The sequence below is a fragment of the Medicago sativa genome, chromosome 4 (genome assembly GCF_051527215.1).
Source record: "Medicago sativa cultivar Bolivia chromosome 4, Bolivia_mono, whole genome shotgun sequence".
Taxonomy (NCBI): Eukaryota; Viridiplantae; Streptophyta; class Magnoliopsida; order Fabales; family Fabaceae; genus Medicago; species Medicago sativa.
In genome coordinates this window covers 98,146,712-98,288,481 of record NC_140752.1, presented here as the reverse complement: position 1 = coordinate 98,288,481, position 141,770 = coordinate 98,146,712, and the positions used below count along the sequence as shown (strand labels likewise).

The 141,770-nt window shown below is 33.9% G+C and overlaps 17 protein-coding genes and 2 pseudogenes across 28 annotated transcripts in view; 8 read left to right on the top strand and 11 right to left on the bottom strand.

Annotated features, from left to right (window-relative positions):
- The first annotated feature begins 31,232 nt into the window (after positions 1–31,232).
- LOC146934456 (uncharacterized) lies at positions 31,233–31,598 on the top strand. The gene has a single exon (XM_085707916.1). The coding sequence runs from the start codon at positions 31,233–31,235 to the stop codon at positions 31,596–31,598; it is 366 nt and encodes a 121-aa protein (XP_085564042.1).
- Positions 31,599–36,782: 5,184 nt separating this feature from the next.
- LOC146934455 (uncharacterized) lies at positions 36,783–38,283 on the top strand. The gene is made up of 3 exons (XM_085707915.1): positions 36,783–37,324; positions 37,619–38,035; positions 38,133–38,283. The coding sequence occupies exons 1-3, from the start codon at positions 36,783–36,785 to the stop codon at positions 38,281–38,283; spliced, it is 1,110 nt and encodes a 369-aa protein (XP_085564041.1).
- A 1,665-nt stretch (positions 38,284–39,948) lies between these two features.
- Positions 39,949–41,947, top strand: LOC146934454 (zinc finger CCCH domain-containing protein 49-like). Its single transcript, XM_085706303.1, has one exon. It carries the CDS (start codon positions 40,359–40,361, stop codon positions 41,496–41,498), a length of 1,140 nt encoding a protein of 379 aa, XP_085562429.1. The 5' UTR covers positions 39,949–40,358; the 3' UTR covers positions 41,499–41,947.
- Positions 41,948–49,975: 8,028 nt separating this feature from the next.
- SYNC1 (Class II aminoacyl-tRNA and biotin synthetases superfamily protein) lies at positions 49,976–53,334 on the bottom strand. The gene is made up of 6 exons (XM_085706302.1): positions 52,769–53,334; positions 51,757–52,347; positions 51,246–51,502; positions 50,915–51,044; positions 50,582–50,640; positions 49,976–50,441 (listed from the first exon to the last, which is right to left on the bottom strand). The coding sequence occupies exons 1-6, from the start codon at positions 53,231–53,233 to the stop codon at positions 50,258–50,260; spliced, it is 1,686 nt and encodes a 561-aa protein (XP_085562428.1). The 5' UTR covers positions 53,234–53,334; the 3' UTR covers positions 49,976–50,257.
- Positions 53,335–55,868: 2,534 nt separating this feature from the next.
- LOC146934451 (uncharacterized) lies at positions 55,869–66,461 on the bottom strand. 6 transcript variants are annotated; one of them, XM_085706343.1, is made up of 8 exons: positions 66,254–66,461; positions 63,140–63,298; positions 62,925–63,044; positions 59,213–59,418; positions 57,915–58,058; positions 57,403–57,620; positions 56,419–56,677; positions 55,869–56,315 (listed from the first exon to the last, which is right to left on the bottom strand). In XM_085706343.1, exons 2-8 carry the CDS (start codon positions 63,213–63,215, stop codon positions 56,187–56,189), a joined length of 1,152 nt encoding a protein of 383 aa, XP_085562469.1. In that variant the 5' UTR covers positions 63,216–63,298; positions 66,254–66,461; the 3' UTR covers positions 55,869–56,186. The 6 variants fall into 6 exon arrangements, with proteins under 6 accessions (XP_085562469.1, XP_085562471.1, XP_085562473.1 ...); XM_085706345.1 differs by having other exon boundaries at positions 63,140–63,292; XM_085706347.1 differs by having other exon boundaries at positions 62,925–63,135; positions 63,233–63,292.
- On the bottom strand, positions 64,923–66,461 carry LOC146934452 (protein WHAT'S THIS FACTOR 9, mitochondrial-like). Its single transcript, XM_085706349.1, has 2 exons — positions 66,254–66,461; positions 64,923–66,018 (listed from the first exon to the last, which is right to left on the bottom strand). The coding sequence occupies exon 2, from the start codon at positions 65,994–65,996 to the stop codon at positions 64,923–64,925; it is 1,074 nt and encodes a 357-aa protein (XP_085562475.1). The 5' UTR covers positions 65,997–66,018; positions 66,254–66,461.
- A 1,372-nt stretch (positions 66,462–67,833) lies between these two features.
- LOC146934450 (vacuolar protein sorting-associated protein 32 homolog 1-like) lies at positions 67,834–72,122 on the top strand. Of its 6 annotated transcripts, none has more exons than XM_085706299.1 (8): positions 67,834–67,886; positions 68,126–68,247; positions 68,574–68,673; positions 69,408–69,493; positions 70,688–70,779; positions 71,181–71,295; positions 71,429–71,618; positions 71,879–72,122. In XM_085706299.1, the coding sequence occupies exons 2-7, from the start codon at positions 68,158–68,160 to the stop codon at positions 71,612–71,614; spliced, it is 669 nt and encodes a 222-aa protein (XP_085562425.1). In that variant the 5' UTR covers positions 67,834–67,886; positions 68,126–68,157; the 3' UTR covers positions 71,615–71,618; positions 71,879–72,122. The 6 variants fall into 6 exon arrangements, with proteins under 6 accessions (XP_085562425.1, XP_085562423.1, XP_085562424.1 ...); XM_085706297.1 differs by having other exon boundaries at positions 71,874–72,122; XM_085706298.1 differs by having other exon boundaries at positions 67,834–67,929.
- A 2,897-nt stretch (positions 72,123–75,019) lies between these two features.
- LOC146934449 (vacuolar protein sorting-associated protein 32 homolog 1-like) lies at positions 75,020–79,953 on the bottom strand. Its single transcript, XM_085706294.1, has 7 exons — positions 79,685–79,953; positions 79,236–79,335; positions 79,016–79,101; positions 76,506–76,597; positions 76,209–76,320; positions 75,832–76,027; positions 75,020–75,219 (listed from the first exon to the last, which is right to left on the bottom strand). The coding sequence occupies exons 1-6, from the start codon at positions 79,766–79,768 to the stop codon at positions 75,836–75,838; spliced, it is 666 nt and encodes a 221-aa protein (XP_085562420.1). The 5' UTR covers positions 79,769–79,953; the 3' UTR covers positions 75,020–75,219; positions 75,832–75,835.
- A 3,314-nt stretch (positions 79,954–83,267) lies between these two features.
- LOC146934448 (uncharacterized) lies at positions 83,268–84,670 on the top strand. Its single transcript, XM_085708434.1, has one exon. The coding sequence runs from the start codon at positions 83,278–83,280 to the stop codon at positions 84,475–84,477; it is 1,200 nt and encodes a 399-aa protein (XP_085564560.1). The 5' UTR covers positions 83,268–83,277; the 3' UTR covers positions 84,478–84,670.
- A 1,758-nt stretch (positions 84,671–86,428) lies between these two features.
- On the top strand, positions 86,429–86,635 carry LOC146934447 (U2 spliceosomal RNA; annotated as a pseudogene).
- Positions 86,636–88,675: 2,040 nt separating this feature from the next.
- On the bottom strand, positions 88,676–93,426 carry LOC146934446 (histone-lysine N-methyltransferase). The gene is made up of 7 exons (XM_085706342.1): positions 93,222–93,426; positions 93,080–93,141; positions 92,646–92,729; positions 92,356–92,410; positions 91,917–92,052; positions 89,131–89,181; positions 88,676–89,038 (listed from the first exon to the last, which is right to left on the bottom strand). Exons 1-7 carry the CDS (start codon positions 93,316–93,318, stop codon positions 88,939–88,941), a joined length of 585 nt encoding a protein of 194 aa, XP_085562468.1. The 5' UTR covers positions 93,319–93,426; the 3' UTR covers positions 88,676–88,938.
- Positions 93,427–98,965: 5,539 nt separating this feature from the next.
- On the bottom strand, positions 98,966–100,360 carry LOC146934445 (large ribosomal subunit protein eL31). The gene is made up of 3 exons (XM_085706341.1): positions 100,303–100,360; positions 100,093–100,191; positions 98,966–99,412 (listed from the first exon to the last, which is right to left on the bottom strand). Exons 2-3 carry the CDS (start codon positions 100,176–100,178, stop codon positions 99,133–99,135), a joined length of 366 nt encoding a protein of 121 aa, XP_085562467.1. The 5' UTR covers positions 100,179–100,191; positions 100,303–100,360; the 3' UTR covers positions 98,966–99,132.
- A 2,362-nt stretch (positions 100,361–102,722) lies between these two features.
- LOC146934444 (Insulinase (Peptidase family M16) protein) lies at positions 102,723–114,226 on the bottom strand. The gene is made up of 21 exons (XM_085706340.1): positions 113,905–114,226; positions 113,505–113,751; positions 112,994–113,119; positions 112,730–112,867; positions 112,503–112,637; positions 112,137–112,394; positions 111,891–112,028; positions 111,736–111,805; positions 111,417–111,630; positions 110,610–110,715; positions 107,700–107,933; positions 106,007–106,171; positions 105,778–105,927; positions 105,612–105,703; positions 104,827–104,908; positions 104,621–104,704; positions 104,422–104,538; positions 104,228–104,338; positions 103,895–103,975; positions 103,053–103,247; positions 102,723–102,965 (listed from the first exon to the last, which is right to left on the bottom strand). Exons 1-21 carry the CDS (start codon positions 114,114–114,116, stop codon positions 102,858–102,860), a joined length of 3,063 nt encoding a protein of 1,020 aa, XP_085562466.1. The 5' UTR covers positions 114,117–114,226; the 3' UTR covers positions 102,723–102,857.
- Positions 114,227–116,271: 2,045 nt separating this feature from the next.
- Positions 116,272–117,461, top strand: LOC146934443 (F-box/kelch-repeat protein At3g06240-like; annotated as a pseudogene).
- Positions 117,462–121,273: 3,812 nt separating this feature from the next.
- LOC146934442 (F-box/RNI-like superfamily protein) lies at positions 121,274–124,016 on the bottom strand. The gene is made up of 2 exons (XM_085706339.1): positions 123,469–124,016; positions 121,274–122,592 (listed from the first exon to the last, which is right to left on the bottom strand). The coding sequence occupies exons 1-2, from the start codon at positions 123,920–123,922 to the stop codon at positions 121,676–121,678; spliced, it is 1,371 nt and encodes a 456-aa protein (XP_085562465.1). The 5' UTR covers positions 123,923–124,016; the 3' UTR covers positions 121,274–121,675.
- Positions 124,017–125,772: 1,756 nt separating this feature from the next.
- RPS15AE (ribosomal protein S15A E) lies at positions 125,773–127,429 on the top strand. The gene is made up of 3 exons (XM_085706337.1): positions 125,773–126,087; positions 126,667–126,827; positions 127,005–127,429. Exons 1-3 carry the CDS (start codon positions 125,958–125,960, stop codon positions 127,101–127,103), a joined length of 390 nt encoding a protein of 129 aa, XP_085562463.1. The 5' UTR covers positions 125,773–125,957; the 3' UTR covers positions 127,104–127,429.
- An 807-nt stretch (positions 127,430–128,236) lies between these two features.
- LOC146934440 (S-adenosyl-L-methionine-dependent methyltransferases superfamily protein) lies at positions 128,237–129,985 on the bottom strand. Of its 2 annotated transcripts, none has more exons than XM_085706336.1 (5): positions 129,816–129,974; positions 129,652–129,731; positions 129,298–129,442; positions 128,769–128,900; positions 128,237–128,680 (listed from the first exon to the last, which is right to left on the bottom strand). In XM_085706336.1, the coding sequence occupies exons 1-5, from the start codon at positions 129,888–129,890 to the stop codon at positions 128,390–128,392; spliced, it is 723 nt and encodes a 240-aa protein (XP_085562462.1). In that variant the 5' UTR covers positions 129,891–129,974; the 3' UTR covers positions 128,237–128,389. The 2 variants fall into 2 exon arrangements, with proteins under 2 accessions (XP_085562462.1, XP_085562461.1); XM_085706335.1 differs by having other exon boundaries at positions 128,250–128,686; positions 129,816–129,985.
- Positions 129,986–130,958: 973 nt separating this feature from the next.
- LOC146934439 (uncharacterized) lies at positions 130,959–134,257 on the bottom strand. The gene is made up of 3 exons (XM_085706338.1): positions 134,141–134,257; positions 133,685–133,871; positions 130,959–131,377 (listed from the first exon to the last, which is right to left on the bottom strand). The coding sequence occupies exons 2-3, from the start codon at positions 133,864–133,866 to the stop codon at positions 131,191–131,193; spliced, it is 369 nt and encodes a 122-aa protein (XP_085562464.1). The 5' UTR covers positions 133,867–133,871; positions 134,141–134,257; the 3' UTR covers positions 130,959–131,190.
- Positions 134,258–140,289: 6,032 nt separating this feature from the next.
- The window catches only part of LOC146934438 (uncharacterized), a 2,993-nt gene continuing 1,512 nt past the window's right edge, over positions 140,290–141,770 (bottom strand). The window contains exon 3 of the mRNA XM_085706333.1: positions 140,290–140,783. Within this exon, the coding sequence (XP_085562459.1) occupies positions 140,597–140,783 (187 nt within the window). The 3' untranslated portion in view covers positions 140,290–140,596. The remainder of the gene's footprint in view (positions 140,784–141,770) is intronic.

The window sequence follows — 141,770 nt, the reverse complement described above, 5'->3', positions numbered from 1 at the left end:
CAATTTGATGGTTTACTCGTTTTTTAATTCAAATTTGGATTCAAAATTTGTAATAAAAAAAGGGTTAAATATGTTTTTGGTCCCTATAAAATTGTGACTTTTTAAGTTTAGTCATTACTTAATTTTAATAGTGTTTTTAGTCCTTATAAAAAAAATCCGCACTCAGTTTTAGTCCTTACAAAAAAAAAACCACACTCAGTTTTAGTCCATACTAGATCTAAATTTGCTTAATTATGCTTAAACTTTTAAGATTTTAAACATTTTTTTTCAAAAGTGTTAAGAACACCAATAAAAGTTCATTTGCAAAAAATTATTTGAAAATTTTATTTCTACGTCCATATTTTTGTTACTTTTATCTTGAACTTTTGTCTTTTAAAAAATTCATGTTTAATTCATTTTATGTTAAAAAAATTCTAAATTTTAGCAAACGAACCTTTTCCAATGTTCTAAACTTGTCTCAAAAAAATCGTTCAAAAATTTATGAGTTTAAGGATAATTAGAGAAACTTTGTTTTAGCAGGGGCAAAAACTACATGTAAATTATTTTTACAGGGATCACTCAAAAAACTATTAAAATTAAGTAAGGACTAAACTTAGAAGTTCCAAATTTTATAGGGATCAAAAACATATTTAACCCTAAAAAAAAGTGTATCAAACTCTGCTTTTTTATTTAATATGAAATTTGACCGACATAAATCAACTTTTCAACTAAGGAAATCAATCGATTTTAAAAACATGACTCCTATAAAATAAGTAAACAATCAAGTGAAAATTGATATTATCTAATTTGAAAACACTTTTATTTGTTTTCAAGGGTCTCTCAATTGAAAGTAATTCAATTTGATGCATGTTAAACATTAAACGTGGATATATGTTAAAAATAATATAAAATATGGACATATTATTTAGGCAAAATTACACAATTAGTCCTTTAACTTTATTTTAGGTAACACTTTCGTCCTTTATCTTTTTTTTTTGTCATGATTTAGTCCTTTATGTTATAAAATGACAATATCTTGTCATTTTTTATGAGATTTTTTTCAAAGAAATTTGATTTTCTAGGCTTGTTTGATGAATATTTGCACTTGTCTATGAATTTGATGAATTATTTTTGGAGTTTTTGATTATTTTTTTCATAAAAAAGGATAACTATGTTGTTATTTTATAACATAAAGGACTAAATCGTGACAAAAAAAAGATAAAGGACGAAAGTGTTACCTAAAATAAAGTTAAGGGACTAATGATGTAATTTTGCCTATTATTTATCAATTGTTATATCTTAAAATATCAAAATAATATTGACTTTTAACACATATATAAATTTCTTTTTGCTGTTTCAAAACTTTGATTACACACTACCTATTTTCAACAACTAATATTAAATTATTTTTTATAGAAATATCAAAGAAAAAAGAATTTAATGTATGAGTAACCAATAAAATATTCAGCATCGAGACTGAACTTGCAATATATATATGACTAAACTTGGTGCAAACATGTTTATGAAATTTGACTTATGAAAATATATTAAAAAAAGCTAAAAAAAAAAATTGAGGCCTTACACAAGACTAAAAATTTTTAAGCTTAAAATCTTTTGTTTAGTGGCGGCCCCCTTAAATCGGTCTTGTTTGTTTTGAAAGGAACACTACTCCTCATCTGTTACAAATTATTGTAATATATACATAATATCAATCAATCAAGTAATTCACTCTTTTTTAAGTCGGCGCTAGTTTTTTAGTGAGAGAAACTCCAACTTCTTTCTAAACTTTCTTTCTCCTTCGTTCGTCGAGGATGGGTGGTTTTAGGTCATTTTTTTACCTAGAATCACCCCTCTACATCTTTTTTCTCTTTTCTTTCAATTTAAATAAGTGGTTTTCACATATATCAAGTTTTTTCTTTTGTGTTTTTTTTTGTGATTTCGTCGTCTAAGTGCGGCGTTGTGTTGTTCGTCGTCTTGTGCGGCGTTTGATTTCGCGTCTTGTCGCGGTGTTCGTTTAGTTCCTATTGAAAGATCGGCATCAGTCAATTACAAATTCAACCAATGATTTGGGCGTCAACGTTGCAGATCCGGAAGCATGTGAATTTCGGTGACTTAGGTTTTATCATATTATTTTATAGGCATTTTGCCGTTTTATGCTATTAACTCGGGTGCTGTGAGTTTGTTCGCAGGTTCACCCTTTACGTTTTTAGCGATGTTTGTATCTGATGTACTTTATCGATTTGAATGAATGAATATCGTTTTGTTTTTGTCCAAAAAAAAATCCTTTTTTATAAACAAATCCTTTCTTTTTAGTGAAAAAATATCCTAATTTGTTATACTTCTTCTGTCTCAAAATAAGCCACATAGTTGATTATTTTACATATGTCATTACACATCTTTGATCTTAAATATATTTAATTATGTATTAGTAAAAATTATAAAAAATTGATATTTAAAAATATTAATTGAGACAAATTCAATATCTTATATTCTACAAGTTATCTTTATCTAATAGTAGACAAATTTGATCAAATCATATTATGTGAATAATACATGCAATCAAATTAGATCATTTATCTATATATAATTTAATATATAGATTATTTTTAAACTTAACCGAAAAGATTTATGTTAGTGAAGTGAGCTAGAGTACAATTCATATTTTCTTTTGTTTGTCCAGAGCCAGCTTCCTCCTATGTAATGTGACTAGTGTAACGTCCCGTGCCAAGCACGGGATACATTTTATTTAAATTTTTTTAATGAATTTTACACATAAATAAGTTTTTTAGATATTATTTGATTTTTTTAGTTTGATTTCATTCCAGAATTTTGACATTATGCAGTACTTTATCCTCATATTTAAAATTGAAAGAATAAATCATCGTTTATTGAGAATTAAAAAGTTAAAATTTATAAAGATATAATTATTTTTGTGAGAATGATAAAATAGTGGGCAAAACTACAATTATGCTTAAAATATAAAAACACTATGAATAATTAATATATTATGGGAGTTCTCTTTTTTCACTCGTCTCTCTCAAACACAAAACCCTAGCCGTCGTCCACTACTTTCCATGTTGTGTCCTCTCCTTCAAGGTCATCATTTAGTTGTCGTGTGAGTGGTGTGGTCGCTTCACTGTTGCACCACTTCACAGATGAGGATAGAGTCGATTTGGTGCCCACGTTGCCGCCGGTCGATTTGGGCTCGTTCATAGTCACTGGTGCTGCACCCCGTGACTTGTTTCACAACACGGTCTCGTCGTTCTCACTTGGTGGTTCGAGGTCTTAGTGCGGGTCTTTTGACAAAAAGAAGGTATATTTTGGGTCAAGATTGCTTTGGTGGTCTTGAGTTACATATCTGGCCTAGAAGGTAGAAATAAAAAACGGTCTTTAATTTTTATATATATTTTAGAATTTATGTAAAGTTTAAGACACAAGTAAATTGTAAATTAATATGAAAACTGAAATATTTTTTTATTGAAGGGTCAATACGTGGAACAATGTTGATTTATTCAATTGAAAATAGTAATTCCATTGTCAATGACATGGACCTTATTTTGGTACGTTAAGAATAGACATGGAACATTGACATAATGGACAGACAACTTGAACGCGATAAAACAAAGTCACTTGAAGACATTATTTCTCAATCTTCACAATCTTTTTAACCGGTTGAACAATTGCGTCAGTTGTTCCACAATCTTCATTTGTTGGTAAGATTCTCTTCTTAGGAGGTGCAAATGATTCACAATCCAATTAAATAACACCTTTCGGGTCCATAGATGATGGAGTTATGGGACTTGTTTAAGAAAACTTGTCCATTAAGTCCTTTAATAAAAAATATGTCAATTTATAGTAAAATAAGTATATATTATAATCACAATTGTCATTTACTTTTCTTCCAAAAAATCAAATAAAATAAACTTCAAATAGTTATTAAATACCACGACAACATTGTCTTTCTCGAGACAAACTGTCTTCGAAGCATACCGGCTATGAATTGCAGGTTCAACCAAATCATCCTATTTGTTTAAACATGCACACAAACAATAAAAATTACAATTTTGTATTACATTAAGCAAACTAATGTCCACAAAAATTGTTTCAAACAGTTAGAATGTTATGATACCTCGAGTGTCTCAACTTTTTAAAACTTTAAAAGGATGTTTGGATCGTTGCTAAGCTTTATAACACGATAACGATAGCTAGTCTCATACCTAGAGTTGAATCTAACACTCACATCAACCTTAAATAATAACTCTGTACCAACCAGTTGTGCAATCTCATTGGGTAAATCATGAGATGGATCACCCTGCCAAAATATCATAAGAATATAAGTGTCATACATTTGTTATTATTATTTGTGTACAATTATACATTTCCAAAGTAAATATTAGAGCTTTGTATTATAAAATAGGTTGAAAAAATACATATGACAATGTTGTTGGACTCGATAATGTCAGAACATGATTTATTAAGCAATCCAGAAACATCTCGATCAAATAAAACAAAAAGTGCACTTCCGTTGTTATCAACCACTCGAATCTTGATTTTGAACGTGCATCAAACAGTTGGATGTGTTAATAACAAACTTAAGGATATCGCTTTACGCTGATTAAAAATCTCAACAAATTTAAGTTAGCATATACCTAGGTGTGACATGCACAACATGAGGATCACACTTTTCACAAAAGTACATGTTAGAATCAGCATACACTTTTTTGTTGCATGAGCAAGCAGTGTACCACCGTCCATCCCCATAAATAATCTCACTTATTGTTCCCAAGACAATAAAAGATGAGCCATGCATCACCATACAAAATAACATTATACTAAAAGGCGTACAAACTTTATCAAAATAGATCACTAATAAAACAAATAACCTTATTAACATTCTTCAACTTCTTGATAGTGGTCCTAGGAGTAAGTTTGAGAAACTCCTCATTTACATGCATGCGAGAAGAATCTGGTAACTGGATCAATCCCGATGCAGGAGAATTTGTATTTGCTCTAAGAAAGCTGTAATAAAAAATATTTGTCAATAATATTATAATTTAATAAAAATGTTATTTTAATATATATATATATATATATATATACACACACATTTTCCTTAGTTCCTTTGTTTCATCAATTTCAGGATCGAAGGTGATTCTAGTGGAAGAAAATGCATTTTGCAATGCTGGTTTTCCTATCATTAAGATACAAAAGCATATCATTCAAGTGTGTGTGTGTGTGTGTGTGTGTGTGTACACGTATAAACAAACAATCACAATTGCGAGTAATAAATTATCACCTTGAAACAATTTATTTTTTGCCAACATAATGGCTGCAACAACATTTTGAGATTCACAGGACGATGGAAAAGAGTTCAGTTCCTCGACATACTCTCCAAAAAGAGTACATTTAAAATGATGGAAAATGATAGTTTTTTATTCTTGTAGTCTTAAACAAACCAAGCACGAACAACTCTCACAACCAATGTCCACGATTGTTTTCTTGGCGAAACATCAGAGATGAAGTCGTGTTTCGTAGACATTTTTCTTTACATAGAAAAAATTACAGAAATAACTTAGAATATAGATATCAAAGAACCAGATAACAGAAAAAGAAGAACTATTTTTTGTGATTGTTGTGTACTCGTATCCAAAAGCGCTACTATTTATATAGAAAAATAGTACCATAACGGTTAATATCAATTAATTAATAATTTGACCGTTTTAAAATTAATATTATCAACGTCTTTAATATTATAAAATGTGCATTAAACTATTATATTATATTTCATGTAACCTACAAAAAATTAACTTCATAACATTTGAAATTTAATAATATCTTATTAATATTAAGTAATATAATTTTGTAACGAATAAAAATTAATTATATAACCTTAAAAACTAATTACTGCAATTAAATTTTTAATTAGTAGGTTAATGTCATAGTGTAACGGACCAAAATTCAAAATATAATTTATTGAAGTTATTTATTATAATTTTGTAACCTACCAAAATTTTAATGTACCGTATAAATGTTAATCTAATACTAATTATATTAATAATTATTTGATTGTAACGTACCAATTTTTTAATGTAACATATAAATTTTAATTGAAAAAATAATTATATTAATAATTATTTGATTGTAACATACCAATTTTTTAATGTAAGATATAAATTTTAATTGAAACAATAATTATATTAATAATTATTTGATTGCAACCAACTATGTATTTTATGTACAATTTAATGTTTCCTTCAAAAAAAATGTACAATTTAATGTTAAATAAAAAACGGTTTTTAATAATAATTATAATTATTAAGCTTGTATTAAAAAATTAGGAGAGATTTTTGGAACAAATGCCAAGTAGGAATATGATGATGTGGACATCTTTAGAGGAGAGGATTTTGGAATAGGCTATTTCTAAAAACTCTAAATTGTTAGTATAAAGATGTGAGCTATCTTTCATCTACGTCGACTGTAATATGCGTGGACTCCATTTTATGGGACAAATCAGTAGACATCATCATATAGTTGTCAAATTATGAAGGCAATTGCTCTTTAGCACCCTAAATAAAAAATCAAAGATAGTTGATTATTGTTTCGCGTCGAAAGGTAATTAATTATCGTTTGACACTTTTTAAATAACTTTAAATTTAAAAATATCCAGCGATAATTAACTACTCCCTCTGTCCCTTATTAAATGACCTAGTTGACTCTGATACACATATTAATGCATATTTTTTTTACCTTTAATATATTTAATTATCTATTTAAAAAAATTATGAAAATTTAATATTTTGAAAATATTCATCGAGACGAATCTAACAACATCTTATATGGAGAAATTCTTAGGTGGTCACTGGAGCAAGAAAATGGATTTGGTCACATCCAACCAATGAATGACACCTCACAACAATGAGAGAGAAAAAAGCAAAAAAAGAAGAAGAAAGAAAACGTGAAGAAAATATGAGAGAGAAGTTGAGCTGCCATGCCACCACGCGCGACAACGATTTCTCGTCGGAAACAGCAACCATGAATGTCATAGATCTGAACAAAAAAATCTCTAAAATCTGGATCTTAAAAAAAAGACTAAAAAAGCAAGAAAAACGAAAAAAGGGATTTCTGATGTAAAATGGAAGCCATCGGTGTCGGAAAGTTCAAAAATCTGAACGATCCTTGAAATCGGAAGCAAGTAGAGAAGCTGCTCCACCTTCTTTTCCGTTAGACCACCGACGAAATGCAGTTCCGTCACCAGAACTAATTCGACTCAGTCTTCATCGTTGCTTTTATAGACGAGGCAAACGTTGTCGTCGTCTTCATCATCTTTTCCGTCGTCACCTATGTCGTCGTCGTCTATGTTTCCGACGAGCCAATCGCTGCTAGCGTGGTGGCATGGCAACTCAGTTTCTCTCTTCTTTTCTTCACGTTATTTTCTTCTTTCACGTATTTCTTTCTTTTTTTTGTTGCTTTTCTCTCTCTCTCTCTCTCTCTCTCTCTCTCTCTCTCTCTCATTGTGAGGTGTCATTCATTTGTTGGATGTGACCAAATCAAATTTCTTGGTTCTAGGACCGGATTTCACTTGTGTACCATTAAGGTACCAATGATATATACCATTGGTCAATTAGAGTGTGCCACCTACCAATGTTACTTTATAAATGCTTTATTTGATATATTTTTTTTAAAGGGTATGCCACGTGACACATTCTAATTGGGCAATGATATATATCATTATGGTACACAAGTGCTATCCTTCTAGGACCACCTAAGAATATCTCTTTTATATGATACTCCCTCCGTTTCAAAATGAGTGTCGTTTTAGGTGTTTACACACATATTAAGAAATGCAATGATTAAAAGAAAGATAATGATTATTTTACCAAATTATCCTTATTAACTATTGGTTAGTTTTAAAAGTAATACTTTGGAAGTAGTGTGCAGAGTATTAATTGGATGGTACAATTGAAAAGAAAAAATTATTATTGCATTGGAAACTGAAAGTGACATTCATTTTGAAACAAATTTTTTTGTCTAAAGCGACATTCATTTTGAAACGGAGGGAGTATTATTTATCTTTGTATATTACTCTTTCCGTCCCTTATTAGATGACCTGATTGACTCATACACACATATCAATGCATAATTTTATCTTTAATATCTTTAATTATGTATTTGAAAAAATTATGAAAATTTAATATTTTGAAAATATTAATCGAGACGAATCCAACATCTTATATGATATTATTTGTCTTTGTATATTAGTAGAAAAGTATGGTTAAAATATGCCAGGTCAAAAATGCACACCGTCAAACAAGTCGTCTAATATGGGACATAGGGAGTAGTATAAAAATACGGTCAAAATACGTCAGGTCAAAAGTGTACATTGTCAAACAGGTCATCTAATAAGTGACGGAGGAAGTACCATTCAATGTGTTTTTGGTAAATGTGAACAATTATTATGTACTAAAGAGCAATTTCTAATTATTAACCCCACACTCACATGTTAAACGAGTTTTGGGTAAGTTTTTTTAAAAAAAAAAAAAAATCGGTCTGACCCACGACTCGGCCGAGTCACCGGTTTTTACCGGTTTTGACCGAGTTAACTGCATGGTCGATCCAAATGATGGTTCGAACCGGCCTACCCACCGGTTCACGGTCCAACCGGTCCGACCGGCCGGTCCGAGCCGAGTTTCAAAACTATGTTGGGGTCATTGAAGCTCTTAATTAGTAATTAGTTTTTGTAAGACGCAACAACCTTTTGGCCTTTTCCCATCCCAACTCCGCCACTCTCAAATCACTCCACAAATTTGTCAAACTATTCGGTCCAGTTCTCCAGTACTATGAACGTACTTATACTCCACACAAATATCACATGTATCCACAATATATATCAGACATTGTTGGTCCCCTTTCTAATCTGCAGCTCGAAAGTATAAAACTGGAATAAACCACAATCAACAGAGGCTCAATATGGGGCCAAATGCCATTAATACCGCATAGTTAGCATCTCATGCAACACACAAATAGTTAAGCTTGCTTGATTCAATAACAGATGAGATTACGAGATCTTGCAATAGATACGCTATCATATGGTACAGTATTAAACATGACAAGCTATCAAAGTGAAAACGAAAACTAGAGCTTCTCGAAAGCTAACAAAGAAAGAAGGTGTAATCACAAAACCTACCACAAGCTAGAGGTCGTACTTTACGTATTTATTTATGCATATGCTCATGCAACTTGCCTTTGGTTCAATTCGAGATATCTAACCCAATATTTTGAGTTGCATTCATTTTTGTGGATGAAAAACTCAGCTCAATCATGTCATTATTAATGATTGAACCAACTTGATATCTTAGCAAAATATTATTAAAAAATCAACAAGATGGAGTTACTTCACATCTCCATTAGAGAAAAGGATCGTATAAAATCAAGAGTAATGATATTTTGACATCCATTTGATGACAACTTTGTTGACAACCTTGTTTTTCTCACTTCTTATTGGTCAAAAACAATGGAGAGAGAAAAAGGAAGAGAGAGGATAACAACATCATGTGAGTATGAGAGAGAAAGTTGTCAAAAAGTTGTCAAAAAGTGGTTGTCAAAATATCATTTCTCTAAAATCAAATGGGTCTTTACTAGTAAGAGAAATGATATTTTGACAACCACACAACTTTTGGACAACTTTCTCTCATACTCACATGATGTTGTTATCCTCTCTCTTCCTTTTTCTCTCTCCATTGTTTTTGACCAATAAGAAGTGAGAAAAACAAGGTTGTCAACAAAGTTGTCATCAAATGGATGTCAAAATATCATTACTCTACTAGTAATCGCCGATGGAGTTGAGTTTAACTAACAATTTACTTGCTAAAAAAAAAAAACTTAAAACAATTTATGCTTCCGCAATAAGATGAAACAAAATTCGAATCTCCATTAAAAGAAGTTAGAAGTATTATTATTTACATTTAGTGTATGACACATGTCAAATGAGATTATTGTTTAAATTTTATATTAACGGCTTGTATGATGAGTGTGTGGTTTTTATAAACGCATTTCAGATATTACATTTATTAATCTACGTGGAATTTGAGTTTTTTTCCTCAATACGAAATTTAACCTAACAATTAACCCATATTCATAATTCTTAACCTCCTCCCTCATGCTTATTGTTTTTGTGTGTGTCGAGATTTATTGAATAGGGAATATCTATGAAGACGTTTGAGAACCAGAGTTGATACATTTATCATCAACAATTTTGGTTGATGAAGCTTATAAATTGAATTTCTTCAGGATTCTAGATTTTTTACCTTAATGATAGAATTTTAAGTGGGGGAGCCGGAAGCAGTGACAGAGTGTCTTTCCAAGCACAATAATAATAGATATTTTTAATCAAGAAACTCGCAGCCATGATAACCATTTATGAACATGTGTTGTAAAATGTGACTATCAGCTTTTGCTAGGATTTAGAATTGGCAATGAATCAGACTAATTCGAACATAATTTAGAATTCAACTTGATAATTAAATCGTTGAACTTGATTTATTTATGAATCATATCAGTTGAACAATAATTTGGTTCATGGGTTGGATTGTGTATGTGTGTGTGTGAGTTTGAAAATGGAAGAGTATTCTGAGAGTTTTCGATTATAGTTGTGGATTTTCATTGGTTTTTGTCTCAGTTAGTTGTATATTTTTGGTGATGTTTTATATTTTATTTTGGAGTATTTTGCAATCGACTACACCTTTCGGTCACTATTATAAGCAAAAGTATATTTTTTAGATTCATTTAATAAATGATGTATGTTTTACTTATAATAGTGACCATAGGGTGTATGTGTTTAGTTTTTTTTTTAAATTATCTGAAAATTTATATAGTAATGAACTTTTTATTTATGTCTATCTTCTAGACACTTTATATTTGAGATAACTTTTATTTTAATTCAATCTTTACATTTTTTGAAATAAAATAAAAGGTCAAAGTTCTAAAAAAATGATAAATAAAAGACTTTTGAATCATGTGATTTATGTAAATGAGGCGAACCAAACAAGTCAAAATGAGTTGTTCATGACTTTTAAACGGATCGAAATTTAGTTAAAAAAAATTGTATCACATTTAAGTTAATTTTAAGTTAAGCTAATTCTTATCAAATGGAACTTAAACAAATTCGACTAGACTCTTTTTCTCATGTTCAAAAGATTCTCATAAAATTATCCAATTATCAACGTGTAGGATGATTCAATCAGAACATGTCATCACCAACAAAAGCATGAAATTTAGTATATATCATTGCAATGTGAATAAAAAGATTGCCTTTTTAGTTTCACACCACCACGATATGATATTAAACCATGCATAAGATGTGTAAGAGGAGTAACCACATGTATGTCGATGGGCTTGTATCTGTGTTATGGGCCTATATATAAACCAGGATTTTTAAGAATTGGAAATTACTCTTATCGCTTCTCAAATTGCTACTTTTAATAATTGTTGTTGGTTCAGCTGCAGTTAACAGCAAGTAAGGGTATGTTTGAGAGCGATTTAAAAAGTAAGAAGAGCAATTTACTTAAGAATTAAACTCACTTCACTAGTATTGCTACAAAGGTTGTCTTTTTATAATTTTTTTCATAAAATAAAATAAAAAAACAATGGGCGTAAGAAGTTTTTTTCTTCTTCTGGTCAACACATATATGAAGTTAAACATTACAAAGGAATTATTATTTATTTATTTTTAGCAACAAAGGAATTATTTGTAGAGCTTACTCGTTGGAGGAGATTAACAAACTAAATAACTATTAACTATTCTATCTAGCTAAATAATTGTTTGCTTTTAATATTCCATCTTAATTAATTTCTTTCATCTTCTCATTTTTTGGTTTAAATTTGAGTTCAACCATTATTCTAAAGAAGATAAGCATGTCACATATAATAGGAGAAAATAATTAAATAATATCTAAGTAATATTCTTTCTTCCCTTATACTATAACACCCTGGGACACAAGTCCTTTCAAAGAACTATGGAGATATTTGATGTATTGGGATGAAAGTTCGTAAAAAAATTGCTACACTAGTAAATTCAATGCGGTGTTGGGGTATATTTTTTTTTCTTCCAATACACTCTCATGTCTAATGTTGTTGGACTTGATGCTTAGATATAAATAATGAACGATCTGATCGATGGATTCTGATATCATAATAGAGAAATACAAAATTGAAATATGAATTCATTCATTGAGAAATTGTACAAGAACACTCTTTGCATATGAAAGACTTTGGTGTTGGGTTTAAAGTTAAGAAACCATGCACACTCACATACATACACAATATGAATCAGAAAGTATAGTAGAAAGCTAATTTGAGATGAAAATTTTCTCTCAATGAAATTTGTTGTTCATTATCAATGTAAATTGTATTTATACAAGGGATCACATGATAACTCCTTATTAATATAGAATTAACTGCCCAGATGCAACTAACTAACCAACTCTATATCAGTTGATTGACATCATAAGATGCTCGCTTAATTCATTGATTTACAGCCACTACATTTAAAAGACTTCTCATCTCTCTAAATCTTAGTCTGCGAGCTTCTTTATTAGTATGATGCTGGATTCTTTTTAAGGTTTATTGATGATTTGTTGTCAACATTCAATTGTATTGTGCTGCAAAATTCTATTCACGATTCTTCAAGTAATAACTCAAGCCATAAACTTGACATCTTGCATGAAATGCAGCCAAATGTTCAGCTTCACGAGAAGAAAGGTCCACCACTGTTTGTTTCTTAAGAGACCGGTGCTCCTTTCAAGTTTCAACCTTGTCTCCACTTCAATATGCATCAAAAGAGGCTTCGAACTTTGCCTATCATTGGTATTTTCCTCTTGGAAATAGTAATCTTAGATTTTGTGTTCCCTTGGAGTTGCTATGGATTCAGTTACAACCATATGTAGGTGGTTAGTTGCATAATACCAACTGTGTATCTACATTATTAGTTCAAATCCAACCATATCCATGATTTTTGAATAGTGGGAGCACTATATATAAAAATTTGTGGTATTAATAATTGTCCTATACAATTATTCATATTATGGAAGCTTTAAATAATATGTCTCCATAAAAATAACAAAACAATCATTTAACCAGTCATTCCCTACTTGATTTCGCATCTAATTCTTAATAATAGTTTGAGATATATGATTATAAGTGTGGGCCAAGAAAGAAATGATTTATGATAAGTGTGATTCATGTGGTCAAAATGTCAACTATTGATATATTATACTACCAAAAAAATTGTTTCTAAAAATTTTGTGTGGGCACAAACCCACAAATCTTACAACATGCATCCGTCCCTGGGTACACACCTTCTATGCACTTATGTTATCTAGTTACAATTGTAAGCTCTGTTTGAAATCGTTTCAAAATTGTTTGTGGGGCAATTGCCCTATGCATACGTATATCTCTACTACACAACTTTTCAACACTTTCCAATATAATTTTAACATTTTTTGATATAATATTTTCATATTAGTTTTTTAACTAATACTTCAAGAGAACTTTTTAGCATTTCCCTTCACGTTATATATCCTCCACGGTAGGCAAGCAAACAGTGTCCAAATTAGTAGTAGAGGTTCATGCCTTAGCTTTTGTCTTCACTGAAAATTTATACATGTGATCCGAGTTACACCTAATACCACGAGATTGGTGAAATGTAAGCTGTTTTTAGGAACCGTGGATAAATTATTCAACATTCAATAAAAATTATTCACATGAGTAAGTTAGTGCAGCCTAACTACTCCATTTTGTTGGAAATTGAATAAAATTATTAGAGTATAACTATATAAAAACTAAAATCAAATTACATATCAGAGTTTATTAAGAAATGAAGCCCGTAGATTAACTTCAGAAAAATGAATAATGTTAATAATAAATACATAACAACATGCTCATTCCTGTTAGTTGAAATTGATATAAATTCCATCACATTATTTTGGTCTTGTATAAATTGATAAATTTTAGTTACACCCTATGAAGTTTTAATTACACCCCGATTTGACAAAGATAATCTTTAGCCCTTTTTAAATTTTGGTCAATTACCATGTCTTCCTCCTTTTTCCCACAAATCCAAAACTCCATCACCGCTACTAATTTATCATTATTTTATGAAAAATAAAAACTGAGACTGAACATGAGAATTGGAATTAAAACCATAAATTCGGGTTTCGGAAGAAAGAAACTCCAAATCATTAAAACTAGAAGCTTCAAACCATAAATTCGGGTTTCAGGAGTAGTGTGGAGCAATTTCTTTTAATATCAAAATCTCCAATTGACAGTTGCATTTTCGATTCATGGGTTTGATGGAGGCTTGTTCCATTGCCTCTCTCGATTAATGGTACAAGTGAATTGAGATATAACTATTTCAACGACTACAGTTAACAAAGTGTCTTAAAAAATATAATAATTTTAGAATTGAAATCAATACAATTAGACTTTAAAGACTTAGTTCGATCTTTTGAACTTTAATGTGTAAGTCTGACATATGACCTATCATAGACTTATATTTTTAGATTTTGAGTCTAATTTTCAAAAATCAATTTTGATATGCCAGCTTGTTTAAAAGTCTAATTTATATAAATTTATTTAAACAGGTATTCTAAAATGTGTTTAGATAAGCTACTCAACTAATAGATCGATGAATCATAATCAATTTTGAAATATAACATGATTTTTTAGAGAATTTGACTGTATATGTTATCATATTTAAACTTTAATTTATAATAATACATTTAAATATGCAAAAATTAATTTAGACAAATAAGCTTAAATTATTGTAAGGTTAACAAATTTAATCCAAAATACAAATACAGTCAAATTAATTTTAAGGACACAAGTTAAGAAACTATAAACAAAGAATAAGAAATAAATTTTGTATTGAAAATATAAATTGTTAAACTTTTATAATATTAAAAATACAAATTTCAAGAAAAGACTTCTATATTTAGTTTTGGGTCATGCTAATTTGTGCTCTTATGACACATGTTAAGCAACTAAAAAAAATAATGTGTACTTTTAAGAAAGTGAATGCACAGTTTTTGATACGTATATTTCTATAATGAGTTCCTTAATATGTGCCCTTGAATCACAACTTAACATTTGCCTTTAGTTTTTTAACTTGTGATATAAGGACACGACTTAACATTTTCATTAAAATAACACAAGAAGAGTACTCCAAAAACATAAACACGGAGTTTTTTTAAAGAGCAATGATATTTGAACAACCATTTGCTAACAACTTTTATGATAACCTCTTTTTTCTCTCTTTTCATTGGTAAAAAACAATGGAAAGAGAAAAATGAAGAGAGAGTGAGAATATAATGTGAGTATGAGAGAGAAAGTTGTCTAAAAGTTGTAAAAAAAAAGTTGTACAAATATCATTTCTCTTTTTCAAATGAAAATAATTGTCATTAAAAAAAGCCAAAAAGAGAATAGGAAAAAAAATGAAAGATTGTTTAGAAGAGTTTGGCTGGTTTACCAAATGAGGAGACATTCACATGGTGATGGTGGATCACAAGAATCTGAAGAAAAGAAGAAGAAGATGCCGCGTGGGAAAAGAAAAAGGATAGGGCACATGATTATGGTCAAAACTGGACGCGTGGATGAATGGATAATTGATTCGTCCGTACATCTGTCACAATCCAATTTTTAGTTCCACAGGTACGGATACTCTCTCTGTTTTTGTCGGTTAGTGGAGTGGAGGCCCTCAATGTCCTTGAAGAAGCGAAAGGCTATCCTATCCATTCCTCCTCTGTGCCACTCATCACTCCTACCTATTCCCACGTTCATTTTTTTAGCAAACACACTATATTTGGAAACTTTGTCAAATTTAACGTTTTTTTCCTATAAATATTTTCGATGTTTTTTTCTTTGAAGAGGTTAAAATGAAATATATTACCACAACAGGGTTCCTCCTGGCACAAGGTGTACCAAGGGAGAAACACCAAAGTCAATACAAGGATAGTAAATACTCTCTCCGGTCCTATTTATAAGAAACATTTGACTTTTTTGATTCATTGCATAAATAATGTATTTGGTCTATATTCTATACTAAATACATTAATTACTCAATGAATCTAAAAAATCAACTTTTTCTTATAAATAGGACCGGAGGGAGTAATTACAAACCAAAGGCTTACACCACAAAATTAACCAAAGCACTAACAAATTAGCCTATACCGAGAAGAGTGAACAGACTAAGCCACCAACCATGATAGTTAAAGGGAAGAGTTGCAAACTTCACCTTCAACCACTGAAAAGTTAACAGCTTAATTCTATCCACCACCACCAGCTTAATTTTCGATGTTTTTTATGACCAATGATATTTTTTATATTGTCTCCCTTCAAATGTGATTAACCAAAGATACACTTAAATATTATTTTTTTAATATATTTACGAGTATTGATTTTAGAGTTGAAATTCTCCCCCTCCCTGCTAAAATTTGAACCTGACTGTATGTAGTTTGATTTTAGGAAATAAATATATGTAGTATTTGAGACAAATTTTTCGAAGTTTCTAATCCATAAATCTTGCCTTTTGTGATATAGATTTAAACTAGGGCTGACAATGAACCGAACCAACTCGAATAAAGTTTGATATTTGACTCGGTAATTGATTCGTTGAACTTGGTTCATGAACCAAATGAGCTGAACTTGAGCTGAAAATTAAGTTCGTTAACTAAATGAGTTGAACTTGAACTATGTATAGTTTGACTCGTTTGCTTCATGAACTAGCTCGATAATATATATATATAATATGAGTATACAACTAAGATAGCTAACTAAATATATAAAATTTACTATTTCACAATACTAAGTCAATTCAGAAACTTGGAAGTGGAACAATTAAAGGAAAAAAAAAAAGAAGAAAGTGAGATGATTTGATGGTTGTTTAGTTATAGTTAAAGTGAATAAAAAGTGAAAGGAAAGAACAAGCTATATTTTTCAAATGACATTTATACCCTTTCATAAAAATGATATACACACATGTATTATACAATTTTAATTTAATATAACAAATTACTTTAATATAACATATGTACCAATAATGTATATATATAAATATAAATTATCTGCCACTTAATATTTTTCGGTACCGACGAATATATAACTATTATTAATTAAAAAACAATTTATATATCAAAACTTAATTAATTAATATATGTTATAAAAATATGTGGGTGGGTGTTAGCCTATATTTTTAAGGCTATCATTTAATGTGGTGTTAAATGCAGTCAAAGGAGAATTGACCTTATCATCGAAGAAACGAAGGATTGTTTTGAGGGTTTTATCGAAGTTGGGCTTGCTGGGAGCACGTGCTTCAGTTCGACGGATGAAAAACCATCGGAGGACAGTTATTTCAGATAAGGACAAGCAACAGACATCTCCAAACGGCGTGTTCGAAATTCAAATCAGGCGGTTAAGACTTGTTAGTTTTTATATGGTTATAGGTTTGAATTCGAATGTAGGTAGTTATTTCTATTTGTATAAATAGTAGTTTTTCATAGGAAAAAAGGGTCGCAATTCAATCATACAAAACTTACACTCAAACTATCCGTATGGATGCGAGAAATGAGTCACAAGTTGCAATGTATGAATCTGTGTACCAATTTACTTTCGATCAATGCAATTTAAGTTCTTTTTCTTAAATGTCTTTGCATTTTACTTGTTCGTTTTGAACAATTTCTTTGTTTTTATTTAACAAGTTTCGATTGAAGTCAACTGGGTTGATTTCGATTGCTTTTATTTTCTTTGTTTTATTTAACATTCAAGAAAATTACGATTTCCCAGAAATAACAAAAGCACAAATATGCTCCTAAGATTTACTGGTTGATCTTGCAAGTAACTCTGTTTAAACCAGCGATTGTTTACCAAAAATCAGCGTAAACAGTGGGTTTTATGTCTTTTCAATAAAAAGACACGTTCTGCAACCTTTCTCTCCAATTTGGAGAGGATTGGTTTTTGTCGTGGGACCATAAGAAAGTTTCTTTCCATCCTTGTTTATAATCAAACTAAACTATGGAAATTCCATAAACTTTCTTTCCTGTTAAGCCCCCTTTCTTCCACAATCCATGGTTCCAAACGTACCCTTAGTTTCTTCATTAAACATTGGCTCAAATGCCAAAGTATTTTGATAAAAAAAAACTGTTGTTGAAGAAAACAAAAGGTTATGAAATATATAATTTGAGTAGACGAATTCAACCTAATGAACTTAACCGAGTTGTTCATGAACTTTAAACGAGCCGAACTCGAGTTCAAAAAAGGTTCGTTTCGAACTCAAGTCAAGTTTCGAGCCGAACCAATTCTTATCAAGCCGAGTCGAGCTCAGACAGGTTCGACTCGACTCGACTCATTTCCAGCCCTAATTCCAGCCCCCTTTCATCATAAAGGACTTGTTAACACAATTTGCATTACATAGAAGGAGAGGGGTTGACTTGTTTATTTTGCAATGGTAATACGATCTATTAGAATATGTCTATATTCATTGTTTCACTTGTAAATATTGATTAGTCTTTCATTAGTATTGATTAGCCATTCATTAGCCATGAATTACAATTCATGAGCCTTTCATTAGTATTGATTAGCCATTCATTAGCCATGAATCACAATTCATGAGAATTGTTTTAATTTCCTAAATAGGTTTGTAAACATTTGTATATATTTTCACAAATGATATCAATACAATCAGGGAATTATATTCTTATATGGTATCAGCTTTCTTTTTGATCCAATAACCCTAAAATCATCAAAATCGCCGCCCCCCTTTCCTCACTTCTACAATGGTTGAACCTAATTCCCCCAAAAATAATGTTGATGACACTTCATCAACAACCAGCCAATCTACTACGGCGGTGAAAACCACCATCCATTCCGCTTTCACCATTAACAATGTCAAAACCATCATTCCGGTGACATTGGACAATGATTCCAACCTTTATCTCTCTTGGTCTGCACTTTTTTTGGTGCAAGCTGTTGGAACAAAATGTGTTTAACAATGAACCTTAAAGGGTTTTGATGATAACAAGGTATTAAAAATTGTAAATTGGACTAGCTAATATTTGTTCAAGTGTACAGGACCATAATTATAAAGTTACATCATCATTGGTTCTGAATGAGCAAATAAAGAGCTATGGAAACAACAAAAATTTGAAGCTTGGACGCTCCTGAAGGCAACTTGCTACTGAAGAGAAAAAGCGCTCCTGAAGTCAAGCTGCTCCTGAAGAAATAGCGCTCCTGAAGTAAGCTGCTCCTGAAGAATAGTGCTTCTGAAGACAAGAGGTCCAGAAGCCACATCATCAGAAGCTGCGTCATCAGAAGCTGCAGAAGTCATATCATCAGAAGCTGCATCATCAGAAGCTGCCTCATCAGAAGCCATTTCACCAGAAGCTGAATATCAACTGGATTTGCAAAGAATCAAGAATTGAAGAATTATCAATGCAAAAGCTGTCTATTGGATTCGAAAACACAAACAAAGGATTAGTGGAGTTTGCAACGGTCATTTCAAAGGTGTTTGAAGGCGTGTGTTTGCAATTTGGACGAAAGCGTTGACATTGTACTTTGTACGAATTGTACAACCACGTTCTCCACTACTCTGTTTTGTGTCCGCGCTACAGGACAAGAAAACAGCTCCAGAATACGGTTTCGCCTGCATAGATGTTCCTTTGGATAAGGAATGGATTTCAAATTTGTTCTTCATAGGACAACAGCCAAATCAGGCAAAAGATTATTGGTGAAAGATCAAGCTTCAACAACGACTCTTTGGTGTGCTGGCAATTTCACAACGTCTCTCTCACACCTCTATATAAAGGAGTGAAGACCTAGAGAATTGGTAATGCAAGAACGCTGAACGAAAGACTCACAAGATTTTCACAAGTACCAAACCTCTGCTGAAATTGTTCTGCATTCACTTAGAATTTCTGTGTCTCAAAGTCATATCTTAGAAATTCTTAAGTCCATTGAGTCTGTATCTGATTTGTATTGTGAGCACCTCTGATTGTATATCAAGTGTTCAACCTTAAACAATTTTCTGTGTAATTTTGTTTAGTTAGGAAGTCTCTTGCAGTTGTGCTTGAGCAGGAAGTCTCTTGATTGTGTTCTTGAGCAAAGGAAGTCTCTTGCTTGTGTGCTTGAGCATTGGAAGTCTCTTGCTTGTGTGCTTGAGCATTTGTAATCAGATATTACTCATAGTGAAATCTCCTTGGAAGTGCAAGGGGGACTGGACTACTTCCGGATTGTGGAAGGAACCAGTATAATTGCTTTGTGTCGTTCTTCTTCTCTTTCTCTCTGTTTTATTCCGCTGCATTTAGATTCTGATTATCACTTCAGAAGCTGTCTCGCTTAGCTTCTGATCAGTGTGTTCAGTTTTTAGGAGAAACGAAGAATTTTTCTAAAACACAATTCAACCCCCCTTCTTGTGTTTTTCTCACCTTCAATTGGTATCTAGAGCCTCGGTCTGTTGTGTAACACTTAACCGTGCAACAATCAAAGATCTGAGAAAAACATGTCTACTCCTACTCCTACTGGTCCTGGTGATACTAGCTATAAACATGTCTCACATGATTATAGTGATAGTAAGAAAACCAGTATTGGAAAAGTTCCAAAGTTCAATGGAGATGCTGAAGAGTTCTCTTGGTGGAAGACCAACTTTTACAGTTACATCATGAGCCTAGATGAAGAATTATGGGATATTCTGGAAGATGGTGTTGGTGATTTAGTCCTTGATGAAGAAGGAGCTGCTGTGGATAGAAAGAAACATACTCCAGAACTGAGGAAACTTTACAAGAAGCATCATATTATCAGAGGAGCTCTTGTCACTGCCATACCCAAAGCAGAATACATGAAGATGAGTGACAAATCCACTGCTAAAGCTATGTTTGCTTCTCTCTGTTCAAATTATGAAGGGAGAAAGAAGGTCAAAGAAGCAAAGGCTCTCCTGCTTGTACATCAGTATGAGTTATTCAAAATGAAGGATGATGAAACTATTGAGGAGATGTACTCAAGGTTTCAAACCTTAGTTTCTGGTCTACAGATTCTAAAGAAGAGCTATGTTGCTTCTGATCATGTAAGCAAGATACTCAGAAGCTTACCTGCCAGATGGAGACCAAAAGTGACTGCCATTGAGGAAGCTAAAGATTTAAACACTTTAAGTGTCGAAGATCTTGTTAGTTCTCTCAAAGTTCATGAGTTAAGTCTTAATGAACATGAGTCTACTAAGAAGAGTAAATCAATAGCTCTTCCATCCAAAGGCAAGTCATCAAAAGCTTTCAAAGTGGTTGAATCTGAAGAGGAAGAACAGTCAAGTTCAGACTCTGAACCAGATGCTGCAGAAATGGCCATGCTCTCAAACAGACTTCAATATCTGGCCAAGAAGAACAGAAAGTTTCTCTCCAGAAGGGGTAACTCCAGAAGCTCAAGGAAAGAAGATCAGAAGGGATGCTTCAACTGTAAGAAGCCAGGTCACTTCATTGCTGAATGCCCTGATCTTCAAAGAGAAAAGTCAAAGGACAAGTCAAAGAGGTCTACATTCAAACCAAGCAAATTCAAGAAGCAGATTAAGCAGAGTTTAATGGCAACCTGGGATGATTTGGGTAGTGAATCTGGATCTGATAAAGAGGAAGCTGATGAAGATGCAAAGGTAGCTGTTGGGTTGGTAGCAACAGCAACTTCAGAAGCTGGGTCAGATTCAGACTCAGAAGATGAAAACGAGGTATATTCCAAAATTCCCAGAGATGAACTTGTTGAGTCACTTAAAGAACTTCTTACACATTTTGAAGTAAGAACCAATGAGTTGAAGGATTTAAAAGAAAAATATGCTGATTTGGTACAACAGCAAAAATCAACTTTATTGGATCTGAAAGCTTCTGAACAAGGACTTAGGGGCTTTGACTTCATGTGTAAAACATATGAAGATCAGCTCAGGTTCTTATGTCAGAAGCTACAAGAAAAGTGTAATGAAAAACCTTTAAGTAACCATGAAATTGCTCTTGAAGATTTTATTATATCTGACATTGACAGAAGCAGAGTGGCTTCTATGATTTATAGCATTTACAAGAACAATGGCAGAGGAATTGGTTTTCCAGAAGTGAAACTGGAGAAAACCAATCTAAAGTCTTGTTGTGAATGCATCAAGGAAGGTCTGAAAACATTCTTTGTACCAGAAGGGGCTGAGTTGGAAACTGTTGTTCAATCAGAACCTGAAGCTTCTAGTTCTAAGGCTAAGATTACTTCAAAGCCAAAGAACTCTAAGTCAAAGGCTATGATCAAATCTGATTCCAAAACTTCAAAGGTTAGGATCCTGAAAAGATCAGAACCTATTCCTCAGAGTCTGGTGAAACCAAAATCTGGGGTTCTGAAGTCTAAGTTTCAGAAGAAGACAGTTACTGCTTCTGAAGTACCAAAACCTAAGGTGATGGTTAATCAGAAGCAACCCAACTCACAGCACAAGGTACAAGAAGTGAAGAGTAAAGCCTTAAGTACTAACCTTCCAGGACCCATAGAACAATGGGTACCTAAATCTAAAAATGTCAATGATGCAGGTATGTCTAAGAGCAGTGCCAAAGCAAAGATCATGGTACCTAGACAGTGGTTGCTCAAGACACATGACAGGAGACAAGTCCATGTTCCTCAGCCTAACAATGAAAGAGGGAGGAAATGTGAAATTTGGAGGCAACCAGTCAGGCAAGATCATAGGTACAGGAACTATTGGTAACTCCTCTACCTCAATTAATAATGTATGGTTGGTAGATGGTCTTGAACATAACCTTTTGAGCATTAGTCAATTTTGTGATAATGGTTATGATGTGCTTTTTGAAAAACCCAACTGTACAGTAATCAACAAGGAAGACAAATCCATTGTGTTCAAAGGAAAGAGAGTTGACAATGTCTATAAAATCAATTTTTCTGAACTGGCTGATCAGAAGGTGATGTGCCTACTATCAGTGAATGATAAGAAATGGATGTGGCACAGAAGGTTGGGACATGCTAACTGGAGGTTAATCTCTAAGCTTAGTAAGTTACAACTTGTGAAAGGGCTACCAGACATTGACTATTATTCAGATGCACTCTGTGGTGCATGTCAGAGAGGGAAAATTGTGAAATCATCTTTTAAAACAAAAGATATTGTTTCAACCTCAAGACCTTTAGAATTACTCCATATTGATTTATTTGGGCCAGTAAGTACTGCATCCTTATATGGAAGTAGATATGGATTAGTCATTGTTGATGATTACAGCAGATGGACTTGGGTGAAATTCATAAAGAGTAAAGATGTTGCGTGTGATGTATTCAGTAGCTTCTGCACTCAAATTCAATCTGAAAAAGAATCAAAAATTTTGAAAGTCAGAAGTGATCATGGTGGAGAATTTGAAAATGAGCCATTTGAAGCTTTTTGTGAAAAACATGGAATTTTCCATGAATTCTCTTCTCCTAGAACACCACAACAAAATGGGGTTGTAGAGAGAAAGAATAGAACTTTACAAGAAATGGCCAGAACCATGATTCATGAAAACAATTTACCAAAACATTTTTGGGCAGAAGCAGTGAATACAGCATGCTATGTTCAAAACAGGATCTATATTAGACCTATTTTGGAGAAAACAGCATATGAACTCTTTAAAGGAAGAAAACCCAATATCTCTTACTTTCATCAATTTGGATGTACATGTTACATTCTGAACAACAAGCTCTACCTAAAGAAATTTGATGCCAAGGCCCAAAGAGGAATCTTTTTAGGTTACTCTGAAAGGTCAAAGGCATACAGGGTGTATAATTCAGAAACACTCTGTGTTGAAGAATCTATGCACGTTAAATTTGATGACAAAGAGCTTGAAGATAAAACTTCAAAGCAAGGTGAAAGTTTTGCAGAGATACAGGTTCCTGAAGCTACTCCAGAACCTGATCAGATAGCTGAGTCTGAAGATAGTCCAGAAGCTGAACCCACATCAGAAGCACAATATGAAGCTGCTTCTGATGAAGCACAAGATGACTCACATCAAGAAGATCCTCCCAGAAACACATTCAAACACAAGTCTTCACATCCTGAAGAGCTAATCATTGGAAACAAAGATAGTCCAAGAAGAACAAGATCACATTTCAGACAAGAAGAGTCAATGATTGGACTAATCTCAATGATTGAACCTACAACAGTTGATGAAGCACTTTCAGATGATGGATGGATCCTAGCTATGCAAGAAGAGTTGAATCAATTTCAAAGAAATGATGTGTGGGATCTGGTACCCAAACCTCAGCACAAGAACATTATTGGAACAAAATGGGTATTCAGAAACAAGCTGAATGAGCAAGGTGAAGTAACAAGAAACAAAGCCAGACTTGTTGCACAAGGGTATAGTCAACAAGAAGGCATTGATTACACTGAAACGTTTGCTCCAGTTGCAAGATTGGAAGCAATCAGGTTACTTCTTTCCTATGCAGTTAATCATGGCATAATATTATATCAGATGGATGTCAAGAGTGCATTTCTCAATGGTGTCATAGAAGAAGAAGTGTATGTTAAGCAACCTCCTGGATTTGAGGATATTAAATATCCTGACCATGTTTTTAAATTGAAGAAATCACTATATGGCTTGAAACAAGCTCCCAGAGCTTGGTATGATAGACTAAGTAATTTCTTAATCAAAAATGATTTTAAGAGAGGACAGGTTGACACTACACTCTTCAGAAGGACCCTTGGGAAAGATACTCTTGTTGTGCAAATATATGTTGATGATATAATATTTGGTTCTACTAATGCATCTCTTTGCAAGGAATTTTCTGAGTTAATGCAGGATGAATTTGAAATGAGCATGATGGGAGAGCTGAAGTTCTTCCTTGGCATTCAAATCAATCAATGCAAAGATGGAGTCTATGTTCATCAATCAAAGTACACAAAGGAGCTTCTGAAGAAGTTCAAACTTGAAGATTGTAAAGTGATGAACACTCCAATGCATCCTACGTGCAACCTGAGCAAAGAAGATGAAGGAACTAAAGTAGATCAGAAGCTGTATAGAGGTATGATTGGTTCTTTGTTATACCTCACTGCATCTAGGCCAGATATTTTATTCAGTGTATGCTTGTGTGCAAGATTCCAATCAGATCCTAGAGAATCTCATATGACTGCTGTCAAGAGAATCTTCAGGTATTTGAAAGGAACAACCAATCTTGGACTCCTTTATAGGAAATCCTTAGATTATAAGCTAATTGGATTCTGTGATGCTGATTATGCTGGTGATAGGATTGAAAGAAAGTCAACCAGTGGCAATTGTCAATTTCTGGGTGATAATCTTATATCCTGGGCTAGCAAAAGACAAACAACTATTGCTATGTCTACAGCAGAAGCAGAATACATTTCAGCTGCAAGTTGTTGTACACAACTACTTTGGATGAAACATCAGTTGGAAGATTATCAGATAACTGCTAACAGTATTCCCATTTATTGTGATAATACTGCTGCTATTTGTTTGTCTAAAAATCCAATTTTGCATTCAAGAGCGAAGCACATTGAAATCAAACACCATTTTATCAGAGATTATGTTCAAAAAGGAATTTTAGATATACAATTCATTGATACTGAAAATCAATGGGCTGATATATTTACTAAGCCTTTAACTGTTGAAAGATTTGATTTTATAAAGAAAAATTTGAACATGCACTTTGTATCTGATTAAATGCTTGCTTGCTCCTGAATAGGATTTTAGGTTCTGAAGTTAGTTCAGAAGCAGTAGTCCATCAGAAGCTCTTTATTGAGGTTCTGAGGAAAACTCGCTTCTGATGATGACGTCAGCATCTGAAGTCCAGAAGCTGGATTTATTGCCTCTGAATAGTTGAATTAGTGGAAACGTTGGAAGTTACCTTTTAAAAAGTAACTTTTGGCCCACTAACTTGGTAGTTACTCTGTGAACTTCTTACGTGGCCTGTATGTGTTGGTGTATAACTAAAAGGGCAATGATGATTTAAAAGCTTTGAAAGTACTTTTCACGCGCCCCCAATTTTGTCATTAATGTTATGTTTGTTTGTCTCTTTTGAATTGCAATCGTTTTACTTTTAACACTTTGTCAATTCACACACTACTCACTCACAACAAACACATTTGCTCTCAAACCTCTTGCGAAGTAAGCGCATTCTCTCAACCTTAGAACCCTAAAATCTTCATCTTCTTCAAATCTTCGTAAATCATCAAATGGCATCATCAAGCTCAAAAGTTTCAGAATCTACATCAAACAAGCAAAGCGTATCAGAATCTGGGTCCATCTACAAAAAGAAGACTATGGATATTCCATGGGAATCCTTAATAGTTCAAGTAGAGTCACCGGTGGATTTTGCTTCACTCAAGAAGTATGAAGTAAACATGGAAGGTTTGATAGAAACTCAGATGATGTCTGAGTATTTCAAGATGCTAAATGGGCCAACATATGTGAACTTGGTCAAGGACTTTTGGTTAAAAGCTGAAGTGTACAATGAAAAGCCTGCAAAAGTCGTAAGCAAACAAGCGGGGTCAAAGAAAGGGAAAATGGTCATGGATATGAATCCTACATCATTTGATAGCTTAGAAATAAGGTCTGAAGTGATGGGCATTCCTATAACCATCACTGAGGACGTTATAGCTAAAGCTTGTAGGATGCATGCAGAGGGAAGATTCCAAGAAATAGTCAGGAAGGAAGATGTCCTGCTAAAAGGTTACTACAACTCTCTTCTGGGTGGGAAGAAAGATGCCAAGCCTTCAGAGATGGAGATTCACAACAGAATGTTGGTGAAATTCAGTAATGATTGCTTCTTTCAAAGAGCAGGAGGGTCTGACCAACCCAACAACCAACAGAAGCTAGCAATTTATTTCATGACCAATCTTGAAAAGATAAACTTCCCCAGATATGTAATGGATCATCTCTGCTGGGCCATAAACGAAAGCACTACAAGAGGAAGAAAACAAGTACCCTATGGAAGATTGCTTTCTGAAATCTTTCATCAAGGAAGGGTGCTGGAGTTCTTAAAAAGGACAAGGAGTGCTTCTGATAAATGTTTCGAAGTTTCTACTGCTGAAAGGACTATCAGTAGCAGGAGCTTATGCTCTATGAAGTTCATCAAAGAAGCCCCTAAAGATGAAAAGTGGTTAGAGATGACAACTGCTGAAACTGAGATAATCAGGGACTTTCCTCCCATCTTTAAGGAAAGTGACTCTGATTTCCTAGTTCAATCAGTAGCTGAGTACGTCTTGGAGGAAGATGCAAGGTCTCAGGAGGAAGCTGCTCTTGCTAAAGGGAAAGGCAAGAAGGCCAAGGCAGTTGCTGTGTCAGAAGCTGCTGTTTCTGAGGCACCTGAAGGGAAAAGGGCCAGAACTAGTTCTGAATCAGAAGCTGCTCCTACTAAAGGAAAGAAGGCCAGAACTAGTACTGAGTCAGAAGCTGCTAAACCTGTTTTTATCAAGGAAAAAGGAAAGATGCAGAAGGTTGGTGCTGCTTCTATTCCACAGAAGAGGAGAAAAGGTAAGGCAGACTTGGTAATCACTCAAGAGCAGCTGGATGAAGCTCTTGAAGAAATAGAGAAAGAGGAGGCTGATCCCAAGCTGAAGAAGAAGAAGGCTCCCCTTCAACTTGTGAGTCCTATGGTTGAGATGACTCGAATAAGGAAAAGGATGGCAGATGAACGTGCTGCTGATCTTATATCAGAAAGAAAGGATCAAAAAGCTCAATACATTCATCAAAGAGATGAAAAGCTCAAGGCTTTGGGATTGGAGGACTGTGATAGGTTCTACAAAGATAAACTGGCTGAAGTAAGAGCCATTGCTGGTAAACCTACTGAAGACAATGAGGAAGACGATATGATGCTCGTCTTTGAAAATGCTCCAGAAGAGGGAACTTCAGAAGCAGTTTCTCAATCTGCTGATCCACAGAAGATCACTTCTGAAGCTGACCCTGCAGATCAGGTAATCCAGATTCCAGTCACCTCTATCCCCTCTTCACCCTCTTCACCATCAGCACCTGAACAAATAGAAGACACTTCTGTCTTAGACAATCTTGCTCTCCACTACTCAGGTGAATTACCCATAGATAAAACTTCAGAAAAGGCCTCTGAAGCAACTCCAGAAGCAGCTGCTTCTGAAAATGTTGTTTCAGAAAACCCCCATCAACAAACACCTGAACCACAAAAACCCACAACACCCCCACAATCACCAATAGCCATCATTGACCCCCAACTCAACAATCAAACAACAACTTCACTACAACAACCACCAACTGAAACTGAATTTCAACCTTTACCTGAACACTCTCCAGAACCAACTCCCATGGATGTTGACATCTCTCAAGTCAATGTTCAAGACTCAACCTCCACCACACACATTGATTCTGACCAGCCTTCGTCTTCAAACACACAAACACACTTTACCTTTCCAATTCCTAACCCCATTCAAGATTTAGAAATCAGTGATTCTGATCTTGAAACCCTTGATCATCCACCCACAAACATCCTGGAATCTGAATATATTACTTCTGAGCTTCTGACAATCCTTAGTCAATTGCTTAATCTTGTGGATCAACGAAGGACAATTGATCTCACAAGTGCATATGAAGACTCCTGGGCATCACTTCAGAACCGGGCAACTGAGCTAATTGAAAGCTTAAGGGCTAAGTGCATCAGAAGCAAGGAAGCTTCTGTCAGGAAGTTAATGGAGCATCTGAATCAGAGTCTCAGAGTAAGAAGTTCTACACTGCTCCTGGCAAACCAGCCTTTCTTCTCAGAAACGGACTATTTGACCAGAGAAGCCAGGTTGTGTAAGCTTCTGAAGAAACAGATGGCACAGCAGCAGCAAGAAGCCAGAGAAAGGGAACAAGCTCTTCTCCAGAGGCAACAACAGCTTGAAGAAATGTTGCAGAAGAAAATTGAAGAAATGGAGGAGATGAAGAAACAACAACAAACCAACCCTTAGTTGCACACCTTAGTGTTATTTTTTGTTTGTTGTTTGTTTTAAATTCCTAGTCCTTGCTTCTGAAACCATCGTGTTTTATTTCTCTATGCTTCTGAATGCTTACTGATTCTGACTGTTTAGCTGCTTCTGACAATTGATATACATGTTCATATATTTTGCTCTGACTTATTTAGTTCACTTTCTTTTATACTCTCTCCTGTTTGAGTTTTTCTCATATCTTTTTGTCTTTTATGCTTAAATTTATTTTAATTTTTTTTGATAATGACAAAAGGGGGAGTATATGTGACAAGTATTTAAAGGCTCTGAGCCCCATTAATGGCATTTGAAATTTTTGAAAACCTTCTATCATTTTTTTTACCTTATTGGTATAAGCTATGAACGAACGAAGGAGTATCAAAATTCAAGTAAAATTAATTGAACCATTCTTCTTATCTATAAGTTAATTCTTTCAATGATTCAATTTTGTTTTTAAGCTCTGATAATATTATTGCGCGAAAAATGAATTTAATTAACCTGGATAGAACTTAGGGGGAGCTTACAAACCTCACCTTAAAGACTATCAGACTCAGGGGGAGTTTGAGCTTACAAACCTCAGATTCTGAGCTTACAAACCTCAGAACCCCAAAGTCAACTTGTTAATTAGATTAACAACAATTGATCAATTTTAAATACTTTTGTTTGTCATCATCAAAAAGGGGGAGATTGTTGGAACAAAATGTGTTTAACAATGAACCTTAAAGGGTTTTGATGATAACAAGGTATTAAAAATTGTAAATTGGACTAGCTAATATTTGTTCAAGTGTACAGGACCATAATTATAAAGTTACATCATCATTGGTTCTGAATGAGCAAATAAAGAGCTATGGAAACAACAAAAATTTGAAGCTTGGACGCTCCTGAAGGCAACTTGCTACTGAAGAGAAAAAGCGCTCCTGAAGTCAAGCTGCTCCTGAAGAAATAGCGCTCCTGAAGTAAGCTGCTCCTGAAGAATAGTGCTTCTGAAGACAAGAGGTCCAGAAGCCACATCATCAGAAGCTGCGTCATCAGAAGCTGCAGAAGTCATATCATCAGAAGCTGCATCATCAGAAGCTGCCTCATCAGAAGCCATTTCACCAGAAGCTGAATATCAACTGGATTTGCAAAGAATCAAGAATTGAAGAATTATCAATGCAAAAGCTGTCTATTGGATTCGAAAACACAAACAAAGGATTAGTGGAGTTTGCAACGGTCATTTCAAAGGTGTTTGAAGGCGTGTGTTTGCAATTTGGACGAAAGCGTTGACATTGTACTTTGTACGAATTGTACAACCACGTTCTCCACTACTCTGTTTTGTGTCCGCGCTACAGGACAAGAAAACAGCTCCAGAATACGGTTTCGCCTGCATAGATGTTCCTTTGGATAAGGAATGGATTTCAAATTTGTTCTTCATAGGACAACAGCCAAATCAGGTAAAAGATTATTGGTGAAAGATCAAGCTTCAACAACGACTCTTTGGTGTGCTGGCAATTTCACAACGTCTCTCTCACACCTCTATATAAAGGAGTGAAGACCTAGAGAATTGGTAATGCAAGAACGCTGAACGAAAGACTCACAAGATTTTCACAAGTACCAAACCTCTGCTGAAATTGTTCTGCATTCACTTAGAATTTCTGTGTCTCAAAGTCATATCTTAGAAATTCTTAAGTCCATTGAGTCTGTATCTGATTTGTATTGTGAGCACCTCTGATTGTATATCAAGTGTTCAACCTTAAACAATTTTCTGTGTAATTTTGTTTAGTTAGGAAGTCTCTTGCAGTTGTGCTTGAGCAGGAAGTCTCTTGATTGTGTTCTTGAGCAAAGGAAGTCTCTTGCTTGTGTGCTTGAGCATTGGAAGTCTCTTGCTTGTGTGCTTGAGCATTTGTAATCAGATATTACTCATAGTGAAATCTCCTTGGAAGTGCAAGGGGGACTGGACTACTTCCGGATTGTGGAAGGAACCAGTATAATTGCTTTGTGTCGTTCTTCTTCTCTCTCTCTCTGTTTTATTCCGCTGCATTTAGATTCTGATTATCACTTCAGAAGCTGTCTCGCTTAGCTTCTGATCAGTGTGTTCAGTTTTTAGGAGAAACGAAGAATTTTTCTAAAACACAATTCAACCCCCCTTCTTGTGTTTTTCTCACCTTCACAAGCACGTGTCCACAACCTGCTCGATCATATCATCCCCCCATCTGATGAAAAAGCCATCCGCGCGGCAGCCGATCTCAAAGCCAACGAGTCTGACCTTTGGAATCGTCTTGACGCTGTTGTGTTGCAATGGATGTATGCAACCGTCACACAGGACATCCTCAACTCTATCCTTGTGATTAACGACACTCCCGAAGCATATTGGAATCGCATTGCTGCTATGTTCAATGACAACAAACACTCAAGGGCTGTGCAACTTGAAAACCAGTTTAGCAACACCAATCTTGAGGATTTCTCTTCCACCAAGGCTTACTGTAACCGCCTCAAACTTCTCTCTGATCAACTTGCAAATGTCGATTCTCCGGTTTCCAATACCCGCTTGGTATTGAAAATGATTTCTGGACTCACCGACACTTATGCCGGATTTGTGACCTACATCCAGCAACATGACCCTTTACCAACCTTTGCTGCTGCCAAATCCAGATTAGAGCTCGAATAATCAACTATTCTTCAACGTGCTGCTCGTGATTCTTCCTCTTCAACACCAGCGGCACTTGTGGCTAACACCACCACACCACTGACTGATGTCTCTCCTCCGTCCTACTCCATGAGCAACGAGCAGAACCGTAACAATTCTCGCGGTCGTGGAAAGAAAAACAACCGCAACAACAACGGTGGTCGAAATAATGGAAGAGGGGGTCGTTCTGGTGGTCGAGGACAGCAAGCACCATGGCAGCAACAATGGACACCATGGCAACAATGGGTAGCTCAATGGAACATGCCACCATGTCCTTACCCTACTTACAATTGGAACCGGTCTAACAATACTGTCCCACAAGGAGGAATTCTTGGGCCAAAACCACAAGCTGCCCTTAATGTGAATGCACCCACTCCAACTGATATTGAGAATGCTATTCACACCCTTAATCTTGCTCAGCCAGATCAGTCGTGGTATATGGACACCGGTGCTACCTCTCACATGACATCCTCGCAAGGTAATCTCTCGTCTTATACTAAATTGAGCAAATCTAATAAAATCATCGTAGGAAATGGTCATTCAGTTCCAATATATGGTATAGGTAGTGCATACATTCCCTCACCCCACCCCCTCTTATCCTAAAAAATGTACTACATGCCCCTAATTTGATTAAAAATTTAGTATCTGTTCGTAAATTTACTACAGATAATAAAGTTTCAATTGAATTTGACCCGTTTGGTTTTTCTGTGAAGGACTTTCAGACGGGGACGACTCTAATGAGATGTGAGAGTCGTGGCGACCTATACCCTATCACCACCAGCACCATTTCCACAAATAAAGTCGAGCCTACATCATCCTTTGTAGCTTTGTCGTCATCTCTTTGGCATGATCGCTTAGGTCATCCAGGAAAACAAGTTTTAAATTCTCTTAGACAAAATAAATTGATTGAATGTAATGATTCTGGGAAAATACATTCTCCTTTTTGTCAATCTTGTCCTCTTGGTAAACATGTTAAATTGCCATTTATGAATTCCCATAATCATAGCTTGTTGCCTTTTGATATTTTACATAGCGATGTATGGACATCTCCTGTCTTAAGTTCGTTAGGTCACAAATATTATGTTCTGTTTTTGGATGATTACTCAAATTTTTTGTGGACATTTCCCATTTCACAAAAATCTCAAGTATACTCTTGCTTTCAAAAACTTCGTGCTTACATAAACACACAATTTCAAAAGGAAATTAAAACCATTCAGTGTGACAATGGTCGTGAGTATGTAAATAACAATTTTCGAAAAATATGTGAAACCAATGGAATTCATTTTCGTTTGTCTTGCCCATATACATCTTCTCAAAATGGAAAATCTGAACGAAAAATACGTTCCATTAACAATATTATTCGAACTTTGTTACTTCATGCATTGTTACCCTCATCATTTTGGCATTATGCTCTAGAAATGGCAACCTATCTTTTGAACATTTTACCTGGTAAAACTATCAATTTTGAGTCACCTCTTAAAATGTTATATCAAAAAGACCCATCTTATTCTCACTTACGTGTGTTTGGATGTTTATGTTATCCTCTCATTCCTTCCACTACAATACATAAACTTCAACCTCGCTCTACACCATGTGTCTTTCTTGGGTACCCGTCAAATCATAGAGGTTACAAGTGTCTTGAGTTATCTTCAAACAAAATTATCATTTGTCGTCATGTCATATTTGACGAAACAACTTTTCCTTATGCAAAGATACACACTCCTAAACCCACAACATACACATTCCTAGATGATGATTTATCACCTTACATCATCAACCACCTCTTGACTCAAACTCAATCCGACCCAAATCAAAGCCCACTGGCTCATCAAATATACCAGCCTTCCTCACCAACTTCAAACCACCAAAACACTCCACCTAATCTTAATTCTTCATATCAACCACCCACCTCCCCTTCTCCTACAACACGGCTCAGCCCTCGAAGTTGTACCACACCTCTTTCCCACACCTCAGTTACACAATTGCACTCTCAAATAACAAACCAACCATCACCTCCTCTTATTTTCCAACCAGTTTTACAAACAGACACCAAACCGGTAACTAGGAGTCAACATGGAATTTTTAAGTCAAATCCAAAATATTGTGGCCTACACAACCATGTTACCAAATCTCCTCTACCTAAAAACCCAGTGTCTGCACTTAAAGACCCAAATTGGAAAATGGCCATGGATGATGAATATAATGCTCTAATTAAGAATAAGACGTGGGACTTAGTACCACGGCCACCTAATGTCAATGTAATAAGATCTATGTGGATTTTTAGACATAAAGAGAAATCTGATGGTACTTTTGAGAGGCATAAAGCCCGACTTGTAGGTGATGGTGCAGGTCAACAGGTTGGCATTGATTGTGGAGAAACATTTAGCCCAGTTGTTAAACCAGCAACAATTCGGACTGTCCTTAGTATTGCTATGTCAAAATCTTGGCAAATTCATCAATTAGATGTAAAAAATGCTTTTCTACATGGCGAGCTAAAAGAAACAGTGTACATGCATCAACCGTTAGGCTTCAGGGACCCGAAAAATCCACATCATGTGTGCCTTCTCCGCAAATCTTTATATGGTCTAAAACAGGCTCCTAGAACTTGGTACAAACGATTTGCAGATTATGTTTCTTCAATTGGCTTCTCTCAAAGCAATTGTGATCACTCTCTCTTTATCTACAAGAAAGTCACTCATATAGCTTACCTCCTCTTATATGTGGATGATATTATTCTCACTACTTCTTCCGATAATTTGAGAAAATCTACCATTTCACTACTAAGTTCAGAATTTGCTATGAAAGATTTGGGACCCCTACACTTCTTCTTGGGTATTGCAGTCACTCGCCACTCCCAAGGTCTATTTCTATCACAAAAGAAGTACGCAGAAGAAATTCTTGTCCGTGCTGGCATGTCATCTTGCAAACCCTGCCTCACACCGGTTGATACAAAACCGAAACTGAGTGCAACTGATAGCTCTCCATTTGAAGATCCAACTCTCTATCGAAGCCTTGCAGGTGCACTTCAGTATCTCACTTTCACTCGACCAGACATTTCTTATGTAGTACAACAAATATGTCTCTTCATGCACAATCCCATGGAAGCTCACATGCACGCTCTCAGACGTATTTTACGCTACATTCGAGGCACCATCCATCATGGTTTACATCTTTATCCATCATCTACTTCCTCCTTAATTTCTTATACAGATGCTGATTGGGGAGGGTGCCCCGACACTAGACGTTCCACCTCTGGTTATTGTGTGTTTCTTGGGGATAACCTACTCTCATGGTCGTCCAAAAGGCAACCCACATTATCTCGCTCTAGTGCTGAAGCCGAATACCGTGGAGTTGCAAATGTTGTTGCTGAATCATGTTGGTTACGCAATCTACTTCTTGAGTTACATTGTCCTATTCACAAAGCCACCATGGTTTACTATGACAATGTAAGTGCAATATATCTTTCAGGTAACCCAGTTCAGCACCAACGAACGAAACATATTGAGATGGACATCCATTTTGTGCGTGAAAAGGTAGCTCGAGGTCATGTTCGCGTTCTTCACGTTCCCTCAAGATATCAAATTGCAGATATCTTTACCAAGGGTCTTCCCTTAATTCTTTTTCAAGATTTTAGAGACAGCCTTAGCGTTCATCAACCTCCCGCTTCAACTGCGGGGGAGTATTAGAATATGTCTATATTCATTGTTTCACTTGTAAATATTGATTAGTCTTTCATTAGTATTGATTAGCCATTCATTAGCCATGAATTACAATTCATGAGCCTTTCATTAGTATTGATTAGCCATTCATTAGCCATGAATCACAATTCATGAGAATTGTTTTAATTTCCTAAATAGGTTTGTAAACATTTGTATATATTTTCACAAATGATATCAATACAATCAGGGAATTATATTCTTATACGATCAACTAGAGATATAGGTTGTTCAGTTTCCGGTTGCTCCGGCGTTGATTGACTTTGTAAAGAATAAATTGATAAGTTTCTTCTGTTGTACAGGAAAAGCACGCCAAGATCTACTTTGATTCCAATAATTTCGTGTCTTAGTATTTTTTGTTAAAGAGTGTCCGAAATACTCATTAAGTAATATTTTCCAAGTCTTCAACCGAGGAAATGAAATTCAATACTATGCCTACCTACATTAAACATGTATGACTTTGTGGGGAAATACTTGTGTGACATTAAATCTGGGCCACACATTGGGTGACATTAGATTTGTTGTGTGACCCAGATGCAATGGCAATGACAATGTGTGGCCCAGATGAAATGGCACGGTGACATTAATGTCACCAAAGTGCCACCCGACTTTGTGGGACAACAAATAAAAGCAAATTCACACTTTTATTTTCTTTGGCCGCCGGTTTCCAGTCATCAGGTTGAACTAATTGTCTAATTCTGTTTGCGTCCCTATTCCCTCTGCACCACTGTGTTTTTATTTGGTAATGGATGGATCATGGATATTGAATTTGTTGGGTAACTCCACTTAACATAATGCGAGGCCTGAAAATGAATATTAAACACCAAATTAAGAAATGCGACATTTTTTATCAAAAAAAATATGCAAAAAGAGTAATTTTAAAATTATATTTTACATCCTTCAAATTTTTTTTTTATATTTTACAAAAAAACTAAACTAAGAATTGAAATAAAAGTGTATCGATTATTTAAATGTATTATAAAAAAATGAAATTATTACTTTTAGAAAAATAACAATAAATTATTGAAGTTTGTTTGAATCTCAAAATCTTCATGTTCATGGGCAATTGGATATATAAAAGTGTTTGAACATCTTCATCCTTTAATTTGAGCTAGCTTTGGATGAGATTTAAGCTCATTAAATATGGTGTTACGGTTGGATTAAAAGATTGTAATGGTAATATGAGAATTGAACTCATAATTCACGCACGATGGATATTGAAGTTTGTTTGAAATCTTGCATTGCTCGAGTTCTCGAATTGTTAGATGTATTAATGTATCTGATTCTCACATCGTTTGAGCTAAATTTTGAAATGAGATTGAAACTTACTTAAAATAATAATAGAAAACACTACTACAAGATGACTTAGAAAAATGACAGACATATTTTATTTTTGTCAAATATTAGTTTTATTCATTTTAATTTAATTATTTTATTGTAGTTTAATAATATGGAAGCCTTCAACTTATCTATGCTCGGTAAGCAAAGTTGGAAACTCTTATCTGATTCGTCTTCTCTACTTACTCATGTCCTCAAAGCCAAATATTTCCCACGAAGGGATTTCTTGGATGCCCCTCTCGGTCATAACCCAAGCTACACATGGAGAAGTCTTTGGAGTACTCAACATTTACTTACTTTGGGGCATAGGTGGAAGATTGGTGATGGCTCAAAAATTAATGTGTGGAATATGCCTTGGTTGCGCAACTTACCATCTCTCAAACCGTCCTCTCCTCCTCCCCCAGATCATGAGGACTTAAAAGTAAGCGACTTGATGATACCGGGGTCAAACTATTGGAACCACAACCTCGTGCATTCTCTTTTTAATCATGTTGATGCTGCTGCCATTCTCTTAATTCCTCTATACAATAACCAACGAGAAGACTCTCGCATCTGGAAGGCAACAAATGATGGTTCCTATTCTGTTAAATCGGCTTACCGTATATGCACTGACAATCTTCACGAATCTTTGCCGATGCAAAATTCCACTCATTGGCAACTCTTTTGGCACCTCCATGTCCCCCCCCCCCCCCCCCCCCGTGTACGTGCCTTTCTTTGGCGTGCAGCTCATCAATGTTTACCTACGAGGGACAACCTCTCCAAACGGAACGTTCCTTGCTCTGAAACATGTGTTTCTTGCGACCTTTTAGCTGAATCTCATATGCACTTATTCTTTATCTGCCATAAATCTGGTGCATGTTGGAATCTCATTGGTGTTGACAACATCATCCGCGAACTGCTACCTAGCGCAGACAACTTTCAAAAATTGCTTTTTGATTTTTTTAGCAGGCTAACTGACCAACAAAGACATTTAGCAGCTATGACACTTTGGAGTTTGTGGAAGAGTCGCAACCTGTTGCTTTGGGAAAATTCGAACACCACTCCCACTCTCATTGTCACCCGTGCTCAAGAGGTCCTCCATGAGTGGAGTTGTATGCAAAAAATCAAGAACCCACCACACCATGAGGAACAATTACATGTTTGGACTAAACCACAGCAAGGTTGGATCAAATGTAATGTTGACGCCGCCATCTTCAATGCTAATACAATCATGGGTTACGGAATTTGTTTCAAAAACTCCACGGGCAATTTTCTACTTGGTAAGTCAGATCTCAACTACTCCTCTGTAACTATTTTGGAAGCTGAAGCTATTGGTCTTTTGGAGTCCATCAAAATGGCAATCTCAAAAGCTTTTCACCATGTCATGTTCGAAACAGACAGCAAGATTCTGGTTGACTTACTAAAATCCTCCAATTAATGAAATTGGTGATTTAGTTTCTGAATGTAAAACTTTATTGCTCAGTAATCCCGACTATGTAGTGTCGTCTATTAGGAGGCAAGCAAATAATGTAGCTCACAACATCGCTAGAGCTGCTTTATCTCACCCTAGCCCCCATGTTTTTCGTGAAGTACCTACTACTTTGTACTCACTTATTTTGAATGAAATGCAGTAAATTTGCCTTTGCTAAAAAAATAAAATAAAAATCAAACAACTGCCTAAACTTCTCGCATAGCGAATCTCCCCAATCCACCTATTCATCCGAAAAAAATTATTTGTCATGTTACCAACCTTTCGAGTCACATTATCCTCAAACATAAAATTAACTTCATATTGGATATGTACCTTCTCCTTCCACTAACACGACCCTCCCTGACCCCCTCCTTCACACGTCCACCCTCCACTTTGTAGCCGCCTAACACATGAAACCGCAAACCACCTTTATTCACCAACATGCTCCAACACCATTTAACTAACATAGCAACATTAAACTCCCTCAATTGCCTAACCCCCATACCTCCATCCTCATTTCTCATACAAATGGACTCCAAGCCAACCCAAAAAAAAAATTCTATGATCCTCACACCCATAAAGGAAAAAAATACTTAATCATAAATGAGATAATGCCAGAAGAGGATTTGAAGAAGGAAAGAGCATAGACCAGAAAGAGGACATGACAAACTTATGGAGAATCAGCAGACCACCCAATGATAAATTTATGTTCATCTATTCGGACAATCTAGAATTGATTCGATTGAGCACCGGTTCCCAAAACGACACATGCCTCTTATTACCACCTATCGACATGCCCAAATACACAATAGGTAGCTTCGAAAATTTGCAATTCAACACCGATGTCGCCTCATTTAACCTAAAATCATTGACATTAACTCCCATGAAAAAACTCTTAAGAAAGTTTACTTTTAAACCCGACACTGCTTAAAACAAATACAAAGCAACACACAAGGCATCAGATAACGTGTCATCAACAAGTTGTAAATGAGAAATAACCAGATAACTTTGTAATTTCTTAACTTCAAGTCAAATGTAATTTTCTTATAAAAAAAAGTGAAATGTAGTTTGTCTTATACACACAACTCGGTTGATAGTTGCAAGGTCAATATTATGCAATGACCGGAGTTCGAACACCAAATTCTTCACTTATCCTCATTAAAAATGTGTAATCCCAACCACTAAGTTGTTTCACCAATACAAAAAATGAAATGTAATTTTACAATGAGGTCTACGTTACCCCTTGGTGATCTGAAGGTAATTTACCACTAATGACGAGTAGTATTCGATTATTGAACAAAAGAGATAAACATCACATGTCGAGTGAAGAAGTTGAATTACCAAAACAAAAAGTGAAATGTTATTTTATGGTGAGGTCTACATTATCCTTGATGAATTGAGGATAATTTACCACTAATGACAAGTAATATTTATTAAACGAAAGAGATAGATGTTACATATTGAATAAAGAAGTTGAATAAGTTTTTAAGATGAAAATGATAACCGATTGTTACAAAAAATTATATCGATGAGACCTACATTATCCCCTTGATAAATTAGGGGTAATTTACAACTAATGAAAAAAAAAATCTATTACAAAATAAACATGATGAAGATCACTTGTTAAATAAAAGAGATAAAAAAGTTTATTGCTTTTGAGATTAAAGTATTAGAAAAAACCAATTTTACTGTGCTTAAGAATCCGAAACTAACTCATCGGAAAAAAAATCAAAACTACTGTCTTTAGTGAAGTAATTTATTAGTACTATCTTTATCAGACTAATAATTATAATTATATTATTACAATTATTATTATCTTTTAGTGGGAGATATTATGTTTATGCCAGTATTACCAGTGGCGTCTAATATGCTGCTCCACTCCACCGCTTTGGGAAGACCAGGGGCGTTAAAAAATAAAAAAGCTGGGTCATTTTGTGTTGGTGACAAACCAATCACCCTTTTACAGTTTCACCACCTCAACATCTGTTCATTACGTGGCACAACTAAACACAACCCATGAGTCTGTGACCATCCCTCCCAATAAAATATCGCGGTAACGTAGAAATAACCCCCCCCACTAACTTTAACCTCAAAGAGATTTTTAACCGAACCACAGTTACTAAACCAAACCACGGTTAAATTCGCTGTTTATATAGGATACTAACCATGACTGAGTAGTTGCAAAGTAGTAAATATATTTATCCATATCCAAAACCATAACTTCCTCACACCGCCGCCATGATGTTAGGGGAACCACCTCATCGTACAAATCCAACCGTACACGTTCCACCATGGCCAACAATGAACAATCCAACGGCGGAGATTTTTTCACCTTTAACCTCCAACGACGATTATCCTCAGTTCTACATGCAAGAAGCACTAAGCGCTTTCCAACACTATGTTAACGAAAACGACGACACCGATTCCGACTCGGAGATTTTTCCGAGTCATGAATCGGTGGATTCGTATTCTAACGATCATTTCCGCATGTTCGAGTTTAAGATTCGGCGATGCGCACGTGGCAGGTCACATGACTGGACGGAGTGTCCTTTTTCTCATCCCGGCGAGAAAGCTCGCCGCCGTGACCCGAGAAAGTATAACTACTCCGGCACTTCGTGTCCTGATTTTCGTAAAGGAAGTTGCAAGAAAGGTGATTCGTGTGAGTTTGCGCATGGTGTGTTCGAGTGCTGGCTTCATCCTTCTCGTTACCGTACTCAGCCGTGTAAAGACGGAACCAGTTGTCGCCGGCCAGTTTGTTTTTTCGCTCACACGGCGGAGCAACTTAGGGCTCCGACTCAACAGAGTCCCCGGAGTGTGCACTGCGTTGATTCGTATGACGGTTCTCCTCTCAGGCTTGCTATTGAGTCTTCCTGTGTGAAAACTCTTCCGTTCATGTCTCCTCCTGGATCGGTTTCTCCGGTGGAGTCTCCTCCGATGTCTCCGATTACTCCGATGACTCGGTCCTTGGGAAGATCTGTGGGTTCTAGCTCTGTGAATGAAATGGTGGCTTCTCTGAGAAACTTACAACTTGGTACCATGAAGTCATTACCTTCTTCATGGAATGTTCAAATGGGTTCTCCTAGATTCGGGTCTCCCAGAGGACCCGTGATCCGACCCGGATTCTGTAGCCTACCAACGACACCTACGCAGGTGCCGAGTCGTGGTAGGGTTAATCATTTTGATCTTTGGGATCAGTGTTGCGAGGAAGAGCCTGTGATGGAGAGGGTGGAATCTGGAAGAGATATAAGGGTGAAGATGTTTGAGAAACTGAGCAAAGAGAACTCTTTTAATGGATCGGGTTCGGGTTCGGGTGAAGTGGTTGAAGATCCGGATGTTGGGTGGGTTTCGGAGCTGGTGAGCCCTTTCTTGGGTGATTGAATGTTGATGATTTCATTTTGGGGTCGTGTATGGTTTCACAAGATTGCATTGCATTTTATGTAAATATATCTTATTTTGAAGGTTATGATGGGTTGAATGTAAGAATGTATATAGAAGCTCTTTTTTGGAAGGTTTTCTTGGAAGATCCAGACGACCGGTAATTGATTTGAAGATGATGATGATTGAATGAAAAATTATCCTAAGCTTAGTTTTTTTGTATATAGGTTAGCATATGATGAACTATTATTATTATTACTATTATTTTCGTATTTTAACTTCTGCCTTAATTATTATTGTCTCCTTGCTAATTTCATCTTGGTGATGTAGATATTTAAAGTTTCCTATGTTCTGCAATTGTAGGATCCAAAATCAATGTCTTCAATTATGTAAATTATATATGCAATGTATATATATATATATCTATTTATTAAAGTTATGGATTTGCTTCAGTTCTACTCTTTCTGCTTAACTCTTGGGGTTTAACCCATGTTGTATGTTTTGATTTGTATTATAATCTTATCTTATAAAAGCAATTGTTATTTTAATGGAACTCTTGATTTGTTTTTTGATACTATTATAATCCATGTTGTTAATAATGTAATGTAGTATTCGACAAAATGTAATTAACAATGTTGTTTTCTTGTCTATATATTATGGATGTAATCAAAACTAAAATATGATACAAAGAATCTTTCTCCATCTGAAACGGTGGATAGAGATGGAAACTGAAATAGGGTATGGTGGTAAATGTGCAAGTCACGAGCCAGGCAGAATCCAGATGTTCACAAATATGAGAAACATCGTGGTTCTGGCAATTGCAATTGCAATTGCATTAGTAATGTTGAGTTGAGTGCTATAAATCACGGAACAGGCTTCTATCATGTTTGATTATTCACACTTCCGGGGGAATAATTGTTTAAATTTATGTTAGTAATAAGATATGGTGTTGATAACTTCACGCTGTGTTATGTAACCAGTAATCCTATAGTGTTTTCAAAATCCTTGCAACTATGTCTTTGTATATAATAAGTTCAATGCATTTGGATAACTTAAAACGAGCTGAAATACATATTCCATTCTACAGTTTGAATATAATAAACATAATAAACATTTTATTTTATGATGGAACATAATAAACGTTCCATAACTTATTTATCAAAAGAATAACAAGAAACCAAATGCAAATGATTTGATATAACAAGCATACACCACTAGATACACGAAAGCAACTCAATATTTCATTTTTTTATGGTGTGTCTCAATCCTGCTTCCACTAAATTTCGCTAAAAAAATCATACAGTGAGCATGTTTCTTCCTTTAAATATTATGTTTTTGAATTTTATTGAATTTGTTATCAGGGATATTTCTAAATTTGGAGTATTTATGCCTTGAAGTTGAGTACATTCCATGGTCAATCAATTCAAGCGAAATTGCATTATAGTGTTTTACAAAACCGTGCTACCTAAAAAAAGATGAAGAAGCAACATGACCCGAATTAAGAGCAACAAATAAGAACGGTAGAAAAAATGGTTTATGAAATAAAAAGAGGGACATAATTGTAATTCCATTATTAAAGTTGTTTTATTCTATTGCATACACCTCAAATTGGGGCAATGAAAAATTGAATGAGTGGATGGAATGGATTCAGTTATATACCATTCCATTCCATTCATTTATTACAAAACTAAATAATGGAATGATGTTATGTCTCACTCCATTCTATTTCATTTCACCACATACCACTAATCCAAACATAACCTTAGTTAATCAGAGTACATTATGGCCCCATTTTTCAGATCATCTTGGATGTATGCTACCTTTAAACTGCTCATTTTGGGGGAAAAGCAACACTAAGAAAAGACTATTCTTAGTCTTGAAACAGCGTGTAAATTAATAAAAATTTACCACCACAATTTTTTTTATGATTACTACCACATTTCCTGATAAGCAATATATTATATACATTTAATCGGCGCCGTTTCCGGTAGGAGACTTAAATAGGTCTCCTACGGTAGGTGATACTGATTTTTTTTTTTTACAACAAAAATAAGATGTGTAAATATTAGATTGTTGAAGAACACTGATCTTACTGTATTCCCTCCACATTGAATTTTTTCCCACTTTCTTCAACCTCAGCCAAAACAACTCCAGGAAAAAAACATTTTCTTCCTCTTTCCGTTCTCTCATCTCTTCCGCCGCCGACGACATCCTCCGTCCCCACCACCGTATTCTCCATCGTCAAATTATATACTTCATATTCTTCCTAATTAATTTTATCCAAATTTATCTTCATGTGTTCTTCCCAAATCCAATATTCTTTCATCTTCACCAATGTGTTCTTAAAAATCCAGATCTAAAATCAATCACCAATCTTTCTTTAAGGAATTTAAAACCTGTTAATGATGCAACTTTAATTAATAAGAAAAAAGACCCACCAATATGTTGAAACTAGCAAGGCAGGATTGGACTTTTATCAATGAAATTGAATTAACTAGTCTCACAACATTAACAAAGGCTCACGGCACCAGCAACATGAAGGAAGCAATATGAATGAAGAATTGTAAAAAGTATCCAATTTGAATGAAGGTGGCACACGACAGAGACATGGAGGGGGTGAGAGAAGGATGATGCAATAGTGTAAAAATATCTAGTGTTGAGAGAGTATAATAATATCATGGTCTTCAAAAGTTTTCAAATATATCCAATGGTTAACATCAATTTTGCAAAAAAAAAAAAAATAGTGAAGTCTCCTACGGTAGGAGACCTAAAGAGGTCGCCTACCGTAGCCTTTGCCCATTTAATCAATACGAGACTTTAATAAACAACGATGAACAAATGATATGTCATTTTTATCTACTTGGTCTTATCCATAGGAAAATTGTCCCGGGGAAAAAGACTTCCTGTTGACCCAGTTTTGGCAGTAGGGACGGATAAGTTCAGCAAACTTCTTCCTTGATAAGCTCTTTAATTCCCCTGATTGAACTAAAAGGAGATTGAAATTACACAACATTGAAACTATGACTTTAGAATACATAACCAAACACTTGCTTTTGTTAGCCATGCACTCACGTAACTACTTAGGTTAAGCACTTATTAGTAGACTTACATTAATTAAACAAATATTAAATTGCTTTTCACCTAGTAGACTTAGGTTAAGCACGTATTATCAGTTTGAGGGTTTAGGAGAGGAAGTGAAGACTTCATGAAAGAAGAAAGGAGAATAAAGGAAGGATAGTCTTCCAAGTTGAATGAGGAAGAAAGTTTCCTTAATACGAGGGACTAAAAAAAATGTATCTTAGAAAGATTTTGGAGGATTCTAAATGCTTAAATAAATTCTTCAAATTCTTTTTGTCATACCCTAATTTTTGACCTAACGTCCCACTGACACATGTCTTTTGACTAGGAATATTCCTTGTTTTTTTTTCAGACCTCCTCTCACTTTTTTTTATTTTTATTATTATTTATTAGTCTTTTTTTTTAATTTCCATCTTTTAATTTTTCTTTTAATTTTAATTTCCATTTTTCATCAGGAACGCGTTTCATCATCAATACCTCTTCTCACTTTTTTTATTTATTAGTTTTTTTTAAACTTTTAGTTTTTATTTTTATCTTTCATTTTTATTCAGTCTTGATTTTTATATTTTTTTTATTTTCCATTTTACCATTTTATTTTTATTTTTTCGTTTAATTACTTCTTTAGGTTTTTATTAACTTTTTTAATGAGTCCAAAAATTGTAAAAAAATATAGTGTCAAGGTCCAATTTTTTTTTCTTTCTCAAGTGTGCCACCAATCATGCCATTCTTACATGTCAAATCTCCCATTTGAAAAATCATTCAAATCACATTCCAAAACCATCAATCTCATTCAAATCCCCATCAAAGTGCATTAAACCAATTTTCCATTTTTCATCAACCTTAGAACCTATAAATAGAGCTCTCATCCTTCACAATTTCACACACCAAAAGTTCTCTTGAGTTGTCAAAGAACTTTTCTCTCTTCTCCCTCATTTAGCTTGTGTTGACGAGCTATTCTTTTCTTCTCTCTCTTTTTTCTGTCCCTTCGGAATAAGTCCCTTCGGAATTTTGTCCCTTGGGTAATTTTTGTCCCTTCGGTTGTCCCTTCCTTTTATTTTCTTGCATTTTATTTCTTTTTAGCATTTTATTTTATTTCTATTTAGCATTTTAATTATTGTCATTTATTTTCCAGCAATTAGAATGTATTTAGGTCCAATGTAAATATAAATGAGAAAAGTGTGTGTGTGTGTGTGTGTGTCTTTTATTTCTTTACCGCTTTATATATATAAAAAAAAATACAAAAAATTAGATTAGGGATTTTGTGGTGATCCGACGTCACTACAAAAATCCACGCGCTTTTAATTTTATTGCTCCGTTAGCTTAATTTTCATTAATTATTCAAAAATAACAAAAACATGCAAATAACCAAAAATTCAAAAATATTTTCATAATAAACCTTGATTTTCAATCAAGTGATTGTTCTTTTTATTTTCTATCTTAATCTAATATCAAATCAATTTTAATCATACTTTGAGTCTATTTTCTTTCAATATGAAAAATACAAACCAATTCTCATTTGCCACTTGACTTTTATTTTAAAACCTTTTTCATAAACTAATAAAAAACATACAACCAATCAAACGTCAATTTCAACCCCGAACTACGTGATTTTGATCCTTCACGGGTATGTAGGCAAAGGACACTCGTCCTCTCAAATCAATAAAATGTAGATAATTAGGTCTTCCTTTTTTAATCATTTCAAAATTCCATTTTTAAAAAAAGAAAGCAAGTTTATAGCACAAAAGATAAATAAAATCAAGAGGTTCTCGTAAAGTACTACGAATATTTAGGGTGCTAATACCTTCCCTAAATATAACCAACCCCCGAACCCTAAATCTTTTCAGTATGGGGTATGTTTGAACTTTCTTTCCCCTTTCCTTAAAAAATTAAAATGTTCAGTCGTGAAATAAAAAGTGAGTCAAACGCTAATCAAGTAGCCTTGATCTCCGAAAAATGACGCGACACATTTTGTGTTGTTTTATAATACTCTCAAAGATAAAAGTATATTAATTTATAAATATCTACCTTTTTCCTCTAAAAAAAATGCTCTTTTAAATAAAATTCGAGTTTTTTTCCTTCTATTTTTATCTTTTCTCCTCCCTCTGTATTCCCAAACATAGCCTTAGGGGCATGTTTTCAAGCCATCCAAAAACATGCACTAAGACATAATATGTTTGTAAGCACTAAGACATAATATGTTTGTAAAATTTAAATAAATAAATAAAAAGGGTTAAATATGTTTTTGGTCCCTATAAAATTGGGACCTTCAAAGTTTAGTCCTTACTTAATTTTAATAGTTTTTTTAATCCCTATACAAAATTTAAGCACTCAATTTTAGTCTCTACTAAATCTAAATTTGTCTAATTATGTTTAAACTCTTATGCTTTTGAACAATTTTTTGTAGACGTGTTAAAAACATTACTAAAAGTTTCTCCGTAAAAAAATATCTCAAAATTTGATTTTTACGTCCATGTTTTTGTTAATTTTATCTTGAACTTTTTTCGTTTAAAAAAATCCATATTAAATTCATTTAATTTTAAAAAATTCTAAATTTTATTAAATGAATATTTCATAGTGTTCTAAACTTGTCTCATAAAAATCGTTAAAAAATTTAAGAGTTTGAGAATAATTATACAAAATTTATTTTAGCAGGGACTATAATTATAAGTAAATTTACTTTGTAGGGACTAAATAAGCTATTAAAATTAAGTATGGACTGATCTTAAAGCTTCCGGATTTTATAGGGACAAAAAACATATTTACCCCAACGAAAAATTAACATATTTATAGGGACAAAAACATATTTAACCCTAAATAAAAATATAAAAATGTTTGTTAAGATATTAAAACCATACATGTATGGACCTATTCAAAGTAATAAGTTAATGTTCATAAATACCTGTGCCTTAGGAACAGGCATGATCTATAATGAGATCCTGTCTCATAAATAAACTTTTAGGTCTCACAAACCTTATTACTCATCCTATTCCTATCCTATATAGACAATATACATAGACATAGACATAGACGTTTATAAACATTTCATACTAATATAAAAATAAAAAGTCATTTTCTAACAAACTTTGTAAGGATTTTCCTTTTTTTTTAGTATGGAAACATGCAGTCTTAACACTTAACAGTAAAGAGTCACCATCAAAGGGAGGTAAACTCAAAGGAACAAGTTGGTGGCATCCCCCGGGTTGAGGGAAGACTGTTGGTTCCGTGCCAACAGGTTTTGGCTTTGAAAAGAAAATATTTTGTTTGAATTATTAATTATTAATACCACTTCAACAACAGACAAGATCATAGGGGTTGTTGTGCATTGGAGATAAGATGATGTTGATGGAATTGGAATTGGAATTGACTAATAAAATAAGATAAATTAAAGTCGTCTATATTAACCTAACCAAAGTCCGTCACACAGATAACTTGTTGAAACTTAAAAAAGAATTAATATTAATTTCCTTTACAGAATCTTACCATTATAAACCACTTTCTTGTGCTTTGGTTTGGATTGATCTCTTCACTTTGGTCTCAAAGATTTGCTCTAGACGCCATTTTTTATAATTTTCCTTAAAATATAAAGAAACGTAATAATTTCCCCTGCCTTTTTTTCCTTCTTGTAATTAAGGATGTGAATTTTTAAATATGGAAATTGTTCCACTTCCAGAACATCACTAAGCCATATGGAAATTGTCAACTTTGGTAATGCTTTGTAAAGTGTCATTTGACTTGTTATACATATATTACAATATTGTTTTTCATAAAGAATATGGTTTATCAGAATCCATAATTATATATATATATATATATATATATATATATATATATATATATATATATATATATTAAGTTGAGAACTATAATAAGTATGTCGAGTTTGATCTCTAATTGAAACGGTGATGTGTTAGATACAAATCTTATTCCAACTTCAAATTATTAGTCTTTTTTTGCCTGAGACATGATCTATCGCGACCAAAAAGAATCTATAATTCTAGATTTGAAGACAAGAATAAGAACAAACTAATCCATAACCATGTTCACCTATAAGATTAATTCTTCTCACTCACTTAAAAAGGAATTAGTTGGCTTATACTTCCCCTATACTTGTTTTAGTGGTAAAGGGGACAAATTCGGTTTATAAATGTAAACTTCTTTATGTATATGCAGTTTGTGAAGATGAACATTGGAAGAACGACTATTTTGAACAATATCAATTTTATTAAAGGCACAAGCACAAATGAAGACAAGTTGAAGCTATTATACCATATGTAATATGTAATAGGTAGTACAAGACTCTCAAAGTGTGTTGGAAAAGTAGGCAAATGTTTAAGCCTTCCATATGAAATAGGTATACATACCGAAATTTTCCTTAATGTTGCTTTGATATTGGATTGCTGTACTAAGAAAGTTGGGTGGACTTCTTGTTGTGTTCTTACTTAATGCCTCTCAAGATCCTTGAGTTTGACAATGAGAACTATTTATTTGGTTATATTCGGTGTTTGGTTATGTTAATGCATATTTGAGGCATCGACGTTTTTCTTTGGTATATTATGTATTATTACTAATGTCTTTGTAACTCTAGAGACTAATGAGAATGGTGGTTGCATGGATAGCACTTCGAATGTTGTTTACAAAGAAATTTTCCGCAATGTTCCAACATGAACTTCTTTTTAATTGTATTTTTAATATTAACATTGTATTGGCACCAAAAGCACGTTATTTTCTATCTATTTGAATGTTTTGTTTGCCGTCAATATGACCCGTGCGGCAGCACGGGTGGATGGTCTAGTTATATTAAAAAGAGGGTATAGATAAATTCTTCAAATCTAACTTATATTGTTAAAATACACTCAAAATTTAAACTAAACTTCATTGATGACAAACACTTATTTATCATTCTCTACGAAACACTGAAAAATGCAAAGGACTTCTTATTTTTTTTCCCCCTACTCTCCTCCCCCAAAGCCTTGCAAACATTGCCCAAAGTGAAAAGATGACGCAGAGTTACAATGAAACCAGATTTTATCAATCTTGTACACCAAATAATGTTCATTCCGCAACTGTAATACCATGAATATATCCAATCCATACGGAACCTGATACCCAAACATTAGTTTTACAATTACGAAGTGTTCATCGAAACACTTGGTAGCTGTAGAAGTAACAGTGTCCACATGGACATGACAATCAACATCAACTCAACAAGGATTTTCCAACTCAAAAATCATTGCCGTCATACTTCACCCAGACAGCTTTGTGAATTGATGATGATTGCTGCAATTTTTCTCCTATTAGACTAGGGATTATCATGGTTTTTGAAATTTCGTTGCTTGCTGAAAGGAAATAAGCTACTGCACGTTTATATTGCAATTCGAGGAGCTACTAAGGAGATTTGTATATGATTATCAAGCATAAAACCAAATATAATTCATTGAATCAATCTGTGCCTAACAAGTTGTTTCAATTCTATATAATGAAATAAAAGAAATGCGGAAATAAAAATAGATTTAACATCCAAAAACCCGGTATTCTCTCTTGAAAGTAAATTAGTTGGTAGAAGAGTGTAAGCCAGGACATAAGACTGAAATTTATGCCTCTACATGGAAACAATTTTTCTGTTTTCAGCTCAACTACTTCAGCAAGGGAATTGTAGTAGCTATTTTAGTAATCAGTTATAAAAATCATAAATCTGCTCTGCCAGGATATCGTGGGAAGGGAATCACATCTCTAATATTTTCCAGGCCGGTTGCAAAAAGAATCATCCTTTCAAAGCCAAGACCGAATCCGGCATGTTTCACTGTTCCATACCGCCTCAGGTCAATGTACCATTCATATGGCTCAACAGGCAGATCCATATCCTCTAGTCTGTAACATTATAACAGTAGAAACAAGGAAAATAAAGTAAAAAAATCTTCCATGAACAGAAAAATCCTTTACAAAAGGAAACACAGTAAAAAGAGCACACGTTTATTTATGAATTAGTGTAAGCGGAAATTATAATTTACCTTTGTTGAATGACATCATAACGCTCCTCCCTTTGGCTTCCCCCAATTAACTCTCCAACCTGAAATTACAGTTACACGTTCCTATTACACCAACCACAAAAGCAACTGGGTATAACATATATAACACATCTGTACCCCACTCAGTGTCATATAAGTAAATTACATTTTCTAATAATGCATACGAATCTAAATCCTTAATAGTTTGATATGTAGTTTTTCGATCTCTCTTTATTTCTAATTCTTGTCTACACTGCTTACTATGATGGTAGGCCTTCTATAGTTCTTTTCCCAAGCACCATAGACATATTAAAACAAAATATACAGGATACATACCTTTGGCACAAGAACATCCATAGCAGCCACTGTCTTTAGGTCATCATTGAGGCGCATGTAGAATGCTTTGATTTCTTTTGGATAATTATAGACTATGACAGGCTTCTGATACTTTACCTCTGTTAGGTATCTGCATGCATACCATAACCCAAAGGCATCAAACAACACAGTTTAATAAGAGGAATGATAAGGTGGCTTGGTGGTTGAATAGGGCGGAGCAGCAAAGGACATGGGTTCAACTCCACACATTCACGAAAGTAACAGCCAATATTAATCGTAAAAAACACAATTCAATAAGAACAAGAACTTGAAAAAACAACTGTAGAAGTACCTTTCATGCTCAGAAGCTAAATCTATTCCCCATTTTACTTCTTTCTCAAATTTCTTACCATTCGTCACAGATTCTTCCAGTATTTCCACAGCTTCTGTATATGTAAGTCGAATGAAGGGGGTTGAGGCAACCATTTTCAAACGATCAATGCAACCTTTATCAAACTTGTCGGCCATAAATTCCATATCCTCAAGGCAGTTGTCAAGTAACCACTGACACAAAAATTTCACATATGCCTCGGCGCACTTCATATCATCCTACACAATAATGCAAATATTTAGTTATTGTTTCTGCCACAGCAAAAGCACCAACCATAGGAGTAGGGGTGAAGTTGGCAGTTCAAGATTGCACTAGAAAAATAAGTTTATTACCCTAAAAAACAGTATTTGAATTGACACTCAGCCGATAATGTGGTTTATAACAAATAATTTGATAGCGTTAAAGATGTGAGAAAACAGCTGTCAGTGAGAATAATCATAACAAGATTGAGAGTGTGTTCATTTTTATATACCTCCAAGTCTGCAAACGCAATTTCAGGTTCTACCATCCAAAATTCAGCCAAATGCCTGGAAGTGTGAGAATTCTCTGCACGAAATGTCGGGCCAAATGTATACACGCGACTAAGAGCACATGCATAAGACTCAACTTGAAGCTGACCAGAAACAGTCAAAAACGCTTGACGGGCAAAGAAATCTTTAGTATAATCCACCTTTCCGTCCTTTCGAGGAATACCGGGCTGAAGTGTAGATCTTTCCACCAGCTTGGATACATTTTCTTTTGCTTTTTTAAGTTCATCCACAGCAGCACTAATCTCCTTCTTATCTGCTTTTGCAGATTTCAATTGTGAAACAACCTCCCCCTTCTCCTGAACAACAAGCTTAGCAGCTTCAACATCAGCTTCAGTTGGAGGCGGATTCTGTATCAGTTCCTTCTCCAACCTCTCTGCTTCACTGAACAAAGTTGTCACTTGAAACATTTCACCAGCACCCTCACAATCACTAGTGGTGACAATTGGAGTGTGCACATAAAGAAACCCATGCTTGTTGAAAAATGTATGTGTAGCATAAGCAAGAGCATTCCGAATCCGAGCAACAGCAGATATCTGCATTCCCAATAATAACATGCATAAAAAACACTAGCTTCAGAAGCATAAATAAATTTCACCTTTGCATCGACACTCAGTCTGGTGCAAATAAATAGAGTTCCCAATTCCGAATAAGAATTATTGTAATTACCAAAGGTTCATTCCGAATTTAACTTTTTATATTTCCTGTTGTTGTTTTATTGGTGAGTTGCCTATTCAATCCTTAAAATTGTAGAGACCAGACAATTGGGTCCCTAAAATTAACGAAATTATAAAATAATCCCTAAATTGGAAATCTTGGAACACATTAGTTTATTTGGATTGATCAATTTAGTTTTTGAAATTGTCTTGAAGGGACATATGATTCAATCATCATTACTATACACAATTGGCATTGTAAATTGAGAGAGAAATAAAAAAAAAAAAAAAAGAAGCTTACCGTGTTGGTTCTGGAACGAAGGTGAACGAAATCACGCAAGGATTCAAGAGTGAGTCTGGTTTTAGGCAAAGGATATTTAGCAGGATCAACAGGACCAACATGAAGAACCTGTTCAGCGCGAAGCTCGATCTTCTGTTTCGCTCCAGAAGGAGGAAGTTTGAGATGTCCCTCAACAACAACACAAGTTCCAGTCTGAACAAGTTGTCCAAGATCAGCAAGCGAAGCGTCGACGATAACTTGAAGGTTACCGGCGCAGCTTCCGTCGTTCAATTCCAAAAAGGCGAAAGCGTCCTTATCGGCTTTTCTTCCGGTTTTCACCCATCCCCCGATTCTTGCTTTCTTGCCTGCTAAACCTGATCCACCGTCTTCACGGCGGATGATGGATTTGATCAGGACGCTGTCGGAGAATTCAGCTTTGGGAACCTCGGTTACGGTGGATAATTGGCCGGATGAGAGGTCTGACATTGTTGTTATGCGGCGGCGATGGATGGATACTCAAAGTGAGTGAAGAGTGTGATGAGAGAAAACCCTAATACGAAATTGCGTTTCGAAACCCTTCTGTTAGCGAGTGAAGAGTATTGGTTATTGATGTTTTTATATTGTTAATTAAAATAAATTATTGTTAATTAAAATAGTTGTCATTTGCTTGCTCTCCAAGTCTGCTCATTTTGTTAAAATATATATATATATATATATATATATATATATATATATATATATATATATATATATATATATATATATATATATATTTAAAAGAATAAAAATTAGACTTGATTTTATGTTTGGTCTCTTATATTTATTGGAGAATGCTAACCATTGCCCTTAACCCTAAGGGCAATGGTTAAGCAACTAAAATAAGTAAGTTTTTAATAAAAAGTGGTGTAATTATTACTTAGTCAATTGTAAAAACTTACATTTCCAAGACAAAATTTCTATTTATGGATTCCTTAACCATTGCCCTTAGGGCGCTTGTTAGCAAGACTCATATTTATTTTAGGTTTTAAGTTTATCCTATATGTTTTAAACGTTTTAAATTGGTTCAAAACATCATGCATGTAAGAGCAAGTTTGTCTCGTATTAAATTGGTTCAAAACATGCATGTAAGAGCAAGTTAGTCTCATTTGTCAGTTTGTTGTTTGACACGTGGCTAACAGATTGAATGATAAAAAATGGCACATTAGATTTAGATTTATTAAAAAAAAGACAATTTTTTTAAAAACAAAACAAAATTTTATGTTCATATTCATCAAGATCTTCATCTTTCTTCTTAAAATTCTTCTTCAACGGCAACAACAATCCAACAAAGATAAATCTCTAAACCCAAAAAGAAATTCACAATCCAAACTTTTTCTTCTTCTTTTGGAATTCAAATTTCTTCTTCAAAAAATAAAAATATGGGTAGGCAAATCAAATCAAATTTTAGAAATTCAAACCCCAGATAAAGAAAATCGCAAACATCCAAACCATAAGACCAATAAATTGAAATCAAAAACGAATAATTTTTCTTCATTATCATTTTACCATAATCATCATTATCTTTCCAGGACCGTCATCATTGTTTCTTCCATATCATTTAGTGTTGCTACATAATGTGGGGTCTTATAGGACAACAAGACACCCATACAAGATTAACTGTCAATATAGTACCAAAATCAAGCAATGTGATGGCAAATTTGTTCCTGCTGACATGTATATCGTTAGTGATATTTATTTTTTAGATTATTGTCGAGATAAAATCTGATTTCTAATCTGAACTAAATGTTGTGATAGGTTTCGTTTCAAGGTTACTTTGTTTAGCCCTTATGTTGTTGTTGCTATCCTCTTGACCAAAATCAAGATGTTCCAAGGTATGATCATATTGTAGGCGCCTAATAAATATTATGTTTTTATTTTTTTATTTTACGACTTCAGGTCAGGCGACCATTCAGAATACCATTTACGCGACTTTCTCGGCTACCGTTAATTTAAGGAAAAGGTGATATGTTTATAGGTTCTCCAATTTGGCTAAAAAGCACCTGAAATCAAGAGTCCTAATCTTTTATTTATTTTTATTCACTGATGCACAAATTCATGTGCCTACTTTTTACTCCAACAATTTTGTCTTTACGTGTAAATTCATTGAGATCCCTGCATTTTAATTTCACAGAAGGGATTTTTTGTTTTTCACCGAAGCCATTTTTGTTTTTCACATGAGTACATAGTCTACATATAATTCAAAGGCTTTATCCAGATAGATGTTCTTTGTATTTTTTTTAACAGAAAACAGTTTCGCTGTCTACACTTTTTTTCTTCTTTTTCGGATGCTATATCTACCATGTTATTAGGAATAGAAAAACCTTTTCAAAAACTATCACAGGCTCTATTCTGTAAAAGTGCATAGAAAATAATAATAATTGATAATCGAAGCTAAAAGTGATGAGTGAATCACAATACAAGGGATGTGTTCTCAATCGTGCCATCAGATAGACCAAACCCCAATTTCATATCTCAAATTTTCATTATATTTAGGAAAATGCTAGATCTCGCAAAAAAAAAAAAAAAGTTCACGAAAGCATGTCATTATTCAATATATAGAGGTAATTAACAGTTCACAATGGTTTTTCCAAAGAAAATAACAGTTCACAAATGGAGTATGTAGCATCTGGTATTTTAGATTTTAACCCAACACCAAGTGATGGATATGGCATCTACAAAAAAGTATAAGTAATGAGTTTCATTACTCAATTTTATAGTGTTCAAATAAATCACAACATCATGTGACATTTTTGTATTCAAGATTTTATCCAGACAGCACAAAATTTGGATTAGACATATGTAAGACGTAGTAATTAAAGAGTGTAAAGTGATGCTGGCTAAAAGCTAGTTGCAAGTGTAACCTGATTTTCATTGTACAACAAAACAATGGAAATCTTACTTTTCTTGTCACTTTCTTCCCTTCCTTTCTTTTCCTCTCACTTTCATTGATTCCAAAGACAGTGTAAAATGTAAATGATTGTATAATGAAAGTTGATGATCCATTAAAAGTCAACAATATCGACTGTTGAATACCAATTTTCATAGTGGAGTTCATCTATGGCATTTAACCAAGCAATTCAAATTCAATAAATATCTTTTCCTATTACGCAAGAATGTATAAACCTTCATCATTTCAAAATATAATATCACATTCTACATGCTCTTGATATGTTGGAATCTAAAAAATGTGCCTGCTAAAAAGAACTATCCTGAGTAGAGCAGTTCAACCTATTTCACGGTCCAGCACCGGCCTTCTGGTTTGCAGTTAGCAGTACCAATCAAAAGGGTAATGACTAATGACAAAGGAGAAATAGCTGAATTTTTCTGTCCTACAATTGGGAGTTGTTGATGGCGCAAGTTGCTAAATATATGATGTGATACATTTTGGGAGAAATCATTCTCAAAAATCATATTTTGTTCTTCCACTTCCCAAAATAAGGCATAACATATCAGCAATGTCAGGAGTTGAGGAATAAAAATTCCATGATTCGAGCATTAGACGTTTTCTTGATCCTTTAAAATGAACAACCTGCAACCCAGAAATAAACCAGGAACGAATGATATATCATTAAGCAAAAAAATCAGAACCCAATCCAATTTAACTCCAAGCAGTCAGCTAGTGAGCCTTATACCTTAACATCCAGTGGCATACCATGAAATTGACCAGCACCCTCAGGCGGAGTCCAGTTGTATAGGGCACACGGTAAGAACAATATTGAAGTACCACCAATGTCATCAGAGAAAGGTAGTGTTTTCGCAAACCTGCTGGCATCAAAATGAGGTTTTGACTTCACAACCCAAGCAAGAGCTAACTGATCACCCAGCATGCGGGAAGCACTCATGTATTTTGAGACATAAACTTTCAAAACCTCTTGTAGGAAAAGCTTCACCCTGCATTGATTCTCAAATTGAATTTAACAATTAGATACCAGAAAAATGAAGAAATAAATCAGGAATTTAGCATTGGATACCAGTATAATGGGAGAGAGAGATCAAGAAGTTTAAGACGTATTATCCCTTTAACTTGTAAATACAATATTAAGGTATAGTACAGTCAACCTGTTTATTATGGATTCTAGGAGAAGCAAACAGGGAAAAATGCCTTCAAAAATAAGAATGGCTCATGGATAGTATATTCTAGGGTCTTGCAAACGAGGGCCCCCAGGGCATTGTTTAAGGATCATAGATTTAGAAATTATTCATTAAAAAAGTCAAACAGTACAAATTTCAATGCATTGCATACCCATGTTTTCATAAAAATTTACCATTTAAATTTTAAAGTCCTTAAACAATGCCCCGGGAGCATTAGTTAGCCTTTCCCTAAATTCTGTATTGTAAAACTTTTTGCACTAAAAAAATTGAATATAAAAAATACATTGTTTTCTTATCCTCAGAAAACCTGAAATGAGAGCATGTCAATTGTCAAGCAATTAGTGGCAGGTCATGTATGTGATCCAGAAAAAGGTCAAGTCCAAATCAGATGGTTGAAACTTTGTTAAACAGTGAAAATTGTATATACTAGCCAATTACATAATTAATCCGTAATTTAAATTTTTTCTTCACAGTATCATGTAACTGCAATTAAACTAAAACTACAGATAGTGCAGTTTATTTACCTTAAAATTCCATCAGGGGTACCCTTTACTGCAATGAATCCTGAATTCAAAGGTTGAGCCTTGTTGTTCCTGAAGGTCAGAGCCATATGAAAATTAGGATGGTCACGAAAAGTCTGCCCTAAATCATCAACCACTGCTATATCAGAATCAGTGAAGATGTAATGAATGATATCCATTGGATTCTGAGAAAGCTTGTGAAGTCTTGTTTCTAAAAAGGTCTGTAAAGAACCAAACAAAAGGTTATTTATATAAATTTTGACATTCTTATCATCACAGATAATGATAAAACAAGACTACTAGCACTATTATATGATGACATAACGTCTAAGAGAAAGAATGACGAAGATAGCAAGCACTTATGATCTATTTTGGTGCACCTGATTCGGGGAAAAGACAGCTATAGTATTTGGTGTTGCAATTAGTAGACGGAAAAAGAATGAGAAGGGAAAAAACAAGCAACTAGTTTTAACCAAAAAAGATCTATATATACTGTGGATGGACCGTGATCTTACAATGTAAGACCTGATCCTTTGGAGCATTAACTTGTCTCTTGAATATTCACCTTGTATGGGATACAGAGAGACTCTATTTCTGTGCACTGAAAGGTCAGAAACTGGATCCGTGAGAATAATCACTTCGCTCTGGGGCAATGCTACCTGCATATGTTATCCATACCAAATATTAAATGATGTCTGTCTGGTATAATTGTCAGAAAACGAGCTTAAGGCTGAATGACAATATCAGTTATCCAACATTTGGACCATTTACACACAAAGTTAAGCTTGGGTTTGAGTATGTGAAACAGAGCAAAACAAATATAACTGCAGAAAATAATAACTGATATTTCAATGTTGTAATGTAAAAAGAGTACAAGCACTAATACATTTAAATAGCTATTCTAAATGGACCTGGTTAACGGGCCGAATACAACTATTACTAATAATTACAAACTATTTACAACAATAACAAACAATGGTTTGATTGTTAGAGAGAAGAAATATAAGACATCTGAGTGTAGTTTTATTTGCCAATGGATTGATTGGATTCAATTTCGGTGCTACCAGTTGGTTAAGAACTGTAAGCATGCAATTCAGGCAACTTCATTATACAAATAATATCTGAAAAAATCCACACCTTTCTAATCCTTGCATAATATAGATTCTTATATATTCAGAAGGAAAAAAAAATCTGAACTTAATGATGTGTTCTTTTTTTTTTGAAGGAAAACTTAATGATGCGTTGTTATCTGGAAAAAGTCACCACTATATTTTTCATGAATATAGAGAATAAAGTATTTGTCTCTGATTTGAGTAGCAATTGTGCATTCATTTCTTTCAAACATACAATTCCTTATATGGCTTTTAAAAATAAAATAAGATAGACCTCATGCTAATTCCTTATGGTATGTTCTCTTTTTTGAATTGGTAAGATAAACTTATCTACGGCCTAATAATACAATTTCAATATAATTTCTAATTGTACAATATTCAATACCAAAGATGCTTGCTATTAAATCAATTAAAGCTACCTTTGTTTGCCCATTGATCAATATTTATCAGCAGGCAAAGGTTGACAAGTACATATTTGAGGGAATGTGATAAAACATATAGTGCTAAGTTAGGTAAAATAAAAGTCAAGACGAGGACGTTCTACTATTTCCAATTGACACACTTCAAAAAATTTATATCATCATTGATAATGACAACACACTTAACCACACTACCCTCGATAAACTAACATTAGACACAATAATCAAAGGCAATAAGCTCTTTGCAATCTAACATACCCACAAAGTTTATTCAGTAGTTACCTGAATGAAGTTAATGAAGACATTCAACACAGCCATTGACCTTTCCACCTTATTATATGAAGCGTTGCCAACAAATGTGTTTGATGATTTATCATCTACTCTATCGAGAGAAGAATTATAAATGGTAAAGACAGTGACAAATGTAATACTTCCATCTACACCTAATCCGCCATTTGAAGAATGGGTCCTATTGAGAGCTTTTGATCCTGTGAATTGCAGAGATGTAAAATGCATTATAAAAATAAATCGAAACCAAAATAATGCGGACAAGATAATTATGACTGAAGTGCAAAACCTAAAAAATGAAAATTTTATAACATTTACAATCCACAAAAAATACCATACTTATTGGATGTAAATATGTAATAGGCTTAATTGATTATCCGGTCCCTAAACTTATTTTGTTTTTTCATTTTGGTCCCCTAACTATTAAGTGTTTCAAATTGGTCCCATAACTCTTCCGCCGTTTACCATTTTGGTCCTCTCCGTTAGTTTTTAACTTTAAATGTCTAAGGTGAACCAACTTTATAGGTGGTCCACCATAGACCTTATTAAATCTTTTATTTTTAACCGTTCGATTAATTTTTTTAAATGAAGACCGTTGGATAGGGGTGGGAACAGGCCAGGCCGTCCGACAGGGGCCTACGGCCTAGCCTATTTAAAGCCTAGCTCGGCCCAGCTCGTTTATTAACAGGGCCAGGCTCAAGCTTTTTATAAGGCCTATTTAATTAAACAGGTCAGGCTAAGGCTTGCAAAAAAGCCTATTAAGCCCATCAGGCCGGCCTATTAAGCTTTTCATATATAACATATCTTCCATTATTGATATTTTTAAAGTTTTTTTTTCCATAAACACAAGCCTTCATATGATTGGTTATTTAGTAGCTGATATATTGGTGTGATTAGACCTTCGTAAGAATTCATTATTTAGTAGCAAACATATTTGTGGGCTTTAGGCCTAAATAAGTTTTGGCCTATTTAGGAGTAGGCTTACACGTGTTGCTAGGCCTTAGGATAAAATAGGCTTTTAAATAGGCTTTCAGGCTTCATCAGGCCTTTAAAAAGGCCAAACTCAGGCCTCGAAAATGAGCCTATGACGGGTAATAGGCCAGGCTCAGGCCTATAATTTTTGAAGTAGGTCAGGCTTAGGCCTTACAAAGCCCGGCCCGGCCTAGCCCATTTCCACCCCTACCGTTGGATCATGGAGGAATCTATTGTTCTTCTTCATCCATCTTCTTCCCTCCATCTTATTCCCTATCGTTCTTCTTCATCCCCAAATAAAACTCTCATTCATCTTTAATCATCATCTTGAAGAAAAAAAATAGAAAATAAAAAATATAAAACTTTCATTCATTATTTTTAATTAATTAATCTTTAAATCACTAATAAATCTCCAAATCAATATCATTCATTGTTGTTGAACACTTTTTTTTTTTTTTTTTTTTTTGAATCGGCATATATTTCAAAGGCCAAGCACCAATATCATTCATTGTTGTTGAAAACTCATTTGGATATGTTACGATTCAAATATTCACCAATACATGTTATGGGTTTCTTCTCTCATGCCTTCACCTCACACTACCATACACATACACATACAATTAGAATAAATTACTCATTGCTAATGTCGATTCTCAATAGGGAAACCAAAACCATAAAAAATCAATTTTGTCCCAAATTGGTGAGATTTCCTTTCTGTTTCCCTTCATTGAAAAAGCAAGATTAATGATGAAACCATTTTGAGAAACAGAAACTAATTTAGTGTTCCCTTCAATGACCCACATAACGATTTTCTTCTATCACCACCACTTTGACACATAGGAACACAAACTCTCTCCTTAACAACATCACCTTCTTCCTCAACAGTTACTTTCCTTGACTTTTCAACCTTAACATCCTCAACCACCTTTTACTCAACGAAAACCAACTTCCTCAGCAACACAATCATGACCAACCTTGTTTCTGGGTTTTTATTTCTGAGTTTTTCAAAATTTTATTTTGGGGTTTTATTTATGAGATTGATGAAGATGGAAGTTAGAATCAAGGGATTGATAAGGATTTTGATGTTGAGGTTGTTGTTGTTGATGGATGGAATTGTTGTTGTTGTTGAAATTGAGATTGAGTGTTTGTGGTGGTTGAAAAGGTTGTTATTGCTGTTGATGACGAAGAACAAATTGTTGTTTGTTTTTGTTGAAAATAGAGGGAGGATTTGAGGATATTTTTGTAGACACAGATAGCATTAAGCAAGAGGGAGTAAGTGAAGAGAAGAAAAGAGATTTTATTTTTTGGGTGCGAGAAGAAAACAGATCTGGAGAGAAGGAGAGATAATTTCTTAAATGATTTTGTTTTATTATTTTAGGATTTGTGTTGCTGGAATTTTTTGTTTGTTTTAGGTATGAAATTGGGAGATGAAGAGGAAAGAAGATGAAGACTTTGGTGATTTTTAATTTTTAAGAAATTCAATAGAAATAATCATATGTTGGTTCATTGTATATTTGTGCTCTTTCTAAATCCAGCCCTTGATCACCAATCTTAAATGACACGTGGACAAGGGGTTAACAGTTTGAAAATACTAACGGAGAGGACCAAAATGGTAAACGGCAGAAGAGTTATGAGAACAATTTGAAACACTTAATAGTCAGGGGACCAAAATGAAAAAATAAAATAAGTTAAGGGACCAGATGATCAATTAAGCCTATGTAATAATAGTTACAGGTTTTTCTAGAATATGAAACTCATGTAAGTAAAAAAATTCCTTACTTACACAATCACTATGCGAATAAATATACATGAGACAAATAAAGGTAATTAAGAACATGCTGAGAAATAAATACCTTCAGAATAAGATTTGAGACAAATTAAGCTGAGCAATAAACTTGTTGTAAAAAAAATTGGCATATGGTTCAAATTACAAGTCCTATGAGAAAGATATAAAAAAAAATAAAAAAAAATTAACACATCAATAACACTCAATTCATGGTACGTCGCATTGGAGAGAGTTGGTATCAAAAAATAAAAAGAAAATAACCCAAACAGAGAAAACTATTTCATACAATCTGCAAGTAATCCATGAGACTGCGAATCAATTTTAAAAATTAAAAACTGAACACCAGTAACAACACATTTCCAATTTTAAGACTTTGTTAGAAAACTGCCCAATGCCTATAATGGACTCCCATAATCCCAATGAGTGCAAACATTCCTAGGCAATGCCATGTTAGGATTATAGCACTAGGTTTACTATTAACAACATCAAACATAGTAATATATTAGAAGCAACAACATTTCAAAGCACAAGTTGATATTAACTCTTAAAGTTAATAAGGTCTCAGAGCACGCGCAGGCGCACACACACGCACACACTGGTTTTTAGATCTTTCTGCTTTCCACATTCTTCATCGGTTCGTTAGGTTCTTTTCCGTAATGACATTATTAAAATAAAAGAAAAAAAATGGGTTAACACCTTAAATTAAATTTAAGACGGTATCTAATATGGGGCATTTGAGAAAAACTAATACCAATTCAACATTAGTGAATGCTATATTATCAAAATCCCAGAGACAATTTTCAAAATAGTAGTATTAACTCACTCAAAGTGCAAGGTGGGTCGTCAGTAACATTATAAGACAACCTATCGGGAATCACATCATTCTGAGCAAAAAATTCAAGAATTAGACCATAATTTAAATAGCTACTATATAGAGACAAAACAAACCTTGGCATTGCAAACGATTCGACAAGCCTTGACCAGCAGCTGGACCAAGTACCAGATGATCAAATTTCTTGTTAAGTTGTTTACGGGGTTCCACCATTTTTGAGCTGTTCAACTCTCTGACTGATGAGAATACAACCAAGTTCACTTGTAAAGCTCAATTATACATGACACGGAATGATTTGTACTTGCAGGAAAAAGTGAAAGAGATTGCCTACCAGAAAACAGATGAGTAAGGAGGAAAATTAATAGAACACCAAAAGCAAAACAACGCCATCCACTGAACAATTTCATGCTTCATAAATGCTCACTTGATGTCCAATACCATGTAAAAAGAAGAGGAAGAAACTAATGTCCTGCAACCAATGGCACTGTAGCTGCACAAAAATTAGAAAATGAACTAAGGACGGTAACTTAGGATGATGCTTTAATGCTAAAATTACAAAAAGATGACAAAGAAAAAAGTGAATAAAATATGGAAAAATTTGCTGGCAAAGGCCAGCCCATCACCATACTTAAGTGGACAGGAATAGGCTAGTAGGCGATTATCCCATCCCAAATCCAACTCAGGTGCCAAAAGACACTGATGTTAGTATTGGAAGTTGTAGCAGTTATATTTAGAACCTTGTGTATAGTTAGCCATGTGCTCACGGAATACCATACATTCAGTTAAGTCAAAATATTATTAATCTCCTTGTAAATGTAAATTATATTTATACTTATTGCTAAGGGTGTATAAATAGAAGAACAGCTGAGAAAGTTCTTTCCAAAGAAGTCGCCACTAATGTTGTTAGTTCTTATTATCGACCGGTAGATATCGTCACAAAATCTCTAAGGGGGGCAAATATTCAATTTATTTGTTCCAAGCTTAGAGCATTTAATTTGTATTTTCAAACTTGAGGGGGAGTGTATTTGTGTACATAGTTAACCATGTACCTAGGAATATCATGCATGCACTAAGGAAGTAGCAATCTTATAATCTCTGCGTAAATGTAAATTATACTTGCCTATTGTTTGCTAAATTCGGATTCCAATAGAGTTGTGAAAAGGGTGGACTTGACTAGTGTTAAATGTCTTTAGAGATTTTAATTCATGTTACAGACATTCAACCATGATAGAATCTGAGATAGAAAGAAAAGTGCAGATGAAACTTGTAATTGAATCTTAAGTCATATATTTATGATCTGAATAATAGAGATAGATTACAAGGTATTTATACTAACAGTTCTGACACCATCTCATAGTCACTACAGACTGAGAAACTTCTAGATGTTAGTAACAAGAATTATGACGGATATCAGAAAAGGATAACAGTATCTAACTGAGTTAGCATAATTATCACAATATTATTCCCCTTGGGTGATGGAACACTTTTTTCCTCAAGCAAATCATGTATCTAATTTCCCTATCCCATAGGATGTAAATTTTGCCAAATGCCAAGTAATAGGTGGGTTGCAGAGAGATATAGAGAACAGCCCTTCTTTATATGATTATGTAACCAAACAAGAAGAACTAACAATAAAATGCTTCAGTATGTGATGGGGGAAAGATATAAGCCCCTCAATCTGTACAAGGTGATGTTTAAAGTGGGAAAAACATGTATTTTGTTCATGACAAAAATCAAAGACGAGGATGTTATTCACATCCACAGTTTAGTCAACGATCAACCACTATTGCGGCCACAATTAATTCAACACTAAAAACTCTAGACAAATTGCTGTTTAGGCATAGCATACATCCATCCCTCCATGATTTACTACCAACTAATAAGGTTTTAAATTGGAGTCGGTAATCACAATTGCATTTGTCCATATTTTAAAATCTTGGTAACTGGCATAAATTTCCAACACGCAACATAATAAATTTTGTCAGTTGCGACAATCGGTAACATGGAAATCTGGTTTCATTTCTATGTTAGATAGTTTGAACTAGAATCTACAGGTTCAGTAGCCAAACTTCAATTTCATCATCATCCTCCAAATCAACTTGTTTACGTTGCTTCTATACCTTTGTCATGAGGTGAATGTACCAATATCTCATGCCCATCACTGGATGATTCTTAACAAGAAATTCATTTCTGTAAGCCTCCCTAAGCACAACAGTCTGAGTCCTTATTTTATTAGAAAGGTAAAATATACCGGGATGATGAACCAAAGCCTTCTTAAATCTCGAGCCCAACCCCAAACACTCTCCATAACAAAGCAAAATCTCTCTTTCTGTTTTCTTTGACACCAAAAGAGATAGCAACTCATGCAAAATTGCAACTGTCCACTTCTCCGCCTGGTCGCTATTCGAGTCAAGATGAAATGCATTTTCATATGGAGAAATGTACGGCAATGTTTGCCAACCCTCAACCCAAGTCTTCACCCTCTTCTCTAAAGCAAAACTTTTAGGCAAAAACATGGGAAATTGAATATCATGTCTTCTTTTATCTGCACCATACTTAAAGCCCATTACCCTCCTCTCTAACTCAGACACAGAAAGTTCTTTTCTCCACAAAACAAGTTCCAAAGCAAGCACTTCTTTTCCAGACAATGGATCTTCCACAGCACAAACATCAAAATAATCCGGGTAATGAGCTAAAAGGGTGGTAACATAATCATGAGGAAGACCCATATCCCATTTCAGCTTCTCAATTACATAAATCGGCAATCTCGCCATGCCAGCAAGCATTAGAAGCCTCGAAAGTCTCTGAGCAGCGTCCTCACGGTTAGTTCTCAAATTATGAACTTCCATTTCCTCTTTATGTAGCACTAAAGCTTGAGCAGTGAGCTTAACACGCGGAGGAAGACCAGGACTCGGTTGGAACTGCATAAAAACATGATGATATTTCTCGACGAATTTGATAGTTGTAGTGGGGAGGTCGAGTGAAGATTTCAGCATGGAAGCATTGTAAATGAATAAGGATTTTGACGGAGATGAAACTATATGATTCTTAAGAGAAATTGCGTGTTTGAGATTTTTCTCTTTGAGGACTGCAGTATCAAGATAGTCGTCTCGGACCCATTTAACCTTCACATTGACGAAAGTCCTGATGTGGTCGAACCGGTAAAAGATTTTGGTTGATCGAGCCATAAACAACAATCAGCTCAGTACCCTGTAAAGTTGGAAACACTCATTGTTACCTAGTCTAGACTAAAACTATGTAACTTGCGTGTCTCTATTGATATTATGAATTATGAATCAACAGACTAAAATTTGGTGTTGGCGACTGGTTTTTCTAGAAATCGATTCGATTCGATTCAACAAATCATATTATTATATATTGAATCAAAACTGACATTACAAACTAAGTAAGATTTAATCAAAGTAAAAGTATGTGAAACACTCACCAATCAATAAATCATCCATGATTCCGTCTGACATTGTTGTTATGCGGCGGCGATAGATGCTCAGAGTTCTGAAGATATTGAACCCTAATGTGTGCAATGTGTTTTTTGAAACGGATTTGCTGCGTGTGAAGAGGCCACATACCATAATATCATCCAAGTATTATCAGCTTGGATTGGTGGAGAGTGGTGGAATGGAATGAAGTGAGATAGAGCTGCATTTCATTTCATTGTTTAGTTTGTAAAAAAGAAATAGAATGGAATGAAGTGTGATGGAACCCATTCCACCGGGTACCACTCATTCAACCAATTTTTCATTTCCGTCAATTTAGGGTGTATCCGATAGAATTGAATAAGTAAATGATCCCCCTAAATATATAAAGAAAATGATTAAATAAGTAAATGATCCCCCTAAATATATATACATTTGATTTTAGTCCTCCTAAAAATATTCTTAACTTTTGGTCCCTCCAAAGTTTTTCATCCATGAAGCTAGTTCATACTTTTTAGTCAACTCATGTCTAACTTTCATATTTTTTATTGAAATTTTTCAGAAATGGATAGAAAATTATGACAATATTTTTTTAACAAAACATGAATTTAGTATAATTTTTTCAGCACCAAAAACATACAAAATACATATTTAATTCATGTTTTGTTAAAAAATCTAATTTTTTTTAGGACAAATTGTCATAATATTCTACCCACTTTTGGAAATTTTCATTAAAAAATATGATGTTTAGACATGAGTTGACTAAAGAGTATAAACACGATTTGTTGGTTTGTTATTATTTAAATACTACAAATATTTGTTGTACGTGTCCTTGTGAACTTAGCTTAGTCGTCACCAAAAAAAATTATTTGTTGTATGTACAATCAAGATTTAGATTTATATGAATAGTTAGTTTTAATTTCCTCAGATTATGATACATGAAAGAATTGAATCTATATCTATTCTATACTATATCTATACTATATATAAAGAAAACTATATATATGTCCTCAATTTTCAATGAAAATAATACATGTAACGAATAGATAAGAATAAATTTTAATATTAAAAAAAAATGTAACAAACACAATATGTATATATATTTGTTTGATTTTTTTCCCTTATCATTTAAAAAATGTAACAAACTAGATGAGTATACTTATAGTACACCAAAAAAAAAAGATGAGTATACTTATACTTACTTTTTCATTACCTCAATTATACCCTTAAACATTTTTTTTCTATAATAAATATTGTTGTTGGTGTCATTAAAAAAAGAATTTAGATTATATTTTTTTGTTATATTGTTGGTGTCATTGAAATAGAATCATGGTTAGTTTGATTTGTTATAATTTGAAAGCAACAAAATTAAGTGGTTTAGTTTTAATCAAAATTAAAATTTCGTAAAAAACACATTTCATAATTTTCAAGCTATAGCACGATAAAAAGAGCCTGTTTATAAATTTGTTGAGAGTAAATAGCAAAATGATAGTAAGTGGTTTTGTTTTTTTGTTACAAAAAAGATAAGTGGTTTGACCTCCATATAAAGGGGACCCAGAATATAAATACTAAAATATACTATAATTGAACGAAACAAACTAATCCGTGTGGGCCGCGCTTAGTAGAAGGGAGGGAGCTAAGCAAGTATCCTTCGCTTTCTCTATTTCGTTTTTCTTCTCTTGTTCAAGTACCCATCGCATTTGCACTTGCACTTGCACGCGTTTTCATCTCAATTCAATTCGCTTTCTTTTGTTTCTTTTCTTCTCTATCAGTTTCTCTCCTCTTATTCCAAACCCTAATTTCTCACCAGGGTTCGTTCCTTCTTCTTCTCATCATTCCTTTTTATCACAATTTCATAATTCTCATATTGGATTCTGTTGCAGGGAGACTGGGTTTCATAATTCTCACAAACAAGATGAAATCATCCATGTTTTCAAAGCTTTTTGGTAAAACTAAACAGGATCAACAAGCCAATACTCTATCAACTTTAGAAAAATTAAGTGAGGTAAATAAATAAAACTCCTAATGGAACTCAATTTTTCTTACTGAATTCTGCATAATTGATTAACATAACTGTTCACTCTTTAAACTGCTAGCACTCAATTACGTTTATATTATATTGCTATTCGGAATATAATTTTGTTTTTCTTAATTAGCAACGTTATTGTGGATGTTGAATATTAATTGTTCCATATCTCAATTAAGCCTATAGTTATAAGGATACTACTTTTTGTTCTATAATAATAACTTGTATTTAGTTTCTACCAATGGTTTACAGTTTGAGGGAATTTTTTTTATGACTTGAAGTATTTTGTTGCTTGAATTATGTAGACACTTGGAATGCTAGAGAAAAAGGAGAGCGTGCTTCTTAAAAAGGCTGCAGCTGAAGTTGAAAGGGCTAAAGAATTCACAAGAGCCAAGAATAAAAGGGGTACGTACCAAAACCCATGGATACTTTTTTAAAGAATATAAGTGGGACGGGACGCATAGACCCTGTTTGTTTCCATATATTATTTTGGAGAACTTATGAAAATAAGTTGAAAAAAGCTTATTAAACGCGTCATAAGCTGTTTTTATAAGTTCTCCCAAACACTACCACAAAAATCTTGCCAGTAGATAGACTCAAATAAGTTAATCCAAACAGAGCCCATAGTGTATCCCTCCTTATGACTTGCACTTGTGTTAATTTGGAGAATATGAATGTGTACTTTGCTCAAAATCAATCCAGCCTTCATTGAAGAGAAACTTGGGTAGCACCAACCGTGGAAAAGAGGGTAAAGTTTCTTCATAGTTGATTGGTTTGGCAATCTTTAGAGATGACCTATAGAAGCAGTTAAGGACGGCAGATCAGGTAGTTCGGTAGGTTTAGGGTGCCTACTACGACACCACTTTATAAAATGTGAACTGATAGAAAAGGAAAGACTAGATTACTAGAATGAAAGTGGGAGTGACTGGGTGAGCATAGACAAGCTTTACCTGATCATTCTATTCTACACTTTACCAAATTTCTATAGATAAGTTTTACCTGGACATTTTATGCTAAAAATATCTCAACACACACAGACGCACCCCTCTTTAGAAATCCATTATTAGTGGAGCAGGTTCACGAGTCAAAATATATTAATCTCTAGTAAAGTTTTCTTTTTGAATTTCTATCTATTGCAGCGGCGATACAATGTTTGAAAAGGAAGAGGCTATATGAACAGCAAGTAGAGCAGCTTGGAAACTTCCAGTTGCGTATTCATGATCAGGTGACAGTGCAACTTCTTATTCAGTAACTACAATTTCATATCCAGCAGTTACATTCATTATTTTCAAAAGTGGACCAACCATTAAATCGCTAAAAAGATTCAAAACTGGACTGACCATTAAATCGCTAAAAAGAAAGGTTCAAGTCTGCTTAGTTCAACCACCATTTTGTATATTAACGTAGATATAGGCTCCGTTTGGATGGAGCTTATTTTGAGCTTATGAAAAATAGCTTATGTAAATAAATAAGATTTTATTTTAATTTATAAGCTCTCACTAACGAAAATTGTATCTTCATAAACTGTTTTTTCATAAAATACCTTAACAAACTTATAAATAATACATAAAAACATATTTATTTGCATAAGCTGTTTTGTATAAGCTCTAAAATAAGCTAATCCAAACGGACCCATAGACTCGCATACAATACACTCTATTAAACCCGATCAGAAGCCCAACCACCTGTCAATTTTCTACAAAAAAAATCTGCCCAAAGGCATTTTTATAGTTTTCTACTTTTCTTGCAAAACTTAGGCATTTGACAATTTTCTCCTGATGGCTTTTATGCGATTTCATGCAAAAACATGGACATTTCCCTTAAATGGATATTTTTCCCTTGAGCTTTTGCGTTGGTGCTGCACCTAGTAATGATATATAATTATATGAAAGTAAACAAATATTATATTTACGGGTCTGTGTGTGAAACATGTATAAATAAATAAAGGAAAAATATAAAAATAACTACCATAATTCAATTGATTTATTACATTACTGGTATGAAATTGAAGTGATATACTGATATTATTTCTAACATACATACTAGTATCATATAGAATGAGAGCAGAAGGGGAAGACAGGAGATTAGTAGCAAAATCTCGTTGCATTACAAATTGTTGTTTTTCTCATATTGATTCTAAATAAATTGGTAATAAAAAAAATAATTATTATTATATTATTTAAAGGACCAGTTCAATCATTTGAGCAATGAACTATGACTTGTTCATGCGGGTTGACTGGTTGATTACCAGTACTTCCATTTTTTGCACTGTTTTTTTAGGGTTGAGTTGACCGATTGGAGGATCAGTTCTTAAGTTTTCTCGATCTGAGAAACCAGTTCAGTCTTGTTCTGATAACTATGAGTGCAACATGATTCAGTTTTTGTCTTTTATATCTTATGCTGGTGATATGTGTTACAGATGATAATGCTGGAAGGTGCCAAGGCAACCACAGAAACAGTAGCCGCATTGAGAACTGGAGCGGCTGCTATGAAGACTATGCAACAAGAAACGTATGTAGCACTGCTTATGTTTAAAATATTGTGATCTTGTTCTTGATATTCTGATCTATCTATCTATCTATCTATCTATCTATCTATATATAGATATATATATATATATATATATATATATATATATATATATATATATATATATATTCTGATCTATCTATCTATCTATCTATCTATCTATCTATCTATATATATATATATATATATATATTATATACTTGGTGTTAAGGCTTGGTTGTTGTTGTTGGTATATGTACTTGTTTTAAAACATGAAAAATTTATAATATTCTTCTGATGTGGAAAGATTCTTCTTGTATGTAACCTTTTTTGTTTAACGCTCTTTCTTATCTTTAGGTTACGGATTTGTGACATTGTTGAGTTGCAATATTATATTTTTTCAGGAATATTAATGATGTTGATGCGACCATGGATGAGATTAACGAACAGACTGAGAACATGAAACAGATTCAGGAATTATTGTCCGCTCCAATTGGTGCAGCTGCTGATTTTGACGAGGTTATCTCTAATAATAATTTTTATTTTCACTCTGCTATGGAAATTTATCTTTTGATAGATTTTTCATTAAGCGTCTATTTATACTTATTATGTGAAATATTCGGTCAGCATTCTGAATTTGTTTGCCATTCAGGATGAACTTGAAGCAGAACTTGAAGAGCTAGAGGGTGCTGAGTTGGAAGAACAGCTTCTTCAGCCTGCAATTACAACTCCAGAAGCCTCTGTGCATGTCCCAGCTAGGCGGCCTACTCGTCCGGTGCATACAAAGCCCACTCCTGAGGAAGAATTGGCAGCTTTGCAAGCTGAGATGGCGCTTTGAGCAGGTCCCTTTTCTCGGCTACGACACTATTGATCTATTCTTATCTATGCATTAATATGTTTTTATGATTGGTATGGCAATTAATGTATAGCAGTTGAATGGTTTGTGGATTATTGTTTCATTTCAACGTTTGCACAGTTGAATTCTGCTGTATGATAATATTTTGAAATGAATTGCTTGAAGCTGTTTGGCAGAAAAATATGCCTGTCCTGTTTTAAGCAGTTCTTGTTATTGATATATTGCTTCTCGCTTTGGTTAGGTCAGAATTTAGCAGGCATTGATGATGAGAATGATACGGGGCATACATAAGAATTGAAACCAGTGACATGGAGAATTCTGCCTCTCACAGTCGCTTTTATCTTTGTGAAATTATTGAACAGAGGATGTACATGTAGATTATAGATATTGAAAATTAATTTTGCCTTTGTTGTCACCTTGGTAGATTTTTTTTACGCAAACAAAATCAAGACAATTCATTCAATAAAATGTTCCAAATAAAACGTGAAAACGTTGCGAGTAGCATAGTTGGTTCTCTGATATTAGGGTTGAGCACCGGGCGGTTTTGGGCCCAAAAATGCCACAGTAGATGAAACTGAAGGCACCAAATTGAGACCCAAATTCGACCGTTGATTGGATCGGTTTTGGCGGGTTTCGGATTTGTCCGTCGGTTTGTCCGGGTGGATTGGATCGGTTATGGGTCTCAACAACAAACAAAAAAAGTAGAGAAATAGAAAGAAGAGGTGAATGACTTGGCAACAAATAAGAGAAAGCTTCTCTCGGGTTCTTCTCTGTTTTTCTTTTCTAGAGGGTGTGCTTGCTTCTTCTCTCTGGTATTAGTAAGCTCAAGTATCAATGTATCATATTCTTGTAATAAAGAGTAAATTATATTCAGTCCCTTAACTATTTAAGAAATTTTATGTTGGTTCTATGATTAATTTTCGTTACGTTTTGATCCATTAACTCATCTCGTCAGCCAAATAAATCCATTTTGTTAACCTTAACATTCATCATCGTAGTCAATCCCAGATAGCGGCGTGTAGCGACTGATCCCAAAGGTGGACAACATGATAGAATAAAGCGGTATGACAAGTAGTGGTCCCTAATATTTGACTGTTTTTGGGACATATTACATTATAATACATAAAGTATAAAAAAACATATATTTAATATAAAATATATAAAATTAAATATAACACTCAAATCTCATGAAACATTCATAAATCAGAACACTAAAAAACAAAAGAAATAGGACCGAATAAAAAAAATCATAAAACAAGAAAATAGAGGAAGAAATATAGAACAGAGAAACCATGAAACAAAAGACAGAGGAACGAATAAAGAAAGAATAGAGGAAGAGAACAAAATTGATATGAACAGTGGAAGAGGAAGAGATCGTGTGAGAATAGTGGAAAAGAATCGGTGACAATGATACGTAGGAAGAGATTGTGTAAGTCAAGAACCGAGAAAGAGAAACAAGATCTCAAGGTCGTGTTTTCCAGTTGGAAGATAGAAGAGTGTGTTTCGTGGTACAGGTGAGAAGAGAAGAAGAGTTGAAAAATGTTAGGGTTTACGAAATCTCCAAAATACCCTCAATGGTTTTAAAAATTGAGTCAATTTGGAAATTTTCACTATAATCAAACAACGGATCCAAATCTGCTAGCCAATAAGCCGCTATGGCAGTAGCATACACTATTTAATTTTGCACTACTATACTGCATGCGGCCGCTATAGCACCGCTATCGGCCACTGTTGACTACTCTGATTCTCAAACCTATAAAATTCATCATCTTCGTCACTAAACCCAAAAAAAAACATCACGTTCATCATCAAAACCCAGAAAAATAAAAATAAAAACTAAAAAAAAATCCATCTTTCTTCTAGGTTCGAATTGTAACACAATTTCAATTCAACACTACAACATTATAATGCACTTATTCTTAGTTCATTCCTTCTCATTAGACAACTTAAACTGAAATCCTCCAATCCGGAATGAAGATGCAAGAGTGAATGGGGATGTAGTCTGCTCAAATCCACAAAAACCACAACTCTATACAAAACCATCAAAGAAGCCGTCCCTAAAACATACATTTCCAAATCCCCACCAAGCTCCAATTTTGATGCAAGAACAAAAAAACCAAACGCCATTATTAGTTCAAAACAAAAATGAGAAATTCGAAAATAAGGATAAAATTAGTTTTGATTAACTGTGTTGATTTCAATAGTAAAATTAATATCATTTACTAAAATAACCTTATTAATTGTAGTTAGTGGAGTAGTTAAGTTGGATGAAATTCAATAAATAAGTGTATAATCATGAAAAAAAAACAATTATTTTAAAGTAACAGAAAAATGGTAAAGAGACAATTATTTTGAGAGGAAGAAAAAAATGATAAGGAGACAATTGTTTTGAGACAGGAGCTCAAACAAATTGATATTTAATTAATTATGATAGTATATGGAAAGCCAAAAGAGAAACAAGACATGACAATTGCAACGGCAAGGCATGTGCACTTTATGTTTTTAGCTAATATTGTTTATATGGGACCCACGTAATTTGGTGGGATCCATGTGAATTTTAACCGGTCGAAAAGTGTGTGTTAAAATATCGACTATAGATATTTATCTATTTAAAATTAGTTACACTTTATTAAATAGAAGTAATAATATATTACCAATATGTTTTTTTTTTTAAGAAGTATTACCAATATATGTTATTTTAATATTAGGTAAACTCTTGCGAGTTTATGAGTTGAGTATACACAGACTATACGAGTTTACCTAGACTCTTGAGTTTGACAACCTAGGAGGGCGTGATGATCGCTGTCTGTAACCTTCAAGCGTAATGGAATTGAAATAGTTTGCTATGGTATTGATTCATTTTTGTTGCCTTTCATCCGTGTTGCTTATAACCACAAAACTTGATACACAATGAAGAAACGGGAACCCAGTCCCAGAGTGTGCAAGTGGGAGAGCTAACGGTGTTTAAAGGGTGGAAGGATGTTTGTCAATTTATTAATAAAATAAGGGAGGTTAGTATTGTGTCATTTACGAAAACCTTGGGTAGGTTAGTGTAATTTAACTTAATTTATTAATACACCAAACATTTTTATGCAAATCTCAACTACAACATCTTTATACCCCTAATCACATCTCCAAATTCAGCCAATAACGCAGAAACTTCCTTATCCAAATTCAACTCAAACACACAATAGTTTGCACACACAAACACACTACCAAATCTGTGATGCAAGCTCTCGACAGTATGAAGAGGCAGAAAAAACAGATAGCTCCTGTTTTATCTAAATCTCATTTGCTCACAATCGCTCATAATCAAAACCGACCATTATTCATTTGTTGTTATTCGCTAATGTGCTGAATAACGTTTATAGATGACAACAGTACATGTATAATGTGTAAAGCACGGTTTTCAACTTTCTGATAGATGCGAAATAAGTTTTCAAAGGGTTGTTTCAAAATTATCACCTATATATACATCATGTCTGTTCAATAATTCCCAAAAAATTTAAGTGAATGTAAGGTTAGGCAGAATTCTCCAAGTCACCGGTTCCAAATCTTTAGAGGTAACACATCATGCACACCAATGCCTGCAAAATTTTGGTTTTAATAAAACACAAGCAAATCTGTTACCAAATGCATAAAACAAGATATTCAGAACTTTATTCTGACAAGCAACTTAAAGCAATTCAATTCAAACTACGATAGTATAAATTAAATCAATTGTGAAAAGTGATATCAAGCATGAAATTGGTGCAGACACAAACCACTCAACTGCTGCGTTAATTGAAATATCAATCCAACCCAAACAGATTAAGGGTGTGTTTGTTTCAACTTTAAAAATAATGGATTTTGAGCTAAAAGAATCTAGATGTTTTTTTTAGAGATTTTAAAAATAATCTGAAGCTATTTCTGTCTGCTTACCATCATAAAAATAATTTTTTTAAGATTTGAAACTCTTACACTTTATTCCTTGTTTTTAGAAAAAATAGATTTTGAAAAAGCTACTAGAAATAGCTTTTCATTTTGAGGCTACAAATGATTTTTTTAACAAAATGGATTTTTTTAAAATCTGAAACAAACACTACAAAAAAAATAATTATTTTTTAGTTAAAAAAATAGATTTTCTTTCAAGAAAATCCCAAACAAACGGGCCCTAAGGCATTCATTGAATAAATGGTGTGGTGGATGAGTTATGGAACCTGCTCAAAGTGCCATCTCAGCCTGCAACTTTGCCAATTCATCTTCCTCAGCTGTTGGTTTCACAGACACAGGGTGGGTATGTTGCTGCCCAGCTGGGACATGCACCGGGGCTGCTGGAGTTGTAATTGTAGGCTGAAGAAGCTGTTCTTCCAACTCAGCACCCTCTAGTTCTTCAAGTTCTGCTTCCAATTCATCCTGAAATAAAAAATAAATTCAGTCTGTTGCCTGGGTATATTGTATAAAAATAATACATGTGTCAATGTACAATAATGATTCAATCTGAAATAATAAAAAAATTGAATCAATCTTGTAATAAAAAATCCTCTTCAGCATAGAGTAAATAAATAAAAACAAAATTAACAGTTGAGAAGACAACCTCATCATAGTCGGCTGCGCCAATTGGAGCTGACAATGCTTCCTGAACCTGTCTCATCTTTTCTGTCTGTTCAGTGATCTCATCCATGATATTGTCAACATCATCAAGATTGCTGAAAAAAAAAAAATATAGCAACCCGTTTAAGAGCAAGAGCATGAAACAATATTAGCTAAAAACATGAAGATATTTTTGTTCATACAATATTTCTCAGGTTTTAAAACAAGCATTAAAGAGGTAAAACATATAAGTGTACATCAACAATGAAAGAAAGGAAATATTATAAACAATGCTACGTACAAATCTTTTTGCATGCGCTTCATAGCAAATGCTCCAGTTCTCAACGCATCAACCGTTTCTGTAGTCGCCTGAGCTCCTTCCAACATTATCATCTGCAACACATATTACAAGTATATATGATAAAAATAATACTTACAAAAAAAATAATCATGTTGCCCACTAGCGGTAACAAATATAAGTAGTCTGCCAGTCAAACTGGGAAGACATGTAACTAATCATGACCCATGAACCAGTCAAACTGTGCGAACAGTGGCGGAGCCAGAAAAAAAAGTTCAGGTGGGCCACTAAAATTATTTATAATATATAAACACAAATTTAAGTTGTAATAAACATCAAGTACGAAGTTGAAATGACGGAGTTTGACTAAAACGTTAGTGTGAATACTTAAATCATTACATATTTAACAACTACTATAAATTATGAAACTTTTTTGTGCATTACAACTGTTAATTGAGAGAATTTTCAGTTGACAGAACAATATACGGAGGATTCGACGTCCATGTAAATTTGAAAGTCTATAAGCCTTCGCTAACATGTCAATTATAAGCATCACAAAACTCACGTATGCCACTTTTGAAACTGCGGAAAACTATAACTGTTAAAAGATAGACCTATAATTGAATTATTTAAATTTTCGGGTGGGCCACTACACCACTTTGCGAGAATTTGGATCAGCCGAAACCATAAACCGACACAAAATTTTATAAAATATCGCAAAATAGACCTATAATCGTCAATTTTTTAATTTTTCCTGGTGGGCCGTGGCCCACCCCATCCCATTAAGGGCTCCGCCACTGTGTGCGAATCAATCATGATTCAAATGATTGAACTGCTACGTCTTTTGTAATTTTTTCTAGAATTATGTGACAATAGTTGTTTGGTTCGCAAATAATAACCAAAACTAGCCATCTCTTTTAATTTGTCTAATGTGAGACAAATATGTATATATGGAACGGTAAATGATGATAAGTTTCACTTCTTTCTTCTACTTCTAGGGATTCAAAATAAAACTAATGCATCATAAAAAATCATGCAAATATAATTCATAACATATGAGTGAACATTTAGTTGCAAGGGGATTTTTCACTTTTTTCTGACATTTTTTTCTTTCTTCTCACACATTTGTGATATCCATCTCATACCGAACAGCAGAATTATAATATTTCTATTTTAATACTTAATCTTAATGATTTGATCAATCAATTTAACAATACTAGCATGCATATCTAGATAAAAAGAGGAATGTTTCTGGTGTAATTTGTGATATGAAAATCCCGGTCAAGCCTGATGAAATTTTTTACTGCACAACATAAGAACTACAATGTTGTGTGAGAATGAATAGTGGGAGATAAAGAGCTTACATCAATGTAAGCTAACCGTTACAGCGCTAAAAACATTACCATGAATGAGTGCAAACATTAGACAATATAAGCTTAGGAATAAGAGCATTAAAGAGAAAGTTGGAGAAGCACCCACAATAGAGAAAATAGTAAAGTCTCATCTTAAGTGATTGGAAATTTTAGTGTGTATGGAGAAGAGCCATATAAGCACCGAAAGGGATGCAAAAATCAAATTTTAGTTGTTTCATCGTAGTTAGTGCAGCAAAAACGTATGGGCGGTGGAAAAGTACCAAAATTATTTTGCTTTTTTATTGTATTTCAATTCCCTCTCTTGCTTTTGATGAAGATAGTAGAGGGGATGCACACAAAAAGTAAAATTCTGAAAAGTATGGTTAAACACATGATCAAAATACGACTAGTATTATACTATTTTATAATATAATTTTTGTATAAACATGTTTTTACAGCAACAATGGTAGTAATTCACTTGAAAAATCTTTTTTTTTTTTTGATGTTTTACATCAACGTACCCGTACCTTAGTTTTTTAAAATTTGCCGTATTAAGTACCGATACCGGTACCCGTACCGTACCTGTACCTATGCATCATAGCTTAGCACAGATAGAAAACAGACGCGAGTGTCTCAAGTATGCAGGTCAATTTGTATGAAAATAAGAAGATTAAATCATGACAAAAAGCAATAAAGACACTTCTAAGTTCTAATATTCACCGCCCCCTTCCAATCAGATTGAAATTTGCAGCCTTAAGGCCATGTTTGGATTGATGGAAAATGATGGAAAGTAGTGGAATCAAAAAAATACTTTGGATTGTTTAAAATAAAGATGAGATGGAATGAAAAGGCATTACACAGAATGAATTCAATCCCATTTCATCCAAAACCAAACTTTTCCTTGCCCATCAAACAGGGGAGACTGGAGTAAACAGGTTTTTTCTCCACTCTTTCATTAAAATGAACAAACAATGGTATGGAAAATGTACCTTATTTCATTCCATTCCATTCCACTCAAGTCTATCTTATTCTACTTCATTCCACTCTCCATTAGATATCCAAAAATAGCCCAAGTCTTTCTTTTTAACAGTTTAATAGCTAGTTCGGTTTTGAAAATAATAGTTATAAGCTACTAACTACAACAAAGTTGTGTTCACACACCTGATCATGGATACGCAGTTGGAAGTTTCCAAGCTGCTCTACTTGCTGTTCATATAGCCTCTTCTTCTTCAAACATTGTATTGCCGCTGTGTGAGGAAAAAATTCAAAACCAATATATCATTGACCCACGAGCCAACTCCAGTAATAATGAGATTCCTAAAGGAGGAAATGTATTGTATGCCACAATAGTATTCTCTATAACATGAATATTGTCACATACCCCTTTTATTTTTCGCCCTCGTGAATTCTTTGGCTTTTTCAACTTCCGCTCCAGCCTTTTTAAGTAGCACTGTCTCCTTTTTCTCTAGCATTTCAAGCGTCTACATCATCCAAGAAACAAAACAATCAAAATAAGAATTTTTTCCCCCAAAAGAGTACCTTCCTAAAACTTAGGTACATTGCTCTGGCCTCTGGATACTGTTCCTACGGTTATACACTTGAAAATAATTATTTCATCTGTATAAAATTGTATAATGCCTATGGTTTTGATCCTAAAACTTTCACACGCATTCATCATTACACAATCAATCAAACAATGTTTAAAAAGTGATACAAATAAAATAGTATACAACGTTACAGAACAATGCATATATGAAAAGTGAAAAGATCAATTAATAAATAAATTACACAGAATTGAGAAATGAATATGAAAAGCGAAATCGGTGTTACCTCGTTTAATTTGGCTATAGTTTCAAGAGCACTGACTTTTGGTTTAGGTTTACCAAGAAGTCGGTTAAGCATGGTTTTCGACATGGTTACAAGAATCAATCAAAATTCAAGTTCTGAAATCGCAAAAGGTAGCTCTATCGATTATTTAGGGTTTGGGGATTGAGGTTTTCAGAGGAATATTGGTTCGTGAATGTGGTTTTGTTCCGTTTTACGTGAACCCGTTTTTCAAACCCATTAAAATAAGATGAATTAATATGTTTTCAGTCCTTACAAAATCTCAAATTTATAAGTTTAATTCATATAAATTTTAATTGTAATTTGTAAGTATAGTTTCTATTTTGATTTTTTTTTTACAAAGAATGAACATGTATAGTCCTCCAAAATAGTCCATATACAGTAGAAACTCTTTAATTTAATACTCGATAAATTAATAAACTCTCTAAAATAATAAATTTGTCCGGTCCCGACTTGGGCCAATGTAAAAAATTGAAAAACTCGATAAAATAATAAGATAATAATTTTTCGGGAGATCCCTTTATAATTTTCGGTCCCAAGAAAATCATAAATTAATAATTCATAGAAACTGAAAAAAAAATATTAAGAATACATTGAACACATTTGTTCCTCTTGTTTACATTTACTGTACTTTAAAAGTCATTATTGATTTCCAATGCATATGAACACAGTAGTTACTAATTTACGTTGAGTCCCAAGGTTCGCTGCAACGTAATTCTAAGAGGCATAGACTAATTTGCCTTTTTGTTTGGTATGTAATTACTTAAAAACTCTTTAAATTAATAATTATTAATTTATCGATAAATTAATAACTCTCTAAATTAATAAATTTCTCCGGTCCTGACATTATTAATTTATAGAGTTTTAACTGTAAAATGAAAATATAGATAAAAATAAATAAAATTTATGTAGTGATTAAATTTGAAAGCTTGTAATTTTGTATGGACTTCAAACATATTTAACTCAAATAAGATTGATGAGTTTTTTTTCCGTCTTATCCCTAGCGCTCTCTATCTTGACAATGACGTTATAATTGCAAAAAAAAAAACGAAAATAAAATCAGATGAGTTATAATTATAATAAAAAGTAAAGAAGAATGAAATATCGTTTATAGACACATAAGTAAACCTCAAGGTCAAATGAACCATTTCTCATGTGGTCCACCTTCAATAGTTCCTAATCATATGCCAATCATCAACCGGTCCTCGTTGGTAACGATGTCATCCATATTCTGGGTATGTTTTATTTTATATAATAATCTTAAACAATATTTCATCGGTTCATATTATATAATAAAAAATTTGTAAGAACATGTGCATCGGGGGATTTTGCATGTTTCGGATTATGCAATATAAACCAGCTAAATATATGCTTTCTTTGCGGTCCATATTGCACCAATAGTTATTATGGTCCACCGTCCACGACACATGAAACCTTTTATAAATTGGTGTGTTTGATTCATTTGCAAACTATACCCCATAACCATGAACACTTATATAGTAGATATGAATACTAAGCTAGTTGCAGTACACTACAAAAAGGGAAAACTCAATTTGTTTAAGGTATGCATTATGTTAAATTGTATGTCCTGAAGGATAGGCTGAACCAAATTAATGGTTGTCTCAACCACAGACACATGATAGATGGACAATCTTGAGTATCGTCGTTCATCAATCTACTGATACGGGCGTGTTTGGTTCACCCATATGAAGCTCTAAAACGACGACGACGTGATAACCATGTTCACTATATTTGGTCAGTATAGTTCAAAGAGACCGATCGAGTTAGACACTTTCTCGGAGAGATATTTTCATGATGTTTTCAGAAAAGTTTGATTAGGTCCAGGACTACAAATATATTACAGATTTGCATGGATAGACCCAACGAAGAACTTAGGCTGTCTCATCCATTACTTCGTTCGTTGTCAAATTATAAGTCGTTTTGGGCATTTCACATGTATTAAGAAATTAAATTAATTTTGCGTGGGAAATAAATATTAGGGAAATAATGTTTACCCCCTATCATTTGACTGAGTTTTGGTTTACCCCTGTAATATTTTTTTTTAGATCTCCCTTGTCATTTGAAGATTCTTTGATTTTAGACATTCGACAACCTGACTGTGCGAAAACGATGAGCTGGTTCACGCTGATTTGGCTTTTCTTTATTCTTTTTCAATTATTTTTAATCATGTTGTATTTTCTATTATTACAAAATAATTTTAAATAACTAAAAACTTGAAAAATTTAGATTAAATTCATCATCTCTTCTAACCAATCATCACAACTCCATAAAATTATAATTTACGAAGAAGATGGTTATAATTTATGAGTTGCGTTTAGTGCTAAGCGAATTATTTGGTCAATGTTGTTTTCATTTGTATTTGAAATAATTGAAAGAAGAGAGAAATACATTAATATTTTATTGGTATCGTAAATCGACTTATAATTTGAGACAATTTTTTCTTAAAATGACTTATAATTTGAGACTAGGGAATATCTTATTTATGTTTAATTATTTTATTGCAATCATTATTGTTGACATCTTGGGGACAATGAGGTGCATAATTTTCTGTCTTTTAATTCCATCGTCGGTGTGGCACCTGTGTGAATCGGATGCACAACTATAGACTAAATAAATGTTATTTCAGTATATAAAACCAGTGTGTGTTTGTTTCAAAGTTTGTAATAAGATTTCTGGGAATGTGAGATTTGAAAATTTGTTTCCAGGATTAGAAATCTAACATTCCCATGAGAATAAAACTCAATTTGCTATAAATGATCACTACCACTAACATTTATTTTTTTAATTAATTAATTTCTAAAACATTTCAAGGAAATCTAAATTTTTATCGAACACATGAAATGTCATTCCAAAAAATGTAATTTTTTTTTGTTTTTGAAGAAAAAAAAATGTAATTTCTAGCTTTCAAACAAACATACCCTGAAATTTTGGAAGAATATGGAATATTAATTTAAGAGGAAATAAAACTGCAATAACTTACACGATATTTTTCCAATAATTTCTTCCTCAAAAAAAAAATTTTCCAATAATTTCGCAATGGTGGCTTTAATGTTTATTTTTTTTTTTTTTGGGTAGAAAAGGCTTTATTATTTTACCATAAAGGTATTAATGAATCAATAACAAAATATGGTAGTAAAATAATAGTATATCCTTAAATGATTTGTCAACAAAAAAAAAAGTATATCCTTAAATGAATGAGAATATTTTTAAAGACAATCAATTGCATTAACATATTTCCATCTTTTCGTCAAAAAAAAATTATTTCCATTTTAAATATATTTTCGTTTTCATTAAATTTCGATATAACTATTAGAGAAAATTATCATTTTTAAAATATCCCAGCGTATTATTAATTGGAAAATTACCATTTTTAAAATATCCCAGCGTATTATTAATTATGTCATTCATTTTAAACATGTTTAAAAAAACGCCAGTTGTTTCTCCTTTGCTATCTCCATTTTTTTTATATATATATTTGCAAATCAATCAAATCACTGTCTGTGTTCTAGTGAATTCCGTGTTTATTGTTTTTTTTTTTTTTTTTTTGTGTCGTTCATATGGCTCATTATATCTCATCTCCTAAGTTGTCTTCAAGGTTTGAGTCCAAAAAAACGTTGTCTTCAATGTGTCACATAGACCACTTATCAGATGATTTATTATGCCAAATTTTCACTCGTGTGCCATCCAGATCAACCGTTGCATGCAAATGTGTTTCAAAACGTTGGTTGAGTTTGATTTCAAATACTGATTTCATAAAACAATTCACATCGCATCAACGGTCTCTTTTCAAATCAATGTTGATATTTGTCACACCTCGTGAACTTATGTTAGCTTTTTGGGAACAATCTCAACAAAATCAGTCTCCAGAGATTCCTATCTCTTTCCCTCAGGATATGCTCATCAAAGGTAAAGGTAGCAGCATATGCGGTTGTTCCAACGGCTTATTCTTGTGTTGTAACAACCGATACACATATGGTAGTGGCTATTATGTTTATGATCTGCTCGTGAAAGGGCGTATCGATGTACCTGATCCTTCTCCTCCTTTGATGTGTATCGAAAATTTATATGCCGTGGGATTTGTTAGCAAACCGAAGCAGAAGGTGACCGCTCGTTGTTCAAATAAACGCAATTTTCGAGTTGTGATCATCAAGTCCTTTTTAGTAAGGATGTTCGAGATTGAAGTTGATGTTTTCTCGTCAAAGACAGGGCGATGGAATCACATTGTTATGAAAATTCTGAAGGGCTTCGCTTTTGCTCCTCATTGGCTTCTAAGTTTTTCTTACTGTGGAAGGCTGTATTTCATGGGGAGGGCTAACATTTTTGTGTTTGATCCTTATTCAAGAAAAAGGTATACTATTAATTATCCATCGGAAGCCGATGCAATGAATATAGTGAGTTGTGGGTTTCTTGGGATCTCTTGTAGTCGTTTGAGGATAGCTGATATTAGACAACATGATTTGAGAATTTGGGAACATGTTGAAAAGAATCAGTGGGATTTGTTGCATTGTATTGATATATCTACAAAATTGCCACAAAAGTTTTGTGTTAATTACTACAAGAGGGTTGCAGGGTTTCATCCTTTTGACGGGGACGTTGTGTATTTACATTCTTATGCTGATGGAATTTTTGTTTGCTACTTAAGGACCAGGAAATTTGAGGCTGTTCCTGGTTATGAGAAAGCTGATATAAGTCCTTTTCAACTAGAGATATCAGATTTATTGCTGCCTCAAGAGTCCAGAGCCATCACCATCAACTGAATAAGATTATTATTGGATGAATGCTACATCTGTTTTCTAATTTCATAGTTTATTAGTTGCTTAGTTTTTTAGGAGGGAAAAAAACATGTTTCAAGTTTCGAATGATACAATTGTTCTTTATTGTTGAGTTTTATTTATTAAAAATGATATATGATGATGTAGTTTTCATGTTATAGTCATTTTTTAGATACAATATGTTTGAGTTGTGTTGTTGGTTGTCACTCATAGTAGCTATATTTTCCTAGGAGAATTGTCATTTTCGAAATCAACTTTCTAGATCAAAAGAGATTGTTTAAGGGATAAAAAAGTCATAATCATCTCTCTTGCTCACACATTTCTAATTGAAGGCGTGTCTCGATGTCTGACACGTGTTGTGTCCGACATCGACACTTGTGATTACAACGAATTATGTCATTTTCTCAAAATTTTAACGGTGTGGACATTCCTGTGTTAGTGTCGTGTCCGATGTTCTTGTCTGTGTCCGTGTTTCATAGATAATCATTTATGATTTTCAATGAAAATCAAATACTTTTGAAGAAGTGTTCATTCATTCTCTAATTAAGGTTTTCAATACAATGTTGAAATTTACAGAAGAATTGAAAAAAAATAATATCAAAGAGTTGGCTCATCATACATAGAGGATTACCACGTAAGGGTGGATTCAACCAAGTATTTGTGAGTGGTCTATGAGCTTACTTTTGATATCTCTCTCTTTGTCTGTCAAAGGTTTTAACCTTTCATTCAAACTAGGTAAATGTCAAGACTCAAGAGAAACAAACATTCCACTATTTGGTCCACTATTTGGAAACATAACAGGAATAATGCAAACTCTTAAATAAGAACATCTCATGTGTGGGAAATTTTAGGTTGTACATGTGACGAGCGCTTGTGACATGCTCTAGTTTAACTCTTTGGAGGAACAAAAAGAAGAGTATGAATGCATTGCATTTCCACGTGGGTGCACTTCTAGAAGAACTACCTAGTACCTAACAACTTATTTTACACATGAATTATTGCTTACTTTATCATGATGAGAGGTTTTAGTTACAACAGAAACTAGAATACTCGAAGCATACTACTTCCCATGGAGTACAAAAGAAACATGATGTAACAGAAGAAAAGAGCTGCAAATACAGTTTAACAAAACAAAAATAAAATAAAATTAGGTTAGCATTAGCTAAATATATTTTACTGATGAGCGAACATGAAAATTGGTCCTCGAAGTTGTTAGCATAAAAAAAAGCAGAAATCTTAAAATATCATTCAAAATAATCCTTCTATTACGTGACACCTTAAATAGACATGTCACATTTTTTATGTTTGATTGAACATCAATGTTAGATCATTAGTGACTAATTTGCCTATGAAATTTAGACAGTGAATTTGATTAACGTATCACGTCATAGTCTCTAACTATAAAAACTAGTGGAACGACTATTTTGACATACACTTCACAATGTTCAGACAGTACTAGTAATCGACAATCTGCATAAATCACTCATGCTTACAAATACATACAGAAGAAACAAACTTTGTAAGCTTTTTTCTGATCAACCAAACTTGACGGTGCTATTCAATTCCTGCTTGGAATTGATCAACCAAACTGTATAAGGCTTTTTTCCCCTCAAATATCAGTATTAAAATCTCCACACAAAAAAAGAAAAAAGAAAAGAGCTGCAGTGCTCCTCCTGCTACATTAATTTACAGAATGACTTGGCATAAGATAGAAATGTGAAAAGGGTTCCCAATTTCTGAATGTTCATGCACTTTTTAGTAGTGGATACGGTGTTTAAATATGAGCAAAACAACTTTGAGAGAAAATGTATATAGGTAAAGGAGGTAGCTGAAGAATGGCCGAATACTCTTTAAGTGTAGTCCCACATCGATAAGTAAAGAAAGCAAGGGAGTGAATATGAGATATAAAAGCAACAGCAAGCCTAACTTTCAACTCATACCTTTCTCGGCCTTTTGGCTAAGATCAAGTGTAGTATCTGTTCTTATCAGTTTAATATCTGATATGTGGCTCAATGGGTCATACGATATTAAATTACTTTTTTGAGGGCTTTTTTGAGGGGGAGAAGCCACCTCAGTAGCTTGCTACTGGGCTTCTCGAGTGTCGTCTATGCGTTGCACTATTGCATGGGCTGATGCATCCCATCAATTAAGTTTAATATTTTTTGGGGAATTAGTCACTATAGTCCTTGAATAGGAAATGAATAGTCACTTTAGTCCTTGAATGCAGAGAAATTGCAAAACAATCTCTGAATGTAGCCTTTGTTGGTCAATTTTAGGGACTAAATTGACTAATGGAATCTGCATTCAGGGACTAAATTGACTAACAAAGTCTACATTCAGGGATTATTTTGCAATTTATCTGCATTCATGAAGTGACTAATTCCCTAATTTTTTTTACTAGCTTTTGGATGGAAGCTTGACCAATTCGTCGTGTGGTGTATAAATTATGAATATCACTTTTTATTAAATTTTAGGTATAGTTTATAAATTTTGCAATAATAAACTATATTCAACATTATAGAAAATGGATCCACTCCTGCCATATTCTCTCCAGCTGCCTCTCCTGTGCGGTTCTCGACCATTTGATTAATCTAACGGTAGAGTGTTAATTAGAGGAGAGAGAAACCTGATTCCACTTCATTTTCTTCAATTTTACAGAATAACTTCATCGTTATTACTATGCTGCAATCTACCCAATTGTTTTTGCCTAGAATATCATACCTATGTGCCTTGAATTTTGTATGAGCATTGAAGAAATTTAGTTTTTATAATTTGTTGAGCCAATTAAAAATTATAATATAACATAAAACAAAGTTCTAATTAGGATTTCGTTCCAGTTTCTAAAGACAAACAAATCCATCTTTAATCTTCATCACTGTCAACAAGAACATCAATTTGAACCTACAAACATATGGAATCTACCTTCATCTCTGTCGACAAAAACTTGAAAAATACATTTGCAAATTTCAACATTTTCCCTATTCACAAAATCAGAAAAGGAAAATAAGATTGGAGAAACATAAAGGAATGGTCGGTGTCTCAGGCCCATCACCGCCGGCCATTGGTAAACGCCGTCATCGTAAACAGACGTCAAAGCGGCTTCATTTGGCATGTTGCCGTCGTCACTGTGCGAACTGATCTCCCTCTTTCTTTTTCTTCTAATACTTTTTATTTCACTCTTTGTTTATCAACCAGTGGATTAATCTAACGGCAGTAATCAAAACAAGATTAATCCAACGGCTTATAACTGGGTAGGAGAGGCAGCAGGAGAGAAAACTGCAGGAGACGATCCGGATCCAACATTATAACATAACAAATATAAATGATACAAACAAAACAGATAGTTAGATTTCCCCAAGGGTATAGTTGGTTTTTTTTTTTATTTTTTTATATAGTAAAATTATTTGGTGCAAGACAACTGTATCTTGGTACCATGCCTTAACATCGATAGCACGAAAAAGCACAATTGTGATTCACTTGTTGTGGAGTAGGCGTGTAATAAGGAAATTCAAAACAATAAAAATAATAATTTTTATTCAACTTTTGCTATATTTTTCACAAAATTCAAATATACCTGTTTGCTTCATTGTGTTTTTTTCTTTCTTTCTTTCTGTTTTCCTTAACCAGGTCATCATGTTAACACAAAAGCTTCAAATGTTAGCTTCTTCAAATAACCGCAGTTTTGCTTTGAAAATTCCACAAACGCCAGTTTGTCAACGAAGCAAACACAGGCACGGTGCTAAAGAAATACAAAATTTTCAATTCGATGGAACTGAAATTTTCAAAATTTAAAAACTTATTATCAAGAATCTAAAAAATATATATTTTTCTTCATAATCCCTAAATTTTTCAAACTATTATAAAATGTATATAAATACAACATATTTTGTATGATAATCGTACAAATTATGAAATAGAAAAGAAAAAAAAAATATAATAATTCTATTTATTTTATAGATTGATAAACTTACACACAAATGAGAAATACTGAGTTCGAATCCGGATCACAACGTCCAACCTAACAATTTCAACATTTGCCAACTAGGATTTGTAGACTAATAATTCTTCTATTTGTATTTCAAGTGATATGATACACCAATGCGACCTTTTTTTTGGACAAAACCTTTTTATATTTTTAAAATAAATCAGAGGAAAAATAAATTAAAATAAGAATCAAATCCAATTTATTACCACCTAAAGAACCAATACTATTTTATTCAAAAAAAAAAACTCAACTATTTCCATATACAGGATCCAAAATTGTTACAAGTTCGTTCTCCCAAAAACAATGGCATTTCCATTGGATTGAATCAACACAAGTATGTTATGACTCATGTCATCTCTGTTTTGTGCTGGTGGCTGATAAATAAATGGAATATACATTTCAGTTTATCTTATCATTCTGCTCCAAACTGCTTCTCATGTTTATTCTTAATCACCCTAACTCTAGCTTGCTTTGTAGGCATACATGTATCCATGAAGCTTTTTTACCTCTTCCGATGATTCAGTTAGTAAGTGATCCACGTAGAGACAGATTGTAGATGCACTGAATCAGGATAACCAAGCAATGCACCTATTATTTAGTTACTGCTTTCAAAACAAAAAAGAGACAGACCCGGAAATAGAATTGTGGCTTACCTAAGAGGACCAAATGGCAGCCAGATAACATCCCAACGGAACTTCGGCAACCTACCAAAAAAGATTGTTATTATCACAGTGAAAGATGAGAAGCACCTGAAACACAGCATGCAACCAGCAGAAACACAATTGAAGAGGGTGCTGAAAGAGCAATACAATAGGGAAAACAATCATTTTGTCCTTTATTCCATTATTACTAGAGTAGAATTGGTACACACTTCTTTTATATACATTTCAATTTTATTTGGGCCCAATTGCAGACCCTTTTGATTCATGCAGCAGCTAGAAAATCCAAACTGAATGCAACTAACAGCCAAATGGTGCAATAATTTCCTGCTATGAATTAAGTTCAACTATATAACTTGATCAATATTTTTTGTATTCCTCTATCTCTTACCAGTGAACTATGAGTCTTGTCCAAACACATCCAAACCACTTAAAAATAAGACATTACTATATTTCCAACAATGATAGCTATCGTAACTTTTTCTCTAATGATTTTATTCCTAATCTTGTCTTGTGCAACCAAATAATCTCCTGTAGCCTTTTTATCATCCAATATTCAAATCTTCATGTGAATCATAAGATAAGTGACATATCATCCAATAAAAATGATATTTTTAATTAAAGATAAGTGACATCAAAATTATAAGTTGATATATCATATACGAGCTTCTAAATAATTGAAATTTTAAGTCATAAATGAAATGATAAAATAAAAATGGCAAACTATATAAAATTGACAAAAAAGTGTGCTCGAGTAAACAGAGTTTCAGTAATGATTCATTAGAATGAATTGGCATTCATCATAGTTATTACTTATTAGTGAATCGAGATTTAATATGAGATATATGTCAAAAATAGACATACACTAGGGATCCGTATCAAGATATGACTTGCATGTATATAAGATACTGATAACTAAAGCAAAATTTATTGAATAATACTTTTCTATCAGTAGTATTGTTCTATTTCAACCATAGTTGTCAAAGCGGAAACGCGGCGCGGCGCGGCCACCCCAAAAATTGACGCGGCGCGGTATGCGGGCGCGACGCGGGCGCTATTACATGACGCGGACACTAATATATTTAATACTAAAATACTATAATGTTGATTTTAGTATTAATATAGATGAAAAATTAAAGATTAATTAATTCATTTTCACTAATAATTAGTTTATTTTCAATTTTAATAAAAACTTAATTGATTTTTAGTATTAATATAAATGAAAAATATACTTAATATTAACATTTAATATATTTTTATGAGATTCATAATTAATATTATTACACATTGTAGTTGTACAGTGATGAATCAGTCATAATTTGTAGTTGTACAGCTAGTTGACTCTTACACACCAACACACCACAGTACGTAATCTTCATCTTGAAAGGCTTAATATATTATTTTATGTCATTTTTCCAACTTTATTATTCTCTCTCTATGTACAAAAGTTGAACAACATTATTTTATTTGTATTTTTCCAACTTTATTATTCTTTCTCTCTCTCTATGTACAAAAGTTGAACAACATTGAAGAGGAAAAACAGCTCCACCGTCTTTCTCATCTTGTTTCACCGCCAGACCTCCTTCTTCTTTCTCTTTCCTCTTCCTTCTCCTTCCTCTTCCTTCTCCTTCCTCTTCCTCCTCTACAGATTTCACCGGATCTAACCGGAAACAACCACCAAAAACTCAGATCCGGTCGTTTTGTCACCGGATCTAACCGGAAACAACCACCAAAAACTCAGATCCGGTCTTTTTGTGCTCAGATCCGGTCATTTCTGATGAGATTTTTTGTTGACCCGCGTTGACCCGCTTTTTGGCCGCCTTGCTCCATGAAAAGCGGCCGCGAAACCCGGTTTTGTTCCGCTTTTGCCTAACGCGCGACTCGGTCGCGTTCTGACGCGCTAGGCTGTTTTCAGCCGCTCCGCGCCGCGATCGCGCCGCGTTTGACCGCTATTGACAACAGAGATTTCAACCATCTTGCTTTAATCCTATGGTTAACAACACACCCATTGATCTTGTTGTAGTTAGTACGATTAACCCATGTTACTTAAAACATCAAACTTGTGATGTTGTATGCTCTTCAAGTTTCACCTCTAAGTTGATATTTGCTGCCAAGATGGGGTAAATACATTCTTAAACTCCCTCATTGATGCAAGAGAAAAAGGTATTTATCAAAATGATTCAAGTCATTTATGGGAAATATGACTTCTATCCAAGGTTAAAAAGATAGATTAAAATTAAAAAGTTGTATTGTATGAGTCTCCAATAGGTGAGTAGTGAGCAAGAAGAAAAATTGAAGAGCAGATCATGCCTAGCAAATATTTATAGTTTTTGGTGTAACATGTACCACATACAACCCGCATTGTAATTTTCCTTCCTGCATATAAGTTATATTGGATAGCAGTCATAATTCCCCCCTATGATTTCTACTAATTTGATAAATACTTTTCGCTTGCATCTATATGGAGTTACACTATCCTCGTGAAAAGGTCACTCTTGTTAAACTCGCATTTTATATGCTCTATTTTACTTCTACTTTGGCATAAGCCAAGTGCGTCCAAAGTTTGTCGCTACCTCCACAACTTTCCATTTATTTTTCTCCCCATTCTCCAACTAAGGCTATATAATCCACAAAAAGCATATATTATGGCACATGTTTAATATATTCAATAAGAACATCTAGAACAAATATGAAATGAATACAACTCATATCATAAGTTTATATTGAATTCATAAGGAGTATATAACTTGCTTTTGTTGATGCTTATTTAAGAACTTTACCTGGACATGTAATATAACCAGAAGATTGCCAGAACAATGTCAGTATACCATGAGTACCAGATCCATCTCCTGTGATGCTTTGACTCATGAAGAAGTCCTTTGATGGCAAATGAAAATGCTAAAATAGCCACGAAATCTGTAGAAATCATACAGTTAAAAAGTTTACAGTAATAGTCCTGAAAATTTGAAAAGTGAATAGCATATCATATTTCATCCACAATTGCAAATTAGTACAAGACTACAAGCATAGAAGGAAGTCAAAGGGTGCAAACTCAATATAAAGGGTCTAAAATCCACAGTTACATAGTTTTTTTTTTTAAGAGGCTTCCACAGTTATATAGTTAAAGGACAATACAATAGGAATCGAAGAAACATGCCATGATATCACATAGGAAGCTGAAGCATATGTATAAGACCCTCAATAAAAAGAGAAGTGAACCTGCAAATATAATCATCCATGAGTCAATCTCCTCCATGAAGTAAGCATGATACCGCTGTGCATCAAAAAACAAAGAAAGGCAGCAACAAAATTGGGTCAAGAAATAATCATTAAATTCAGAAAATGATAAAACGAAATTTCTGTCCACTTCTAGAGTGAAAAAGAGTATGAAGCAAAAGAACATGTATGCACAAAAGAACTACCAAAAAACTTATTTTACATATGATTGTTTCGTAGTCGAGAGAAGAGGTTTTTTAGTTACAAAAGAAACTATAGTACTTGAAGCATACCAGTTCCCATGGAGATGAAACTTGGTGAAAGATGGAGTACAAGAGAAACAAGATGTAACAGGAGACTAGAGCCGCAAATACAGTCTAACAAATCAAAAACAAAAATTAGGTTAGCATGAGCTCAATATTTTATTGATGAGTGAATACGTAAGCATCGGTCGAAAGAGCCTATCTTATATGAGAATTGGCAGAAAAATCCCTGGAAAATGTTGAATATCATTCAAAATGATCCCTCCATTAACTTCTACATATGAAGGCTATGATGTGACACCTTACAATTTCAGAAAAGTATTTGCCAATTCGCCAAAATAAAAACTGTTCTGACGGATACTTACAATTTCAAGCACAAATTTGCTTATTCACTCTATAGATTTCAATCAATTTGTGTAAAAAGGAAGGGAAAATTGCATCGAAATTGAAATTTGTAAATGTACCCTCCATAAGCGGCTTTGGTGAGCTTGATTTGTTTCTAAAGAACGAACCAACTCTTCTTGCTCTGTACATCAAAATCAAAATCAGCGTTAGAAAAAGAATTACAATTTACAATAGAAGAAAAAAGAAGAAGAAGAAAAAGACCTTTGGAATCGAGGGGGCGAGAGTCATCGTCGTGAATAGGAAGAGAGTATTTGTGATCTTCTGAATTTCTCCGTAACTTTCTTGCAAGCTTTTTCATTTTCCAACTTCTTTACTTTCCCTCACCGCTTCTACAATTTTGGAAATTCTTCTTATTCAAGGATTCCACTATTTTTACATGTAATAACCCGTTTTTTTAAGTGAAAATGAAATACGCACTTGTTAGTATGTTTTTGGTTTTGTTCCAAAAAAAATGTTTTCGTTCCATAGAAATATTTCAACTTTTCAGTTCTTGGACTTTTATTCCTTCAAAAAAAAAAGTTATTCGACTTTTATTTTAATTTTTATTAAAAGTGCGTAGCACGAGGGTTGATTGTATCTATGTTAGACTCGGAAAATACTTCAGTGCCATCGCAATGGTGTCATTGGTGCCATAGAACCAATCCTGGCCGTTGACGTGTGTGGATGTGTGTGGGGATGTGTGTGTGTGGTGGAGATGCAATGGTATAGTGCCATTGGTGCCATTAATGGCACCAAAGTGGCGTCCGTTAGACTCGCACAATGTCCAATCAATCTCTTGTTCCGTTTTTTATATTTAATTTAATCTACTTATGATCTCTGAAGCACGGGTACTCCAATTTGTAAAACGTACCCGTACCGGGTACTCCGCGGGTACTGGTACTCGTATAGTACTCGTACTGTACACACCCATGATGTACCAATTTTTTTTTTTTTGTTTTTAAACCTTGGTACGGTTACGGTACAGCAGTGGTACTCTCAGGGTACGCATAACCCTTTTTTTTCTTGAGAAAATGAGGTTTTTCATTTAAAATTAAATGTGAAGGAAAGGGAAATAATGCAACAGGAACTGCAACTATTGCAATATATCATACAAGGGTTCTTATTTGAGAATAAGATGTCATTTGCTCCGAGAAAAGAAAAAGGGATAGCTATTTGTCCAAAAGTGACGAATGAATATCCTGCTGAGAAGAAAGAACTTGACAGAATTGCTAATGAAAAAGCAAATCCAGTACAAGTTCCTTTTCCTACTGGAACTACAAGTTTGAATCTGTCGGTTGAGCAATATAATTTCCTCATTATTTTATTTTAAATTAATATTTTTTTTATCCTAACGTACCCGTACCTTTGTTTTTTGAGAAATGTCGTATCACGTACCCGCACCGGTACTCGTACCGGGTACCGTACCCGCACCCGTGCAACACAGCTTATGATGTTACATATCCTATCTGCATCTCATTTGCTTAAGATAATATTAATAAAAATAAGTTACAAAATTCTTTTGTCAAAAACTTATAAGATCTTACAATAATTTTATTATTTTCCAATGTAATTTTATGGATTGTATGGATATCCATATATATTAAATTAGTGACGGATACAGGAATTTTGGAAAGTGGGGCACCACATGTATATAAATTTCAAACATTAAATAAACATATATATATATATATATATATATATATATATTGTGTGTATGATGTTGTGTCAAAGTGTGTGTTTATGTGTGGGCCAATAGAAAAGTGTTGTCTGTTTTGTGTGGGCCATTTAATCAACATTTCAACTATAACTATATATTACTATATGAGTCATGCTCTTTACCCAAACAGTTTTGCTCACTCCCAAAGTAAAATACAAATATACCCCTACGCATGTTAACATGCGTTACGTATGTTAACATACGCTAGTTGCAATATTTACGCAACTTAAGTCACACAGCGTGACTTAAGTTGCGCTACGTGATGTTATTAACCCAGGCAGAACCTCATTCTGCCTCATTTTCATCAAACAACACACACACTTCTCAATTTTCTCTCAAATTTCCCAGCTCCAAAATTCCTTCAACTTCAAATCAAACAACACTACAACAACAAGAACAAGTAAGCTGTCACTTAAACTATGTTGTTATGATAAAAAAAATTCACTTAATCTACAATTTTTTAGGTTTATTGTTTTGTTAAAATTTTAAATTTTTTTTGCAAGAAATTATAGAATGCTACATGCAAATGACTTATAGTGTTTAATTCTTATGATGTTTAGATGTTTGCATGATTATGTTAGATTTTTTACACTTAAATTAGATTTTTTTAGATTTAGGGTTTGTTTAAATTTTTTTTTTTATGTTTAATTCTTATGATGTTTAGATGTTTACATGCAAATGAGTAATATTGCTTAATTATTTAGATCTTTGCATGTTTATGTTGTAGTTATCATTTTTAGGGTTTATGTATAATTTGCACTCCAAGTGTTTGATGAAATGTTTGAATGAGTTTTTCATTGATTGTGTTTAATTTGTAATTGTGTAGATTTGAAGCAATGGCCGGGTGGATCGACGTTCATGCAAAATTCAACGGCGGAGAAACTCAGAGGTTGAAGGTTCGGTGCCTTGATGTAACGTTAAGAGGTCTCAAGGATCAACTGAATGAATTCTACCAAGGAGTCAACCCCATAGACACAAGGAGGTTGCAAAATATTCTGTATAAACGTCCAAAGCTCGACGAGGGGAGCGTATCATTCACTTGGGTGGAGTTAAAGAATGACGAAAACGTGACGAGCATGTTTTGGGAGCACACCAAGTTCCAGTGGATCGATATGCGGGTGACGTTGCTGAGATCAACTGAAGATATCATCAACAGCTTGATTCCGCCAGAAGATCGTCATTAGTTAGGGTAAGGTGCATTCAAACTACAACATTTGTCTCACCTCTGAAATGGGGTAATTTAAACTTGCCAAACGGCGAGGACTCAAGCATTTCGCTCCGCGTTCATGTTTTTCCTTTGAAAAGATTAAATTTTTGTTAGGTTTGCTTAGATGATGGTATTAAGTGTCAAGGAATGGACCTCATTTCAGTGGCACTTGAATACCATCATCTAAATCAAGCCTGACAAAAATTTATTCTTTTCAAAGGAAAGCATGAAGGCGGAGCGAAATGCTTGAATCCTCGCCGTTTGGCAAGTTTGAATTTACCCCATTTCAGAGGTAAGACAATTGTTGTAGTTGGAAATGTGCATTCAAACTACAACAATTGTCTTCCACTGGATGGGGTAATTCAAACTAGTTAAATGGCAGGACACCGACATTCGCCCGGGAGTGTTTTTGTTCCATTTTGAATGTTAATTTCTTGTTGGCTTCGTTTAAATGATGGTATCGAAGTGTCAAGGTCTGGACCTCATTCCATTGGCACTTAGATATTATCATTTTAAACCAGGACCAACAAGAATTTAACATTTGGAATGGAACAAAAGCACTTCTGGACGAATGCTGGAGTCCTGCTCTTTAGCTAGTTTGAATTGACCCCATTTAGTGGTAAGATAATTGTTGTAGTTGGAAGGTACATTTCCGAATTGACGTACATGTCTTTTACGTAATGTAATGTAATGATACCACAATGTAATGTAACGTAGATGAAATTATATCTAAATAAAATTGTCTAAGAATTAATGTTGTGTACTTATCAAATTTATTTATTCAATACACCATTTTTATTTGAATTAATGTTGTGTACTTATTATAATTTACTTATTCGACACGCAATATTTATTCGAATTCACGCTATCGCAATATTTATTCGAATTTTCTTCGGCAGATATGCGCACTTAACTAGCGTGACTTAAGTCACGCACCTTATAAGTTGTGCGCAAGTTAAGTCACGCACCTTATAAGCTGTGCGCAAGTGGCTGGTGCTAAAAACTGAAGCACAAACGTTTCTTGGACGGTGGTCAATGGCATTGATTGATTTTTACACGTTTTTTTCAATTCTTTCACACGTTTTTGGACCTTAAACCACCTATAAATACCCTCCCAACCATCCTCTTTTCCTCACATTATCTCTCCCCCCTATTTCTCTTCTTTTTATTTTATTCTTTAGTCTCTAGGCTTCTTTAGTCTCTAGGCCCCCTTAGGTAAATACCGGTGGCTTTTGTCGAAAATAGCGGTCCATTAGGTTGGGGAAAAGGGCATCATCCCTTGAGGTAAAATTAGATTTGCTTCCTTTTACTCCCAAAATCTTTTTACCATGGGTAAAAAGAATCATCATGGGGGTATAAAAGGAACCAAATATAAATTTACCTCAAGGGGTCTTGATGTCGTTTTCCCCAACAGGATGGATCGCTATTTTCGACAAAAAGCTATTGGCATATACCGAAGAGGGTCAAAATAAATATTAAGTATGTTAGTTAATTGGAATAAATATTTGTATTGCTTATTGTAATATTTGAATAATATTAATAAAATGAGAGTTCTATTTACTATTTGTATCTTTTTTTGCATTTATTTTATTAATTTCGAATTTATTTATTTTTGCATTTATTTTATAATTTCAAATTTATTTATTTTTGCATTTATTTTATAATTTCGAATTTAGGAATAAAATCAATTTCTACCCAACTTACTCAAGTTAACTTGCGCTAGTGTTGTAGTTTGGCGTGACTTAAGTCACGTTCGTTATACACTTACGCATGTTAAGTCACGTAACGTGACTTAACATACGTAACAAATGCACTAGCGCAAGTTAAGTTGCGTAGGGGCATTTTCGACTTTTACTTTAGGAATGAGCGAAACTGTTTGGGTAAAGAGCAGGACTCTTACTATATTTCTACCACCTAAAAAAAAAATCTCAAAATTTAGTGCAGGCACAAGCCTACATACTCTTGTGCCTGCATCCGTCCCTGTATTAAATAGATGATCATTGATAAATCACATAGTTTTTATATTCAATGGAAAAAAATTGACTGAGCCTTTAATAAAGAACATTTTAGTGGATTATAAATGAATGATTTTTTTTTTTTATCCATGAATTAATAATTCATTCTAAATATATCCAACTAATCCATTTTGTCGTCCTTACTTTTTAGTTGAATTTAGAAGACATGCATTCAAACTTGTACAAAAAAAATGCATTAAAATTAGACTTTCATCCAATAAAAATATATTTTACCACATCAATCCATTTATTAAGTGTATTTTAAAATTAATAGTATGAAATAAAAAAAATGGTGATTTACCGTTGGATGACATTGAAAAACTAATTTACATTGACAATATATCTCAAACAAACTCCTTTTATTTTAGCAAAAATTACTTACAATTGTAAAATAAATCAGTTTAAAAGAGTCATTCCCAAACTCCTTTTATTTTTGCTGGAATTTCTTCAAAACTTTGCGCAAGCAAGAGTCATTCCCAAACTCATGTTCCATGAAATAAATTTACAGACAATGACGAACCAGATTCTGCACATCCCCTCGTAAGAAAACAGGATGATTGAATGTTCACCGTATTGTACCGGAACTAACAACTATGATGATTTAGAACATCAATATCAACAGGTTTCGTGTCTTGTTGGAATAATATGGAATAAGCAACTTATGACATTGTGATAAGCTTAACATAAGACAATCCAAACAGGGCATAATTCAGAGACTCCAATTCAATTTGAGACACGAAACCTGGATTTAACAAGACTGATGCTGCAACAGCTACCTACCAGCTGGAATGCAGACTTGAGATTTAATATATTCAGCAAGTAGATTATCAAGGCCCGGATGTAGCATTGTTGTGTATGGTTGTAAGAAGTATTACAATTCATGATCAATTGACAATCATAATACAAATCCTGAAGCCTACTTATATATTTGTTCAGAACAGGTCTCATTCCAATCCTTTTTAATAAGATTTTAGTCGTATACTACTTGTAATGAACTGTTTTCATTTTCTCAAAACATCCAAGCGCAGAAAAGAAAAGAGAGGAATAATCATTGCTGATGTTTAATCTTTCTAAGACAGGCAAACAGAACGCCATCAAGCAAACAAAACAGATAAAGGAATTTAAAATTGTCATACAAAATATCCTCAATGTCAAAATTAAATATAAAAACCGGATTAACAAAGCTAAAAGACATCAATCCTCATCATCAATAACCTTTGTGCCCAATCCTTTGAGCTCTTCCTTGGGGATTTCAACAACAGTAACAAGTGAGTAGAGCTCTTCCTTAGCATCCTCATCATCGTTCCTCTTGCGGGCAATGCGAACCCTAACCCTCCTTGGGACACTTCTGATCCCCTGGCTCCAAATAGCCTTGTTCAACTTGACATCCACTCTGACATCATTAGTTCCCATAGCCTTTTGGGCAAACTTCCTGATCTCCTTTATTGCTTTAGGAGCTTTCTTCTTAAATGTGCTGTTTTGCATAATAACAAAGGAAAAAATAACTGTTAGAATTTCATCAAGTTAAAACAAACAAATAATACAAACATATCAGCCGAAATATTCTCCATAGAAGTCATTTAACACGATAAACCACAAAAACTGAGACAAATGCAAATGTAGTTGTAAATATGTAAAATAATCCATCCAGGTAAAGGGGATATGTTTGTTACATCAAAGTATTGTCTCACAAAACTATATTCCGCCTCCCCGTTATCAAAATGTTTGTAAATCAGTTAAAATAACATCTATGGAGTTGCTAGAAACGCAGTGCATAGCAAACCACCATTTCTGTGATATGCTATTTAGCTTAAAATTGTGCGAACTAGCAGCATTATAGCACAATTGACAACATTAATATCAAAGACACAGAACATTTCACTACCAAAAAATTACCACACTACCAAAAAAAAAAAACAGAGACACAGAACATTTAAACATTCAAACAGCTTAATTACAATATCATCAAAATGAAAAGTAGAAGGGACTATTTTACTGCCATTGAAAAAACCTTCTAAGGAGATTAAAAAAATATAATAAATAAAAAATCCACAAAAATTTTCCTCTATATCTGATCGAAAACAAACAAAACATTTGCTAGATAGGGTTTAGACAAACGAAAAAAACAAAAATGAACAATAGAGAGAGAATTACCAGCCATGGAGGCGTTTGTGGAGGTTGATGGTGTACTCTCTGGTGACAACCTCTTCCTTCCTACCGGCGCCGGTCTTCTCCACCATTTTCACTTGTGACCTATATAATAAACAAATACATGAAACGATTCACCATTATCATAAATTGTTTGTGATTCGGGATAAACAAAGTGGAAAGATGGTTAAAGAAGCAGAAGTGGACGGAACTTACGATCTGGAATATACAGACGGCGGAACTCAAAAGGGAGAGCAAACGAACGAACGAGGTCAGAGTGAAGACACAAAATCAGCTTAAATATAAAACCCTAATGTCTAATGGGCCTCATAGCCGGGTTCCACTCAATCAACCATTGTTTATTTTTTTGTAAAAACAAAAAACCATTATTAATTATTTTAATTATTCATTGTTATTTCTCTAAATAATAATGGTATTTTCTTTTCGGTAATAATAATTTTATTTACTGGTTGATTTTTATTTTTGTAGACACTCCAGTTCTTGTCCCCGCGAGCTTAGCTCAGTTGTTAAAGACAATGCATAATATATGCAAAGTCCGGGGTTCGAACCCAGACATCACCAAAAAGACACTCCAGTTCTTAGAGGAAAAGACATAGTAATCAAAGAATTGTTACCAAAATATTGTTTTCAATAAAACAAACTCCTATAAATTCCCATAAATATATCTAAGTTGGTAAGAGCATCACATTATATATGTTGGAGAGTTTGAGTTTGAACCTGGATTCTTCACTTATTCATTTAAGTGTGAATTTCAAGTCATTAAATTACTTCTAAAAAAACAAGTTTCTATACAAAAGATAAAGAAAATAAAGGGTAGTTTTGAAAATGTAATTATTTCATTAGATCAAGAAAATTAAAGGAGATTAACAATTTTTATCATTAACATGTACATGTAAAAAACTATTAATTTTTTGGTGGTAAACTATTGATTTTTTTGTGATAAAAAACTAATGATAATCCATGTGCAATTTTATATTACGTTTGCTTATAATTGTGTCTGAGCCTCCGAGGGAGTGTAAAAATAAAATTGGTCGTGAATTGTTATTAAAATTTGTAAAAATTCATTTAAGTAAAATATTAAATTAATATAACATATATGTTATGTGATAAAACAACTCTCATTTACCAATGTGGATAAGAGATTAGACGCCCACATCAATGTTTGAATTTTAATTAAAAATGTATCCACATTTAGTATTTAAATTATCACAAATATGATTATCTTTAGTGCATGAAACCTATAAAAAAAATTAATTTATCTTTCCCATCTCTCTCTTCCCTCCTTCTCAAACCTTAGTCGACATCCGTTTTTTCTTCTTCTTTCTTGTCAGATGAGTGATTTAGGGTCAATTTCTTTTTTCTTTTTCTTGTTAGAGGGGTGATTTAGGGTCAATTTTGACCCAAAAATCACCCCTCTGAGTTGTTTTTCTTTCTATCCTAATTGAATAAGTGATTTCACATATTTTCGATTTTCTTTCGTTTGTTTTTGTGATTTCGTCGTCTTTGAACGACTCTGTTTGTTTTGATTTCCCGTCTTTGTGCGGTGTGTTTTTGATTTCCCGTCTTAGTGCGGTGTTTATTTGATTCAGGTTGAAAATTAGCTTCGAGCAAGTGCAGATTCGATCAATGACAATGACTTTGGCGTCGTCAACGTTGCAGATCCGAAGACATGAGTATTTCGAAGACTTAAATATAGTCATATTAGTCATATTTGTAGGCATAGATACTTTGCCGTTTTATGCTATTAACATGGATGCTGTGAGTTTGTTCACAGATTCACCCTTTTTGTTTTTAGCGAATTTGAATTTGTATTGTATCGATGTACTTTATCAATTTGAATGAATGAATATCGTTTACTTTTGTCAAAAAAAAAATATCAAATAATAGTAAAATTAGTAAAATGCAGGAAGAAAAGGAACAAAAGGTGCAGAAATTCATTTAACATCATAAGGATGTTGAGGGAAATCCAGGAAGAAAAGGAACAAACTCTTCATAACTTCGAGTTAAGTTTTTATTAGTCAAATGCTTCTTTTTTCTTCCACCTTCTTATAGCATACAATACTACAATCGTGTTTAATAAGGTTATTATTATAGGGCATATGCTATAGTTTCGCTTTCCTCTTCTGGCTCATTATGTTTTCAGCTGTAAATAAAAAATTTCTGAAAATTTAGCTTTGATTTGGTTCCTAAAATTTTATACATACTGTTTTTACAGTTTTTTATACAAATTTTTCAAAACAAAAAACAAAGTGGAATTTAAATTTTAAATTATAACTAAAAATAAAAACAGAATGCTTTTTTGAAGGAAGAAACTTCTCATCACTATAAAATCTCTTCCCACATATCCCCTTCTTACAGATAAATAGAAGAACACCAAACAAATGGCACAGAGATCCCGCATCAAGAATCAAGAGCACTCTTATTATTCTGTGCAGGAACTGTGTCTACCAAAACTACTAATTGGTGAAAGACTAGAAAATAGCCAGACTCAAATACAATATTGTACCGCATCCATTTTCCAGTTGATTTTGTAAAGTTGCAAGTGAAGCTGCATGATGCAGTTCAGTCCAGCGCAAATCAATCTATACTAGAGATGTTTCATTTCAAGCTCTTAGTGGGGCCACATACAACTAACACCTAACTTGCCTTCTAAGTCAAAGCTGACTTGTGTTTTACATAATCTACTCTTACAATGTTGATATGTACGCTGTGTCTTTAGTGAGATAAAGAATCACACTGCTGGAAGACTTCTACTTTGTAGCACTGCCAAGTAAATGTCTGTTATTAATATGGCCACTGCGTGAATGTCTCCACAAACTAAGAGCCAAAACTGCCAGGCCAGCAATTCCAGCTAAAATCTGCAATAGGGAAAAAAATCGACAAAGTGAATATGCTTGTTATAACCCAGGCATAAATCTTTCCACAATAGGCCTAGAAGAATAGACCTTTGCTTCTCTGCCACCGTTTGTTCGAGTGGATTGGAATACTGATTTCAGGAATTTAAAAGGAGAAGACTTGGGCATAAGTATCACTGCGGTATACTGTTTTTTACAAGGATAAGGCAATATTCTTTGTAGTGCCAACTGTGCAGTTGATGGGGTAAGGGATGATCTGACTTTTGACCGCCCGTCACCTTGAATCTGAAACAGGATAATTGCAAAATAAATAACTTCTCATTTATACGAAAAGGAATAAATATGATTATATAACCTATGCTGCCATTACAATTTGTAATTGCAACACAAATAGATAATTTAATAATTTCGTTATATTAAAAGAAGTTTATGTCTGGATGCACAAATATAATTTTGTATTTCTAATGAAAAGAAAAACTGAATGTTTATTTGCAATTGCATTAGATCATAACTTGCAAAAGAATAATACATTCAACAGTCAAAGCAAAAAAGGTACTAGAATCTAAGGAAATATCTTATCATATCTTCATCACATCTTCAGAGTAATTTAAAGTTACTTAAATTATCTCTTAGAATTAATTTTCAAATTTGTGTAAACAAATAATTACTTTTATTATTTTTATTTTTGAGTAATCATTTTCCTCCCTCTAGATTCAGAAGACTAACCCTAAAACTTCAACATCAACTGAAATAGAGAGATATTCTGCATTTTCTTCATTTCAAAACTAAAGCAATGGTACTGGAATTAGAATTTGAAATCCATTCCTTTCCAACGGGGAAAACCAAAATGCAAATATTCATGCTCGCAGCAGACAGCATCTAAGTTTACTGAAACGAAAAATACAAACAAAAAGACAGTAATTGACACTAACCTCAAAAGAAGTGCCAACATCACCAGAATAGACTCTTGATTGGTAGCTATGTAAAATCCGGTCCAGCCAGTAATAATTTTCCTGAAAGAGCATGTAAAAATAAGAAAAAGAAATTTGACGTTAATGTTACTTCCATGACCCATCCCTTTCATCCACAATTCAAGATGCCATTGTAGATAAAGAGATGTGAGAAGAAGGAGCTTTTGAATTTTATCATGGTTTAAAGTTGAGATGGAGAAATGAGAAGTTGTTTTTCCGGTGTATATATCTATTACATTGATAGCGTAGAAAAGGCTATGATGCTAATGAAACAAACTTTAAGGCTAAATCAACCTGCAATCCATTCTCATGCGCTCTTTGCTCAATTTCCAGTACGGTTGAAACATCCTGTTCTGTAGGTCCTTCATCTTGAAGACGCAACATTTCATCCAAAGCAATATCAACCTGTAAATGATTTACAAGACAGTAATTTTTCACCATATAACAGCATAAAAAGTTTGCTTATATTACATATGGAGGAGACTTGCCAGCTTGGAAGATATCTCTGGATCACATGAGAAATTTATGCTTATGTCTCCACGAACAATACCGGTTCTTGAGGGTTTATTACCGCCAAGGAATACCGAAACACCTACAGAGTATATCTGGTGCATAGAGGCGAAACCTCAGAATTAATGTACCATATAAGAAGGCTGAAGGCAAATAGAGATAACACATAGTACTCACCTGCCCATGCTTGAAACGGAGAACCTGCATTATTTTTGTTTCCAGAAGCTTGCTTAAGAACCCAACAAAGTGAATCTCTTCTACCTGAAAGTCATGCCCCAAACATGACCAAACACAGATTATACGAGTTATTTGTAAGATGCAGTAAATACAAATTTTTGTATAATTCCATGGATTCAACAACTACGAAAGAAAGGAGCACAGACCATGGTCCCATTCTTCAGCTCCACAGGAAAGCATATCTGTACCAAACATTGTGCTTCCACCATGGGACTTCGGACCACTTCTCTACAATCAAAGAATATTGTTTATTTGGAAGATGCATTCACGGAATCTTTTAAAAGTGCTTCAGTATACATACACGCCTCATAATATAGAAATATGCTCGTAACATCCAGATTATCAAAAAGATGCAATAGAAAAAAGTATACAGCCTTTTCGAGATGATGTTAAAGCATGATCATTTATCACTTTTCTCCTACTTAGAACTCTAAAATTTGTATTGTTTTACTTAAGATATTCATAAATTGAATCAGTTAAATCATTTGAAAACTTCCTTCTCACCAAAATAACAGATTTCACTGAAAACCTAAATTATTTATCTCATTAAGCCCTACTCTAATGTTCTGTATAATCCTTAAAACTCAGCCAAAGTTCCACTAAACTCCTGGCTTCTGAACTACCAAAATTATTCCATATCCCAAATTCATTGTAAACCCATAAATATGTTGATATAAAATTAGAATTTAAGGGTTTTGGTTGGTGATAAAAAAATTGACGGCAAGGTTAATTTGCATAACTTGAAAAATAGATGGATTTGATTGGCTCAAAAAAACCAAACTAGAGACCAAAAGTAGAGCTAAGCCAAAAAACATAAATAGCCTATTTGAGAACCTAACAAAAATTTCACATCTTTTCCTGAAGGTACAAAACTACACAAATTATATTAACACCAACACCTTCTGTTTGTGAATGCAATGCACTGATGTACCTATGGATGGCTGTTGGAAAAGTGAAAGGCAGTCCTTTCAGATCATCACGGTTAAAATGCATAATAGGTTCAGGAGGCTTTGGTATTCCACCCTGCATGGAAAGATATCAATTGGTATAGAATTATTCAAGGTCTGCTGCCTTTTGGCAAGTGGATGTATACTCACTAGGTACTGCAATATTAAGGGAAGTGCAATAGTAGGATCAATATTCCCAACAATCACAACAGTAAAAGCTGAAGGATCTCTGAAACATTTGCTGAAGTATTCACAAGCTTCCAGAGGATCAACCTTTTGTAGGTCACATTTTTTAATCGGCTGCATAACAAATATACGTTGAAAGTCAAAAGTAGTTTATTCAGTTTATGATTAAATTGACACCAGAAAAATGTTATACCCTAAAAAAATAGGAGTTTCCATAATTAAGCTCCTTTACACGGTTTGTAAAAGCAGTATAGGGATCCCTATCTTGAGCACAGACTGCTTCTTCAGCCATTTGCATCACTATTTTGACATTTTCCTCATCTGGGGTTAAATTTGTTGTGAACAGCTGATAGACAAGCTGTAAAATAAACAATACTATCAGAATAAGAAGAAAGAGATAGCACACATTGAAAAATAGAACTGATGTCTGTGCACAAGTGTGGAAGTCATAACCACATGAATCTTTGTGAAAAATCCAACAAGATATAAAACTTGTAAAATGTGACCAATATGATACTAGACACATCAAATTTCCACGGATCTAACTTTAGAAAGCATGCATTCTTGATTAATATGTAACTAATGCAGGCCAAAAGTATAACGAACCTAGGCTGTGTTAAACAATTCAAATTACCCAATAAACTGTGTTATGCATCAGAATCATAATGGACTCAGATATGAGGTAATCAAAATATACTTCTTCGGAAAAGCTGGGAGCAAACAAATTTGAATGCTGCTCAAAAACGGAGAGGCTGAAAGCACTTGCAGAGAAAAAAATGAATATCATACAAGCATGCTAACAAACCTAAACACACACCTGCTGTTTGACTATATTAAGATGCACACACTTTCAAGTGTTTAACGATGAAAGGGAGAAAATAAAGACGATATAAGTGGTTGAATTTGGAACAATTTCAAGATGAAGCCGATGCAAGGATCGGAAGATTTTACGGCACCGAGACAAGCACCTGTATGTAACATAGTCTTGGAGAATCGTATCGCTACCAACCGAACAAAAAGCAGAAAAGCGAAAAATACAATTAAAAGTTGAGCGATTACAAAGCATCGCACTTGGGTATAGTTTAGAATTACAATATAGATTGAGTTTACATATTCAAGTTATGTTATGTCTAGAAAATACTCACAAAGAAAAAGGAGAAATATACGGCATTCAGAAAAAGATTTACTAATACATACTTGCTTTGTAATCGATCAAAACCTAAAGATAAAAAATACTTGCTTCCTACTTTAAAACACAAACATATAGTTTTATAATTTAACACCTACTGTTGACTATATTAATATGCATGCACTTTCAAGTGTTTAAGGATGAAAGGGAGAAAATACAGAAGATAGAAGCGGTTGAATTTGGAACAATTTTAAAATGAAGCCGATGCAAGGATCGGAAGATTTTAAGACACTGCTGACAAGCTCATGTATGTAACATCTTTTTGGAGAATCATAGCTATCAACAGAACAAAAAGCAGAAAAAGCAAAAAATACAATTAAAAGTTTTGCTCGATTGCAAAGCAAAGCACTAGGGTATAGCTAACAATTACAGTAACAACAAAATTACCTTATAACTTAAATATGGATGGAATTTACATATTCAAGTTATGTTATGTCTATAAAACATTCATGAAGAAAAAGGAGAAATATTATAAGGCATTCAGAAAAAGATTACTAATACATACTTGCTTTGTAATCGATCAAAACTTAAAGATGAAAAATACTTGCTTCCTACTTTAAAACATAAACAATTAGTTGTATAATTTAACAATGGTTTTTTAATGTGTTCTCTTGGTTGTGAGCAACTACACACTACTTTAAGTTGTGATCATATAATGAAAAGAGCGACATTATTTTGCTAATTAAATCAAATATACCTGCAAGCCAGTTTCCAGGTCTGAAGGTGAACAGTCACCATAAAAAGTTCTCATATATGCACCAATCTTGGTGCCGACTTCAGCTCTCTTGCCAGCAAGCATATCCATTAGGACAGATGGTCTATAACCAAACACACCAATTTCCCCAGCAATGGTCGGTCCCATTGAGCAAGAGAAATACTCGCTTTCTGGTAGTTCAGATAAGCCCCCATATGAATAACCGGTGAAGATAACCTGTTGTGACACATCTGTAGATTAGAACTGAAGATTTTCTGCCATAATTTTAACACCACAAAAATAATGGAACACCGCTCATCGGACCGCTCATCGGTATAATGTATTAGCTTATGCCCAATAATAAATGTTTGTGTATGCTATTTTCTATTTAAATTTACTACGAAACAGAAAACTTAATTTATGGCACTACAAGTGGCTTATGTGTATGTATGATTGAGTATAAAAAAGAAGCTCCAGTTTATTATACTACAATGACAGAGAAGAAGATAGATTAAGTTTATTCAATATATTTCAGTAACTTTGGTTACACAATAGATTAATTTTCTTAAAAAAATAGATTAATTTTTAGACATAAGTTATGACATGTGCACTATTTTATGTCACTTCAGCAGATATTGGAGATGGATTAATGTCAGGAGCTAAAACTGCAGAGTGCAGATGAAAAATTAACTAGGGACCTAGAGCAACAACTTTCGTTTGATTCAATGAACTCGGTCTTCTCTTCCCCTACCAAGCCCTAAACCTCTAGACCGACTCATCACCTTTGCAAACCAACAAATTGCCTCTGGGACACTTTATTGTTCGGATGCAGAGCCCTTTTCCCCGTTTCTCAAAACTGAAACCCAAGCTGATATCCAAATGCACCCAAGATGACACAACAAATACTTCTTTATCATACAAAAGTTGGGGATTGGCTAGGGCAAAAAGGGAGTTCTAGGGTTTTAAAGAAAACTTAGGGGACTGGGGGAGGAAGAACGGGAACAAAGATCAGGGGTTAGGGTATTTTAACAACGCCTCTACCAATGCAACCAAGATGCTGCCGTCACAGTGTCTCGAGAGCGTACTGTATGGTTTCTGCCATGGCTAACTCTTACTTCGCCTGCATATGCTGCTCAAAACACGTGAATTTTGTCCCGCAAAATCCACGAGTTTTTGCAGCTAATTACGCGACGTTGTAGATTGAAGCCAAGCCAAAAGGATTTGATCCTGTACGAGATATGTGATTTGCATCTTCAAGAGAGTTGAATTTGGTAGGACTTAAAGGATTGATGAGAAAATGATGTAGCTTTTGCGCTTTGATAACATGTTCAACCTGTTGACACCAAAGGAGATAGTTCTCCAAATCAAGCTTTCAGAGATGGTGGAAAAGGAGTTCTTGCTCATGGAGGAAGATGATACAAGGCTGAGCGGAGGTGGTGAGGGTGTAACCGTTGCCGGCAACGGTGAAGTCTCCGAGGAAGTCACCAAATCGACTCAAATTTCTGATACCATGATGTTCTGTTGAAATTCTGATTTGAGATCTTTCAGAGAGTATTGAACTGTTTTTGATTGAATGAATTCAGAATTCACAAATCACACTAGAGAACAATCTATTTATAGATCTGTTCATGACCAGCTATAGCCGGTTTAGGATGAGTAGGAGACTGACAATTGTCAGTCAGTTAGTTACAGTAGTGACTGATTCAGTTGCATCAGTTACAAGGGTTTCTATATGCTACACTACACTGATTCAGTTGCCGGCAACGGTGAAGTCTCCGAGGAAGTCACCAAATCGACTCAAATTTCTGATACCATGATAGAACTGTTGAAATTCTGATTTGAGATCTTTCAGAGAGTATTGAACTGTTTTTGATTGAATGAATTCAGAATTCACAAATCACACTAGAGAACAATCTATTTATAGATCTGTTTATGACCAGCTATAGCCGGTTTAGGATGAGTAGGAGACTGACAATTGTCAGTCAGTTAGTTACAGTAGTGACTGATTCAGTTGCATCAGTTACAAGGGTTTCTATATGCTACACTACACTGGGAGTTAGTTAGAGTAGTGACTGATTCAGTTGCATCAGTTACAAGGGCTTCTATATGCTACACTACACTGGGACTAGACAAGCTATCCTGTAACCTATCTTCTATTAGTTTTGGTGTTATTTGACCTTGACATGACGTCATTCACTGGATGTTCTTTTAACTCCATATGTGAGCACCTCGGTTATGCGCTTAGTTATGCACTTCTGAAGAAACTGAAGCAGAGGTGGGGAAGACGGATTTGATATTTTTTATAATGTAAGTTTTTATTTTTGAATCAAGGTGTTATCTTAATTATTAATCGTTTTATTATAAGTTTATAACTCGGTGTCACTTTTTAATCCTATGTGTCAAATGATATGTCATCCACGTAGGTACGAGCCAGAACTTAACAGTATGGACTAAAATTGCAATGAAAAACTAATCTGGGACAAAAAGCATCCAAAATAAAATAAAAAATTACGGACTAAAACAAAAAATGTTGAATTTTGTAGGTACAAAATAATATATACAGACGTACATATATATAAATTCATTATTCGAATTTGGTTAGATCAATTTTTAACTTGAAACCAAAGGCCAAGCCAATCAAATAAAAAAGTTAAAAAGTTTGTGTTTTTTTCGGTTTGGTATGTGCAATTTTGACCCAAGTTGGATTGGTTTATGAACACCCCTGGGTTTAAGTTCTAATTTGACCTGACTAAACTCTATTAGGGGTCATATCATATAATTAACAAAATCTAAGTAAGTTGTCAATTAATAACGTAATACTAAACTGCAACCAGATTGATAAAGAAATTGGTCAATGTTTGGGTAAGAAAATATGTATGATTAATGATAAGCAATGCCTAGAAGAATCAAAACCTGATCATCAAGGAAGTCTGTACGCTTATAGCAGATCCGCATCCCATTTGACAGAATAAGTTCAGTAGCTCCAATGTTTGAGTATTCCAATTCCTTCACAACATGCCTTATTTAGGAAAAATGAGATTAGAATGTTAATACCTAAACATAGGTTTTACTGGAAGAAAATTATCTAATTAGGACACTTAACCCATAGTTTAATAACTGATATATGAAACCATTCATTACATATAAAATCCAAGCTGCTTAAACATATAAATGCTGGCATCCTACTGCTGAGAACAATCAAAACTTCAATGAAACACAGCCTAATGGCAAAGTAAATGAAAATAGCTAAAAGCATAAACAATTGGTTCCTATAGGGAAAGCCAAGTAAGGAAATTTCCTTTATTTTCACTACATGAATTCAACTCTAAATAAGAGTTACAGAAGAACCACTAAAGTTTTATGCTTATCACTATTAAAATGACCTCATGGGTCATGATAATCACTAAAGCTGTGAATGTTAGCTCATAGGAAAAACAGGACGAAAATCTCAGGTTGAATAAACGACTGATTATATGAATCACCAACAATGATTACATGAATATAAGCATGTGGGAATTACACTATGGATGATTTTATATGAGGTGCGCTAGAAATCAGAGAGCAAATAACTATGTAAGCAAATGAAAGTGTGATATACAAGATAGAGAAAGGTGTTCCCCTTTGAACTCGCCCCATATCAGAATCAGAGAGTAAAGAACTGTGTAGGCAAATGAAAGTGTAATGTACAAGATAGAGAAAGGTGCTCCCCTTTGAACTCACCCCATATTTGGTTTTGAAGTCACAATTTCTTCAGGAATATGGTCATCGTCCCACGAAGAAATTTTACCCTCTTCCTCAAGAAGATTGACTTTCTTAACAACATTTTTTAGATCATCAAACACGGCAAATGTTCGGGGCTCCATGGTCTTTATGACACAGCTACAAGACGTCCGTAATTTCTCAGAATATTTAGAGACCTCTAATGCTGATATATCTGAGGGGTATAAATATATATAAATAACTAAAGTTATATCTAAATACATCCAGAAATTTGATATCAGAACTAAGACATAAAAAAGCACATGATATATCAACTCACGTGGTAGAAGAGTCTTTTGGAGTTGAGCTTCATACACAATCCCAACAACAGGTTCATTATGGAGAAAATGCTGCATGAACAAAACAATATTATAACCAAAATAATGCACAGTTTGTTATTATCCATTTTAATGTAAACAAAGAAATATAATATACTTGTAGATATTCATCTCTCAAGCTCGTGGACTGAACTTGATCTCGCTCCAAATAGGCAGATTCAATCTCTGACATCAGCAGCGCACGGACTATAGATACTTCACGGTCTGAAAAGCCATGAAGCCGCACCCTAGCAACCTAAAATATAACTGTCTTAAATCTTGAAAGAAAAAAGGAGAAAAGGAAAGTGAAAGATAAAAAAAGAGAAGAAAAAAATGAGGCTTCTCAGATCAATGGTAAAAGCACCTCTGTTAACATTGATTCCAGGGCTTCAAGAGTTCCTTTTCCTCTACATGATGAAGTTATAATATTGGTCTTTACTGGACGGACTAGAACATCAGCAGAAGCTGAACATGAGAAATAGGGTGGATCCTTCCTACGGGATATTTTAAAAAATCTCTGGTTTAATGCATAGAGGAACATGGACTCTGCAAGTAAATCTCTGTAGTCTTTTACTGTTTTAAGCTCATTCGTTGGCATCTTATAACTAATCATAACTGCAGACTGTTATTGGGCAAACCCAAAGTAATATGTTAGTTTCCAAGCAAGACAACATTACTAGTGAAAACCCCCGGAAAATTGCCAAAAGTTAATGATTCGTTACTTACTTACCCCAGCAGCTTCAGATTCAACAAAACAAGAAAACCGTGGGTCATCATGTGATGGAACCTGGAATGTTGGAATAGGTGGAGGATCAGGTGCTGGAATTTTCTGGCCAAAATGAACCTTTATCAACTCAACTACACTCTGAAATTGTACAAGGGAGAAAAAAGTTAGTAGAAACAACTAACCAAACAACACAACCATAGCATAAAAAGAAGATAAGTAACAAAAAGAACCTGTGTGTCAGAAAAATCTCCAACTGCTATGACAGCCATATTGCATAAATGGTACCATTTCTTGTAAAAATGCCTCACGGTCTCAGGAGAAACGGTCCGAATCACTTTCTCGAGTCCAATTGGTAACCTTTCAGCATACTGCAACCAATTAAACACTTTATGCATCAACCCATATAATTCCCAAAAATCACCTCTTCGTAACCTCCAATACAAAACCATCTTATCTTAACATGACTAATAGCAGAAAGAATTGGTTTAAGGTACCTTTGAACCTTCCATCAACAGAGTCCAATGAGCATCCTGCAGCCTCCCCGTGGCATTTCTGCTTCCCCTGTACTCTTCCATGACAGCTCCTCTTTCTTTCTCCAAGTCATCTTTCGATACTCGAATCTGCACATAACAATCTCATCACAACAAATAAAAACTACAAATAAATAAAGCATTCAACAAATAAAAACTAGAAATAAATAAAGCATTCAAAAATCCAAAAAGAACATAACATAATTTGGCGAAGTTGTTGTTAGGTCTCGTTTAGATAATCAACTCAGTTAAGAATTTATGCATAAGTTATTTCTACAACAAAATATAAAGTTAAACTATATTCATATAGGCTGTAAACTGTTTTCAAAAGCTATCACAGAAAGCTTTTAAAAATAAGCTTAAACCAACTTATAGATATGTCATAACCGGTATTCATAAGCTCTTTGAAACAATCTCATAAGTGCTTGTGTGAGTAAATAAGCTTAACTAAGTTAATCCGAATAGACTCCAATACCTCCGAACTGAATTCTGCTAAAACCGAAATCGCCTGAGACAACAATTCCGGCTTGTCAACGGGAACCAACAGCTCATAAACAGTATCATCAGAAGACGTAACTGCATTCTGACAAGCACCAAATTCAGCTCCGATACTTTCAAGAAACTTAACAATATCATGATTATTATATTTCTTTGTAGCACTAAAAGCAAGATGCTCAACAATGTGAGCAACTCCACGTTCATCTTCTTCTTCAAGAACTGATCTGCAATTCATCGCACAGCAATCAATAATTTCGATTGAGGAATTGAAAGAGATAAACAATTGAAAGAAAATTACATAATTGATACGTCTCCAAAATCAGAAGTGTCGGTGGCTCGGAGAAGATAAGTGAGGAGTTATGTTGAGAAATACTAACCCGACTCTGACGGCGAGTGCAAGAGCGGCTCTCATGCGTGGTTTGGAATTGCAGCGAACGTAGTAGCGAAGGCCGTTATCGAGAGTGCCGAAGTCGACGCCGACGGGTTGGTCAGAGAGGAGTTGGTTCATGTCGGTGGAAACAAGTTTCAATGATCGGAAGCCTTGTTTCCTTGAGATCGGAGTTGCTGCTTCTGATGGAAGTAATTCCATTCTTCTTCACTCTCACTCTCACCAGAGTCCAACACTTCCCACTCTGTGTCTCAGATTTTTTTTTTTTTTTTTTCTTTTATTTCTCGTGTATTCCTTTTGAAAACCACTTTGTATGTAGAGGTTTTTTTTGTTGGTATAACTACGAACCACTTTGTGTAGTGTTGACTTGTTTTAAGTGGATTTTGTATTGTTTTGTACTCTACGTACGTGTGTATGTATGTATATACGTAGTTGAAAAGACCTAAGAGTAAACGCTCCAATAGATGTACTTTCTCCGGTCCTTTTTATAAGAAGAAAAACCAAAAATCATGACAATAGGCATGCTTGAACATGAAGTAATTATGACAAACTATTAGGGTCTGTTTGGTAAACCACAAAAAAGAGCTTTTAGCTCTTAGCTTATAACTTATAAGCTCATTTGACAAAAAAAGCTCTGTTTGGTAACATTTTTTGACCATGAGCTTATAGCTTATTTCACGAGCTTATAAGCTATTTTTCAGAAGCTATTCTAAGTAGCGTTTGAGCTTATAGCTTATAGCTTCTCATTTTTTGTCTCATTTTTACCCTTATCAATTTAACAAAATCCATATTTACCCTTTGTAATAAATAACTACGTTGAAGAAAAACATGACACTTTTAATCTCAGATTTCACTTTAACTAAATATATATGCTCACGCTTTTATTATTTTTACAAAATATATGTTCATGTTTACAAAAATAAAAACTACATTTTTCCTTAAAAAAAATATATGTTACGTTTACCTAAATAAATCATATTACGTTATGTTTAATTTTGTTTTTAAGTCTAAAAACAAAATTTTGTTTGATTTTGGGTCAATATGATTAATTTTGTTTTAGAGGGTAACAATTATTTTTTTTTAAAGGTTTTGTTTGATTTTTTTATAAAGTCTAAAAACTGAAATAAAATCAATTTTAAATAAAACATTAGCCAATTTATGAATTTAAAAATAACATATGAAAGACATATTAGATTAATATGTTTAAACTATGAAATTTTAAATATTTTAAATATCAATTGATACAAATTTTATAATGGAGTAAAAATACCCTTTTATGTCATTTTACGTTTATAAGCTAATTGAACCGTTAATTTTACCAAACATTTCAACTAGCTTATCAGTCATTAGTCATCAGCTATCAGCTAGCTTATCAGCTATCCGCTATTTTTACCAAACAGAGCCTAAGAGGTTTTTAATCAAATAAAATAAGCTTAATTCCTAAAATAATATATTTCTTTGAAAAACGATGTATTAAATAATGAAATCAAATAAAACGGAGTTAGATGGAAGATCTATGTATTTAATATTTGAACCCACATTTTCCTTCACTTGAAGAATATTTTGGGGTTGTTCTTTCGCCGGAAAACTTGTATTTTTACTGTTCACCAAAAAAAAAAAACTTGTATTTTTACTACTTTTTTTTTTCTTTCTGGTTTTTGCATGTTGATGTTTTGACCCGATACTTTCTCATATGACATGAGATTATCAAGTAAATACCTAACTTCGCTCTTATTTGTCAACGGTGGTCCCTAATACACTTTGATATGATATTGCCTTTTTAATAAAAGTGAGAGTCCCTCTACACAAATTATGAAAAACTATGGAGATAAAGGATCCGCTTGTGAGTTCTTAACTTGAATCTTGCGATACAACTCCTTCACCCTTTACTCGCATCATGCCTCTGATTAAAATTGAGCAATCTATCAAATTGGTCTTTGTTTTTGTAAGTTATTCTCAAATAAGTACTTGACTCTATTAATATTTTATATTAGTTATTGTTTTTATCAAAAAAAATTCAATTAGGTCCCTGATTATACGACAAAACACACAGACACAAACCTAATTGTTTTTTTTTTTATATTTAAAAAGTGACTAGTTTGAAATATTAATAGAGTTGGGGATTAATTTGAAAATAACTTACAAAGACATCATTGACCAATTTGATAGTTTACAGGTAAAGTTTGTAAAGTTGATGTTAAAAAATCATAAAATAATTATAAATATTATGTAAAAAATATTTGATGAAATAATTGATATAAAAATTTACTACTATTTATAGATGCATGCAGAAATTGATACAGCTTCTTCGTTTTGGTTTTAGTGGTTATTCGTTAGGGTTCAATTTGACGGCTCAATGAAGAAGCGGCCTCAGTTGGTGGCGGTGGTGATCCTTCCCAACGAACTGATTGTAGAAATATTCTCCTTGCTCTCTGTAAAACCTCTTATGCGATTCAGATGTGTTAACAAGTTTTTCAAAACTCTCATATCTGATCCTTATTTCATTCAAATGCATCTCAAGAGATCGAAAAGAAGTCCACACCTCGCGGCAACGTCACTACCTTATTCCATGACTAGTGTAGTAACCTTCCCAAATAGTTCTCTTTTACTCGAACATGATAATTCATCAACCACCCTCCAATACGATCCTTACTATCGATTGATCAAGAAGAATGATCGTCTTTGGTGGGTTGCTGGTTCATGCAATGGATTGCTTTGTTTGATTGATAGGGGTATTCCAGGCCTATGTCTTTGGAACCCAGCTACTAGGACAAAATCTGAAATTTTTTATGGCCATATGAGGTATATTAAATCGAATTTTTCTTTCGGTTATGATGTTTTGACTCAAACTTATAAGGTGGTAGAGTTACATATAGAGGTGGAGCATGGTAGTGCAAGAGTCATGGCACAAGTTTTCCGTTTTCAAGATTATTCATGTACAAATATTCAATGTTTCCTCCCACTTTCCAACAAGTTTAGTAGCAGCAACGACACTGGTGTGTATATGAGTGGTACTGTTAACTGGTTGGTCCTTCGTGATTACATTTCTTCTTCAAACGATTTTTTTGTTTGGAATGATGGTAGTATTACCATTGAGCAACTTGTGATTCTTTCATTGGATCTCTCCACTGAAACATTTACTCAATTGTTGCTTCCTCGGGGTTTTGACAAGGTTTCGCATTATCAGCCAGAACTTGTGGTTTTGAGGGACAGTCTTTGTTTTTTTCATGATTTTGAGGAAACCCATTTTGTTATTTGGCAAATGAAGGATTTTGGAGTTCAAGAGTCTTGGATTCAATTATTTAAAATTAATTCAAACAAGTTACCTTCATGCTACTACAATTATGGAACGGGGTTTAAAGAGTTGGGATCGTTGCCATTGTATCTTTCTCATAATGGGATACGCTGATATTGGCAAATCGTGAAGACGACAAGGCATTTATCTATAACTGCACAGACAATAGAGTAGAAGAAATTGGAATTACTAATAAAATTATTTGGTCGCGTGCTAGGGATTATGTTGAAAGTTTAGTTTTGACTCATTGAAAGTGAGTTTCTCTTCCACATATTACTTGTTTGAATTTATGTTTCTTCATGTATGTTGCTTTAAAATCCTTGTAAATTCATAACAGTAGATTGTGTGATGGTTTAGCCGCATAGCTTGTCTATATTGTTGAAGAAGTATCTATTGACCATTGTTGGATGTATGGCTTTAATGAATTGGATGGATTTGTTTTCATTTACATGCTTATTCTAAGGTTCAGCACTTGTGGTTTATTTCCCAGAAACTTCAGTTTAATTTTGGCAGGGCCGTCCCTGTAGAATCAGAGGCTCGGCTCTAACATTAAAAAAAGACCCCTCATAAAATAAAAACATTTTTTTTAAAGAGCAAGCCTCTATTCATACTGAAAATAAGATCCAATAAGAAATGGTCATCATTGTAACTAACACAGAAATGATTAATATTGTAATCAATAAAATTAACAAAAGATTTCAAAGGAATATCTTTATCAACCTTCTACGTTGTTATTTTCTTTAGTTTATACTTAGGCAAAAAAATAAAGTTTATAATGTTATTTCTAGAGAATGATTATAATGTTCGTTATTAGAACATTGTTATTTTATACGACAAGTATGTGCAAAAAACTTGAAAAAGTGCTCTAACAAAAATAAGAAGAAAAAAAATTATATTGTGGTTTTATTTGTAAATATATAATCCAATATGCTAATGAGATATAGACTGAATTGGAGGAAAAAGAGAGAGTACTGCTATTGAGGTCATGCTCAAATCAAGCCCTCTTATACTAAAAAAAATTAAATTAATTAAAGAAGCAAAATGGTGATCCTAAAAAAATGAAAATTAATTAAAGTAGCAAAAAGGATATCCTAAATAAAATTTAATTTAATTTAACTTAACAAATTTAACTTAATTAACTTAACAACAATTTAGAATTTAAAACAATTTAGAATTTAACAATTTAACTAAAGAAGCAAAATAGAGGTTCTAGGTGTTGAACCATTGACTTGAGAACATGCCAAAACGCATGTGAACCACTACGCTATATCTACAAAGTTTGAAACAACGACGCATTTTTAGAATATATTCAATTTCTTAGTGCAGTATATTTAAAAAAAAAAATTTGGGCCCCAAAAATTTGGAGGCCCAGCTCATTAGAGCTGTTTGCACCCCCTCATGGCTGGCCCTGGGTGAAGGCAATTTTCTAGCAACATAGTGGTTCAACATTCTGTTTTCTAAAATTTCTTTGTTGCAATTTGTTTTGGTTTTAATCAATCACATTTATTGAGAAAATCAGTTTTGGTTTTATTCAATCACATTTATTGAGAAAAACATCTCCATGATATATGTTTTGGACTTTGCTGCATCTCTTAGCATGATTTTCAATCCCTTTCTTAGTACTGCCTGTAAATCTGTTTACATGTGCTTCCATCAATGTTGTCAACTGCGGATTGCGGAAAAAGGCGGCTTGTTCAAAGTCCGCCATGCCTTAGTGCTATAGTGTCGCTATTTGACAACAATTTATACTAAATAGCTTATCACGGAACAACAGCAATTTGTTCAAATTTTGTTGGTGCTTCTATGCTATAGCCGCTTTTACACAACACCGGCTTCAATATCTGTATTTTCCTTGTAGATTGTTGGATTCTTACAATAGTTGTCTTAATAGGCAGGCTTTAACGTCTGTACTAAGTACTACTTGTAGTAATTTTGAAATTTTACACATTTCCCTTTGTTTTGTGTCGGCTAATCACGTGATTGAAGTTTGTCCAAACATGGGGTTAGTCAGTTCCAGTGAACAGATTAAGTTGTTACAAGCTTCCGTTGTTTAAATTATGTACCCTTCTTTCATGAATAAATAGTTACTAGTTAAAAATGTCATACACAATCTTGTCAAGTTCACCATTTACTTCATCATCTTGTATGTATTTTCCCTCCTGTACGTTGAAGTGAGTTCTTTGCTGTCTAATGCAATAGCAATTGATGGTTAGAGAGAAATGAATGTATTTTTATGAAGTTGTTTGATCATCTAAAATAACTTCGAATGGATTTCTTCGCTAATCTTCTCAAATCCTCATCGTGCAAAGTGACGAGATATACATTATGAGTCTAAATTATTTTGTATCTTTTGCTTCTGCGCGTGTTGGTGTGTGCAGTTTTGCACTCATTATACGTATGATATATCTTGTGTGTGAGATAGGTTTGTTGGAAAAGAACAAAGTGGGAGAACACATCGGCATCTTAAATCTTAATTATCTTTCTTTAATAACTTTAAATTAGCAACAAAAAAAAAAGTTAGCATATATCTGATGAAGTGAAAGGATACATAAGCATACATGTGAAATATATTTGTGTGTGATCTTTGTTTTGAGGGCATTGTGTATCGTAAACTATATTTTGAGCACCATTCAAATCCTTTGTTTATAAATTGTATGACTAATACGCCAAAGATCCCTGCAGATTGACCTGACTTCTCACACTCTTAAGGACATTGAAGGTAAGACCTCCCCACTATTACTTATGAGAATCTTACAAGTTGAGAATAAGTCAACATACTGTTTGTCATTGTTGCCACTTTGCATATTTGTAAATTGTATTCTACATTCAGCTTTGAGTAAAGATTAACTTTAAGTACATTTGATGGATCTTTCTATGTCTACATTTAGTGGGACACTATAATAATTTGACTCTAGCTTATGCAAAACACTGTGATGGAATTAGCTCATGCTTAGTACTATTTATTCTTAGACTTTTCTCAATTCTATCCAATTTGAATAGAGACACTTTTTCTTCTATTTTGACGTTAGATATGGACTTGATATCAGTAATTATTGAAGACAACTTTACTAGTTGATAGAACTAGAGCCTCTTTATTTAAAATTATGAATGTTACTTGTTTTGGAGAAGGAAGAAAAGACAAGTTTGTATGAGTGGGAAAGGTGTGCATATGCTAAAAGACTCCGTCATTATTCATGTTCAAAATAACAGGTTGAAATTGATCAAGCAGACCCAATAAAGTAATCGATTATAGTTACAGAAAAGACTCAAATGTTTATGAGTTGGTTTCATTTAAGAGTGTTATTTTCATCCGTTATTCTTGGCAACATTTGTGAGTGAACTTATGTGACGGTTAAAACCGCCACCTTTAAAACCGGCAAAATTTAATGTGTTTTTTGTAGTGGAACACACATTTTATGCTATTTATTGAAATTCAAATAAATCTTATTACTTTGGAAATGAGTCTCACTAAGTTAAGTGAAATCTGTATGAACTTCAACTAAAAAAGAGTGTTGAAACTTTATATAAAAAACAAAAAACAAAAATTGTTTAAAAGACTTTGTTAAAGTGTGTTAGTATACTTTATATTCAAGATGTCATGAGCTATGTGTAATCGACAAAATAATGGTTGGCCACATTGTGGGACAAAATAATCGACACACTGATGCAGCAGCTCCACAGCAGCATAAACATGCAAAGGATGAATAGACTCCTTAACCGGCTTCAAAGCTCTTAAGAAATCGAAGTAACAAATAAGCAGTTCAACATAATATTAGAGCTCACCCCAATATGCCTGTGAAAAGCAAAATATTCCAATCTCCATCTCAAAGGCCACCAAAACCATGAATCCTTGGATTACCAATAGATACACATCTTCCCAAGATTCATGTCATAACCCACAAGACACAATTCACCAGATAACCCACATTAATCTTCTTGTTCCATTATGTAAAATTTCCTTTTCAATTTTGGAATAGGCTCAGCCCCATGCCATCTATAAAATCGTTCAGTTAAACGAATTGAGAAATAGCTAAAATGAACAAATTGAAAAAGAAAAACCTGCTTCAAAAATAAATATTTTTCTTATAATATATCTATAAATATACATCACGTGAAAGAACAAGTGAACAAGAAGGATGAATAATCCAAGAATATACATATATTCAGAACAAGTGAGCGGTGATCACAAACAGTTCAAAGATCTATATACAAATATACATGCAGTGGAGAACTGAACCAACGCCACTTCTAGTTAATCTGGTTTCCTAGTTTGAACTACACTTAGGAAAAGGTTTGTATAGATATTTTGTGATGTTTTAACGTTTGAAGCTTGCTCTTACTCTATGAAGCTGCTCCAACACAATTTATTCAAAATCTTTCAGTGTCCCTACTCCTAACCGTAACACAATCTGTAATGTAGACCTACAACAATTCAAAGACCGACTCTCCCTTTTCCTTAAACACACTAGATGCCATCTGAAACCAAAGTATCCTTGATTCCTTCTTTCCATATTCCCCATCTCCATCTAACTCCAGGGAATTTGCTTCTGCACACAGAGATGAGATTTCCAGCAGCACAAGGATCAGCATCACCGTGGATGAACAGAGAAACGTCTCCCAGGAGGGTGCATTTATCCAAAACAGAGAAAATAAATGCAAGAGTAAACTCAATTTCAAGGACCACGATATGTGCAACAAGCTCTTTCAAAGACTTCATCCCAGTCCCATTTTCCAAACTTACCCTGCGGAAAGAACTCTCCATCACAAGCCAAGCCTCATAACCTAAACTTAGATACCTTATGTTGGGGAAATAATTCAACAACGTATCAAGTCCAAACTCTCCTACTTGATCAACTCCAACCTCTACAACTCTCTCTGTTCTTCTCACAAAATCTAAGCTCAGTCTCTCTACAACAACACAATGGCGAAACATGCTTAAAATGTAAGCAAGAGAGACGCATTCCGCTTCAAGCTGAAGGCATTGTATGTTGCCACAATTTTTCAACACTAGCTCATCAGTGTTCTCAAGAGAAAGATTGAAGTTTGACAAAGAAGGTGCTTCAAGGAAAAGCAACCTAGGCTTGACACACTTGAGATGGAAATCAACAAGACTTGGAGCAGATATAACCAAAGAAAGAGGAGCATTTGAAACCGACCATTGACAAGTTTGAAGGTGTGAGAGATTAATCTTAGGCTCTTCAAGTCCTCCAACACCAATAAGATTAAGTTCCTTAAGGTTAGGGAAACAAGTATTGATCATGTTCAAATCCTCATCATCCAATCTTACAAACTCAAGAGTCAAATTGGTCAATGTGTGCATCAAACACAAACCATCCACAGCTAACCAAGCGTTCCTAACCTCCAATTGCACCAAACCATAGCCTGTAGCACAAAGGATATGAAACTATTAGCAAAAGGTTTTCAACAAGATTTGCCAACGCCACAAATATAACTTAACTCTAAAGGATTTAATTTATATACACCATCAATGTAAAGTCTTTTTACAGCATCAATCTATTATAACAATGGGAAATGTTAACGAGTGCCCCTGGGGCACTGGTTAAGCACTTTAAATAGTAACTTTTTATAAAAGTTTGTGTAATAAAGTGCATTGGAAATTGAACACTTTGACATTTTTAAAGAAATATTACTTAATTTAGAAAGCTTAAAGAGTGCCCCGAGGGCACTCGTTAACAAGACCCTATAACTATTGTAGATGATTAAAAATAGGATTTGATTTATATACACTGAAAGAGTAAAACCTTTTTACACCGTCAATTATCTATTATAGCTGCTAGATGATTTAAAATAGGATTTAATTTGTATACACCAACAGTGTAAAACCTTTTTAGGCATGCATCCGATCAACCGACTCTATCATATCACATTTTTAGGTAACTTCCTAAAATATCTTTAAAAATATCTACTTGGCATGATTAGATTTGATAGGATGTAGTGTAAAGTTTTATACCTCCACGGCATAGAAAATTAGAAATTAATCTCTTAACAATTTTAGACTTTGAACATTTATTCAAAAAAAAAAAAAAAAATTAGACTTTAAACATAACTACGAGTCAATTATGTGCAGTATAAACTCAATTCTAAATTGGTTTCTGCAACTGCCATTGCGGTCACAATTCAATTCAAATGTTTCAGAAGTCTCTGGCTCTGCAACAATATTTCAAGTTTCATAGCATAATTGCAACTACAATGGACAATAAATAATCAAAGGAGTTGAGAAATAAGAAGCTGACTAACAAGTGGAAGAGATGAGGGGCAAAGCTCGTGAACGTCTCCAACAAGATTGAACCCAGAAATCAGAAACAGAGAGCGACTTAATCGAATTGGAAAGCGAAGGAAGCCAATCTTGAATGAAATTGAAATCCGTAAGGTGAAGATCATCAGATTCATCTTCAAAGTCGTCAAAGGGCATCTCAACAAGAGAACGATCAACGCCGATGGTGACGGATTCGAGATTGGGGGATCGGAGAAGGAGGTTCTTGAAAACGGTTTTGAAAGGGGTGATGAGGTGCTTGGTATCTGGTGAACGTGATTTGAGGTAACGAGAGATGGAACAGATGAGGGTCAACGAACGAACTTCGGAGGAAGCGGAGTTGAGGGTGTTTGAAACGAGTCTGCATCTTGCTAGATCGGTTGAGTCGTTGAGGCGGCTTAGAATTTCTACAACCAGCGGAGAGGGTAGATTCTCCATTGAAGGAATTTCTAACACCACCACGATCACGATGCGTGTTGTTTGCGCATGTTTTGCGTGGCTGTTTCTAATAGATTTTGCATTTATCTTTCACAAATCATTCATTCAATTTTTTCTGTCTTAAATGGAGTTTTCATCATTTTTTTCCCCTAATAAGAAGATATAAAATTTGTCCTCCATCTTTAGTAAAATATGTTTTTTGACCTTTTAATTTTAGGAAAATATTTTTTTTAACATTCTATCTCTAGGAAAATAAGTTCTTTTGTCTTGTAAAAAATTATGATTTTGAATTGTTGTAAACTATGGATCCCAATAATAATCATTTCAAAATTGTTAAGTGTTTTTTATTTTAATTTAATTATAATCGATAATTGTAATTTTATGTAATTATAAAAACAAAAATATAAAATTAAATAAGAATAAAAAATAAAAAGTGGTGGGGTAGAGTGTTGAATGAAAAACCATTGGAGATGGTAAAAGTTGAATGAGTGTTGAATAAGAGAGAGAAAATGATGTGGAGTGTTGGGAATTGAAAAAGTGGGAATTGTAAATGGTCACTAGTTGAAGATATTCATCGCCTCTTTCCTCCACATCATTTTTCATCAAACTTCAACTCACCATTGCAAAGCTTCAACATGTTGAATGTGTCTTTCAACACCACCATTGTATGTGGTCTTATTGATTAAAATTGGTGTATGAATAGTTTGTATCTGTCAACCACCTATGTAGCATGGGCGGATCTAGTTTGAAACATGGTGTGGCAGTTGCCACACCAGATTATTTCCCAATTTTTTGTTCATATACTTGACTTAAATAATTATATATATAATATAAGTCGCTTACATATCACAGGTTTTTCTCTTGGCTTAGCGGTTTATGCTTAATGAATGAATCGTATGACTTGTGTTCAACTCCTACTGAGTTGCAGTTTTTGTTTTTGAATTTTTTTTAAATTTGTTAATATTAATAAAAAGGTTGTTGCAGGGAATCGAGTAACACCATGTTAAAATGCTCACCAAAACCATTTTGCTATACTTTGTTAATATATATAGTTTCTTTGAAAGTTTTGCCACACCAATATCAAATGTCTAGATCCGCCCCTGCTATGTAGTCCACCCAAAATTAATTTCCCGTCATCATATTGTTGAAGTTAATTTTGGCTTTTGTATAGGAACATTTACATTGCCCTCCCTTTTATATTTTGGCTTCTATTGCAAAGTAAGATGTACAGTTATTAGTTAGTTTTTTTGGTTACAACGCGATTATGAGAAATACACAATTTACACTGACATTTCAATAAGAGCTCCTTATTTTACCACTTGATAGAAGTTATCTTAAGATTAAGTTACAAGAGTGGATTGACACGTCAAAATGATGAATTTTTTATTGAACATTTGTGTAAAGTTGATTTATACCTGTAGTGCATCTTATTTAATCTCTTTAACAATAGTATATTTATTTTTGTACTAAATCAAATATATACTTAATTAATATCTCTTGTTATTGGTGACATTTCTTTGTCCTAACCAACCGTAAAATTATCTTCTTTCTGTTTATCACCAAAAAATTATCGTGTTTTTAGGAGAAAAAAGTTATCATTTTTACTTATAATTATTAAACAAATTTCATAAAACTCAACACACAAAAATGTCTTGTTTTTAATTCAGCAAAAAAAAAAAAATTAAAAAGTGGAAGGAGGGTGTGTGTATAGGCAAATAGTAAAATAGTGGAGTGCGAAAAGCAATTTCTTATTATCACTAACTCTTTGTTCATATGGCCTAAACGGTCCAAATCCAAAAGTTCTGAAGAGTTAAGAGAAAGTAAAAAAAACTAAAGAGAAAAAAAAGTTCAAAGAGGGTTGAAAGACGGAGATAGAGAGTGATTGCAGCGTCGCGTGGTAGCGGCGGCGAACATTTTCTGACCACTGGCAACACCACTATTTCACGATTAACGAACAAAACCGTTCTAGCTTGGCTTTGGCATACTGTTGGTGAAAACTATCGGTGTGCGTAACGAGATCGAGTGAGAAAGAGAAATGGGGAGAAGGATACTGAACGATGCGTTGAGGAGTATGGTGAATGCTGAGAAGAGAGGCAAAGCTATGGTGGAGCTTAAACCTATTTCCAATGTTATCTCTTCTTTTCTTCAAATCATGAAACACCGCGGTAATATTTGTTTGAAATCTTTCATTATTTATTTTCTTTTATTTTCCCTTCATCTTATGAGTATGAAATTTATGTATTCGTTTTTTGAGCTGGATTTATGTGTTTTGGATAATTCATTAGGATATTGTTATTGTTTTAGTAAATACCCAAATTCCATTAATTAAGACATACATTAGGATATTATTAATTTTAGATTTTTGGCATATTAGTATAATTTTTAAAGATATTTTTAGTGGTATTTTATCCATTTCTCAAGAACTATGTAGCGTATACACTTTAGATTGAAGGCATGTTTAGTGTCTAGACACCTACACATGTGATTATATTTGTTTACTTCCATTATCTCAAATTCGTATGACGTTGAGGTGTGGGTGCAGTTGTCGTGTTTTCGTCAGTGCTTCATATCTCATGAAAAGAAATGGTCTCCATGGTTATTTTCCAACAATTATCAGCTGGATAAGCATGGTCTTGCTTTCTGTATGTCAGCATGTATATGTACATGAAAGGCACTAAACGTACTAGAATAATTTGATATTTAGATAATCGCTACAGTTAATTTGCTGTCGTTCATGTTGGCAGGATATATCAAGGACTTTCAGGTGTATGATCCCCATAGAGTGGGGAGGATCACAGTTGAACTACAAGGTAGAATTAACGATTGCAAGGCCCTTACGTACCGACAAGACCTCAAGGCAAAGGATATTGAATCTTACAGATTGAACACTCTTCCAACACATCAGGTTGGTTAATGCTTACCGTTTTGTTTTTATTTAGTGTTATAGCAGTTTCACCTATTTGTATATGGAGAATGCTGTTTGTTATAGCTGCCAGCTTTTATATTTTAAATTCTTTCTTTTTACTAATAGATATGAGTAAAGGAAAAGGATATTCATTTCATTTTATTTATCTTGATGCAGTGGGGTTATGTTGTGATTACAACTCCTGATGGTGTTTTGGATCATGAAGAGTCCGCAAAAAGGAATGTAGGTGGTCAGGTTCTTGGTTACTTTCACTAAAACTGTCGTTTACCTTGTTATTTAGGCCAGTCACTGTCTTCAGCTAAGTTTCCTGATAAGCTTTCAATGGATTTTATGAAAGAATGTTTTCAGCAAAGGAGGTTTTGTTTTCTATTATTGCTTTGTCCTGTATGAATTATGTGGCAGTTCATGCATGATGCGTTGGATCACAATCTTTGTGGAAATTGGTCTTGTTTATGTTAAATAATAGACTAGACTTGAATGGAAACCGTATCATCTTAGTTGTAATCTACTTTAAATACAATGTCTCTTGTGTAATCTGTAATTGATTCAAGTTCAACCATTCTGCAACACTAGTTTTCTTATTTGTTTTCGCGAGGATGCAGTTTTCGACAAGAAGAATAATATATCATCCTAGAGGATAATCAATGTTGAAATTTATTTTCCAACCTTGTCGCCTGGTGGATATTTTAATGTCTAACCAATTGAAACCCAATTAATTTTACTAGATTTTTCATCTCTCTCACTTTACATGTTAAAAATAGATGGCCTCAATCAACAAATTACCACCCAATTTATGGTGAAAATAAGAAGTATCTCCATTGTTGCAAAAAAAAAAAAAATGTGTGGTTCCAATTGCTAAGTAGAAAGGATTAGGAGTATTACTATATACTACTGATTAGTGTGTCTCAACTCTTAATCGAGGTGGGGCTGTGCCACACTTTTATATTTGGGTTCGGCTTTGGGCGGGAGTTCTTTTTCATTATTCAATTGTAAGAATGATGACTGCTTTAATATGTATGGTGATTTAAAAAATGATAGTATGCAATTGGATGGTTGTAGCTGGCTAACTAGTGATTTGGGATAGCTAACTGGGACTGTGCATTCCTATTTGTTCGTATGAGGTTAGTAGAATGTTTGTGAAGTCATCAAGTGTTTTGCTGATCATTACCGGATTATTAGACACTGTAGTTTGTAGGCAATCTTATGATGATGCCAATGCATTTGATTATGCATCGATCCATAAACTGTTTGGAGTTTCAATAGTTCAATACCAAACCCGTTTTGTGTACTCTTCAATATCGTTGCTGGCAATACAACTTGAATTAGTAATAAGCAATTTAAATATGGCACACTGGTGTTACTGCTAAATTCCTTTAGTGTAGTTCTTGTTTTTTTTTTTTTTTGTCTAAGTAGCCTAGTGGCTAGAAATATATTGATAGATTGAGAACAGTTATCAATAAGATTAAATTTTACAAATTTATTTAAACCGTGCCATGACTTGGACTATTATTGATCACAACTCTATTGGAAGTCAATTTATATCAGCAAATGCGCCTGCAGATAGTGAGTCCGTCGCCTATTGAAACAAAAGCAAGTTCCATACGAGGATCCTTTGAAATTGCTTCATTGAAATCAAGTGTACATCTTCTCCATTCTCTCTTTGTTTCTGAAACTACCGTTTCTGGTAAGGCAACAGTTCCTCCCCAAAGGGTGTTATCGTAGGCAACAATCCCACCGATCTTAACCAATTTGATAAGCCTCTCATGGTAATTCCAATAGTTATTTTTGTCAGCATCAACAAAGGCAAAGTCAAAAGTACCTTCATTTGCAGGCTGCATCTAGACAAAGGAAAAGAAAAACCATTATGGGTCTGACTTGGCCTGGAAAGATATATGTGGAGATGTTAAGTAAGTTGCTTACATCTTCTAAAAGTTTATCAAGAACTGGCAAAGCTGGAGACTCTATGTAGTCAATCTTGTGTAAGACACCAGCCTTTTTTATGAATGGAAGTCCTATCTCATAAGCTTTTCTGTCTGGATCTACGGCTGTAATCTACAGCAGGCAGACAAATGGGGCTAGTAACATAAAAATAATAGACACATACTTGCGACGTTATTATCTAAATGTATGCAAAGAGAGAGGGTGATTGCTAGCGTGAGAATTAAGCATCTTATGCATTGAAATTGTTCAAAACTCTTACGATGACCAACATATTCATTTAACATTGTTCAAATAGTTTTTTTGTTCCTTCTTCTCTACCAAATTGACGGTGATTGGATTCATCGTCTCAGTCTTGAGAATGCATAATATCATGAGCTTCTACTTACGAAGAGCAACATCCATCATTGTTCTAGTTCAAAAGACTTTTACTTGGTGATCTACCATAAACTATATGTGATACTTTTCCACTGTAGAAGCCAGTATGTATAGGAGGAAAGCAGATACAAACCTTTCCATCATATGGAATGTTAAGTGCTGTGAGCAGAAGAGAGTATCCAGTGAAAACTCCTACTTCAATTGTCTTTTTAGCATTTAGAAGTTTCAAGAGCAAAGCCATTAGCTGACCCGCATCAGGTGAAGTGCCCATGAAGCCACTGAAGAATTACAATAACATTACATAAGAAAAAGTTTCCTGATGCTGGCTGAAGAAGTCAAGTTCAACAAGAATAAAATAATAATAATAATAATATCATACTATTTTTGTTTGAAAAATCCTTGTATGCATAATCAAATTTTGTTATGTTAAATAACTTCTATGATTTATAGGTTGGATGTATAGTATAGCAGTCTTAAGAATAATTACAGAGGATGATTTGCTGTTGCATTTCTCAGCTCTTTGAGAGTCTCTGCTTCTCGTGGGTAAACACTGGTTTCTAGTATATACTGCCACAAAATTTTAGATTAATTAAGTAGGAAAAATCAATCTAAACAGTTACAACAAACATGGCAAGAGATGTGTATGTAAACCTTGAGTAAGCCCTCGCTCTGCAAAATAACTGCATTGGTGGAAGCTGATATTTTGTCCATTATTTTTCTCTGCATACAAAGCCAAGGTACGAATAAGGAGGATAAATTTTCAGTGAATATGAGTTTATTGTTATAGGATCTTTCACGCCAAGAATGCTTAATACTTCATGATATCCTTGTTTTCTTTCAGTCACCACAATCTTTTCATGGCTTTAAATACAAATGGACACGCCAATTTAATATTTTGGGGCTAAAAAGACTTGATAAAGTCGGGTAGAAATTGCAAACACGCCCATAATAAATAACTAAATTAATTTTTTGGAATTAGACTAGTTATTTCATTATAAGAATAAGAATGGAACTGGTGTCCACATTGAAATAACCATTGCTATTTAACCTAGACCTAAATTTAGGTATTAACAAAGAGAGTTAACAAAGACGTATTTTTAACAGGCGAATCATAATAATTAATGATTGTGAGTAATTTAGGTATATTGAAAATAGGCTACACAAAAAAAAAAAATCATAAATCATGCATCTCCCTCTATAAGTAGTATTCGGAGACTAACAAAGAAGACATGTTTTTAGCACCAAAATTTAGATATATTTAAAACCTTGGTCGTAATCGAGAGTCTTTACAACGGAAAATGTGACAAAGAGAGTTAACAAAGACATATTTTTAACAGGCGAATCATAATAATTAATGAATGTGAGTAATTTAGGTATATTGAATATAGGCTACACAAAAAAAAAAAATCAATGCATCTCCCTCTATTAGTAGTATTCGGAGACTAACAAAGAAGACATATTTTTAGCAACAAAATTTAGTTATATTTAAAACCTTGGTCGTAATCGAGAGCTTTACAGCGGAAAATGTGATTCTAATGGTGCTCAAATGATGGCCACTTCCAAAGCTTATACCATAGGAGGCTCAGGTGAATAGGGCCTAAGAAATTCAGAAATCTGTTTTTTTTTAGAGCAACTTGTATTTCTATGATTTTTTTTTAGAGCAACTTGTATAACGAGAGAAAATTTAATGTTTTGTACGAAGCAATAAAAAAACAAATAATATTATTTCCAAAATTTGTGACATTTATTTTGAAAATTGCGGGATCACTATTGTAGACAAGTAGCACCACAAGCTTTCCAACATTCCAACATGATATAAGAGCAAAACGCAAGGTCCTTCCCGCTTCAAGTACAAGGGGTTATTGAGGCTTATCAAAGTTAACCACTAGTTACTCAACCATGTTTTCTCAAAGTAAAAATAAAAATCAGAATAACATATTGCCATGCGGAATGCCCATATTCGAGTGTATAAAACGACATTGCGCCAATATAGGACTGCAAAAATCTACACTTGGAGTGGCTATTTTCAGACAGAGTAACCGGTGAAAGTAAATCCCCTTCCAACAATCTCACCAGCACAATACCATGCATAGCATTCCAAGCCAAACAAAGCAGCAATGCCTGCATCTTCAACCTTTAAGTCTTGCCTGTTCCTCCATAAATGCTTGACATAATCAAGTTCCTTCCAGAAGGCCTCACAACGAACCGGAATGCTGCAAAATTTAATTAGAGTGAGTTATATATAGAGAAGCAGAAGCACTGAAAACTAAATTGGCCTAGAACAGACATGACAGATGTGTGTGACATTTGATCAGGCAGAATAAGTTTCCACATTTCCCCATGATTGTTTAGCTAATTCACTAAAGAAGGTTGTGAAGATATGTTGCACAATTTGCTACGCATAACTAGTTTTAAAATGATGTTGGAATGTGGCGCATAAGCAAAATTCAAGTTCAAACATCAAACAGAACTGGGCTTCATCACAAGAACTACAAGCAGCAAGTTGTTTGACAACAATATTATGAGTATAAACAATCTATGGATATCGGCATTATTGTCATGATTATCCACATTATTGTAAATCTTCACAAGCACATTATGAGCTGATCATATTCAAGGAATATAATCAAACCATACAATGATAGATTATGAAGAAAAAAACTTCAAACATGAAAAAACTAAAGTGGTTGCCATATGTCAAGATAAAAAATGTTTTCCAAAAACAACCACCATTCATTTTCTTTAAAATTGGCAAGTCAAGTTGACTATTTATTTTGTGGTGATCAAGAAAATCACATGCATTTCTACACCCCATACCACTTAAAGTCCTTTTGCTTTACACTAACCACAGAAAACAGAAAAAATGGCACTTCCCAAGGCATTTTTTTGTTTTACCCCCCATTTGAAGGAGGTAAAATCCCATTTACTCCTAAAAATGTGACTTTGGTAAAAAAAAAATATATTATGTCAGGTTACTTTGGATCATTGATTTTGCTTCCAAACCTTGGTTTAACTATAAGTGATGAAAAGTAGCTTTTGCATTGTGTTGAAAAATTTACACCAAGTCTTTCATAAAGTTTGATTTAGAAAACAATCAAACATAAATCACTTCAATTCAAGCTCAGTTTAACAGAATCAGTTTCTTTCAAATTCATTCACCCAAACATGCACAGGTTGAGAAAGCAAAGGATGCTAGACTTATATTAGAAGTTAACAATACAGCAACCAAAGTTTTTCCCTGACAACTAGATGGGGTAAACAACATGGCTCAAACAATGTCCTCGTGCCCTGTATGAATTAAATCCAACCACAGACCAGTAACTCTAAATCTCTCATAATGGTCTTACCTATACTTTTCCTTGATCCCATTCTACCTTTGACTATAGAATTATCCTTCCTTTATTTTATTTACACTCCTTAGTAATGCTACTGTAGTTCTTCACCATACATGCCCAAATCACCTAAGACGTAGCTCTGCCATCCTTTCTATGAGGGAAACCACCCAACTTTCTTTCTAATGATTAATTCCTATCCTATCTTGTCTTGATTAATTCCTATTCCTATTCTCATTGTTGCAACACTGAACTTACTGCCCAGCATTTCGTCCCACACAACATTGCAGGACTCCCAGATGCACGGTAAAATTGTCTTACTCTTCATTGGATCCTACGCTAGGCCTCTATCACTCCATCATTGTATCTGGTGGACCACCTATTTTTTATTTTAATTTTAATAATAAAACTATGGACAAAGAATAATGTAACGTAAGAAGTGGCGGTCTGCACTTGCAAGTTTTCTATGTAGTTGCACACACATAATATATTGCTCTACATTCAGTTAAGTTGGTTCACTATGGTAGGCAAGTAGCAGACGCATCAACGAAACGCTGCTAAAAGGCATTAAGCCACCAAACATAAATCAACGTGCTCATCCAAAGCAATTATTTGAAGCAAAAAACATGTTTAATTGAAGTGCTGGCATTTACAAAATATGCATGCCTTGCTACTGCAATGTAGAAAAACAACTCCTAATAAGAATAACTATTAAAACAAAATAGATATTTTATATATTCGTTGTTCATTGCATTGTACGTAAGTCAACAACAGATAAAGGGTTATGGTTTGGTGTATTGTACCAAGTTTATGAAGCCTTGGTTTGTATTCAGGGTTTCTGGTAATGCTTTGAAACCAAACTGCTCATTGAAATGCTAAAAGCAGTGATTTACAGTTAAAGGGAAAGAAGAATTGCAGAGAAGAAATGAAAAAACATTGGCTATAGCACTTCATCTGAGTTTTATCCTCTTTTTTTTCGCATTAAACATATTGTACTTCTTATCAGTTCCGAATTAAACTGCCGACTGAACGTATTACCAATCAGTCCGATCTGGTTGTCTAACATCACTAGAAATCAACATATTATAGACCACAAGCATACATGAAAATAGAATTTTAGCACACAAAATCGAGGCAGATATATTATAGCATTATTTAAGAAGAAAGTTGGAGAATAAATTATATAACCTAGCAAGGCGGGTGTAAAGTAATTGCTTAGCGAGAAGATTGCATTTCTCAATAGTAGCAGGCTCTTGAATGTATTGCTTGTTCTGCTCCAACAATTGCTTGTAATAACCAGTTCCATGTTTCGACACAAATTGGGATGCTTGACATGCTTTTGACTGCAATGCCTTCAACTTCGACGCCATTGAATCTGCAACATTCTAATCAGTTAAACAATATAGTATAATACTCCTAATCCATAATTATTATTTTAAACAATCTAAATAATTTAACGAATTGATGATCAAGAAAACCCTACATATTCGGTAATTTTATGAAGGATAATTAGATCGAATTAAACAAGAGTGTGTGTGTGTCCAGATCTAAAGAGGAATGCAAAAAAAAAAAAAAAAAAGGGAAAAAAAATAAGAATAATATAAAATCTTGGGGAGTGATGATTGATTGATGGAAGAAGGTTACCTAGTTGTGTTGTTGTGGAGTGATGAATCGACCGGAAATTGCAAGGGTGCGCCTCTCTTTGCTTGCGTCTTCCTAAAACCTCTTTTTTGGTCAGTCAATATCTCTCTTTACTCTCTTGAGCAAGTTTCGTTTCGTCTCGAATATTTGGTGGACAATGTGGAGTTACTACTGGCACCCCGGACTCTTCTTTTTTTCTCAAAACTACCCCCTGTTTTCAGGTAAATTTTTAAAAATTATATTTTTTTTAGCTAAAAAAAGTTACTGTACATGTAATTAATAATAATGATTTGAAGCATAATTACAATTACTTTTTATCTAAAAAATATGGACTTTTTTTTCATAAACCTAATTTACATTTATATATTTCAATTAGACAGCAAAAATTATCTTGAAAAATTATTTGAAAAAGTACAGTTGAATTATTTAGTGTTTTTTTTAGGATAGGAATCAAATTACTAGTTGAAAAGGTCAAAAATCTTAAAAAATTTAATTATGGTCTCAACTCAATTAAATTAATCAACCTAGCTCGTGAATCGAACAAGTTAAATTTTATGTAAGTCAACGAGCTAAATTTCTACTGGTAACTCAAATTCAACTCATTTAATTCATTAACCAAACTGAAAGGATATTTGTTACGAGCAATGATATTCTAACAACCAAAAATCAACAACTTTTGTGACAACCACCAATTTTCAAAGGAAAAGTAGATAGTGACACAGAAACCAAAGCAATAGAGAGAGAAAGTAAAAAGATAATGTGAGTATGAGAGATAAAGTTGTCACATAGGTTGTCACAAAATAGTTGTTAGAATATCATTTCTCATTTGTTACTGATATTAGTCTGTTGCCACATGTTAGGAATTATGTTATTGCTGTCTTCATTTGTCCTAGTCTTTAGAAAGTAGTTTCACATTTTATTAAGTCGTGTGAGTATTGTTTTAGTGGGCTATTTTATAGCTTTTCAGTTTCTAGTTGTTTTGACTATTTAATAGTCTAAGTTCTATCAATAAAGTTGCAGTTTGAGTTTCATATTCTATATCTCTACAAACTGGTATCAGAGCCCCCACTGGGCCTGATAAAAAACTAAGCCGCAGCTTAGCTAAGAAACATAGAGAAACACAAAAATGAGTGACACAAAGCTTTCAGCAAAAATTCCTCATTTTGATGGTCTTCACTATGATCATTGGAGTGAGTTGATGGAGAATCTTCTTCGTGCCAAAGGTCTCTGGTCCATGATTGAAATTGGTTACCAGGAACCTATTGAAACGACTGTGCTTACTGAAGAACAATTGGAGTTGCTGCAGAATTCCAAAACCAATGATCACAAGGTCAAGCACTATCTTTTCAGGGCAATTGATAGGTCAGTCTTCGAACAGATCTTGGATAGGCGAACATCTAAGATTGTTTGGGATTCCCTGAAAAGAAAGTATGGAGGGAATGACCGTGTGAAGAAGTCAATGCTAAACTCTTTGAGAAGAGAGTTTGAGGTGCTAGAAATGAAGGATGCAGAAACCATCACTGAATATTTCGCCAGAGTAATGACGGTGGCTAACAAAATGAGAAGCAATGGAGAGGTTATGTCTGACTCAAAAGTGGTGCAGAAAATTCTTCGTACGTTGACGGAGAAATTCACCTATGTGGTGGTTTCAATTGAGGAGTCAAAAGACACTGAAGAGATGACCGTTGACGAGCTTCAAAGCTCTCTGGTAGTTCATGAGCAAAAGTTTAAAAGGGTTAACCGTGACGGTGAGCAAGCTCTGAAGGTGGAAAGTAGTAGAGGGAGAGGAAGAGGAACATATCGTGGAAGAGGACGCGGAAGAGGGAGACAATCTTTCACAAGGGACACAGTGGAGTGTTTTAAGTGTCATAATTTGGGGCATTTTCAATATGAATGTCCCAAATGGAACAAAGAAACAAATTATGCAGAATTGGATGATGAAGAAGAGCTCCTTCTAATGGCTCTTGTAGAAGAAAATGACGCAAAAAGGAATGATGCATGGTTCTTGGATTCAGGGTGCTCTAATCATATGTGTGGAAACAAAGGTATGTTCTTAAACATGGTGGAAGGACATAAGCACTTTGTTAAATGTGGAAACAACTCCCGAATGTCGGTAGCTGGAAAAGGTAGTGTCCGGCTAGTGTTTAATGGCACTACTTTTCTCGTTCAAGATGTATATTATGTCCCAGAGCTTCGAAATAATTTATTAAGTCTGGGGCAGTTGCAAGAAAAGGATCTCACCATTCTCATAAAAAATGGGATATGCAAAATTTATCATCCGAACAAAGGATTGATTGCAGAAACCAGTATGAGCGCTAATCGCATGTTTATTCTCTTCAACAAAACCTCCAGCATCACTACTCCAGTTGAAGAATGTCTTCACACTTCCTCTGAACTCACCTATCTTTGGCATCAAAGGTATGGCCATCTGAACCACAAGGGCTTAAAGACGCTGCAGACAAAGAAAATGGTGCGTGGCTTGCCTCAACTGGAAGCTTCAAGTGTCACTTGTGCTTATTGTTTCATCGGCAAACAACACCGCAATCCAATACCTAAGAAGAGTGAATGGCGTGCCAGCAAGGTCTTGGAGCTCATACATGCAGACATTTGCGGACCAATAGAACCAGTCTCAAGTAGCGGAAAAAGGTATCTCTTATGCTTCATTGATGACTATAGTCGAAAGGGTTGGGTCTATTTTCTTTTTGAAAAATCAGAAGCATTGGAATGTTTCAAAACTTTCAAAAAGCTAGTGGAAAAGGAAGCAGAAGAATCAGTCAAGTGTTTGCGGACAGACAGAGGAGGAGAGTTTAACTCTATCAATTTCAACTTGTTTTGTGAAAAGGAAGGAATTAAAAGGCAACTCACCACATCATATACACCGCACCAAAATGGAGTAGCAGAACGTAAAAATAGAACGGTGATGAACATGGTGCGCTGCATGTTATCTGCGAAAAGAGTTCCCAAACTGTTTTGGGCTGAAGCTGCAAAATGGTCTTTCTACTTGTTGAATCGATGTCCAACACATGCTGTGAAGAAAATCACTCCTCAAGAAGCTTGGAGTGGAGTTAAGCCCTCTGTTCAACACCTTCGAGTTTGGGGCTGCATAGCTCATGTGCATATACCAGATGCAAAACGAGGTAAACTTGATGATAAAAGCTTTCCTTGTATTATGTTGGGTGTGAGTGATGAGTCAAAGGGTTACCGACTATTTGATCCTAAGACAAAGAGGGTTGTGGTGAGCAAGGACGTAATATTTGAGGAAGAAAAGAGTTGGGACTGGGGTCCAAATTATAAAGAACAAATAGATGCAGATTTTGTTTGGAGTAATGATGATCTTAGTAGTGATGAAAGTGAGGGGAGTCACAGAGTTGAAACTGATGGTGATAGTGATGATGACAATAATGATAATGAAGAAATGAGTCCTCATGAAAATGTAACTCAAGGGAGAGAAAGGAGAACACCGGTTTGGATGGAAGATTATGTAAGTGGTGATGAGTTGAGTGAAGAAGAAGCAGAAACCTACATGGTGCAAGATGACATAGGTGATGATCCAATTATGTTTGAGGAGGCAGTGAAGCATGATAAATGGAGGAAAGCTATGGATTGTGAAATAAAGTCAATTGAAAAGAATCAAACTTGGGAACTTTCAGATTTACCAACAGGGGCAAAAACAATTGGAGTCAAATGGATTTTCAAGACAAAATTAAATGAGAAGGGTGAAGTAAACAAGTATAAAGCTCGATTGGTGGCAAAGGGGTACTCCCAGCAGCATGGAATTGATTTCACTGAAGTATTTGCTCCCGTTGCTCGTATGGATACAGTAAGAATGATCGTGGCTCTTGCAGCATGCAAAGGATGGGACATCTTTCAGTTAGATGTCAAATCTGCATTTCTTCATGGAGAATTAAAGGAGGACGTGTATGTTCATCAACCACAGGGATATGTGAAGAAAGGAAAAGAGCACAAGGTTTACAAGTTACATAAAGCCTTGTATGGCTTAAAGCAAGCCCCTAGAGCTTGGTTCAGCCGCATAGAGTCTCAGTTTTTGAAGGAAGGCTTTCAAAAATGTCCAAATGAACAAACGTTGTTCATTAAAAGAAGTACCGAAGGTAGAATATTAATTGTTAGTATTTATGTCGATGATTTGATCTATACAGGAGATGACAAAGGTATGATGGTTGAGTTCAAAAGGTCTATGATGGAAGCCTTTGACATGTCTGATCTGGGGAAGATGAGATTCTTCCTTGGCATTGAAATTCTACAAAAACCAGAAGGAATTTTCATATGTCAAAGGAAATATGCTACTGATATCTTAAAGAAGTTTACGATGTCTGAAAGCAAGCCGGTGAATAGTCCAATTGTTCCGGGTTTCAAAATCAATAGAGATGCTAACGGGACTGCTGTTGACGATACTTATTTCAAGCAGATTGTTGGAAGTCTAATGTATCTTACCGCTACAAGACCCGATATAATGTTCAGTGTCAGCTTAATTAGCAGGTATATGTCAAAACCAACTGAATTGCATTTACAAGCTGCTAAAAGGATATTACGATATCTGAAGGGAACTACTAGCTATGGGATATTCTACAGGAAGGGAGGAGAAAAAGACTTGTTTGGTTTTACAGATTCTGATTATGCAGGAGATGAAGAAGATTCTAAAAGCACATCAGGTTATGTTTTCTTGTTAAGTTCTGGAGCTGTGTCATGGATGTCCAAGAAGCAACCAATTGTTACTCTCTCAACAACTGAAGCCGAATTTGTGGCTGCTGCAGCAAGTGCATGTCAAGCTGTGTGGATGAGACAGATTTTGAGAAACTTGAGTCATGTTCAAGAAAGTAGCACTGTTATCATGTGTGATAACAGCTCAACAATTAAACTTTCAAAAAATCCAGTAATGCATGGAAGGAGCAAACATATCAAAGTTCGTTTTCATTTTTTAAGAGATCTTGTAAAGGATGGAGAAATTGAATTACTGCATTGTGTAACTCAGGAGCAAGTTGCAGACTTGATGACAAAAGCTTTGAAGCTTGAGGCATTTCAGAAGCTTAGAATGAAGATGGGAATGCTTGATTACACTGAAGTAAACTAGGTTCAAAATGCTACTAGTTTAAGGGAGGGAATGAAAGGATATTTGTTACTGATATTAGTCTGTTGCCACATGTTAGGAATTATGTTATTGCTGTCTTCATTTGTCCTAGTCTTTAGAAAGTAGTTTCACATTTTATTAAGTCGTGTGAGTATTGTTTTAGTGGGCTATTTTATAGCTTTTCAGTTTCTAGTTGTTTTGACTATTTAATAGTCTAAGTTCTATCAATAAAGTTGCAGTTTGAGTTTCATATTCTATATCTCTACTCGGTGAATTAATTGTCAAGTTTCAAAGTTCAAACTATGTTCGAGTTAACTCAATTCATTGACAATCTTAGTTACAATTTTGATCTCTTCCAAAAACAATTACTCCAAAATGATTATATATAGTCCCAAAGAAGATGAATTTTGACCCTCAAGATTGATATTTTTCTTTTCAGATTCAAAAATATGACAGCAAATCATCACTTTTGAGACAAAAAAATGTTGGGACCAAAACCAAGGGCTGAGACTACAATTGGAATTATTGTGGTACTTGAACAAAAAAAAAATTAAAACGGGAAATATTTTCGTTAATTTGATAAAACAAGGAGACAAAAGTGCAATTAAAAACAAAGAAGTCTCAAGAATATTTCCTAGCAAGAACCACAAAAATACTCTATCTAAACGTTTAGTAGCGGGTTTTGGTGATAAAAATTGTATTATGTGAACGATAAAACTATTATTCACACAAATGATTGAATTAAAACAATCAACCTACAGTAATAGTATTTATTTAGTATAATAATTGAGTGCTTTTCATACATAAAATGCAGTAAACAAAGATATGTGATGAACATAGTGAAATTTTCATGTATGAGCATCAGATTTAAAATATTTATGTCATTGCAATGTAGTGAGAGGTATCAAAGTCGTATATTTCAAATATTAAGGAGTAAAATTTGAATAGTTCACATCTTCCCAAATAACTCAGCTTGTTTAAACCCCCTGGTACTACATATTCAGTATTTAACTAAGCTAGCCTTAATTCATCATTTTTTTAAAAGGAGCCTTAATTCATTGTAATATTTCATGCATAGCTAAAAACATTAATATTTATTAAAAATGGCAAAAATGATTAAAAAAAATTACAGGAAAATAATTATCCGCTAGCTTTCTAACATGATAAAAGAAGAATGCATTGTATATCCCGCTTCAAATACAAGAGGTTACTGAGGCTTATTAACCACTAGTTTCTCAACCTTTTTTTCCTCACAGAAAAGAATGACAAATTGCTTGTAGAATGCCCAAAATCAACATAATGTTATAAATGACAGTACTCCTGGCTTTAGGAGTATAGAGCCCGCTAAATCGAACATTATAAAGTGGTTACTATCAGACATAGTATCCTGTGAAAGTAAATCCCCTTCCAACAATCTGACCAGCACAAAACCATGCATAGCATTCCAGGCCAAACAAAACAGCAATACCTGCATCTTCAATCTTCAAATCTTGCTTATTCTTCCATATTTGCTTGACATAATCAAGTTCCTTATGAAAGGACTCGCAACGATTTGGAATACTGCAAAAGATTGATGAGTTATAACTTATATGAACGCACAAGAACTGAATTAGCACAAAATAAAATAGATTTGCTATACATATAGCTAAAAGAAGAAACTACGGAAATGCCTCTAAAAAGCACCACATGGGAATTCTGATCAATATTAAGAATATACCTTCTGATGTTTCAATTCAACATATACCTTCTGATGTTTCAATTCAACATAGTATCAGAATTCTGATCATATATCAGATCACATGAACCCTAATTCATGGCCTGAACTCTATGATATCCAACACTGAACACAGGTGTAGTCAACTGTGGATAGTGAAAAATAGCAGTTTGTTCAAGTTCCACTATGCAACAGTGTCATAATGCCGCTATAGCCACTATTGCACAGTATTTTGTACTAAATAGCGTATTGCGGAAACAGTAGCGATTTGTCAAATACACTGTGAACTCTAAACTAAGGGCTGCATCACACTACATTACTAACACTGCATTGCTATTTCACAGTATTTTGTACTAAATAGCTTATTGTGGAAACAGCAACGATTTGTCAAATTCAGCTATGCATTAACAACACTGTGAACTCTAAACTAACTAAGGGCTGCATCACACTACATTACTAAGACTTCATTGCTAAGAAAGGATTCATGTCGACCACACGATCACCCGATCATCTTTTATACTGTATAATAATAACTAGCAAACTGTGTTGTTAATCCCAGATAGCATCGCACCAATCCCCTAAAATGCTATAGTGGTATATCGAATAGCGGGATAGCTGCTATTGCAATGACTAAAAATCAGTGTACAAAGTAAGCATAAATATTCAAAAATAGAAAAATACACGAAATTATGGAGCCCATCATACTTAATAATTAAAGAACCTAAAGTACAAAACAACAAAACTTAAAAAGAGAAGAAAAACATAATAGAAACAAACTAAAAGTAGGCAGAAGAACATAACGATTGTTTGTGCGCATAACACAACAAAATGAA

Bases quoted from the DNA above. Each gene is read 5' to 3' on its own strand.
- LOC146934454 (XM_085706303.1), top strand. From the start codon at position 40,359: ATGATGTTAGGGGAACCACCTCATCGTACAAATCCAACCGTACACGTT.
- LOC146934448 (XM_085708434.1), top strand. From the start codon at position 83,278: ATGGCTCATTATATCTCATCTCCTAAGTTGTCTTCAAGGTTTGAGTCC.
- LOC146934451 (XM_085706343.1), bottom strand. From the start codon at position 63,215: ATGAAATTGTTCAGTGGATGGCGTTGTTTTGCTTTTGGTGTTCTATTA. The intron at 63,045-63,139 runs GTAGGCAATCTC...TATTCTCATCAG, and splicing joins CCTTACTCATCTGTTTTCTG to TCAGAGAGTTGAACAGCTCA. The intron at 59,419-62,924 runs GTTTGTTTTGTC...TGCAATTCACAG, and splicing joins GAATCGTTTGCAATGCCAAG to GATCAAAAGCTCTCAATAGG.
- SYNC1 (XM_085706302.1), bottom strand. From the start codon at position 53,233: ATGTCAGACCTCTCATCCGGCCAATTATCCACCGTAACCGAGGTTCCC. The intron at 52,348-52,768 runs GTAAGCTTCTTT...TTGGGAATGCAG, and splicing joins TTCGTTCCAGAACCAACACG to ATATCTGCTGTTGCTCGGAT. The intron at 50,442-50,581 runs GTAAATTATAAT...ATAATGTTACAG, and splicing joins TATGATGTCATTCAACAAAG to ACTAGAGGATATGGATCTGC.
- LOC146934455 (XM_085707915.1), top strand. From the start codon at position 36,783: ATGGAAGCCTTCAACTTATCTATGCTCGGTAAGCAAAGTTGGAAACTC. The intron at 37,325-37,618 runs GCAACTCTTTTG...TTTTTTTAGCAG, and splicing joins ATGCAAAATTCCACTCATTG to GCTAACTGACCAACAAAGAC. The intron at 38,036-38,132 runs GTTCGAAACAGA...TTTATTGCTCAG, and splicing joins AAAGCTTTTCACCATGTCAT to TAATCCCGACTATGTAGTGT.
- LOC146934440 (XM_085706335.1), bottom strand. From the start codon at position 129,890: ATGCAGAGAAAAATAATGGACAAAATATCAGCTTCCACCAATGCAGTT. The intron at 129,732-129,815 runs GTTTACATACAC...ATTTTGTGGCAG, and splicing joins AGAGCGAGGGCTTACTCAAG to TATATACTAGAAACCAGTGT. The intron at 128,901-129,297 runs GTTTGTATCTGC...TGCCTGCTGTAG, and splicing joins ACATTCCATATGATGGAAAG to ATTACAGCCGTAGATCCAGA.
- LOC146934444 (XM_085706340.1), bottom strand. From the start codon at position 114,116: ATGGAATTACTTCCATCAGAAGCAGCAACTCCGATCTCAAGGAAACAA. The intron at 111,631-111,735 runs GTGAGTTGATAT...TATACCCCTCAG, and splicing joins CCAAAAGACTCTTCTACCAC to ATATATCAGCATTAGAGGTC. The intron at 105,928-106,006 runs GTATAACATTTT...TTTGTTATGCAG, and splicing joins GAAACTCCTATTTTTTTAGG to CCGATTAAAAAATGTGACCT.
- LOC146934439 (XM_085706338.1), bottom strand. From the start codon at position 133,866: ATGGCGTCGAAGTTGAAGGCATTGCAGTCAAAAGCATGTCAAGCATCC. The intron at 131,378-133,684 runs GTTATATAATTT...TAAATTTTGCAG, and splicing joins CTTTACACCCGCCTTGCTAG to CATTCCGGTTCGTTGTGAGG.
- LOC146934450 (XM_085706299.1), top strand. From the start codon at position 68,158: ATGAAATCATCCATGTTTTCAAAGCTTTTTGGTAAAACTAAACAGGAT. The intron at 68,674-69,407 runs GTACGTACCAAA...TATCTATTGCAG, and splicing joins AAGAGCCAAGAATAAAAGGG to CGGCGATACAATGTTTGAAA. The intron at 70,780-71,180 runs GTATGTAGCACT...ATATTTTTTCAG, and splicing joins AAGACTATGCAACAAGAAAC to GAATATTAATGATGTTGATG.
- LOC146934445 (XM_085706341.1), bottom strand. From the start codon at position 100,178: ATGGTGGAGAAGACCGGCGCCGGTAGGAAGGAAGAGGTTGTCACCAGA. The intron at 99,413-100,092 runs GTAATTCTCTCT...TATGCAAAACAG, and splicing joins CACAAACGCCTCCATGGCTG to CACATTTAAGAAGAAAGCTC.
- LOC146934449 (XM_085706294.1), bottom strand. From the start codon at position 79,768: ATGTCGAAAACCATGCTTAACCGACTTCTTGGTAAACCTAAACCAAAA. The intron at 79,336-79,684 runs GTAACACCGATT...TGGATGATGTAG, and splicing joins CTATAGCCAAATTAAACGAG to ACGCTTGAAATGCTAGAGAA. The intron at 79,102-79,235 runs GTATGTGACAAT...TTCCTCACACAG, and splicing joins GAGGGCGAAAAATAAAAGGG to CGGCAATACAATGTTTGAAG.
- LOC146934452 (XM_085706349.1), bottom strand. From the start codon at position 65,996: ATGGCTCGATCAACCAAAATCTTTTACCGGTTCGACCACATCAGGACT.
- LOC146934446 (XM_085706342.1), bottom strand. From the start codon at position 93,318: ATGAAAAAGCTTGCAAGAAAGTTACGGAGAAATTCAGAAGATCACAAA. The intron at 93,142-93,221 runs GTCTTTTTCTTC...TTTGATGTACAG, and splicing joins TCGCCCCCTCGATTCCAAAG to AGCAAGAAGAGTTGGTTCGT. The intron at 92,053-92,355 runs GTTCACTTCTCT...TGATTTCTACAG, and splicing joins ATGGATGATTATATTTGCAG to ATTTCGTGGCTATTTTAGCA.
- LOC146934442 (XM_085706339.1), bottom strand. From the start codon at position 123,922: ATGGAGAATCTACCCTCTCCGCTGGTTGTAGAAATTCTAAGCCGCCTC. The intron at 122,593-123,468 runs GTTAGTCAGCTT...TTTGTGCTACAG, and splicing joins GCCCCTCATCTCTTCCACTT to GCTATGGTTTGGTGCAATTG.
- LOC146934456 (XM_085707916.1), top strand. From the start codon at position 31,233: ATGTATGCAACCGTCACACAGGACATCCTCAACTCTATCCTTGTGATT.
- RPS15AE (XM_085706337.1), top strand. From the start codon at position 125,958: ATGGGGAGAAGGATACTGAACGATGCGTTGAGGAGTATGGTGAATGCT. The intron at 126,088-126,666 runs GTAATATTTGTT...TCATGTTGGCAG, and splicing joins TCAAATCATGAAACACCGCG to GATATATCAAGGACTTTCAG. The intron at 126,828-127,004 runs GTTGGTTAATGC...ATCTTGATGCAG, and splicing joins ACACTCTTCCAACACATCAG to TGGGGTTATGTTGTGATTAC.